Genomic DNA, 138536 nt, shown 5'->3' on the forward strand with positions numbered 1-138536 from the left:
TCAAACAAGACAGGAAGCGGTGCAGGCATAATACTGGCCGACGAAAGGGGAACCCAAATAGAGGTATCCCTCAAATTTGAATTCCTAGCTTCAAATAATCAGGCAGAATATGAAGTCCTGATTGTAGGATTGAAGCTGGCAGAAGAAGTCGGTGCAACAAAAGTGATGATATACAGTGACTCTCAAGTGGTGACCTCCTAGATAAATGGAAAGTATCAGACTAAAGACCCGAACATGAAAAGATACTTGGAAAGAACTCTGGAACACCTCGGGCACTTTACGGAAACCGAGGTTAAGCACATAACCCGGGATCTCAATAGCAGAGCAGACGCCCTATCCAAGTTAGCAAGTACTAAGCCAGGAGGGAATAATAGAAGCTTGATCCAGGAAACTCTCCAAGAACCCTCTATGGTAAAAGTAGAGGACAAACGAGATGTTCTTGAGGTAACTGGGCTAAACCTCAGATGGATGAATCCCTTGGTTGAATACCTAAAATTCGACATCCTCCCCAAAGAGGAAAAAGAGATTAAGAAAATCTGGAGGGAAGCACAACATTACACTCTGGTGAAAAATATCCTTTATAAAAGAGGAATATCAACGCCATTGTTGAAGTGCGTACTGACCTCAAGGACCACTAAAGTACTAGAGGAGGTTCATAATGGGATCTGTGGAAACCATCTCGGAAACAGGTCGCTAGCTAGGAAAGTAATCCGAGCTGGATTCTATTGGCCGACCTTGTAGAAAGATGCCACAGAATTTGTGAAAAAGTGCCAACCATGCCAAATGCACGCAAATTTTCACGTGGCTCCCCCCGAGGAGCTCATTAGTATAACTTCTCCATGGCCCTTCGCAAAGTAGGGAATGGATTTGTTAGGTCCTTTTCTCCAGGCGCCAGGACAAGTCAAATACTTAATCGTGGGAATAGATTACTTCACAAAGTGGATAGAAGCAGAACCATTAGCCACCATCACAGCCCAAAGAAGTCGGAGGTTCCTCTACAAAAATATCATCACAAGGTATGGAATATCTTATTCCATTACTACAGATAACGGAACCCAGTTCACCGACTCCACCTTTAGAAACCTAGTGGCCAGTATAAAGATCAAACACCAGTTCACCTCAGTGGAACATCCCCAAGCAAATGGACAAGCCGAGGCAGCCAACAAAATCATATTGGCAGGGCTAAAGAAAAGACTACAAGATGCAAAAGGAGCCTGGACAGAGGAGCTCCCCCAAGTGATTGTGGGCTTACCGGACGATACCACAATCTGCCACTGGAGAAACGCCCTTCCGACTTATCTGTGGTGTAGAAGCTATGATACCAATGGAAATCACTGAACAAAGCCCAAGGGTGATCCTCCATGATGAAATCGAGAACATACAGGGGCACAAAGAGGAACTTGATTTGCTCCCCGAAGTCCGAGAGCAAGCCCAGATAAGAGAAGCAGCATTGAAACAAAGGATGACTATCAGGTACAACAAAAAAGTCATTCGAAGGAGCTTCACCCCAAACGACTTGGTCTTAATCAGAAACGACATAGGAGTCAACAAGTCTGGGGAAGGAAAGCTCGCCGCTAATTGGAAGGGACCATACAAGATTAGGGAAGTCCTAGGAACAGGTTATTATAAGGTGATCGACCTAAACGGCACCGAGTTACCAAGGTCGTGGCATGCTTGTAACATGAAAAGGTACTATAGTTAAATGCGAACTCTACTCCCTGATGTACTCTTTTCCCAACTTCACGATTTTTTTCCAAAAATCAAAGGGTTTTTTCTGAAGAAGGGTTTTTAACGAGGCATCACAGTAGAGACTAAGGGGGAATAGATTATTAAAAACCCTTAGTAGCAGTAAGGTACCTTCCCAAATAAATAAAGATCTTTTGCAATATCTCTTATAAATTCCTTCTCGTCTATTTTTTCTTTCTACAAAACGCGCCGACTTAAGCTCGACAAAGCGTGAAAATCCCATGAACCGACCTAGATGGTCGTCAGGATAAAACGACAAGGTACAAGTCGGTGTAAAGAGGTTATAAAGGTTGATTGTAAGAAACTCGGAGACACTCCGACTTATAAGTCGAGATGAAAAACCGAGTAGGAGAAAAAACAATGCATCGCAAAAATAACCTAAGTTATAGGAACTCAATGAATCAAAAAATTGAGTATAAAGAATACTAAAAAGAGATCGAAAAACCTATTAAAAAGCCAAAGCTAAAGGCTGTCCTAAGCCCTTAAAACAAAAAGGCTTAAAGGGGACAGACAGCCTAGAAAAAGGTTTTCAAAAGATCAAAGGGGTTTTTCAAAAACTCCAAAATCAGAAAAGCATGCACACCAAAAGGTAACTAAAACCCTTATCCAAAAAAGGGTATTTTTTGTTAAACTTAAACCCTTATCCAAAAAGAGTATTTCTAAGTATTTTTTGTTTACGGCCTTAAGAGACCAAAGAAAATGTCAACCAAGTCACCACCACAAACATAAAAAAAAGAGTTCAAAAAAAAGAGGGGGCCCACAGGTCGGGTGCCCATATAGCCAACAAATTTTTTAGAGAACATCACCACCAGAGTCGGAAAGAGTAGTCGGAGCGTCATCAGGACCAGGGAGAGAAGTGTCCGTAGGAGATGGAGAGGAGGTTCTGTGAGACCTTGAGGAACTCAGAGCATCCTTTGGATGAGGAGGGGACTCAATGATTCTCTGCCCCCGAGTCTTCAAATTTGACTCAGAGACAACCTCGAGAGCAGGAGGAGAAACTATGGCACCATCAATGACGACCTTGTCAGGATCCAAAGGAGAGAGATCCAAGTCGGGAGCAAGGACTCCGACCTGCTCCTTAAAAATCCTCCAGGCCTCCTCGGCTCCTTCAGCAATAGAGTCCTCCAACTCGGCGTAAGCATTCCAGAATTCAATAAGTCCTTCCTCACCTCCACGAGGTCCTTGAACAAGCTCGAATAACTCTCCTGCGCCTTCTTCCTCAAGCCCTCCTCCATATTGCATTGGACTTGTAACTTGCTCTCCTTCTCCCGAAGGCCATCCCTCTCCTCCTTCAACTTAGCGACCTCCTCCTTCAACTCCTTGTCATTTTTTCTAATATATGAGAAGCCTTTCCTCCAACTCTTCAACCCTCGAGGTTGAACCCAGAGAGCTAAGAGGAGTCTTCTAAAAAATATCAAGAAACTTTGTGCACACCGCCGCCCCCCTGATATTCTCCTGAGCCAGAATAGTGAGGTGGTTCCGGATAGAAACATCATCCATACCTATGCGGGTATGGGGAAAGATGTATTTCCGGATAAATGTAGGAGCATCCACCTTAACCTCACCTTCAAAAGAAGAGCTAGACTCTAAAGTCTTACGCTTCTTCTTTTCTGGCTCAGGAGAAGGTCGGGGGGGAGGGAGCGGCTGAGAAGAAGCCGAGGAGGAAATGACGATGGGTTGAGAAGGAGTCCCCAAACTTCGGGAAGAAGGGGGAGGAGGAGGAAGAGGAGAGCTAGTTATCCTGGTGCCGCCAGCCCTGGCACGGGACCTCGCCTTGGCCTCCTGGACTCTCTGGTAAGATTCACTGGAATTCTTCTTCGCCATCTCTGTTCAAAACAAATTAATAGTCAGAAGAACAAGTCGGAAGAAACAAATTCGAAAAACATAAACAAAGTAAAGGCTACCTAATTGTGTCTGGACAAAGGTCAGAGCCCCCTGGAGAAACTTCTTAGTATCCAGATATGGGGCCCTCCCCCACACTTCTCGGAGGAACCCCACAATGGCTGCCTCCACCTCATCCAGGTCATCCAAACCATATTTCTCACAGGGGGAGGCCTCTAGCCAGTACAGAGGAAAGCGAGGGGAAGAACTCTCGTCTAAGAAAAAGGGGTGGTGACCCTCTACGCCTTGAACTTTGAAAAAATAATTTTTGAAGTCATGGAAGGATTCGTCAAAAAGGGTAAAAACTCTCCGACCTTGTATAGCTCGGAAAGACACCCATTGTTGCTTGTTGTTAGCCCACTGAAGGGCTTGGTCATGTAGAAGAGATAAAAGAAAATCCTCAAGGAAGTTAGAAAGTCTAAAGCGTGACTAATAAACTGGTAGATTTTCAAAAAATCCCAAGAATTTGGGTGAAGTTGGGTAGGAGCAACTCGGGAGTGACATAAGACAGTAATTTCGAAGTCAGAAAATGAAAGAAAAATACCCAAACGGGTAACCATGTTCTCATACATGTAGAAGAAATGAGGAGCCGCTTCAATAGCCATCCCGAAGCAAACCCGGTCTTCCGAACCCGAGACCACCAATTCGTACTTCGGCTCATCCTCCTCAGAAGTACAAATTCTGTGGTGAGTGCGAAAGTTGGTAATAAATTCGGCATCAACCAAAGGTTCCTCTCCTAAAACAGTAACATCGACCCACTGAGCAAGAATTTCTATGGAAGACACTTTTCTTTTCCTAAAAAGGATTAGCAAAACCTACAAAGGAAAAAAGAAAAAGATCAAGAACAGGGTATCTAAGGGGACATGGAATCAAACAGAAGCCTACAGAATAAACTCCTCTCTCTAAAAGTAAAAACTTGCAAACAGAAGCACCTAGTAAAAGAGAAGGGGAGAAAGAACCAACCTTTGCCTGGAAAAAGGTAGAGGAAGATGAAAGCCTTCAAACAAGAATTCCCCACAAACAAATGAGAAGCAAAAAATCGCAGAAACGAAACAACGAAAGAGAGGGAAAGTATTTATAAACATGTTAGGGGCATAATGGTAAAAATAGAAGCGGTCATTAATGAGTGCACCGTTACCAAGGTAATCAATCCCTACGCGAACCTCTAACGGACGCGACGTTTGATTAGACGTAACTGTGAAAATCAAAAGCCACAAAAAGTCACGTCGGTTCCCAAGGATCACGTCGGTTCCCTCCCATGTCGGCTACGACCCTGAGTAGAATACTCGAACCCAAGTCTTAAAAGAAATTGGGCTCGAGTAGGGGCACTGTTCATACCCTGACCCAATGATAAGGCCCAGGACCCAACGAAAGGCCCAATCTAAAGGATTGAGCCTCGCACTATACCGAGCTACTCCTGACGAAGTCTGTTCTCACCACGGCTTATCCCAAAGAAGTCGGGACGAAGATTGGCTGGCAGATAAATACTCATTCAAATGAGTAACTGCCCCTAAAATCTCTCTATCCACTTCCAGAGACCATATCGTAACCTCCCTAAGATAAAGGGACGGTTATACACCCTGAAAAGTGGAACTACTCCAACGGTGGTTATTGGTTCACCACTATAAATACACTGACATCCCTCAGGTATCTCTAAGCCCCAATACTCTCTAGACCTGTTTACACCTTTGTTGACTTAGGCATCGGAGTGTCTTTGCATGTACCACCCCCATTCACTCGTACTTACAAGTCGGACGGAAGCCTAAGAGCGCGATTCTCTTCATAGGTTTCCCTCCACAAGCGTTTGGGCCAACCTAACAAGTCAAGCCCATTATCTCCGGTTACCCAACGTAACACTTCTCATTACTTAATATTTTGTGCCACACAAGTATTTCGCCTTGCCTTTACAAAAGGAAATAACAAGTTGCTAATAGAAACTTAGCTATATAATTATAATCCCATTCTTTCTAATAACAATAACATTATTGGGAGGTTTACAAAGTAGATATATAATAAGCTTAAGTTGTGATAGATGTTTCAATTGAAACCTTCTTAAAATACTTGACACCCCTTCATAATTTTGAAACCTTCCTAGAATACTTGACCCCTACAGATTTCTCAGCAACTTTTCACAGTTCTAGAAATGCTTCCTTCATATTATGTATACTCTCTAATGCATGATCTATTCCTGGAAGTATCCCCTGCTTTCATATTATATTTAGATTTCACATGAAATACATAGATTTGTATGGATTTAAATGCATACTACAACACTAAATGGACATCAAACTAGAACCTAAAACAAGTTTACTTTAATGCTAATCATTATGAAAAACCTAAAAAAGGTTTAACCACGGACAAATCATTGGGCCTTCACACTATAGTGGTAATTACTCACTTCATAATTACACTGATGAGCCTAAAGTAAACTTGTTTTAGGTTTTTTCATAATGACTAGCATTAAAGAAAATTTGTTTTAGGTTCTAGTTTGATGTCCATTTAGTGTAGTAGTATGCATTTAAATTTATACAAATCTATGCATTTCATGTGAAATCTAAATATAATATGAAAGCAGGTGGGTATTTCTGTTAGAACAGCAGGAATAGGTCATGCATTAGAGAGTATACATAATATGAAGGAAGCACTTCCAGAACTGTGGAAAGCTGAGAAATCTGAAGGGGTCAAGTATTCTAGGAAGGTTCCAAATAGTTTCAATTGAAACATCTGTCACAGCTTAAAACTTATTATATATCTACTTTGTTAACCATCCAATAATGTTATTGGCTTAGCAGAATTCCCTTAAGAACAGGATCAGCTTTCAGCAACTTATATGGCAATCTCCCATGAACAAATCTGTACAACAAAATAGATGCATATTTAACATCAATTCATTATACTAGAAGATGGACACATGAAAAAAATGAACAATTTGTAAAGGCATTTACCCATGAAAGTCATCATAGTCAAAGTCATATCCAAAGGCTCCATCACAATTGCATGTATATAATTAATCGTTAATAAGAAGAAAAAGAAAACAAAATTCTTATTGAAGGTTAATTAAGTACCCTGAGACCAGACATTGTTGTCCCATAAACCTTGTATAGTGAATAGCACAATTCAGAGACTTTCCTCTTCCATATCAAGTTTTTGAAGCATGTAATCTGTGCAATGATTCAATTAAACAATCACAACTTGAGATACAAGTTATAAGCAATCAGATACTGAGATCATAAAGTGTTTAACTGATTGATTACCTTGAATATTTTTCGTTATATCCGCTGATAATCCAGAACTAACAGGATAAAGGTATCATCAAGATCTGAAAATATAAAAATGTAAATATAAACACGAGAATGTGTTAGTGATGAAATCATCCAGGTTCTAGAAGTCTTACCAAACAAAAGACAATTGTATTTGGCCTTTGAAAGTTCCTGGAACTGATTCCTGTTTTCCATTTTAGACTCTAGAGGCTAAATTACAACCATCCAGCAGAAAAAGAATAAATAAGAAGATAAGATAATCATCATTTTAGACACAAGAATGAAACTACTTATCGTTGTGTGAAGAAAACATAAAATTTTTAATGAACTCTTTGTTGTACAATGCTTAAAAAGAAGGAAAAATGCACATTCTAAGAGTGCATATTAGAAAAGCAAATCAGTGGGGAGTGCCATTGAAAACTGACTTCAAATTCAAGACCATGTATATGCAAATTTCCAAATGGAAATTAAGACCTTAACATCAACATATAAGTAAAACAAGTAAATCCGTAAGAGTGTTGAAAATGGCAGGTTAAATAAACTCACAAACTTTAAACACATTTTCTAAGGGTTTAGAGTCTCAATCATAAACCAAAAAAGAAATTATGATAAATGAAGAGAAAGAAATTAAAGCACTCACATTTTTAGTAAAGAGAATATCAGAATGAAAAGAGAAACACACTACAGAATGGCAGATATAGCATAAAAACTAATGGACTTACAGGAAGTTTTAGCAGAGAAAGAAGGATTGAGATTTAAGGGAAAGGGAAAACAGAAATTTTTGTGCATAAAAGAAAAAGTGTCTCATAGTTTATTTAAGAATAGGTTACACAAATGTGATGTTTGTGAAGTATACTTGTTCAATACACACTGTATCAAATGTCGCATTCTTCATTGAGTAGAACAAGCCACTATTCTTGTGGTTTCTTTGTTGGAGAGGATAGTATCCACTACGTGTGTGCCTTCTTTCTCCTTGATGCATATTTTCCTTTCCCTTCTCTCCATTCTCTTAAATCTGCAATCCTTCTATCTCTGCAGAAACCTTTGTTTACTGTAAATCCATTAGATTTTAACTTTTTATCCTTTATCTGCCATTCTGTAGTGTGTTTTTCTTCAACTCTATCATCATTAACACTTTATACATGTAAATTGAGTACATGTATGGTGCATCCCATATCTGTCCCTAAACTCTACGAAAACATAAAATTTGAATACAAATCTATGTAAATATAGACCGTCATTTTTCAAAGTAAATAGAATTTAATTTGATGGTAAATAAAGACTACCATCATGTTTTTGCTTTGAAATCAGCAGATTCAGGTTGCTCCTTCATCTTGCACCCCAAACCAATTTATTTATATAAAAAAAATAAATCATGGCAAAGATCACAAAATTTAAAACTTTTAAATGAAGTTGGAAGATAAACAACAATTAAAGATTCCAAATTTTGAGCAACCTAACTTCATAGCTAACATTATAGATTAAAATAAGAGTAAAGAGAAAGTATAACAGGACCTTGTTCTCAGGAGCATGCCATGAAGAAAAAGAAATGTAGCAGGAAATCTCCATGCCATGAACAAATTAAGATTTTGCAGTGACCTCTTTTAGTCTCTGCTGCTGCCGACTTTGAAAGCTCAGTGGCCATGTAAATCTGTTCTTGCTGCCAGTTAGATCTCATCGTTGAGCTCTGGAATTCCACTTACTAGAAAATTCTCTATTAGAAGAATAATATTAGATTTTAAAAATATTTTAAAATTCTTGGTGAAGTCGAATAATTGATCAACTCTGCACAATAATTTGGTTGTTTTCTACCACACAGAAGACACTGTGTACCTACTGAATTTTGGTTTCCACAGCCACTTCCTAGAAACTCATGATTCTTGAATGAATTGAGCCTTTTATTTCCGTGATTGGTGCATGATGAATTTAACTCCCCATGTTTTAAAAGGAGAAAACCTCCCAATTGCAATTATGTGGTCTTTTTTAACATTGAGTTGCATTTTCTGAACAATGAACAGTAAGAATTCTCATAGCAACTTGTGAATTGTAATGGCATTGGTTTTTCTTGATTGCTGCTTATTGAAACAGCAGTGTTCTTCTAATATTAATGAGTTAGGCTTTAGAGAATGACTATTGTTTCTAGGTTCTAAGATGGCTGGCATTAATTACTTTTGGTCCGAGGGATATGGTTATCTACTGTTGGGTGGTTTTAGCCTTACAAATTTAGACATGTTATTATATCTTATGCGATGCAACTTTAGATAAAATCCGATGGGATCTGGTGCATCAACGCTCGTATGATTGCAGCTATCAATGTATGTGCACACGATTGTCATAAGCAAGCGCCCCCGGCGGCGCAGAATAATTTGATCTGCGAGGCTGCCTTAACTGCAATTTTGACTCGGTCTTTGTAACCCACACTTAAAAGTAAATTCAATCTGTATAACTAATGATTTGAGTTGTTCTAGTGTTTTACCCTTCTTATGCTTATGCTAAAATTTTTATTGAGATCTGATATATAATTACTTTTAATCTGGAACTATCATTTTCATTTGTTGTTTTATTTTCCTATGGTGTGGTCATAAACTCATAATGGAAGGTGATCCCCATCCAGGGGCAGCAAGAGGTCGTATGTCACTTCAAAGTTTTAATCCTTCTGTTGATGTGAGTGTGAAGATCAATAATTTCAAAGCTTTTTCCTTGTTCTGAATATTGTGCTCTTTCTTGTGATTATGTTTTAATGATGAAGCAATGCCTCTGTAGAAATTAAAAAACTTCAGCAGCCAGCTGCTGAAACTAATATTTCTAGAACTCAAAGTGGAAATGAGTCGTTTAGGTCGGTTTATTTGTCATCCTCGCTTTCTCTTTGGTTAAATGAAAATAATAAAAATAGAGAAGGCCTAAATTTTTACTAACTGTGTGAACTTAAATTTGATTCATTGTTTCAGAGAAAACAACTCCACAACAGAAGGTTCGGAACGTGTCAATGGCAATGGTGAAGAGGAAACAGTCTGAAGTAAATTGTGAAGATCAATATCCAAACAAATCACCAAAAAATGATGATGATGATGATGATAATCATTCTGCTCCAGAAAATAGTTTCGGCTCTTTCAGAAAACCAAATGTAGATAAGCTGGACTGGAATGTTCTTCGATCCTCAAAAGCCAAACAGAAAAAGATGAGTTCACTGGATATGTGGATTGCTTACAAGAAGTTAGTTTTGGTTCCGTGACATGCTTTAGCTGTGTTTGTGGCTTTTGTATTTTTAGATATATCAAATTGAAGATAAGAGCTGCAAGATAAAGATATGATGAATAAATGTGACCAATGGTTAACTAGCTAGGCCAATATATGGTTTTAAATTTTGAATACATATGCATATACAGAAAGTGCAGTCACTTTGAACATTTTTTGACTGACCAAGATAGAGAGATAAATTAATTAATTAATTAATTAATTAGACTCTCCATGGTGGTATGTAAATAAATAGCTTAGTGACTAGTGGCATAGTACAATTGTTTGGTAGTAATTGAAAGGGCTTTACTTAATAATTATTATATGGTTATTAAAGAGTGAAGAGTACCCTAAAAGTGATGGTGGGAACAGAGCAAGAATAAGCAGAGTTAGTAGGGCTTATTACCCCTGGGTTTGTGTGTTTTTCACTAAAGAGCTTGTTCTGGCTGAGGAGTACGTCATTTGCATGGAAATGGAGTGCTTTGAGTCTTTGACCTTTGAGACACTGAAAAAGAAGGACAAACATTTAACATATTACAGAGGGAGGGAGGGGGAAATAGTCATGTTAATTATGAGTACAGAAGAAGAAAAGGTAAAACAGCAGTGCAATGGGCGGTGGCTCTGATGATAGGAAAGGGGAAAATCAGAGAAACCAGAACAAAGGGGCCATTTGTGACGTAGCAACCAGTGAATAACTGTCTGGATTCCGGTTATAGAAAAAGAAAAGGTTTTGAAAACCAACATTGAAAGGAAAGAAGAATTAACAACTACTAACAGGTAGTTGCATGATTGGACCATGGCTACTGTTGCACAATTGCACCATCAATTCACTCCATACCTTAAATGTTGTAACAAAATATATTCTTGGCTCTTGCCTAGATTTTGAATCATGATTAAATGTGTTGTGTGGGCTCATATGCTACACCCTTTTTGCAAACTTAACCAACACGTCAAAAGTTTGAATTGCTGTTTGTTCGTAAATGAATGATCAGCAATAACAAAGAATTAGTCATATCCTTGAATGAGTCCCTATTCCCCAACCAACAAATATATATATATATATATATATATATATAAATGAAAATATGCTATATCATTTACACACTAAATTCTCACCACTTTTCCCTTTTAACAATTTCTAGCTTGACAACTTCATATATGAATACTAAAGCGTAAAACTTTTATACAATATAGCACTACAAACCATCTTTACTCCCTAGCAAGATAAACAAACGCCCCCCCCCCCCCCCCCCTTTTTCTCTTTTGTTTGAGCCCAATAACAAATTCAAAGTTCCAGTCATGAAAGCTATTATCAATAAAAGCATATGCATATATAGTAAGATTAAAACTGACTCAACCCGTTCCTGCAATTTGTAAATTAGAAAATGCGATGAAAGACTGAAGTAATCACCATGGCAACAAGAACTAGCACCATCTACCAGATACTTCCTTCTTTCAGTGTATGTGAGCCTTTGTTGTCACACCGTGGTGATCAAGTTTATATATTGCCTTGAGATAGTAATGGATACGACTCTAAAGTCAGGATGCATGATTTTATTCATTGATTTGATATTCAACCAAGTAATAGATACAAATATTTAAGAAATACTACTATACTAGAGGCTACAAAATACAGCTTGCTTCAACTATTCACACTTCATTGATTGATATCTCATAATCATAGTTTATCAAACAGTACAATTTGAATACCTGCTTCTGTTGGAAGAATGGAGTAAAAAGGGATTATCATTCTTCTCTCATATTCCGCTTTGCCACAACAGATCAAGTCATGAACTCGTGAAGCTATTATCTATATGCGGTAGATTCGAGCAACTGATGCTAATCTCTGTGGGAAAACCATTCTTTTCTGGTTTCTCTTATTGCACATTCAATGCAGTTAAGGAAATATCAGAATTAGACTCTACTCCATGTTTAACTTTAGACTCTACCAACAGGAGAGAGAGGAGGATAAGCCACATAACTTGCAGGAGTGTCCTCCGAAGTACCAAAAGCCTTTAATTCTTCTGTTTGTGCCAACATCATTTCTCTCAGGTTTTTTACTCCAGTGGAGTCTCTTGATCGACAAAGTTCATATGGCATCCTGCCATCCACTAGCGAAATGCAGACGGAGAAAGCTTGCAAGTGTGAGAGCGACGAATCAAAAGCTACTGAATATATACCAGGTCTGAATGGGGAAAAACTGAAAGCAGGTTGGTGTCCTTGGTCTTGGTCATTCCCCTGTAGTTAGCATTGATATTCATGATGCACATTAGTAACTAGTTATCCATATGATAATCAACTGCAATCAAAACAGAGAAAATAATTAGGAGGCAATGACATTAATCGACAAAAAATACCTGGAGGAAAAGCTCAAATCGATCTGAAAGATAAGCTTTGGACGTTCCTGATTTTCCACAGGTATGTTTTTCATTTGCAAAAATCTTAAGTTTGCAAGCCAAATCCCAACCACCACAATCACATGATCCACCTGTTTTCCATCGCTCAATTAGTGAAGAAGGCCCACCATTACTTGGAAGACTGTGAACACCACCAGGAAGCACCACTGTTACCCCTACATTGTTTTTAATAATGTCATTTTGACAACTGCTCTGATGCTCGTACTTCATGACGTTGATGGCTCTAGGTGATTTGACAACAATAGCAGCAAGCTCATCATTTGGCTGGTAGTCAGTGACCTGAGAATCACCCTGCCTTGGCTTTACTGAAAACAAAACAAACTCTTTCGCTGAAGAGTTCACAAAGTTCTGACTGGCTGAATCATAATGGTGCAAATCAGAAACCTTCATCTGGGCAACAACATGGTGAATGTAATCAGGACCTTTGCTTTTGCCTGTTTGATTCATCCAAATTCCATTCTTCTTCTTATTTTCCCTAAAGGTAAAAAAGGTATATATACATTTGCATTCATCCTCTGCTGAGACAGGTAAGCTCTTCACAGTGGCTGCTAGAATGTTGCTATTGTTGTCAACAGCAAATGTGAAAAGGGGCTGGCCATTTTTCACAGCAATTCTCAAAAGACCTTGAAACGTTGATGCCATGTATTTCTTTTCCTTTGATGAATTAGCAGCATTTATTGTGGCACAACCTACCCTGTGGTCCCTGTCCGATTCTCTTTCAGGCATAAGAATAGAGATTTTCTCATTACTTAACCTGGAATTCTTATTTATTAACATTGAATCTTTCTGAGATGACTCCATGGAGTGACTGGAAGTTGCTGCCTTTGGTTTTAGCAGTGGATCCAATAACCTCCTTAAAGGGCTGGTCCTGCCTTTGGCAGCATCCCCAGCTCTATCATTGCCCGATATGTTGGACCTAGCATAACCCCTGACATGTTCTGAACTAGATTTAAGAGTTGCTGAAGAGCTCTGATGTGGCACATGTGAAGTGTCCTTACAGCCAGATTTGCTAGTAAAGCCAATGCTGATGCCTAGGCGGTGAAAAGGCGAGGAGCTTCTTGACTTCTCAGTAGTTACTTTCTGATTTATTCCATGGGGAGGCCCATTAGCAGATAAAGTTGTGGCAATTGTTTGTTTCCTTTCCTCAGTCTTTCTAGATTTGCATGGGCTTATTCCCCCTTTTACAGGAAATGGTGCAGAAATGGTAGAGGCTGGAACTTTGATGCTTTCTAGATCTGTGGGACTAGATCCTGACCCTTTAAACTGTGAACAGCTACTGCTAACTTCATTTGACAGATGACAGGCATGTTTGTGGGAATGTTCCTTAACTTTTTCTGAATATTTTGTCAGAGAAGGAGTTCCTAACTTAAAATCTGAGGATGTTTGCATATTAGGAGCTGCACAATGACTGTTTTGGGGGTTGTCTCTAGGCAAAAGAACGACAATGGGTTTGCTTTCCCTGACTGCACCCTGGTCAACAGTATCAATATTTGATTTGCTCAAATTCTCCACTCTCTTTTCCGATCCACCATTTTGCTTGTTGATTTCCAGCTTAGTACATGATGCTGTCTCATACCCACGGACATTTGGCAAGATGCCACTTTCCCTATCATTATATGGATTTGTACTTTCCCTTTTGCATACTTTGGGTATAATGGTAGGATAGTTTTGGGGAAGATGATCACCAGCTCGAACATGTTTGCCATTTGTGACACCGTTACTATGGCGACCTCCTCCAACATTCTGAAAATTCCCAACACCTCCTCCAAAGGATTTTACAACTCCAGGGTTCTCTTGCACTGAAGATGCCGCAGAGTGAGATTGAATTGATGGACGGAATATCCTTTGACAAGGAGACAAACTAGGACCTCTGTTAGACTTACCAGAGAATCCATCTGCTGATGTAGAAGATGATGTATGACTAGTAGATGACAAGCTCTGGCTACTTCTATCAGGTACGTGCTTATAGCTACACTTCCATTGCTCCAGACGAGCCCAGTCTAGGACCCCAACATTCAAAACCTTCTCATTAATATTTACACCTCTCTCTAAATAGCCAGGCAACTTTGACATGTACTTCACCAGCTCATCTTCCTCGCTTGCCATTCTACAGTCCTCTTGCTTTAGATGATTATCATTGGATTCTAATGAAATCTCTTCCTCACTTTTGGTGATTTCATGATGAAGATCAGCATATGACAAAAAAGATTTCTCTGGCTTTGAACTATCACTAAGTTTTCTGCTCATGCTGGCAGATGGTTAAACTATGTTCTAACCTAATATCAACTGCATAGACTTTCCGAACTCCCACTCTGGAAACAATCTACTACCTTTCTTCAAAAGTGATTGCAGTTGAGCAAATTCTTCGTCTCACCTTTACAGCTGCACAACACAGCTGGATTATATTAAAAAAAAAAAATTCCAAAAATAGAGCTTTCATGCTGATTTTAGTGAACTTGTAAAATTAAATCAATATAAGGGGAATCTTATACAACCATATTAATTTGCGTTGGTTAAATTTTATAACCATATCGAGTTGTGAACCAAATGCAAAACAAATAAGTGATATCGGAACGGCATTGAGTTAGATTTACCGCACCAACTAATCAAGTACATCAAGCTCTAGCTCTGTAAACAATTAACTACACTAAGAAACAAAGTAGGGGAAATTAATAAAAGAAATTAACCTCGGGTACATGCAAATGGAGAATCCCACATATGGTAGGAATGGATAAGACTAAAAAAATTGTAATTGTAAATAGTGAGTAAAGGGCAAAGGCCAGGCTCAAGTGTGTGGCTAAGTGGAGTTTTTCTGGTTTCAATTGTAGCGATTCTGATAACAAAAATTGACCCGGTTGAACGGGTAAAAAGTATGAGAAAAACAAGGGAATAAATAGATAACAATAAAAACAAATAAAACGTTCGTTTAAACAAAATTCAAACAGGTAAAGCCAATGAGAAGCATAGGGACAAAAACCTACATCAAGAGAACCAAAATATGCAGAAAGTAAAAACAAACACAAGTGGTCCATGCAATGCAACGAACGCAATCTCAAATTTTGATAAATCCAAAGAGATATAGCAAAAAATAAAAATAAAAAATAAAAAAATTCAAAAAATGAGCGACTACTGTTGATTCTGCGATACCAAAAACCTTAGCCAGAAGTTACCGATTCCGAAATCAGAACTCACAAAATGCACTTTGCTATGAGAATCTAAAAACACCACAAGTCCACAACACTAGCGCCTCGTTTGGAGTTCCAAAAAATATAGTAATAAAACAAAAATGGAAACGATAAAACTCTACAAGCTGAGAAAAGGAACAACACAAACACCTTTTAACGAAAAAGCACTTCAGCTTGAATAAATTAAAAAAAAACGTTGAGCTATGCAAATCGTAAAGCATTAGCTAAGATCAGAAGAAGAAGAATCTGAAAACAAAAGCAAAGGCGAAAACAGAAATCAGAAGCTCAGTTACCATGGAGGAAGGCGAGAGACGGGGAAACGAGAAAAGCAAGTAAAAGTGATGTCGTTTATAGCTTGTAGAAGAAGAAAAGGAGTGTCGGTGCCGTCGTTTAGCAGCAGAACGACGTCTGAGCGAGAAACCCCAGAAAACGCAGAAGCATGAGAGGGTTTTAGTAGTAATAATGGTAGTAAATAACTAAATACTAAATAGAGTGTCCTTCCTCGAAGTGCAAACGACAATGCGTTTCTTCCCCCAAACTCCAATGTCTCTACCCTTGAAAGAGCTCTCTCACTTTCTCGCTATGATGCGTTTTCTTTTGTTTTGGTGCGGTGGAGAACGACCCGTGCATTTCGGATTCTACTGTGCATATTTTACAATAGGTTTAATTACCGTTAATCTTTTCGCACAATTTTTAATTAAATTTTTATTTTTTTAATTAAATTTTTGTACCAAATTTTTTTTAATTTAATTTTTATATTTTTTGTTTAGATTTTTATATTAATTTTTTTTAGTTTAATCTCTATAAAATTAAGTCAATTACTACTAAAAAAAATTTAATTAAAAAAAATTTAATGCAGGTCCAATTAAAAAAAAATATATAAAAATTTAATTAAAAATTGTATGAAATTATAGAGACTAATTAAACCTTTACAATTTTAAACCTATAACACATATTTTAAAAAAAAAAGTTCTATGTATTGATATAAAATGACTTGTGACTTTTAATAAAAAAAAAAATTGGTGAGATTTAATAAAAGCTGGATATATTGTTCTTTACACGTAAACCAAACATTGTTAAGTGGTGGAGGTGATAACGAAGTTAGTGCGTGGGATAAAGCCTCGTTTTCCTTTTTAGCTTTGCTTGTTTGGAATGAGGTAGGAAGGACAGAAGTGACTCAAGTGAGAGGGAAAAAAAAAAAAAGAATAGTGTTGGTAATGAGTAGAGTTTACACCAATTCTATTTTAGTCTTATCTATTCTCAACTCGGATCATAACAAAGAAATACAATATTCAATAATTTAATAGATCTTTGGGTTATAATTGAATATTTATATATTACTAAATAAATTTAATTTTTATAAAAATAAAAATACTAAATTTTTAATCAAAAATCTTGGTTTAATATTTAAAATTTTTTATATAAATAAATATTTTTTTATTCAACACTCATTTTTAACACATTTTTTATATAACATAATAATAATAATAATATATAGATATTTGATTATTGTTGGCTGAAAGTAGAGGTAGAAATAGGCCAGACCTAGGCTTTTAAAATGGACCTATCAGGCCGGCCTGAGCCTGCAAATATATATAGAGAGAGTTTTATTATACTAGTAAAAATGCTATTAAAAGGATTTGAATTTGGGTCTTTTATCTTATAATAATACTTTTATCCACTCAACCATTTGTCTCTTTATTATATATGTGTATTTTGTATCAATATTATTCATAAATTTATTATTTTATATTTTATAATTTTAAAAATTAAATTATATCTTAAATTTAATTATTATTAAAAAAAAGACTTATTGACAGGTTTCAAGTTAGACCAGATTTAACAACAGGTCAAACTCAATACTCATTAAGGGTAATATACTCTATTACAGATCTAACCTGTTAAGAGTAAAGTCTGACCTGGCCTGGCCTGTTTTCAAGTTAGGAGTTAGGAGGGATAAATGAAATAGTTTATGAAAAATGGTGGGATCAAGTGTGAAAAACTAATTTGGGCTAAGAGAAAAATGATATTTGGGCTAAGAGCCCACTAGAGTATAAATAAGTTGTTATGCATAAAGAGCATTGTGCAATGACCAAAAAAAAATAGCATTGTGTGTGTCGAGGCCTAGAATTATAGTGAGTGGACTGGTGGATGAGGATCAGCTTTGGTTAATGTTACAAAACAAAGTCAGGCGGAACATCCTCCAAATTTTACGTAAACAAAAAAAATTTAATTACTATATATTTGTCAATAAATATATAAATATAAATACTATTAATTTATTTTTAATATATATTTTATATTTAAATATTTTATGTAAATAATTAATTTAAAAATATTATATTCATATTAAAAATTAATTACAAAATTAATCATTATATATTTAATTTATTTTTATTATATATTTTATATTTTAATATATATTTTATAATTAATTTTTAATTTCATTGCTGTTTTTATATTTTTTTTCTTTTCTTTATTAACTACCGGGGTAATGGGCGTATGGCACTAATGCACTATAGCAGATGCGGTTGGGATAGCAGTACCTATATCCTCTATGAAAGTCTACAATTAACAATTAGCAAATAAATTTGGAGAAATAAAATTATAAATATTTGGAGGTTTGACCAAATATAATGAAATGAAAGGAAAGGGAAGGAATCTGCCACCTCATGACCCCACCCACACACCACATGCACACATTTCAACATCATCGCCAACTAACCCCTCACTTCAACACCCAAACTTTCATTACTTACCCCCATTTAATTACCTGGATTCATTCATTTATGTTATGAAAAATGATATATTAAAAATAATTATCAAAATAAAAAATATGTAAAAGATATCAAATTGTTTTCTTTCCTTATCTTATTCTATTCTATGCTACGCTAGTCAAAGAAAGAGAAATAATGATGATAAAAGCACAACAAAATAATTTGTCCAATTAGGTTGACGTGTTCTCCATATTCCAGATTCTGGAATCTAAAAACCCCCAAACTCCCAACTTGATTCCTGACGCCAGAGTGTATAATTAAGGAGAACCTTGGTTAACTATGTGAATGAATTATAATAAACCAAAAATAATAATATGCTACCAATAGTGGTGGAGTTTGAAACGAAATTTTAAGAGCAGATAGAAAATAATTGTCAAAATATTTTTAATATGGACCCCGTTTAAAATAAGCTTATCTAACCTCATCTCTCTAATTTGGGTGATATTCCTAAATTTGAAGCCGTTTTTAAGGTCAAATTTCAGAATATCGTTCCAAAGAATTAAGGTCAAACTCGTCAGATGTAACTCTTTAAACTTTTGAAGGTTGTATCTTATTTTCTTCGTGATTCATTGAAATAAAAGAACTATCTACAGATATTAATATTGTAAAAGTTATATGTTTTCCTTTTTGAATATTAGCCTTTCTCTTAAAAAATGCATCATCAACTCTTTTGAATTTTATAATTATTTTATATAAAAATTTGAATATATATCCAATAAAATATATAAAAAAATTAGAAGGACAAATATTAAAATTTATAATATTTATTAAATTTTTTATCAATTTATACAAATACAATAATATCAATATTTATTAAATATTCTAATATTTTTATCATATAAAAAAATTAAATTAAATAAATAGTAAAATATAAAATAATATTAAATTACATAAATAAAAAATACCTAATTTTTTATATTTGAACTCAAAGATAGAAGGAGTGTTGCTTATTGAATAGAGAGCTGCAAAATGCGAATACACTCAATTCAGTCCAAATTCGATATATTTTGAATGTTTAAAACTAAAATTATTGTGCAATAAAAACAAGAAATAAAGATTAAACTTTAGTATTTTAAGTCATAATAAAATATTTGAGCCAACTGAACTATTTTTTATTTTTTAAAAAAATATTACTAATTTTTTTAATAAAAATTTGGGGGTCATAACCACCCCTTATTTGAACTAAGCTCCGCCACTGCCTACCAATACATATACGTGCATCATATAATATACGTATATAATGGCCTGCGGAAAAGGAAAGCAAATTAATTAAATAACAAGATGAAGGAAACTCCTGCCACAACTTGAGCTGAATTATTATTTATTTATTTATTTATTTTCTACAAAGGATTTTAAAAAAAGACATCCTCCGCTGAGAGTCAACATCGCAGCTTAATTGCTTAGCCATACAAGTAAAATACCCTTTATTATTTTACACATTTTTGTATTCTTGTGTGTCACGGCTCTTGAGTACCTTACACCCTACCTAAAACAAAATATATTATTATAAAAATCCGTATGTATTATTGATCATTCCTAGTCCCACAATGCATCTGAGAAAAGATTCCCTCCTCAAGGACAGTTCCTTTTCCTTGCATAATTTTATGATTAAGATTATTTATTATTGTTATCATTATTTTCCTATGTGCTAAAGAAGTGCATGTGAATGTGCCTCTTTGTGAAGTGTTAATACGTCCACTCTTGAGGCAGAATCATATCATTCTGGATCGGTGCTTTCCGTGATTGCCGCTTCTCAAGTGAATACATGCCATCCCTATTAGTATTCACTAGAACATCTGCAAAATCATACAAATAATAATAATATATTTAATTCTATTATAGTATTATATTATGAAAAATCTAAAAAATCAGTAGAATTTATGATTTTTGTTTATTATTATTTGTCTTTAGTTGAATAATTTTTTTGTTATCTACAGTATTTTTTGAATCTGAGTTGGACGAATAAATTGATCATTCGATCAATCCAAATTTATTCTTTAATCTAGTAATTTAATAACATATTTTTAATATTAATAATTAATTACTAACAAAAAAATAATAAATTTTATTGGTCTTTTAACATTCTTCTTGTGCTGTTATTAGTCAAACGAAATGATTTCTCCAGCACCCAAAAACAAAGGGGCAATAAATGGGGACATGAAATATTGCTATCTGCCATTAATTAAGCATACCATGGATATAGGAACACCCTATATTAAAGGATACGGCTGTATTTGTCTTTTTATAGTGATTACCAATAACTTGCATGCAAATCAAAGTATACAGTTGAGCTGATATAAATATTATAACTTAGTATTAATTATTAGACAGTTGGAAATTAATTAATTAAGCATATAGAAGAAAATGGTAGCTTGATAATTAGGGTAGGATACCATGGAGAGGAGGAAAGGCAGCAGCTTTGGGTCCAGCTGTGGCAGCCATTTGGTCAAAGTGTTGTTGCAAAGCTTGTACCACTCTCGCAGGTATCAGAACTGTGGAGCAACCTTTACCTGCTAACACAAAACTTAATTCAATTTTCATGTATTTGCAACTAACATGATACTAGTAATGGTAATGAAGTATTAATTAGAAATTCTATGATTAGTTATAGGATTTTGCTACCGTGTGTCTAAGGACACAAATTAAACATACCATAAAAAAAATTTTAATAATATTTATTTTGTAAAATAATTTTTTTATATTTTCAAAATTAATTATTAAATCAGTTATTTGTTGTGATAAGAAGAATTTAGATTTTTCTTTTCTGGGCAAAAACATTCTTTTTTTTTTTTTCTTATTATTCATTAATGTGTGTTTCTTTAGATTAGCTGTGAGTTACTGTTGTACTTGTTTGTTTAGTTTAGAGAGAGTTTTTAATGTTATCATGATTATGGCTCAACAAATTAAATGACGTAAAGTAATGAGTTTTGCTATTAGTAGAGCATCTACTTTTGCCGAAAGGAAATCAGGGAAGAATCAAGCATGTTAGTTCAAACTCCATTAAAAGAATATTTGGTCACTATTATCATGCAAAGTGGCAATTTCCCACACTATACTATATAGATCTTCCCCTCTCTCATAGGTTTTTGGGGGATGAAACTAGGATGAAATCTTTTCAAGATAAAAGCCACTTTAGTTCCTAGATTACACAATTGATTGGAATATTTTTTTTAAAAAAAGAGGAATGGTTCTTGTTCATATTCCATTTCACTAACCAACTTGTTCAACAACAAGGAAACCGACACAATACTGTGGGAAAGGACACAGAATCCCAAAGTGAATGAACCAGATCTATCTTCACCAAATTCTAAAAAAAAAAATAATCATAAAAAAGTTTTTATTAAAAAAAATAAATACATATATTATTTAATTTATATATTTTATATTTTATATTTTAACATTAATTCATTTAATACGGATAGAATATTTTTAAAAATCAATATTTATTAAGTTTTTACGCACTGCACTCACACACTTCTCATGATACATAATTATCACTACTCCATAAATCATAATTACAGTGAATTTTATACTAATAATTTGATAACTATATAAAGGAAAAAGCAAGAAAGAAACTTAAACCACACATTTTATATTAGTTGTAGTTTAATCTGTGTTAAAAGTCAAAAGTCAAAACCATTTATCTACATGAAATTTCTCAAAAGTTAAAAATGATAGATGATGAGATGGATTATTATTATTATTACCTTGTTTGGCGGTTGAATGTGGTGGGGGAGTGGTGGCAGTGGCGGTGGCGGCACGAGGCAAGAAAACTCCGGTGCCACCTCTTGAAGCGGAACTACCAAGGAAGAGTGCCCTCATGCCTCCACCACATTGCTGCTGCAGAAGCAGAGGAGCTGGCCGTGGAGGCGGACGAATCCTCCTTCCAAGGCCACCGCCGCCGCCGCCGCCGCCACCAGCTTTACCTTTCTTCTGCTGACACAAAGAGTCGTCGTGATTTTGTTCTTTGTCCTCGGATTCACTCATCAGTTTCTGCTTCAATGAAAGAACCTGCTCTTGCTTTAACCGTGACAACTGTTCATTGTAATCACATGGCAATTAAGTTAGCAACGAAATTAAAGAAATTAGATGAAGCGTTATGAGGTGTGACGATCTTACTTCAATGGCTCTGATTTGTTCGTGGATGAGAGATTGGTAGGAGCAGAGTCCGTTGTTGGTGGTGCCGGGTGTAGGTGGCGGCGACGGTTCTTGAGAGGAAGCTTCAGATGGCAAAGGTGACCAGAGAGTTGATTGCGGTGAAGCCATCAAGTCCCATGACTTTAAAAAGAGGAGAGCAAGTTGTTAAAATGAAAAGAGAAAAAGTAACTGAAAAAACAACAAGAGAGAGAGGAGCAAGAAGAATACAAGTTGTGATGAGAAATCGTATTTGTCATGATGATCATCGTGATGATGATCTTGAAGCAAGAAGCGATCCATGTGGTGAGTTAGTTCGGCGATGAGATCATCTTCCTTGTGGTGTTCCTCTGCTGGCAGGTTTGGAGAAAGAAGATGTTGTTGTTGTTGTTGATGATGATGATGTTGAGAAGGTAGTGAAGTGTCATCAGCAGCCATAATAATAAAAGGAGATGAAGTTGATGATTATGGAGAAGGAGAAAAAGGAGAAGAAGGAGAAGCAGGGGATAATGATTACATAGTGTGTGCTCTGTTTTGGGCTGAGGTTAGTCAGACACTGAGACGTGCCTATTTAATTGGTTTAGAAAAGTGGGGTGTTTGAGTTGAAACCAAAAGCGGAGACTTGGCAAAATCAATGAGAGGAGTCAGGTGATGCTATGCTTTTTAAAGTGTTTGGAACCGGAATATCAACCACCCTCATATAATGAATTTCATCGGGAGGGTATATAAACTATACAATCCGCTATGTTATCAACAACATTTATAAATGTGTTTAATAAAAATGTTTTTGTGAATTTGTCTAGTAAAAATGTCTTTATAATTGTATTTTTTAAATATATTTCTTTATATATGTGTTTAACATATAATAATTAATTATTATTAATAATAAATTGACAAATAATATATTAATACCCTATATTTTTTCTAAACTATAAAGTGATGGATTAATAGGTTGAAAAATGTTAGGAGCTAATTACCCATCAAAATTTATTATTTTTGACAATTATTTAATTATTAATTTAATTATTTTAGTCTAATAATTTTTAATATATTTTATTTTATATTTTAAATATTAATAATTAATGAATAATAATAAATAATAAATTTTTATAATTTTCTATCATTTTTTTAAGAGATGTATATAAAATATTTGCAAATATTAATTTTTTCTGTAAAATTAAATATTTTTTAAATATTATCCTTTATTTAGTCTTTATAAAAAAATAAAAAAATAAATAATTCTCTTAATTTTTTAAACAACTAATATATAAAAGTGAGTATTTAATTTAATTAAATAATAATAAATTTTTAAAAAGATTGACTAAAAACTAAAAATTAAAAGACAAGTAATATTTTAATAAATTTTTATTGAAATATAGGATAAAAATGTAAAATCTATCTATACATTAAAAATTAATTATTAAATTATTTATTCATATAAAATATATATTAAAAATAAATAAAAAAATATATTTATACATAAAAAAATGATGACTGCTTAAATAGTTAATTTTTGATGTGTATATAATAATTTTTTTTTTAACAAAAATAGGTATAGAATAACCTTGAAGTACACATGAAGCCTCAAATCTTAAAGATATTCCTTATTTGTAAAATTATCTGTCACTTTGTTAGTTTCTCGATATAGTATTTACAACGTGAATCCAAAATTATATTGGCTCTTAAAGATTTTCGTTTAAGTGTGAATCCGAAATTATTATCTTGTTATAACTAACTCCTTTTTTATGAATATATGATGTTTTATGGAAAGATAAATATTAGAGATTTTATTGAAAGATGTAATTTGTCTAGCATGGATTTTCATATTCAGACCTCAAATCAAAATCACTGTCAAAGATAATATATTAATTAGCAAGCCATTTTTTAGTTTGATATATGTTGGGTTTAGTAGTTGGACGGTATATTTATCCACCTGTATTAATATTACTCACCAGCCATTCGTTGAACTTGCTGCAAGCCTACAACCCAACCTGCCTCCATTGACATTTAATTTTAATTATTATTATATTTATATATAAATATATGTATATTTTAATTTATTTTTAAGATATATTTTATATTTTAATATATATATTTTATATTGATAACTAATTTTAATATACATCTAACATAGTTTATTTACATTACATGCTAACCACTTCCAACAAATTGATCACATCCCTCCTCCTCTATTAACTAATTTATTTATACTATTGTCTATATGTTTTTTTTTTGTTTTTTTTTTCTGAATAATAATACTTTCAGTTGATTTGGTGTAGCATTGCAGATTTGCTGGTCATTATTTCCTTTGCAAGAAATTAAAGAAGACAGAAAAACAAGTAATACTGTTGCCTCTTCAATCTTGGGAGAGTATTGCGTTTCATTATGGCAACCACACACCAAAAATCATATATAATAGAATGCATAGCCACCAAATCGCACGCAAATATATAATAGGAAATTATGAGCTTATGTTTGGATAAGTTTTATAATTCATATCTTCAATAGTAGTCAATATATAAAATTTGCTATGAGCTAATGAAATAATACGATTTATAATTTATAAAAGATTATGTGTATCATGTCCTTCAATCCTTAGCCTTCAATGACGCATTGTAATCAGGTGAACTATTAATTAATACATGATGAGTTTGTATATTTTTTTTTTTGCCTACTAAATTTGGTATTACTTAATCAAATTTGTTCACGTAATTAGTTCATTCTTTTACTTAAGTAAGTGACGAATTTTAAATTCCGCCATATATATACAACAATCTATTGACAAGTAATAAACTTTTAAATAAAACTCAGAACGATGGATTAGACCTCCTTAATTTGTCAGGCTAGGAAATACTTTGGCAACCAAAGAAAAAGTTGGTGTTACTTTGCTCTTCAAGTCAAAATTATTGATGTTGAGTGAAACTAAAATACCATGAAAATAGTAATGGCTGATCATTTGTAGGTGGATTTATACTTTCTTCAATTGGAAAGGCTATGAAAATATTTATCGAAATAATGTTAATTACCAACAAGGTTAGCATCAAAGTCGTTGTAGTATAGTGGTAAGTATTTCCGCCTGTCACGCGGACGACCCGGGTTCGATCCCCGGCAACGGCGAGTTTTACATTTTTCTATTTTTGCATTTCATGGGTTCGGTGAATTAATTAAAAGTTTAAAACTACACCGATGTACGAGATTTTGGTGAAGCAAAATTAGCGTTGAGAGTTGAGACCATGTGTTTATGTCTGCTACCCTTTGCGTGTTTTCAAAACTAATTATTAAAGAAATATCATCACTCTTAAAGCTACCATATGAGTGGTCTCACTCTCATCTCATTTTCAGATATGTTCATGGCAAAGGAAATTAGAGCTTCTAATTCCATGTTCAGCTTTCGACATATCTGTTACATCCTTTTCACCCTTTCTTTCTCTTCTCTCATCATATTCCACTCGTGGAGCCACTGCTATTTCTTCTCACCATACCATCTAAGAGTAATAGAAGAAAAGCAAAACCAAACCATCATCAACCTCCTTTCATACCCTTTTGCATGGAACCACCTTATCTTCCCATCAAAGCCACCTTCAAAGCTTCTCAAGATTGCACTCTTTGTCAAGAAATGGCCTCAGGGATCTCATGCCGGAGGGCTCGAACGCCATGCTATGACTCTCCACATTGCTCTTGCAAAAAGAGGCCATGAACTTCACATATTCACCACTTCACCAGGTTCCTCCATTATCCCGAAATCTGAACTTGGAAACTTGTACTTTCACTTCTCAAAACCAACACCAGGCGGTTACCTTGACCAAGCTTTAGTTTGGGAACAGTTTCAGGAACAGAACAAAACAGGATCACCATTTGACATTGTTCATACTGAAAGTGTTGGCCTTAGGTACACTAGATCGCGCAATGTCACTAAATTGGCTGTTAGTTGGCACGGTATTGCGTACGAGACGATTCATTCCGACATCATTCAAGAACTTCTAAGAAGCCCCCAAGAATCAAAGGCAAATGCATTGGCTGAAAGAGTTACCAAGGTTGTTGAGGAAGTGAAGTTCTTCCCAAATTACGCTCACCACGTCGCCACCAGTGATCATGCAGGAGATATCCTAAAGAGGGTCTACATGATCCCGGAAGAAAGGGTGCACATAATACTGAATGGCGTGGACGAAGATGTTTTCAGGCCGGATATTTCGGTAGGGAAGGAGTTCAAAAAGAGGCATGGCATTCCGGATTCTAAATCACTGGTGATAGGACTGGCTGGGAGATTAGTGAAGGATAAGGGACACCCTTTGATGCTTGAAGCTTTGAAGCAGATAATGGTAGAAAACAGCACATTCCAAGAGAGTAGCATCATTATGGTTGCTGGTGATGGTCCTTGGGCAGCAAGGTACAGAGAACTTGGGGAAAATGTAGTGGTTCTGGGGCCTCTTGAACAATCTGAATTGGCCTCATTCTATAACGCTATTGACTTATTTGTCAACCCCACTTTGAGAGCACAGGGTTTGGATCACACTTTGATAGAAGCTATGCTGAGTGGAAAACCAGTAATGGCTACAAGGCTTGCAAGCATTGTGGGGTCTGTGATTGTTGGCAGTGAAATGGGTTATACATTTTCACCAACAGTGAATGCTCTAAAGAAGGCTGTATATGAATCATGGGTGGATGGAAAGGAAGTTCTACACAATAAAGGTCAGGTTGCTCGTCAAAGAGGTTTGAAATTGTTCACGGCCACCAAGATGGTGGCTGCATATGAACGGCTTTTTCTTTGCATTTCAAGTGCAAACAATGATGACCATTTTTGTCAATATCAACAGTCAGTTAATTGAAAAAGTGGGCAAAAAAGAAGAAGCTTCTTGTTTGGAAAGTATGTGTTTTTCTGTAGTCAAGCAAATCATTCTTTGTTTATTAACAAGTCCACATGTATGGTTATATGATATCTTAGAGTAGTGCAATAGTGTTCAGTTCCCTTTGCAAGTTGTGAAGTTGCAAGAGGGGCTGTACAAGAATTAATTCTGTATGGGGTTTCCCTTAAAACATATCTACGTTAAATTCTTGCCTAGGGAGTAAAGCACCATACAAATAGGTCAGTATCAGATAATGAAGACTTTACCATGATTCTACCTATAAATACCGGTAGAGAATTGCGAGAATAGAAACGTGGAAGGATTTTGCGCATCTAATAAACAATTAGATAGTAGAGTAAGAGTACCGAATACCTAAAAGGAGGAGGAGTAGGAAAAAAAAAGTATTAGGAGACTGATAATATTATTAGGACAACAGTCCCCAGCAAAGTGTCCTGAAAAATTAAAGGGAAATTGAAAACAGAGTTGCACCAAAGTTGGATTTTCAATTACTTAAGATGTCGACAGAGTAATGACATTTTTCAACATATTCTTGTGGCATGGGGAGAAGGAAAAAATATTCAGATGCTTTTGTCTTGGTTCAATGGAATAGGGAATGGACAAATATTTTCAGATCAAGAGTGACAAGTTCCCTTTCATTTTCAACCACTTCAGACTCCACGCCTTTGTTATGCATTAAGCAAGGGAGTGTCCACCACATGTTTGAATCGCGAAAGACGCTAGTGAATTTCTTTACCATATTCGGACAGCAATGTTTTCTTTGGGTGGTCATATGGAGGACCTAACTGAGAATAAGAAAGGCATGATTTTCCTATTATTTTGAGATAGTAATGCTCACTTTAAATTGACACTTTCATTGAATCAGTTCATGTACACAGTATGGCATCATCGACAGTAAGCATCTAACAGCCACTCTCATATGCAACTTTTTCAAGCTGAGTCCTATGACCATTAGATTACACATATTACATAATACTATGTTCCTGCAAAGATACAGTCTCCAATGGCAGCAAATTATACGGTCACATCTTTATGAAAGCTCTTCAGAGAAACAGCTCCATCTGAATGAATAACACAGTGGATATAAAAACACCAAAAACAAACGCTAAGTCAACAAAAATAATCACTATAGATAATAAACTTGTTAAATCCAAGAGAATAATGAAGGCTTACAATGAGAATGGAGAGCTACGACCCCTAGGAAATGCTCATGTATGGAGGTAATTGGCAGCCATCATTAGCTCCAAAGTTAATTCAGGTTCAATAGGAAACTCTGTCTCTTTCCCACTAACAACAGCAAGATTTTCACTATTCAAGTCAATAGAACTATTTTTTATGAAAATAACATCGCATGAATTAAGAGATTTCAGATCAGAGCTACAGAGCTTTCAATTACTTCCTAAAGGAAAGTATAGCTTACATTGCAACACATAAGAAAGACTAACATTGATGATGGTTAGAGTAGAAAAGGGGGGAACGGGGCCAAAACATCAGATAGAAAAAAGGGGCCAACTCAATTCGCATTGCGATTTTTCAGTAGTATTTCGAATTTTCAAGCTGTCCAGTAGTATTCGAACATTTGAAACGGATGACAAGAGAAAGTAAAATGATAAAAGAAGTGCACACAATGAAAAGCGCAACCACATGATACATAAAACCATGTAAAACAATATCTCTTTGATGGAGCACTGAATTCAGCAAAACCCCAGACTCTAAATACATGAAGAATCCAATCTGAAACCTAAGAAGTAGAAGTGAAACACAAACGGCCGCTTTTTAGAATCAAATAGTTAAACAGAGTAAAAACCTCCTTGCTCATCGAGAATCCATCCTACTTAACAGAAGGATCACACAATGGTAGGCACCAAGCAAAAATCAAATGCCCTACTAGAACCAGGACAACAAAATCACAGTTTAGCTGGCCATGTAAAGGGAGTGTTAATAATTTGAATTTCCCTAGCGACACAAATTTCCCCCCAAAACCCTGCGTTGACATTTTTCAACGATAAAACCAAGTATCACAGATCTAAAAATCCATAGCATATACAAAATTTTCGAATATAGGTAGCTTCGGATACACTACCACAAAATTCACGAAAAACTCTCATACAACAGAATTCACATTAAATTTCATGAAGTCACGAACACATGCCTCTCAAAAAAGGAGCAAATACCTCGCGAATTGGAGATGCCAGTAAAAATACTGACAAATCTTCTCGAGAATGGTGGTGCTGATCTCAGGGAAGGTAACCTCGCCGTGCTGCCTCTCAGCGAAACTCCCTATCAATACGACCAGAAGAGTGAAATGAGCGGAACCCTAATTTTACAGCGCAAGTGGAAGAATTATTAACAAGGATGGAAATAAGAGCAACCTGGAGAGGTAAGCATGTTGTGTATGGTCTGTGAAACCATAGCAGCTTCCTTATCAACAACGAATTCGAAACCCTCAGCGCTAATCAGCTTCACTGTGTCTTCCTTCCTCATCTTGCGACTTTTGATTCTCCTTCGCACCAATACCACCTCGCCTTGCAAAGTGCAAACAAACCACCAACGATCGCTTCCGAGTTTTCACTCTCAAATGAAACTTCACGCGTAAGGGACTTGTGCACTTAGGGATTATTTGGGTGAGTTTATAAGAAATTTTATTTTAGTTATTTTTTTAAAAAATAATTTTATAAAAAAATAAAAATAAAAATAATTTTATATTTGAATATAATAATATAAAAAAATATATTTTTATTTATTCATTAAATGAAAAATATATTTTTTAAGAAAAATTTTTAAAAAAAAAATATAAATAACAATTTCTTTAAAAAAATATAACACTTGTTTAAGCGGACTAGTGAGCTAACCACTAATCCAATCCAACTTAGTTTAGCCCGGGTTCGAACCGGGGACCTCTAGTGTGTGAGACTAGCGTGATAACCAACTACACCACCCAGACGCTAATTGTTTAATTTTGGTTCAACATTATTCTTATTCAAATACAAATGGGTCACTCGACGGAGAAGGAAAGGGAAAAGAAAAAGAAAACTAGGGGGCGGTGAAATTGCAGAGGGACATAGCAATAGCAATCGCCGTCGCCATCTGAAACTTAAAATTGCTGAGCATGGATTCGCGCCATGCATCTCTTGGTCGACGAACGGTATAAATCAACTCTCTCTTCCCTCGCCTTTCTCCATCACCACGTTTATCATATTGATTTTTCTTTTCTTGGTGATAATTTTCTTTTATTCGATACGTGATGGTTTATCCATGTCTGAGTTTTCGTTTGCATTGAATGATTGATTGGTCTCAGCTGGAGGAAATTCGTCAGAAGAGGGCGGCGGAGAGATTGAGCAAGACATCTTCGGGGCCAGATCTGAGCCAGATTCCTAGAAGCTCCGGTTAGAATACTATCCATTTAATATCTTCCACGATTTCTAATATGCAGTATCGGTTCCTGCAATGAACACGATTTTCCTTTTCCTTTCTGGATTCAGAACTTGCGGGAATGACAAAGTCTGAGAGCGCCAATAGATTGTCTGAGGTTACGTGTTAAGCATGCTATTTGATACGATGTCTATTTTGTTTATGCCTTTACACAATGAATTATCTGATTTGGTATTGAAACCCCCCTCCCTTTTTTCTGTGCGTTTAAAATTATATAGACAGACATTAGTGCTGTATTATCTCAACTAAAAGACCTGCAAAAGAAGAATACAGTGTTGGAGGAAGAAAACAGGAAAATAACTTTCAAGGTGAACCTTCAGATTAATATATATATATGTTACTTGTTTATTTGAAGCCAATGAAAGATTAGAAGTTAACAAACTAGGCTGATTGTATTTCTAATCTGTCAATTATTGCAGCTTCAAACAGTGGAAATCGATAATGACACAATGCGCAAGCAATTGAATGATCTGGTAAACAAAAGAAAGTTGTTGTTGAATTTCTGTTTTCTTCTTTTTGGGTTGGAGTTACAAATCTGATTATAAATATTACTGCCTCGCGAAATTGGAATAGCTTTGCACTTTTGCTTTTCAACACGTGCATTGTAGTTTTGAGATTTAATCTGATTCATGCAGGAGCAAAATACAGTGCCATCTCTCAGGAGAGCTCTCAAGGATGTTGCAATGGAGAAAGATGCTGCAGTTGTTGCACGGGTAACTACACTCACATGATGTATTCATGTCCCCTAGTTGCTCCTTATTTTTTATCTTTCACTATCTATATGACATCATGCATATTAGTGCAGGAGGACCTTTCAGCACAACTTCGTACCCTGAAGAAGCGTTTGAAGGAAGCAGAAGATGAGCAATATCGTGTATGGTTGCTTTATTTTAGATGAAATCCGTGCAATGTGGTGTAAATTTTTTATTATAAACTCTTGTTTGCTCTTGTTATAGGCTGAGGAAGATGCAGCTGCATTGAGAGCTGAATTGAACTCAATTCAGCAGCAATCAATGACAAGTCCAGTTAATGCAATTTCACCACTTGGTCCTCCTCCAGATCAACTTCAAATATTGGAAAAGGAGTTAGCTGGCTTAAGATTACAGTTGCAGGTGATGTTATGATATAAGCCTTTTACCAATTGTGACGTCGTTTTTTCTGTTTGTGTTGCTTTCTGAATACCGATGGTGATTAAAATCTATAGCGAGAGACAATGCTGAGGCACCAGGAGCAGGAACAATTGGCAAAAGAACAAACCCGCATTGTAGCATTGACGTCCGAAAAGCAGGAGTTGGAAGAGAAACTCAACTCCATGTCTAGAGAAGCTTCAGGTTCTTTTCATCAACACTCCTGCACAAGTTACAGTCAATTTTTAAGGATTTAACTAAAGAATGCCCTAAGGGCATTGGTTATAAATTTAAAAGCTTAATAGGGAGTTTTGACTCTTCCAATATATATTATCAATGCATTCAATGCATATTAAAATTTCGTATTTGTGGTGTCCTTAACTAATGCCCTTGGAGCACTTGTTATCAAGACCCAAATTTTAAAAGCTTAATTAAACAAAGCATGATGCCGTTCATGTATGTAACTAGTTGCTCTTCTTTTATGTTTATGCCATCCTTGGATCTGAATTCAAGACCTTTGAAGCCATTGAAGAGATTAGTGGAAGCACTATGCTTTTCATATATCAGTTGATTCTTTGTTTATTACTGCTGTTAGTGGTGTTGTATGTTATTTGGACTTCAAACTGATGTATATTCATAGCCCATGATTGTTTCATTTCAACTATTCTTTGTACAAATGACTGCATATTTACTAGCGAGAATTTCTATGGACTCAACATTTGGTTCTGATTCTCACATTTGAGTTGACATTTCATCTAGTAGATTTGATGCACTATAACATGTCATTGACCCTGGCTTGTGCAATGCAGAAGTCTCAGATAAAGTAGTAGCTAACAAGCCATTATCTATGGTGAGATAAACTTCTTTATCATGGATTATTCAGTGAATTAATTTCTTGACATCTGTGAGCTGATTTGAGTTAGTTTGGTCTAATGTTGTTTCAATTTCCGGTGTATCAGGAAGACAAGCAAAAACTTGAAAGGCAGTTGCATGATATGGCATTAGCCATTGAAAGGTTGGAAAGCAGTAGGCAGAAACTTCTACTGGAGGTATATCTACATTTTATTAGGTACTTTGCTTTCTATATTCCATTTTGTCTCGCTATTGTTTTGAACATCATGTTGGCAGATTGATTCTCAATCCACTGAAATAGAGAGACTTTTTGAGGAGAATTCTAATCTCTCAAATTCATATCAAGAGGCAGTTGGAGCTGCAGCGAGATGGGAAAACCAGGTAACAATCTGCCCTGTTTTGTGTCATGTTTAATTTTTAGATCGTTTTTTGGGGGGTTTCTGATTTTACAAACAAATATGATAGTTTCAGGCTGTAAAGAATTTTGCTTCTTTGGGTAAATTGTCTGCTGACATGTGATGATGCAGGTACTGGAGTGTCTTAAGCAAAATGAAGAGCTTCGTGGGATTCTAGATAAATTAAGAATGGAACAGGCTACGAGCTTCCAGGACAAGGCTCATGAGATTAGTTCCTCGGCAACCACGGCTGAGATGGCATCTGTGAAGGTAAAGTACTTGCCTTATGCGTAGCATATTTGTCCCTTACTCTGTGTTGTCTCTTCATGTTGGCTTGATGGGTCCCATGTGTTACACATCCGATGTCTAAATAAACTGCCACATTAGATCTTAAGGACAGTCTGATTTTTTCTTATGGAAAACTTGTTGAGATCTCTCTCTGCTGCTTTGACAATTTGTCATCCACACATTATTCTTTTGCACCTTTTTGTTCATGTGGCAGGGTGCACTTGTAAAAGAACAGAGTAGAGCAGAGGCACTATCAGCAGAAGTCATGCGGCTTTCTGCACAACTCGAACAAGTCAAACAAGCATACGATGGCATTACACGCTTGTAAAGTTCTATCCATATTTTCTCTCTATGATGCCCACACTTGTTCACTCTGGTATTAAGTTTATTGCATCAAAGTTAATGTAATTGATATGTTGCAGCTATGGGCCAGTTCTTCGCAACATTCAAAGCAATCTTGTGAAAATGAAGCAAGACAGATCGTTGGCTGTACAGTGATGGCAATGAGGAGTTACGGGATGATAATATACTATTGCATTTGTGAAGCGATGCCTTGAAGACGTGTATTTGTATGGTTGACATATTCTTGTTATTTTTTTTCACCATCATTAATATTTAGTTTAATAGAAAAGAAGCAAGATGGTTTCAATATGAGCAATTTTGTTATACACTCAGCATGTGAAGCCTTTGTTAAACTCAAACATGAATTTGCAGAACACTAGAAGTCTAGAACGCCCATTCTTTGTACCATTTCAATTTGTATAGTAGAATCAAAGCACTATCACTTTCTTGAGTAGAACAATTAATTCTCATGAATTAAATTTGGGGGCATTTCGATTTGGATTTCAGCAGATATCAATAGTTCAATACACACACAACACTTTTTTTATATAAATAATACTAACCTTCTACCGTACGACTCATCGTTTCTGCATATTAATTACTATTCTTGAAAGTTAGAATAACCATTATTTGAAAACCCGGTGCACTTAGTATAGAGACCAATTTGGCATTATAAATAATACTTTTTTTTTATACTTATTTTGATATATAAATTTCCTTGATTCTTTTTCTTTATTATAAGATTCAGTGGTTCTTTATCGTCATATAGAGACCAATATCGCGTCATCAATCATAGCTTTTTCTGTTATATTTTATATATATATATATACACACACACACGGAGAATTTCTTGATTCTTTAAGCAACCGAAGTATTAAACCCATGAAATAAAATAACGTGGGTTAAGTCATAAAAAATGCACTCAAATTAATTTAGAACTGATAAAAATGTTTTTAAATTTTGTTATTAACAAAAATATTTTCAAATAATTTAAAAAATATACCAAAAATATTCAGTTGTGATTAGACCTATTTCATTAACAAAAATATTTTTTTGCACTTTACACATTACTCTTTTCTTTTAACATAAAACATCTCAATTCATGAATAAGTATTTTTGTCTTATTTTTAAATAATTTAATAATATTTTTGTCAATAATAAAATTTAAAAATATTTTTACCGACAATGAAATAATTCAGGTTTATCTTTTTGTGGTTTACCCAAATAATGCATCATCTCAATCTTGCAAGCATATGTATTTATTTATTATGGTTTGCATTGATTAAAAATTAAGCCAAAATGGATTTTTACCTGCCTCGTTAGAAACAGGCATCGAATCTCTGTAAAATATTAGGACCACCATGTAAAAGAAGACTCTCAAATTAAAGCAATATTTCTGTAGCATATACACTTTTTTTGGGGTAAGACCCCGAGGTTAAATAGTATTATTCCAATCCTATTTATAACTATTATGATGGTTATTAGAAAAATGGTAGATTTATAATAGATACACGATAAAAAAATTTTACACAGGAAATTCACCTATAAAATTTTATTCCCTCTCCTTACGATTAGGTACTACTTACTTAATTTTCTGCCATATGCCTGTCTTTCCCATTTTTTCTGTTTATTACAAATTTAGAAAGGTAAATTATACTAATACCATACTTTTTTATTCATAGAAGTATATATTATACTAAGCTAAAGATTTTATTTTTGACTTTTTTTCTTGTAAGACATAATATATTTTAATTATTTTTAAATTTTAAGCAGGCTTTCACTTATTAAGAAAAATAAAAAGATTGACCTTATTACCGAATAATAAACGATTGTTTATTGATGTTTTAGATAACAGTGCTAAGTATCATTTTTAAATAGTTGCAGAAACTAAAAATCTTTTCAAAAGATATATGACAAAAAAATTAATATAAATTAAAATAAAATTAATTTATTTATTCCAATCAAATTAAATAATTAATATGATTGATGAGTTATAGGTAACGTAGTCAAATAAAATATTAAATAATTTAATATTCATTTCAATCAAAATACATAAGACAAAAAATTAATGCAAATTAAAATAAAATTAATTAATTTATTTCAGTCAAATTAAATATTAAAAAATATAATATTTATCTCAATAAATAATTAATTATATTTAAATTATATCAAAAAAATAAAATTCTATGTTATATGTTATTATTTAAATTATTGTTTTAGTGGTTTAATTTATTAGTTAAAATTTTAAAATTAATTATATTTTACAATAACAAATTTTAATTATAAAATTTATTTTTATATTATGTATATTTTGTCTCAATGGACAATTTTTTTTAAATCCCATGTCAATTATGTTATTAATCGAAAGAATACGATTTTAATAATATAGAATGGATATATAAATAGATTAGACCTATGAATGCATGCCTTTATTTGCTAAGAGAGCAAAATTCAATCAATGTCCGTTTATTCCGGGTGACTTTTTCGACCATGAAAAGCAAAAAACATAAAAAAATAATAATAATTAAAACAATTATAGTACCTATCAATCATTCTCATTAGCCATCCTTGATCGTTCTGCTATAAAAGAAAAAAAAATGAACAGCAAATGTAAGCTGGCAGTGTGGTCTACTTTATTTCTTTTCTGTTTCTCTTATATATACTCCTTAATACTTCATCACTTAGCTTCTTACTTGTGTTGTCAACCATGAAGTTCAATGGCTTTTGTTTCTGCATCAGAGGGCCAAAGAATAAGGAAAACGAGGTGGAAGATGATGCTGACAAGGGAAACATCATCAAAGGTGGTGAAGCTTCAAAAATAGACGCAGCTCAGGGAGATGCTGCTGCGGTGACCGCGGCTGCTGACGGTGGTGGTGGTGACGGAAATGGCCATGGCCATGGCCATGGTGGTGAATCTGGTGCTAGCTGATTTCATTTATGTAGATAGAGTAATGGTGAAACTCAACTTATTATTATTACATGCGTTTATAAGTTTTTTATTTAATACAAAAGGTTATGTTGTCTTTATGTAAAGTTGTTAATTGAAAATCGTTAGATGATTTAATATATTTGACTAAATTATTATCTAATGACTTTCAATTATCAATTTCACACGAAGAGAACGAACTAATGCATGTGACTTTTTACTTTTATTTAATGTATGGCTATGTTTTATTTGCTCTACCGTTTTGTATTTGAATCTTCATTTTTAGTCCTATATATGTTTTTCAAGTTTTATCTATAATGCTTGATCGCTTCACTTGAATCATAGAACATTTTTATATGGTTTGATATCAGATTCAATTATTCTGGAAACTGAAATTTTGTCGTTCAATGGTTATCTGTAACTCTTGTACCACTGCGAAGGATTATCTTAAAGTAACATTTAACTATAAGTTAAAGAATTATTCTCTCAGATTAAGCGAAGGACATACCTTAGATAATTAAGGATCGGATACATTTTTAATGGATAAAAATATTTTAACCGTTTATAATTATGCATAGTTAATTCAAGAAAATAATTAAAGATAGTTCTGTGATTCTGTCTATCAACTATAAAAAAGTGTGTATCTAGTTATATAAGGCCGGTAGCATTACCTTTGTTTTTTTTTTTTACTATTATTATTGTCGAAAAGAAAAGAAACAAATAAAATAACCAAAAAGAACGATTGAATGTAATTAAATTTCAATGCATATGTACAACCATTTCTTTTTCTAAACATATGATTAAATGACACGTTTCAATATTTCTCAAGCAACGACTAAATGGTTGCAACAAGAAGGGAAGCTGTACGAGAGTTGTTCAAATCGCTTTAACAGAAGTCCAAAACAATTTTGGATTGGATCTTGTTAGGGAGATAATGAACTATTTGTATAATGTGTATAGTACTAGGGATAATAAACATTTTTCCAATATCTTGTCAAAATATTAAATTGATTCTTGATCTTTCGAATCTAGCGCTCTAATATCATGTCATGATATCACTCATCCCAAAAGTTTCAGCTGATGGAAAAAAATAACACTAATAATTATATCTCTAATACTCCATAAACCTCTATTATACACATTGTACAAGTATTCAATTGACTTCTCATACTTTCCCTTTTGGATTACTTCAACTTATATATTTTCATGTCTTCTTTAGGGTGTAGTTATAAACTCAAAGAAAATATCCCAAAATTCAGTTTCCAAATTTGCACTAAAAATTTCAATAAAATTTTTTGGTGATCTCAAATTACTAATCGAGTCATTTGTATTGATCCTGAACCAAAATTCTGGTGAGGACGTCAAGCCACGTGGATAATAGAAAATTCGGCCAGCTGACATTGTCCAAATTAAGCTAAAAATATGTGTAAAATTTAGTTGTATGGTAAAAATCTGATTTTAATACATTGTTAGTATAAAATAATTTTATATGTATATTAAATTATATAATATTACATTAATAAAAAAATATATTTTATATTAATTACGTAAATAATTATATAAAATATTTTATGTCTTTGGAATATTAAAACAAAATTTTTTTAACAAATCTAATAAATTTAATATGTTTACTATACATTTAATTGAAAAGCGTCAATATATTTATAATACAGAGGAGTGCTAGGACCAATAACTTTTGTGATTTTTAACCATCAAATAGTTATTAATGATATTTTTAATAGTGTGAAATTTCATCTAATAGTGTAAGATTACTCATTTTCGTTTTGCTAGTTACATACTGGCCAGAATTTAATAAAGTTGCTGACCCCTAAACTTTTTCTATAATATATTCTCTTATATCCAAAAGTATGTTCTGCTTTTTATTGAAATAAATAAAGAAAAAAGATTAATTCTCTAAATACGCACGGCTGCAAATAATCTCCAAAATGCGCAGCTCCATCTCAGATCCATCACCCATGAAGTGGATATATACTCCACCTCAGCTATGGTGCCCACGAAATGGGCCAGGTTTTCATTACCTGGATAGCGCCCACGAAATGGGCGTTTCATGCCCAGCGTTCGCGAATTGGGCCATGACGATGGTGGTACACGCGAAATGGAACCAGATGGATAAGACTAGCGGACCAGACATGAAATGGACCTAAAGCAGTTGTACTCCACACGAAATGGAGCCTAGATTTCGCTATATAAAGGGCTGTGGTAGACAGTTTGCAACCATGGTTGGAAATAATTGTTGCGCCACGGAGAAATTAATCTCCAACAACTCTCTCCCATCTCCATCTCTTCCCCTTCATCCCTTCTTTGTAAAATACTGAAGTTAGTATTTTGTTGTTCCTATGGCTACCGAAAATGTCTACGTTATCATATATCCTAATGGAGAAATTTTTCTTACATTTGAAGGTGTTACATTTGTTTGTGACGATCCAATGTGGATAATGATCCTACCGCAAACATCGTTGTAAGAGCTAAAGAATGTGATCCTCATGAATACCGGTATGGTCGGAAAGAAGAAAATCACGAAGTTGACTTAGAGAATGCCAGTTGCAGTCGCCAACTCATTTGTGTATTAGAAAATGCAAATTAAATCTGACCAACAAGTTTTGATGATGTTTTCTTATCATCGGAGCATTGGAAGTATATACTCATTGGAGCTATGTGTGTGTCTCCATGATGTTGGTGGAAGCTCCTCTAGTTCCAATAATCTGGTGCAACCTGGAAATTTCCATGCCGCCGATTTGATGCCATTCCAAGAGATTGTTAGAGCTCCGAGTCCCACCTTCAATGCCTTTGTGACGCACGAACAAACTGCAGGAAATCGTTGTGCACGTTCCTCCCCTTCTAACCAAGTTGCATCCCTAGAAGGTATTGTTGACGGGTTGGCAAACACTTCCGACAAAGATGAGATCAAAGATGATAGTGGTGAAGAAGCAGAAGTGGTTCCTGAAACCCAACCCGTTTACCGCGAGAAGGATCTTCCAAGTCGTGTCGAATTGGTTGGTGGATCTAGCGGCACTCCAGGCCACTATCTATCTTTAAATCTCGTGGCAATGGATTCGACCACCACTGAAGACACACCGAGCAACTATGCTTTGTCCGGTGAGATGGAGCTGTAGGTTGGTTTGAAATTTCTCAATAGAGAAACTGCTATACTTGCCGTAAAAAACTACAATATTCGTAGAAGTGCAGAACACAAGGTGGTAGAGTCAGATCAAACTTGGTATGTATGTTGATGCAAGCAGTTTAGAGACCAATGTCATTGGAAGGTTCGAGTTTCGAAGACAAGGGCATCCAGATTTTGGGTGATTCAAAAATACGAAGGGCCTCACAATTGTTTGGCAAGCTCGATGTCGCAAGATCATGCTCAACTTGATAGCAAAGTCATCTGCCACCATATATATCCCATGGTACAAGCGAATGCTACTATTTGCATAAAGGTATTGCAAGGTTCCGTCGAGTCAGCATACGGGTACAAGGTTTCTTACAAGAAGGTTTGGCATGCAAAGCAGAAGGCAATTGCCAAAATTTATGGTGATCGGGAGGAGTCATACGACCAGCTCGAAGATATTTCAACGAACTACAAGCTTTCATTCCAACTAACCTTGTTAATTGAAAGTTATGTTAATTTATAAGTTGGAGTCCTTACAGCATGGTTTTAATTAAGTGTAGTTGTATCAGGTACAATTATTGACCTCCAAACGCGTCCGAACTATGTTGGCAACACGTTGGACCGGCACAGTGTCATATTTTATCAGGTTTTTTGGTCATTCTCGTCCTGTGTTGAAGCCTTCAAGCACTGCATGCCCCTTGTATCAGTGGACGGAATACACTTGTATGGAAAATACGCAAGGACCTTGTTGATGGGTATAGCGCAAGATGGGAATAACAACATCCTACCCATTGCTTTTGCAATTGTCAAAAGGGAGAACACTGATTCGTGGTTCTTTTTCCTATCGAATCTAAAGAGACATGTAACGACTCAACCAAGGATACTGCTTATCTCTGATCGACATGCAGCAATAAAGGCTGCTTTAGAGCGGGCTGGGTGTGGATGGAAACACAATGTGTACTGTGTGAGACATATTGTCTCTAACTTTGCAACAAGTTTCAAGAGCAAGGAAGCAAAAAGGCACCTAGTCAACGCGGCGTATTCTAAGACACAAGAGCTGGCACAGTACTACATTGAGTTAATTAGCAGCGAGGATCCGGTCACATCTCCATGAATGATGGCCTGGATCCGAGGGTTAGAGCCGCCGAAGTGGTTACAGCATCGTGATAAGGGCCGTCGATACGGTCACATGACAACCAATCTGTCGGAGTGTATCAACTCAGTTCTCAAGAAAACTCGCAACTTTCTGGTCTGTGCAATTGTGAAGTCTACCTACCATCGTCTTAATGCATTATTTGTCAAGAAGGGTCGAGAGGCACAGTCGCAGATCGCATGTGGTCAAGTTTTTTCACAATTCCTGTAGAAAGCAATACTGGCAAATAGAGAAGGTATTTCCCAAATGCTTGTTCAGTCGGGAGATAGCGGCCGTCGGGGGTACAGTGGTTTAGGGTTTACCTAGAACATGGCAGATGTGACTACGGATACTTTTCGGCGTTGTACTATCCATGTGCTCATGCGTTGGCTGCATGTGCACATGCAAGGCTTGATTGGCAGCGTTATGTCACGGCAGTGTATTATGTTGAGAGCGTGTTCCGGGTTTACCAGATGGAATTTCCTCTAATGCCGAACAAGGAGTTGTGGGCACCATACGATGGTGAACGCGTCGTTCCCAACCCCCATCTCCGATGAACAATGGAAGGACGTCCGGTGTTGACGAGGACCAGGAATGAGATGGACAAGGTAGAGTCGGGACTTGGAAAGCGTTGCGGACTTTGCAGACAACCGGGTCATACAAGACGGAATTGTCCGCATATTTCTTCTACTTAGTATTGCATGTTTCCAGTTATGCCATTTCATCTAAGTCGCTTTGTATTTTACATTATAATGAAGCATGTTTATTGTTGGTTGTTACTTTCCTTAAGCTTACAACATTGAGTTTTTGTTACATATGTTTTCAATGTTAATTAAAACGAATTTTGGATAAGTAACCATCATTATAGAAATGTGGAAACAACAAAAAACAAGTAAATAAAATAGATATAACCCAAACATACCTAACTTAAGCTATATGAAACATCACAAGGAAATATAAAGTACATGAAACTAAATACTATGTAGACTCCACTAATGGTTGTCGTGACCCAATCTCCCACCTGTCCCACGTGAAGGAGCTCGAATGTCACGGTGAGGACGACCTGTATCGGCCTTTTCCACGGCAAGATCAGCCCCTATGAATGAAAGACGTCGGCCTTGAATGAAGGAGACATCATAACTTGGTCGTATGCGGACGTGCCACCACCCATCGTCGTTTCGGGGCGACTGTCGATGGAATGTATCGATATTCAAGGGAGGGTGGCGCGGTCCTTGTTTTCCCCCAAATTGACGCAACACTCTGTCGATATTGAAGAACTCAATCCACCGGAATAATATTAGAGGTATAACTAAGGTGTAAAAGTTTCCATGAGGATGGCCGAGAAATTCAGCAGGCACTCTCAACAGAATACGAGGATCTATGTATGGCAACCAATTAAACTGCAAGCAGAGGACTATAACATAAACACATATTAACACGAACACCATAGATAAATATCAACAAAGGATAGACCGTACCTCATCCACTTGCAGATTGTCCAACCTCAGGCGGTGCCTAAGTAGGCGTTGCTCAGCGTAGTCATTGTGTTCCTTCTTCCCCGCCCACCTGATGGAAAACGAGTACGTGCAAATAAGTTGTATACTAAACAACAAATCAAAATTTATGACGTAAGGAAACTAAACAGGATAGGCCACATGATACCACACCTTGTTGCTAATGGAAAACTATGCGGCGTCGCCACATCTAGTGCCCAGAATGATAGGCCGTAATAAATCTACGACATTAACAACGTATGATAGCTAGCCATACCTTCAACGGTGTAATCTGTTGCCAGGCACATGACTCGATATAACCAACAAAGACATGTGCTACCCCAACTATAAGTGCTGATGGCATCAAAATTGCCTTACAAAGGTAGGTAACAAACGTGGACTGTGTTGTTGGCCTTGTCCGGCAGTAGCACGCCCCCTCCAACAAATACAAAATGTAACAACGGGCATACTGAATCAAGACATCATCTGGTACGTCAAGCGGCATCTGTTGAAGACGAGTTTTGATCCACTTTAACTTTATGTTGTACTTCGTTGTCCCGACATGTCCGGTTGGAACATCACCAAGTAGCTCTTGGCACCATTGCCATATATCTCTCTGGTGAAACTTGCTCCATGACCTTAGAGTACAAAGTCTCGCCATCAATAGGTAACCCTAACTACATTGCCACATCCTCCAATGTTATGGTACACTCATCCCATGGGAGGTGAAATGTGTGTGTCTTGAGTCACCATCGTTCAACAAATGCACTTATCAGTGGATTGTCATACTCAAAATGCTTTATTAATGATGCATAATAAAATCCTGCTCGTCGTAAATATGGTTCAAGTCTTTGCCGCTTGACATCCATGCTTGGATCTGCTGGCTCCAACGTGAAAACATCAACAAGTGTGCCATGCGACGTCAGAACACGTGCGGGCTGCAACATCGAAACAGGAAGAGCACACTTAAATTTACACTAGCAAATATTAAATAATGATAAAGACTAATAACAAAATTAACAACAGATGATCACTGAAACTAATCTTATGAATCAAATGCGCGACAATGTGAACTTCATCTAACCGATTAAGATTTTCTTCCACGTTAATACCATCACCATCGCCCATGTTACACTTTTCTAATCAAACCACAGCACAAATTTATTAACCAAAACACACTTTTTTTTAGATCTCTTTTCCACGATTTATAATTCTTAACCCTCTCTTCCACAAATTTTCAATGCATGCTGCATTTGATCCCCTACCCGTCTCCCCTTTATATACACATCAATTCATCAACCCCAACCATGCCACCCCATGCACCCAATGCATGCTTGTATGGGGACTGGAGCACTGGAATCTTACAGCCTTCACTTGAAACCCATACGATTTTATTACTGCTGTCATTGGTGTGCACATTTCGTGGGCGCCGCAAAAGAGATGGGCCATTTCGCGTGTGCCAGACACGCCATGGTCCAATTCGTGGTCGCCGCAAGTGACATGGCCATTTTGCTGCTGCCGTTACTGATGTGGTCCATCTCGCGGTTGCCAGGGTTGAGATGGAGGTCAACGCCTTTTTTGTCAGGTCATGTCTCCATTTCGTGGACGACTACTAGGAATTGGTGGCTACACCCATTTTATGGGTGATTAGCATGAGATAGAGTTGCGTATTTTCGAAATCAGTTTCATGCATGCGTATTTAAAGAAATAATCTTTTTTTATTTATTTCAATAAAAAAGTCAGTATGTTCGAAGGTCTATTATAATATTATTATATGATCAAAATATACTTTTTACCGAAATAATTTGCAAAGAAAGAAGAATATAAAAGCGATTTTGTTAGGTAGATAATAATTTTTGTAAACAATGTGAATAATAAATTTTAAAATTAGTCTAATAAAATAAAAAACACACTACACCTTTATAAAAATTATAAAAAATATAAATAAAGAAAAAAAATTACCATATATATAACTATATTATTCATTAAACTCATTATCTACCTATACTTTTCTTTATAAAAGAGATACCGGATCAAGCAATTAAATTTGACTTGTTAACAATATGGTCATGCATTCTACTAATCCTTAGGTATACATATACTTGAGATTGTGATTAATTGCCAATAAAAAAATGAGTTATTAAATTAATTATTATATATTTATATATTATTTAATTATTTTAATATATATTTAAATAAATAATTAATTTAATAATTAATTTTAATATATATATATATATATAGCATAATTAATTTTTAATTTGATAATAACAAATTATATATTTATTCATAAAATACTGATATTCTTTTTTTTATTAAATAATATTTTCATAATAAAAATAATATATACATTCTAAAAATTAATTATTAATATATTTATATTATTTAATTTATTTTAACACATATTTTATAATTTAATATATATTTTATACGAATAATTAGGTGATTAATTTTTTATTTATACATAGCACAATTTTTTCGTTATTTTTGATTGATTGGTGGTAAAAGTAGGAATATACAAGAAATGAGGGTGAAAAACTAATTTCTAGATAAAGGAGGAGCAAGTTGGTGCATATATGTGACGCGTGGATTGATGTTTGAAAAATCAGATGCAAACCTATTTATATTCTTCTCTTTCTTTCTCTCTTTCTCTCTCCATTTTCTTCTGTCTCATACCATCGACATTGTTCTGCTCCTTCTTCTGTTTCTCCCTTTCCCTCTTCTCCGTTCCACTCAGCTCCAACTCCAAAAACTCTATCCCAAACCCTACAACACCCTTCCATTTTTCAATTTTCCATTTCTCCTCTCGATTTCTTCCGCTCAGCTCCCAATTCCTTCGAATCGGTGGCCAAGAGGACCAAATTTGAGAGGAGACGCGATCGATAACACGCACACCCCGACCTTCCAGAATTTTCCCTCATGGCGGCCTCCGCAACCACCAGCCAGGTCTATGTCGACGTCATCGAGGACGTCATCGTCAAGGTTCGCGACGAGTTCGTCAACAATGGCGGCCCCGGCGACGAAGTTCTCAAGGAGCTCCAAGCTGTAATCTCATCTTCTCTGCATCTATTTTTTTCTCTCTCCGTTCCTTATTCTGAAATCTTGATATCTTCTTTGATTTGATTTTTTTCCTTGTAATTGCATGACTGGGATCCGTACTTTCTTGAAATATGATTTTATGTAGTATGCAAGAGGTTTTGTTGCTCAGCTGGTTGATTTAGGGCCTGGATCCGATCATTTATTCGAGTTTCAGTTTTATTTATGGATTTCGTATTATTTCTTGTTATTGAGTTATGTTGATGATGTATTTAGATGTGGGAATCAAAGATGATGCAAGCTGGTGTTATTGTTGGTCCCATTGAGAGGTCCAATGGAGCTAAGCCAACCCCTGGTGGTCCAATTACTCCGGTTCATGATCTTAATGTGCCTTATGAGGGGAATGAAGAGTATGAAACTCCTACTGCTGAAATGCTTTTCCCACCTGTGAGTTTTAACCAATACCATAATCATAAGTTTTTACTTCTAGGGTATCCCTTAATGTGATTTCATGAGTTAACAACTTCGGGTTTTTAATACGGGCTTCTCTTTGAATGTGTAGACACCCCTGCAAACTCCTATGCAAACCCCTTTGCCAGGAACTGCGGATAATTCTATGTATAACATACCTACTGGACCTAGCGACTACTCTTCTTCTGGAAATGATACAGGAGGAAACACTGATTTAAAAGGAGGACTACCAAGTCCATACATGGTAACGGATATTTTGTCTTATCAACTCCATAGTTAATTATATAAAAAATTTCCAAAAAATTTCCCCATGTGTGTTTTCAACTTTCCATTGTTTTAGTTTCTCCATCACTATTCTCTGTTTATGCAGTTGATCCAGTGGATTGCCATTGGCCAAGACCTTGTTATTAGATGCACATGAATATTTTGTTGTTAGTAGTATTATTGGTACATTGATATTGTCCTTAAATCTTGCAGCAGCAGCAGCCTCCTTCTCCTTGGATGAACCAGAGGTCTTCACTTGATGTTAATGTTGGTTAGTCCCGTTTAAATTTAGGACAGTGTTTAATTGGATTCCTTTGCAAAATAATGATGATGTGTATTATTGTAGCTTATGTGGAAGGGCGGGAGGATGCAAATAGAAGAACTTCTAATAAACCCTCAACGCAGGTACGCATTATAGTGAAGTATTACAGAAGAATGCTTGTGCCTTTTTGTTAAAATTTGGTGAACCCTAATGGTAGAGTTCTTTTGATGAAGCCATCATATATGTTGTGTGTGATTTTGTCTAGAATGCTAACTCTGATCTTTAAGATTAAAATATGATAATCTCATTTAGATATTGTTAATGCTTGGAAAAAACCATGCAGGACTTCTTCAGGGCACCCACAGGGAAGCGAAAACGTGATGATTTGCCTTCACAATATAATGCTGGTGGATATTTACCTCAGCAGGATGGAGCTGGAGATTCTGCATCTGGACTTCTTGAAATTGAGGCATGTTTTTCTTCTTATTGGCCAGCATGATTTGATTATTTATTTATGTATGCTGTCATTTGCAATTAGTTTTGTTGTGACTTGACTAATGATGTAAGTAGGCTAGTTGTCAGCTCTTTTTTCATTTTTAAATAAAAGATAAATAATCTTCCCATTGTTATTTTCTTGATTTGTGATTTGACTTAAACTGAACGGATCAAGGTTACATGTTGGTAGACATTAAACAGCGGTTAATTTGTTGATTGCCTGTCTATCACTCTATTACCGCCAAAACTTGTGTTGTTTTCATCTTTAAAGCTTGCCTTATCTAAGGTTGGGATTTTACATCAAGGCCTTCAATTAAAATAGAAAAATTGTTGAAGACTATATTAGTTCACCAGAAACCAAAATGGTCTATGTTTTATTGTGGATGAAATCATGTATGCAATAAACATGATACCACGAGAAGAGATATCAGGTTAGTGCTTGGGTTCCTGGCTCTGTCCAAATCCCTTTCTTTGCTAAGATACAAAATTTTCCTTCTCAAAATGGCCAGCAGTATGAATATTTACTCAAAGCCTCTTATGGATTTATCATAATGTTTCAATTGTCAGCTTCCTACTCTACTCCTGTGTATTGTTCTTTTGGTTTTATGTAGTACATGTACACAACATATCTATTTCTATCTATTTATTATTCATGGACTTGCATCTGAACAGTCAATTTTTCAGGTATGTGGAAGGGGAATCCCCATTAATACACATCATACTACTACTAAAGAAAACATGCTTGCCGATGGACAGTGGCCAGCTTGTAGGATTCCTCAACTTGATGGACCAATTCCTTTTGATGATGATGTGGTTTCTACTCCAAACGTGAGTAGACACACTTTTCTCCTTCTCTTCTGTTATGATTTGAGTTATGTATTTAGATGTTTACTTATTCTAGTTTTCTGTTCTCTTTCTTTTGTGCCAAAAATGGATATGACCCCTTGAAATTTTGGTCTTTGGTAAAGAGAGGCATCTTCTTGCAATTTAACCAATAATATATGTTGAAAGGAGGTTTTAATAGCCACTTTTAATTTTTTTTTTTTACGGAATCTCATTTATAATCCCCTCAGCAGCAGATTGGTTTGGTGCTAGGTAGCAAGGATAATTATACATTCAAGTACTCACATTTTACATGGCTGCCTGTGTTCACTTTTTTAGTGTGAAAAATATTAGCTCCCTTTTCCCTGGTTCTTAGCTGTTAAAAAGAGTAGTTTGATTGCAATTCTGAGGAAATATGTAGGCATGTCAATTTATTAGAGGCATGAAATAAGATAAGGTCCTGGTTGAATGGGCAATTATCTGAAAACTCCATATGCTTCATTGGACATTTTTATCACCATGTCTCGTTATTCAACCGGTTTTACTGGATTTGTTTGATCCTGTGGCAGATATATAATTATGGAGGAGTGTTCAATGAAGACTACAACGTTGCAAATACGCCTGCTCCTCCTGGTATACCTAGACCACGGAAATATTAATTATATTTCTTAGATTTCTTTTGTGGTAATGACAATCACAAATATTGATGATGATGATCTACCTTTTTATTAGAGGTACCGGCAAGCACTCCTGCACTTGTAGCTGAAAATGAGGCAGTAAATGATGATGACAACAACGACGATGATGATGAACCGTTAAATGAGAATGATGATGATGACGATGATGATGATTTGGATGATCTGGACCAAGGAGAGGATCAAAATACACATCATCTTGTTTTGGCCCAGTTTGACAAGGTGACAACTGACAACCTTCCTCCACTTTGTGTTCTTTATATATGCAGTGCTAGAGTTGCATAATCAATGGTTTGGGGCTGCAGAATCCTTTTGTGACTAATAGTCTTACTAAAATATAGGTGACACGTACCAAGAGCAGGTGGAAATGTACATTAAAGGATGGCATCATGCACATAAATGATAAGGACATTCTCTTCAATAAGGTGTGTAATATTATATAAGGGGAAGAAACGATATTCTATTCGTCCTACCTTTCGAGTTTTTCAAATTGTCATGATGAGTTACTTTATTTATTGTGCAGGCGACAGGGGAATTTGATTTCTGATTTTGTTGGAGTGCTTTAGGTTATAATAGGTGTCAGTTAGTGTTTCGTAATCTTCCTTTGATTATTAATTGCAAGCTTGAGGAGGAGAATGGAGACAATTGTTTTTGATGTTGGCCTCTTGTACATAATGGATGAGCAATTTTTTTCCCCCTTTAAAGATGATTAGGTACTCAGCATTTCCTGAAGTGCAAATCTGGTTATGTATGTAGTTCCTTCTTCGGCTTTTGTATAAATAGATATTTTGGTTAATTTCAGAATTGCTTTGTATGATAATAATGGAATTTATGTAGGCCTGGTTCAAAGTTCAAACCATGATGTGTCTGGATTCTAAACTTGCACAAGGCATTGCTTGATTGAACAACACATGAACAAGAGCATGTGATGACTGTGTTCGGAAACTATGATTTTGGTCTATTATTATTAAAGAACAATATGTAATAAAATTTATTTTTTTTGTCAATATTTGGTCAATATTAAGTTTTAAATATTAAAATTTAAATTCTAAATTTTAATATTATAAAAATAAGATATTAGTCTAAAATATGGTAAAAAATATTTGTCTCCTAACATTTTTTTAAAAGAATAACTATCATTTGGTTGAATTTTAACCCTTTTTATATTTAATAGGAAACAAATATTTAAAAAAAAATGGAAACAAATATATTTAACATCTTGAATTAATTGTAGACCTATACTTTTGCTCTCTGTTTAGACTATCATGGATATTAGTTTCTCATATTAAAGATTAACAAAGAAGTGATGTGATTTGAAGAACATAATTTGTAATTGTGTTATTAATAAGACTTTTAAGGATAAATAACTTTTTTCCGATTTTAATTCAGATAAAATAGTTTTTTTCTTTAAAAAAATGCATTATAGCCCTCTCAAAATTGTAAAAATTCTACTCTTTTTACTTTTTACTAACCATGATCCTTTAGGTGCTAACGTTAACGAACATACCATTGAGCATTGAGGCACGTTATATTTTACAAGACACTTTGCATGTTATCCTTAGTGAACTTTAAATCAATTACAATTATAGTTGGTGAAATTTGTTGTACTTTTATCTTTTATTTGGTGTCATGAATTGCAATTTTCTAGATAATTATTTTGTAGACCTAAAATCTTTTAGGTGACAAAATGATAGTTTACCAATTTTCAAAAATAAGACAAAGATAACAATGCAAATTTAAAAAAAAAAAATATTTAATATATTAAAATGTTTTGAAGGATACATAGTTTTCCAGTTCATTTCTCCCTCACTAGTCACTACCAAATTATCACGAGAGCATAGAGAGAGCGAGGAAAAGATGAGAAAAGAAGGAAGCATATATTGACGCGTGGATTTATCTTTAAAAATCGGATGCAAACCTATTTATATTCCTCTTTCTCTTTATTCTCTCTCTCTCACTCTCTTTCTCCGTTTCTTCTTACCATCGACATTCTTCTCTCTCTTCGCCGTTTCAGTCAGTTCCCACTCCACACTCTCCAAACCCTATAACACCATTCCAATTTTTCATGACTCCTCTCCGTTTCTTCCACTGAGCTCCCAATTCCTTCGAATCGGTGAGCAAGAAGACCCAATCGGAGAGGACACTCTACAATACGCGCGCACTCGCGCACCCTTAGAGCTTCTAGAAAATTTCCGTGATGGCGGCCACCGCAACCACCAGCCAGGTCTACGTCGACGTTATCGACGATGTTGTCACCAAGGTTCGCGACGAGTTCATCAACAACGGTGGCCCCGGCGAGGAAGTTCTCAAGGAGCTCCAAGCTGTAATCTCTCATCTTTTCTCTCACTCCGTATTTTCTCTCCATTTCTTATTTTGCTTCCTCCATATCTTTCTCTTCTATCACATGAATGATATTCGTACTTCAATTGAAGTATCTTCGATTTAGTTTGCAAGATATCTTGTTTCTGAGCTGGAGCTGGTTGATTTAGGGTTAGATCCGATCAATTATCATTTTCCTGTTTAGTTTATTTATTGTTATTAAGATGTTTACTTTTTGTTTTATGATTTATTTAGTTGTGGGAATCAAAGATGATACAAGCTGGTGTTGTTGTTGCTCCCATAGAAAGGTCCAATGGAGCTAAACCAACGCCAGGTGGTCCAATTACTCCGGTTCATGATCTTAATGTGCCTTACGAGGGGAATGAAGAGTACGAAACTCCTACTGCTGAAATGCTTTTTCCCCCTGTGAGTTTTGACCAATACCATGATCATAATTTTGTTATGCTAAGGTTTAAGTTGCCTTTAATGTGATTTTTGAGTCGGGAACTGTGGGTATTTTATGTGATTCTATTTTTCTGAACTTGCAGACGCCTCTACAAACTCCAATGCTAACCCCGTTACCAGGAACCGTGGATAACTCTATGTATAACATCCCTACTGGACCGAGCGACTACACTTCTGGAAATGATACAGGAGGAAGTGCTGATATAAAAGGAGGACAATCTAGTCCATACGTGGTAAAGCTTATTTTGTCAGATTGATTCATTCATTGTATAAAAATTTCAGAAAAAATTTCCCATTTCTTTAGTTTCTCAATTACTGTTTTCCATTTATTCAGTTGCGTCAATTGATGGCCACTGGCTATTCCCTTGTTATTAAACCATGTAAGTGCATCTTTAAATTTTAGTGCATTCATATTGTCCTTAAATCTTGCAGCAACAGCAGTCCCCCTCACCCTGGATGAACCAGAGGCCTTCACTTGACGTTAATGTTGGTGAGTCCCCTTTAAAATTTGGGACAAAATTAATACGGCTTTGTGTAATGTAATGACGATGTGTATTACTGTAGCTTACGACGAAGGACGGGAAGAGGCACAAAGAGGAACTTCTAATCAACCTCTGACACAGGTAAGCGGAGCCAGTGAGGTATTATAGAAGAATTGTTGTGCCTTGGTAAAAATTGAAGGGATCTTATGCTAGTGTTCTTGTATGAAGCAGCAAATATTCCTATCTTGTTATATATATTAACAGGCTGATTTTAATGCTAAATATGAACTTAAAGAGTTAACATATGATCATCTCATTTGGATATTTCTTATGCTTGAAAAACACCTAGGAATTCTTCACAGCCTCCATGGGAAAGCGAAAACGCGACGATTTGTCTTCACATTATAACAATGCTGATGGATATATACCCCAGCAGGATGGGGCTGGAGATTCTGCGTCTGGAGTTTTCGAAATTGAGGTACATGTTGTTCTCTATTGGCCAGTATAATTTTATTTATTTATGGTGGGTTTTGCATCTTGTTTGTAAGTGTCAACCTTCTGGTTTGGAATATTTAATATTTCTGCTTTTATTGTAATGAGTTTGTAATTTATGACTTATACTGAATGAATAAAAGTTATAAGATGGACAATTCACAATTTAACTAGAGCTACAGTAATGTGTTAGGCATTTAACCGAAATTAATCTGTTGGTTTTCACAATAATCTATTCTTTTCAAAAGAGCCTGTGTCGTTTTCAGTTTTAAATCTTCCCCTACTTAAGGTTGAAATTCAAAAAGCTTTCAAGAAGAGAAAAAATGGTTGAACACTATCTAGCAGATATTTCTATTTCTGTCAGTTTATTAAATATAGGATTTGCATTGAACATCAATTTTTCAGGTATGTGGAGGGAGAATCTCCATTAATGCACATCAAACTACTTCTAGAGAGAAAATGTCAGCTAACTTAGAGAGGCCAACTTCTGGGATTCCACAACTTGATGGACCAATTCCTTTTGATGATGATATGCTTTCTACTCCTAATGTGAGTAGAGATACTTTCTCCTTTTTATTATATTATATTTTATTATTATTATGGGGTCTCCTTTCTGCTATGATCTGAGCTTGTAATGGGATGCTCTCGGATCAATTATTTTTTCTTCTTTGCCTTTACATCAGCATATGCATTAATTATGTTGTTTACTTATTCTAGTTTTCTGTTGCACTCTAACTCTTTGGGGGAAAAGGATGCATAGGTCTTGTACTTTTAGACTTTGTTAATATGTACCCCAGATTTGCATTTAATAACTCTCTACAATGTTAAAGTAAGGTTTCAATAGTAACTTCTTGTCTAATTTAATTTGATTGGATTGGGGACTCACTGGTAATCTCTTGAGAAGCTGATCTTTGGTAAGTTATTATAAGTAAGTAGCAATGGAAGTTGTAAATTTGCATGCATAGTTCTCTTTGATTTATTGAAAATATGAGTTCCTTTTCCCTGTTTCTGTGCCAAATACAGGACTTCAGTTGTAGTCTTGAGGAAATATTTAACCAGATCAAATTCTTAGTGGTTAAATTTTCAGTTGATGGTGGATGTCGTAATATAATTCGGAACCTGAATTAATTATATACTTGACAATGATACATATCACACTTGTTTGCTACTTTTTGGTGGCTGATAATAGTTAGCCAAATAAGCGGAAATAAGTAATATTGGATTCTGAAATTCTATTTCTTTGGTAATTCATTCCGTGCTTCATTTGGCACTTTCCTCACCATGTTCTATTTAATCATCTGTGATGATTCTTCTGATCATGTGGCAGATATACAACTATGAAGGAGTGTTGAGTGAAGACTACAACATTGCAAATACGCCAGCTCCTCCTGGTATGTTGAGAACATGGCTATATTAGTATTTTATCTTAAAGATATACGTATTGCTGATGATGTTTTACCTTTTTATTAGAGGTACCAGTAAGCACCCCTGCTCTCATTGCTCAAAATGAGGTGGCAAATGATAATGAAGAAGAAGATGATGATGATGATGAGCCATTAAATGAGAATGATGATGATGATGATTTTGATGATCTGGACCAAGGAGAGGATCAACATACACATCATCTTGTTTTGGCCCAGTTTGACAAGGTTACCCAATCTTCATCCACGACGAGTGCTTATTTGATAGAGTGCTGTTGAAATATGATATAAATGGTTTGGGTTTGTAGAATCCTTTTGTGAATAAAAATCTTACACACACTACAAATATAGGTGACACGTACAAAGAGCCGGTGGAAATGCACACTAAAGGATGGCATCATGCACATAAATAATAAGGACATTCTCTTCAATAAGGTACCTTTGTCTTTAAGGAGAAACAAATAACGGCATTTTTTCATCCTTTCCTTTCAACTTTTTTTCAGAATGTTACTATGAATTCTACTTTACACTTGTGCAGGCTACAGGGGAATTTGATTTCTGATAGTGTTGGGGGGTGTGCTTTGGTGCTAAGCGTAAGCCATCAGTGTCGCTGATGAGTGTTCTGTAATCTTTCTTTTATTATAATTAGTCGAAAGCTTGAGGAGGAGAGGAATCCTTTATTTTATATATGCCTTGGAGACTATTCTTTGATGTTGGCCTGTTGACTAGTGTACATAAAGGATGAGCAATTTTCGGCCTTTAGGTACTGAGGCATCACCGTTTGTCAAGTACGTAGATCTTTAGTACTGTATAATTGTTTAATTTAAGAATTGATTTGTATGATAATCATGGGATTTGGCTTAATCACAATAGGCTAGACAAGAAGCTTGTTAGTGTTCAGAGGAGAAATTAATGATGATTAATGACTGTAGTATGTTTTCAATGTCTGCATCGTTGATGTATGTACCTTGTATGTATTCGTCTTCGCTATCCAAATTCTCACAAGTATATAAATTTTATATTATTTGTAAGTTTGCAGCAGTTGTGGCGTTTTATAAAAGACTTGTTACGTTCTCTTATGACAATCGCTTTCAATAAAAAGAAAAAGAGAAATTACCATCTGCGAGTCTCGTGAGTCGTGAACCATACCTGTTTGCAAAAGCAGCGAGTTAAACACAAGACAATGGATACTAGTAATACTCACATATTGATATGGGTGCCTTGCAATACGTGTCTTTTCAGAAGAACACAACAACGACAATAGTATAACCATCTTAAACCAACCTTAAATACTATATGCATTCATAAGAAATTCATTGAAATTGCAGAAAGGTCCTCACCTCCCTCCTTCAAAAACCCTACAAACTAGAGACAAAGACTAATGCACTCTATAGTACAATACTATCATATTCATTGGCCGTGGTTCACAAAGACGCATTGCTTTTGGAAGACACTGCACAAATTTGGCTCAGCAAATGAAGCGAAAGCTGGATGTTCCCACCCGGCGTTCAACGTTGAGGATGAGCTGTTTCTCTTACCTTCATCATTGCTGCTGCCATTATTATTCTGTGATGATTCAATCGATTGTTTAGCTGTAGTTTCCGGCGATAGGATGAGTGGCGATAACAAAGGAATCGCCTTGGAAGCCTCGCCAAACGGGTTAGCAGGGCGGCTGCCGATCACCTTTTCAATCTCAAGTGAAGCTGGTGCATGCATCTGTAGCCTTGTTGGGCACCCTCCTCCTGCTCTGCCTCTCTTTATCATCATCGTGTTATTCTTCCCTCTGTCCTCCATCACAAACGTTTGTGATGATGATTCTTCTTCCATGAAATCTTCTTTATCGAGCTGCATGTTAATGATCCTCTTATATCTTTCTCCTTGTTATTCTATTTGTTATGCAAAAGCTTATAACACTTCAGACACATACAATGATTCCAATGATAATCACTTTTAGCTTCACACTACAAAATGCAGTTTCAAGTGTTACAAAAAAGAAAGGATGATAACAAGAGAAAAGAATAATATGCAAAGGTGGTATACCTGATTTTCCTTCCTTCAGTAACGTAACAACTGTTTTTCAAACATGTGAAGTCAAACCAAAACGGTTTGTCCTATTTTTGGATGGTTCTTAGTTTTTTTAGGACGATGTGTCCCTCATAGCCTTTGTTCTCTCAGTCAAACTTTTACGGTTTCATCCTTTTCTTCTTCTTGTTCTTCTTTTTTTTTCCACCGGAAAATATGGAGGAGAAATGGGAAACAAGTATTTCCTGTTTTTGGATTGGGATTTTGGATAGTGTGTTTGCTTCTTTATTAGCTGTCTAATACATAATTTTAGTTTCCTTCTTTTTCTAGTTTTAGTTATATATCATCATTACTTACATTGTTAAGAGTAAAAGAGATTAATTAAAATCACATTTTTAAAGTATTACATATTTTTTTTATTTATTGTTTTCAATCGTGCCTTTAACTTTGTACAAAGTTTTATAAGAAATCTCATCTTCACTTATCATAAAGAAAAAAAAATGAGAAGAAAAGGAAGATTTGAAGTTTATTGTTAACAGAAAATCCATAAAGTGAGATGGATAGCTTCTGTTTTTACTTTTTTTCCTAACTCCTTTTTTTCCTTTGGCTCCTACCATTTCCATTTTTTTTTAAATAATATTGTTTGAAAGATAAAAAAAAATCAATTTAAACAGTATAAATTTATTTTATTTAATATTTATTAATTATCACTAGAATTAATAAATGCTGAAAAGACAAGTTTTAGGCTAATTTTTTATTATCTTCGCTATCATTACTATTTTCTAAAAGTGCTCTAAATTTGCAATGGAAAAAGTGAAAAACTAATATATATGTATAGGAAGCTCAGGTTATAATGTTACTGAAGACGTTAATTATCAATATGAATGAGATGGTATCGTTCACTATTCCATTCCTTCATATTTTTTTCGGATACAAGGGATTTTTTTATTTTAAATTTAAACCGTCTTATAAGTTATAATATTTGTTTAACAATAACTTGGCTATATATTTCTTGTAAGTTCAACGCCAGTAATTAAATTCTTCTTGACTAACTCATATCTTAAACTTTATTAATTAAGAATTCGATCTATTTAATACATTTACTTTATTTTATTTTTATTTTAATTATAATATTTCAACCCACAAATATTGATTATTTTTAAACTATAACATAAAACATAAATAAAAAAAAATGTAGGCTAATAGGCAATAAAATGCGTATTAATTCACTAGTGATAATAATAGATATAACTCATTCAGATATAATCGAAGGTAAAAGCTAATTAAATTTAACTTAACTTCTAGAAGCTAATTAAACAAAAATATTGAATTTGAAGAATTCCTTTGTATACATTGTATACATTCTTACATATAGCCATATTGGCATATACACAAATGTTGAAACTACATCTTCTTCTTAGGACTTCTAATTTGCTTGCACAATCTTTCCATGGTTTCCTTCCTGGCCAACTGCAAAATTATGGAACAATCAAATTAAATTTGTCTACTCTTGTATCAGCAAAATAGTTTGCATGAAACTTTGAGGAATAGTAAAGATAAATGATGGTGCTATTCACTTGTTCTACTTCACAATACCTGTCACTTAAAAAATTTGATACATTAGTCACTTAATATAGTTGAATATAATTGGTATTTAGATACATTGAGATGTCAAATTTTCACAAATCATATAGAGGATTCTGTATAAAATTTAAACAACTCTAGAAGAGACTTTTGTATGAAAAGACGTATCAGAGATATAGATTAAATTTGTGGGAGAATTGAGAAAGATAAAGAAGTGGTGCTATATATACCTTCACGTGTGGGAGTAGTTTTGATTGTGGCACATTGTTGTGACGGTTCCTCATTCCCAAGCAAAGAGTTCACAGCTCCTATCACCTTCTCCATCATACCTGCATTATTAGAAGGAGCTTTCCTAGGACTTGTTGATTCATATATCACTGAAGCATCACTTTTGGTGGTGGAAATATTCACCGGAGGAGGAGACGACGACGACGATGTGAATGAAGCCGACGAAGGAGACCCCATGTTGGAATAAGCTGGTATAACTTTCTCTGCTATTTTTTCATTCCTTGTTGTGCTGAAGGAAGCAGTGTTATGCAAAACATGTTTCTCAGATATTACTGGATCTGCTCTTGGATGCTGCCTTGCATTCTCTTTGTATATCTCAGGTGCCACCTCTGATTCATACACTGAAATTGTAAAGTAATTGACACAAATCATTATAGTCAAAATCTTTGAACAATTGTTGATGAATTCAATGATGTTTATTATTATTACATACTAGGAGCTCCAAGGTATTCAGCATCAGCATATTCTTCCACATCATCTAAGCTGACTCCCCATGAAGGAGTGACATTGTTAATGTTATTATTATTATTATCCTCTATTCTTCTCTTGCTGAGGCTATATCTAAGCTTCCTTGCCTTCTCCTTCACTTTGGTGAGAACTGATTTCTTTTGATAGAGGCCATGGTCTTCTTCCAGGTCTTGGTGCTTCAAGAAATAAGGAGACGACGGCGACAGCGACGTCGGCGAGTAGTTTGGTGACCTCTTACATAATTCTCCTCCTGTATGTATGTGAAAGTTTAACAGCAACCAACAATATCATTATTCTCTTAATCAAACAAACATAGATTATTGTTGTGACTAGAATAACATGATCATTGATTTGGTTAATGTTGTGAAAGTATTGACTGGTTACCTCTGAAGAATTCCTTGGTGGAGACGCTATGATTTCTTGAAGTATCAACATCTTTGGGTGAGATCAAAGGCATTTCTCTGATTAGCTTAAAAATTCCCTTGGAACACAATAATTTGGCGTTGGTAAAATAACTCTGTTTAATTATACTTATTTTGTTTCTATTGATAATAATAATAATAGGAAGGAATTTGACACAAAATGAAGCGTGGCCATGCAATTGGTGTCCGGGGTTCTAGGAGTGCGCAGTGATATAGAGGCTAAAAATCTTATCTATTATCTCAAATAGTAATTTTCTAATTTTTAACAGGCACGCTCAACTCATAAGCAATATTGATAAAATTAACAACGGTAACAGTAATTGATTTAATGAAAATTTACGGCTAAGTAAGGTGGAATGTACAGCTTTTCATTTGATGAAATCACACTGCATTAACTTAATTATGATGATAATGAAAAATACTATGTACAATTGCAAAGGATAGCCAAATGACATATTCCTAGAGGCTAACTCAAGAGTTCCAAATAAAATGGTGACTTGTATCAATGAATTGGCCACTCCAGAGATATTGCATCCTCCATGAAGACCAATGCAAATCCATATAGAAACCTTCAGTAATTCTTCATGAGTTATAACTTCTGATTCTTTTACAAATTAGTTAGGTTAATCTTCTTTGACGAGTTTATTCAAATCCAACTGTAACCAGGGTTTTTTGCAAGTCCTCTTACATACATAAGCTTCCGTACACCTGCTCCATCAGCCCAATTACCCTTGTCATGCAATATATTTGATAGAAGTAAGTAAGTTGCAGGATCATCAGGGTACAGCTTCAGAAGTGTTTCAGCAGAGCGTAGAGCAATTTCTTTATTTCCATGAATTTGACAAGCATTCAGCAAACTTTTGTAGGTAGATGGCCCTGCTTCTATCGGCATTTTGTTGATAATCGACTCTGCTTCGTGAAGATATCCATACCGGCCAAGAAGATCAACAATTATAGCATAATGTTCCATTCTCGGAGGGGCAAGTGTCTTATCATTCATCATCAACTCAAAATATTGCAGTCCTTTATCCAGCATGCCAACATGGCTACAGGCTGTGAGAACAGCCAAGAAGGTGGTATCATTGGGTTTGATTTCATTACTTTTCATTTTCCCAAACAGTTCAACAGCCTCCTTGCCATGACCATGATGGGCATATCCTGACAAAAGTGAATTCCAGGAAATAACATCATGGCTATCCATGGACGAAAACACTTTCTTTGAATCACTGATATTACCACATCTAGCATACATTGAAATAAGCCCATTTTGCACATTCAAATTTGAAGCATACCCATATTTGAGAATTAGAGCATGGATCTTTTTCCCATCATTCAGGGCCGAAGTAATCCCTGCAGAGTTGAGAATGCTTGAAAATACAAAATGGTCTGTTTCAATGCCTGCTTCCCGCATTAATGAATAACGGATCAATGCTTCTTCTCCATATCCTAAATTTGAGAGACCAGCAATGAGTGCGTTCAAAGAAACCTTGTCCCATTTACTAATACCAGAGCAAGCTTTCCAAAAGTCATCCAAGCTGCCATTACATTCTGAGTAAACAGTCATGAGGGTGACCACAACATATTCATTAGCTTCAAAACCTTCTCTGATTACACAACAATGAATTTGCCTGCAGTTATCCAAATGGTCATGCGTGGAAAATGAACTCAGCAAACTATTGTAAGTGACATGATTAGGATTAAAACCTAAACGCAGCATTTCTCTAATCAAAACCATTGCCTTTTCTGGTTGATTGTTTTGGGCATATCCAGAAACCATGGAAGTCCAAGTTATAACATTTCTCTCCACCATATGATCGAAAACTCTCCTCGACGCTTCCAGGTCCCGGCACTTTGAATACACATCAATCATATTCGTACCAAGGACAACATTATGGTCAAACTCCACTTTCAAACACAAACTATGCAGCTGAGTTCCCAGCTCATAAGCTTCCATTTGGGAGCAAGCTACCAGAACAGCTGACATGGTCAATGGCGCAGGATCGATCCCCAACTTAAGCATATCCATAAACAAATTTACAGATATCAAAGGGCACTTAACTTGTAAATACCCACAAATCAAGGAATTCCAAACAACCACATTCTTCTCAGTGATTTCATCGAACAGTTTCTGAGCCTCAGATACAACACCACATTTGCAGTACATACTAATGAGAGCACTGCCTATATGAACGTTAGAAGAAAATCCCAACTTGACAATGGATGCATGCAGCTGAATACCCACATCAAGAAGAACCGACTTTGCGCAAACGGATACAAACTTGTTAAGAAGAAGCGGAGAGGATAATGGGTCACTTCGCAAATGGGGCAAGAGTTCCAAACGAGTGGGGTCTAATGGCTTTCGTTTGTAACCAAAGATTTGGCAGTAAATGCACAAAAAGGCATGGTCTTGATCGGTGTCACTGTGATGTGAAACGTGGGTGGTTGATGGTCGCGAGAGCACCAAAACCGGTGGTTTTCGGTGGAGTAAGCGGCAGAGGGTAGAGACCCTGCAACTCATGTCGCATTGGGTCACATTCTACATCAACCATTCAAGTTTTTTTTTTTCTCTCCTGTAAAGTAATATAAATTTTTACCTACATTATATTTCTCTAAAGTTTAGAATTGTCTTAAGGTTAAAAACTTAAAATGATATTTAAGGTTCTTATCATCATTTTATCGTCTAAGTGTTGTTGTGTAATTCAAAGTTTCTACCGTATAGATTAAAGTTGTACAGAAAAAATGTAATTTTTTTTTTATAATTATTTTTTATTATTTTATTATTATTCAAAATGTGAATCTTACTTTTTTTTTTTAATTTTTTTTTTTAAAAAAAATCCGTAAATTTACATATTCTTTATCATATAATTCATCTTCAAAAAAGCATGATATAATTATAGAATTATTGGATTTTTTATTAAAAAAGTAAACTATTTTGATGATAGGATTTGTATGATGCATGACAGCATGAGTGAGTTATAAATGAGCTAAATCCCTATTATAGTTGTTTTTATGGATTTTCAAAAATAGCATTAATAAATTAAATTTATATTTGAAGATGTTAACAATTTAACACAGATTCATAAATTTTATCCTTAAAATTTCAACATTTTTTGGGTGCAATAGAAAATGATTATAAAAAGATCACATTATTCCAAGATTGGGGAAACAGGGAAAGAAAAAGAAAACCCAACAAAAACCCTGTTTCTTATCTGCGACTCCAACAATGTCTTCCTTCACTCCTCCCAATAGCCTCAGTGGCGGCCCTCTTTCTACTCCCGTCGCCACCCGCCGCCGTCTCAACAACCTTCCGCCTCCCTCCACTGTCAATTGCACCCTACCTTCCTCCCATGACCCGAACGCAAACGCAAAACCCTCTCGCCGCAACACCAACCTCATCAAAACCCTATCCAAAACCATTGCCATCTCCTCTGCCGCATCACTTCTCCTCCACCCCTTCCTTCCTGCCGATTCGGGCATAGGTGGAGGCATTAACGGTGGAACTAATGGCGGCAACGGCGGTGGTGGAGGTGGATGGTTCGGCGGCAATGGAGGAGCGGGAGGAGGAGACGGAAATGGAGGCTTCTGGTCCCGAATCTTTGCTCCTTCGAACGCCATTGCCGATGAATCTCCGTCGCAGGATTGGGACAAACACGGCCTTCCGGCAAACATCGTGGTTCAGCTGAACAAGCTCAGTGGCTTCAAGAGATACAAGGTTTCGGATATTCAGTTCTTCGATCGGAACCGAAGAACAAGGGTCGGAACTGAAGATTCATTCTTCGAAATGGTTTCTCTTCGCCCCGGTGGCACATACACAAAATCGCAGCTTCAGAAAGAGCTTGAAACCCTTGCAACCTGTGGCATGTTCGAGAAGGTTGATCTCGAAGGGAAGACAAACCCTGATGGAACAATTGGGGTCACAGTTTCTTTCACTGAGAGCACTTGGCAGCAAGCAGAGAAGTTCAGGTGCATCAATGTTGGGTTAATGCCTCAAACTAAGCCTATTGAGATGGATCCTGATATGACTGATAAGGAGAGGTTGGAGTACTATAGGAGCCAAGAGAGGGACTACAAGGAGAGGATCAAAGGGGCAAGGCCATGTCTTTTGCCAATCTCGGTTCATAGGGAGATTCAGGATATGCTGAGGGACCAAGGGACTGTGAGTGCTAGGTTGCTGCAGAGGATAAGGGACAGGGTCCAGAAGTGGTACCATGATGAAGGATATGCTTGTGCCCAAGTAGTTAATTTCGGGAACCTTAACACCCAAGAAGTTGTTTGTGAAGTTGTGGAAGGCGATATCACGCAGTTGGATATACAGTTCCAGGACAAGCTTGGCAATGTTGTTGAAGGTAACACTCAGGTGCCAGTGGTACAAAGAGAGCTCCCTAGACAGGTATTAATGAAATGAGATTTTTATAATGTTGGAGCCTGCTTAATTGATTTGTTTGTTTTGATTAGTAGCTAGTTTATGTTTGGGGTTTTTTTTTTTTTTTTTTGTTGGCTGTCTAGGTGTTCTTGGTTTTAAACTTATTCATTGCTTTAAGTTGCTTGTGCTATGGTCTGATGGACATTATTTCTGTTGGATTAACAGCTACGCCCAGGTCACACCTTTAACATTGAAGCAGGGAAGCAGGCTTTAAGAAACATAAATTCCCTTGCATTGTTTTCAAATATTGAGGTGAACCCACGGCCCGATGAGAAGAATGATGGAGGCATAATTGTTGAAATTAAGCTAAAAGAGTTAGAGCAGAAGACAGCTGAAGTCAGTACCGAGTGGGGTATTGTCCCAGGAAGAGGAGGGCGCCCTACCTTGGTATTCCTGCATAACTAGAAACCAATGTTGTCCATCAACCAGAGGAATTTTTCATGTTCAATCTGATTGCTTTTGACCAATTTTTGTGCAGGCTTCACTTCAGCCGGGTGGAACTGTTACCTTTGAACATCGGAATTTGCAAGGATTGAATAGATCGTTAACTGGTTCTATAACAACCAGCAACTTCTTCAATCCTCAGGTACTCAAGCTAGTCCATCTAATTTACCTCATTTTTTTAATCATTTGAGCATTTGTATCATAAATCATAAATGTACATTTGTTGCCCTAGGATGATCTTGCATTCAAGCTAGAGTACGCGCATCCATATCTGGATGGTGTATATTATGCACGCAACAGGACTCTCCGTGTAAGCTGTTTCAATAGTCGAAAGCTGAGTCCAGTATTCACTGGGGGACCAGGGGTGGATGAAGTGCCCCCAATATGGGTTGATCGAGCTGGTGTTAAAGCTAATATTACAGAGGTGATTCCACTGGTTCTTTCTATAAAATCTTAATCCTTGATTTGGTTATTTGGATTAGTGGTACTTTGTTCAATCATAATTTTTATTTCTTGTGTGGCAAGCAGAATTTCACACGGCAGAGTAAATTCACTTATGGGCTTGTAATGGAAGAGATAACAACACGTGATGAAAGTAGTCATATATGTTCAAATGGTCAAAGAATATTACCTAGTGGAGGAATTAGTGCAGATGGACCTCCAACCACTCTCAGTGGGACTGGCATTGATCGCATGGCATTTTTACAGGCAAATATCACGCGCGACAACACACGTTTTGTGAATGGTGCTGTTGTTGGAGAAAGAAATGTGTTCCAGGTAACTGTCTCATCTTACAGTCATTGCTTTAGAAGTTATTCCTTATTTGTTTATTGGTAAGAAAACCAACGAGTGCAACAAGCATCAAATGGGGGCAGAGCCTATTGTTTCTGTGCCCATTCTGCCTAATTGTTTGAAACCTTTAAGGTTACATGTTCTTTGTTGTACATATAAGTAGACCTCATTTTTTTCACTCATTCCTTTGAAACATCTTGACTGACAGTCTTTAATTATTTACTAAGTTAAATATTATGGTCTTTTGTAGTCTTCACATTCTTGGTTCTTTCAAGAAAATGTCTAGTTTCTCTCCTCTGGCATTAATATAGGAGCAGGATAAATAGGAACGAAGTTATTAGTGGTGAGGACACAAACAAAATTTCACGAGTTGAATATGGTAGTCCACATAGTGTGGCTAACCTATTGACATTAGTTAGAGACAATCCTTGGTGCACTATAAGATTAAATACTGACTGGATTTAGCAGCATGCTGGATTTTTCTGGACATAGATTCATTCCCTTTAACCAACAACTAAGTCTCATCCTATTATATGTTATTGAGTGCATGGTTAAATTGATGCCATCAGGTTCTATTTAAAACCAGTTTTCAGCAAAATATTTTATAGTAAGGTTCAATTTGCAAAAACTTTGAGGACTAGATATTGTCTTCCGCAAATTTCTTGTCTAGAAGTTATAAAATTTTTTTAGCTGACTGTTTTTACATATGCAAATTGCAGGTGGATCAAGGTCTTGGCATCGGTAGCCAGTTCCCCTTTTTTAATCGTCACCAGCTTACTCTAACACGATTTCTCCCGTTGATGTCTGTGGAGGAAGGTGCCGGCAAGCCACCACCACCAGTGCTTGTTCTCCACAGCCACTACGGTGGGTGTGTAGGTGACCTTCCAAGTTACGATGCTTTCACTCTTGGTGGTCCCTATTCTGTGAGGGGTTACAACATGGGTGAGATTGGAGCAGCCAGAAATATCCTTGAGGTGGGAATTATAGGATGCATTCTGTAATTTTATATGTTTTCAGTTTATTCTGATAATATATATATATATATTACCTCGTAAATACTTATCCAAACAACTATATGGTTTCTATTACTTTCCACAGCTTGCAGCTGAGCTAAGGATACCCATTAAAGGTACACATGTGTATGCTTTTGCTGAACATGGCAATGATCTTGGTAGTTCAAAGAATGTCAAAGGGAATCCTACAGAAGTATACAGGCGAATGGGTCATGGGTCGTCTTATGGTGTTGGTCTCAAGCTTGGTTTGGTCAGAGCAGAATATGCCATTGATCATAACTCAGGAACTGGTGCTTTATTTTTCCGTTTTGGAGAGAGGTTTTGAGGTTCAAATGAGTCACAAACATTGGTGATGCTGCTGAGTAGGTTTTGTTCTCTTGGTTTGCAGAAGAATTCTTTGCAGCCAACGGTTTATGATAAACAACAATGCGGATTTTATAGAGTTTGATGCTAAATGTAGAATTTGGTTTAAGTGGACACTATTGCTTGGTAATTATAAAGATGTTTTTTTATAATTTTAATAATATTCATTAATTAAATATTTTTAAGGTAATCAGTAAACCTTTTAAAAAAATTATCTACATTTGTTTTAACAATGTTAATGAGTAATTCCTAAGAGAAGGTATATATGTGCTTTTCTTTTTTGGAAAATTAAAAAAATATGCCTTTCAATATTGATCTTTCTATTTGAGAAAATATATTTTAGATGCCGTGAAATGCATATTGTATTGTAAATTTGTGTTTTCCGTATTTTTTTTTGTTATCTTTATCTTAACTTATAAGTTAGAGAAAATATTCAGTTTGGTTTTTGAAGTTCACTCGAGCTTTAATCTAGTTCTTGAAGTTTCAATCGCTTTAATTTAGTGCTTAAATTTTTCAAATTTTAATCATGATAGTCTTTGTGGTAATTTTCGTTACAAAATCAATTAAAAAGTTTAGAAACTAAATTGAGACAATTAAAATTTCAATAACTAAATTGAGATTCGAGTGTAATTTTAAGGATCAAATTTGGTATTTTTTCTATAAGTTAAGATTTATATACAGAAAGATTTGAATTTGATTTATTTTTATTCATTTTATAAACTTAAGGTATATTTTCATTTTGTGGGGAGTTTTAAATTACCTTATACTACAAAATTATTTTGAATTTCAAGCCTTAAAAAGCTGTTAAAATGTGTTCTTTTAAACTATTATAAAATTATAAATCACATGATAGGTATATAAGATAAATGTTAAAATACAAAATATCCATTAAAAATATGTGAAACAACTATATATATATATATATATATATATATAACCAAAATTTGGTGATTAAATTTTTATGTACACTTTTTGTAAAACTATAAAACCTTACCTTAAAAAATATATAAATTTATAATTTTCTATGCTGGCCAAAAACCAAGAGAGAACAAATATAGAAAAACTTCACTCTAACGGGGAAATGAGTAACCCAAAAGAATATATTCACTTTGTGGTATTGAGACCCTACTAATATAAAATTATTCAGGGTCTCAAACCTGGAATCCATGTAAATTGAGGATTTAAAACACTATAAAAGAGTATGCTCATGAATTTGACAACTTGAGCTCCCAACACAAAGCAAATGAACTTTACACGCCCACTTAGGCAATCTTTAATGGTCCCGGCCTACTTGGAACCTAATCCATCTGTGCTATAAGCCTATAAGCCTAGTTCCTTCTTTAACTTGGCCAGAGTGGCTTCTACATCATCAAGGTTATCTTCAATGCTTGTTTTTCCTTTGCCAGCTTCATTATCCGGTGTGCCTGTCCCAGACATGTTAGATTTATTTCCACCCTGAGTTGTTGTTTCATTGTTATTTTGATCAGCTTCTGTATCAACAATATTGAGTTCTTTCTCAAGAAACTCCACAAATTCTTCTCCTATTTCCTGAAATGAAAAGTTTTGAGCTGAGTCCCCATGCATGTCATTTTTTCCAACCTTTTTGAGATATATATGACATCTAGGAAATAAATAAATATGCTAAGAGGGAAGTCTTACCGCTATTTCCTCCCATAGGCTCTTTGGCTTTCCCTCTGAAGCAGCATTAGCTTCCCAGTTCTTGAATTCTTCTTGAAGATCTTTAAAAAAGTCCTCTGTAATAACAAAATAATAAGATCCTAAACACTGCTTCATTATGAAAGATAGTTGCTATATACTAGGAGACGTCCCTTTTCCCCAACAAAATTAGTAAGGAATGTAGATTAACTTATGGCTGACATGATCACATATTCACATGATGTCTACCAGAGAGTATATATCTACCTATTGTTATTTGAACATCCCTGAAAAAATTACCTGCAGAATTGAGATGTTGTTCATAAGAGGATTTGAAGGGGAAAAAATGCAGAGGCAGCTAACAAATGAAATGATAGGACAGAAGGATACGAAGCATCTCAAAGGTTAAAAAAATATATATAAATAACTGCAAGGCACTGATATACAACAAAAATAAGTGTCTTGGATTCTTACCTAATCCATAAAATTCTTCTTCTTGTGTGCTCCTACTTTGGCTTCTTTGAGAAGAGGAATATGAAAAATCAGAACCACGATTTCCAAAATCATATTTTCTGCGGGAATTAGAATTTATCAGGGTATTGTATGCATGCTTTATCCTCATAAACTTCTCCTGCGCCTTATCCTATGAAAAGAATATATTAATTATTAATACAATAACTGTAAATATAACTAAAAGTCTAAAATCAATGTGAATACTAAGAGAGGCAGACAAATTTAAATAGAACAATTACACCTTGAGGCATAAAATTTGAGCATATACCTCATACAATGTGCTAGTACTATTTCCTCTGTTCATAATTGTCTAAAGTTCACTATTCATTAAACCTAGCTATTCACTCAGGTGATCATTCAAGTTTACATTTTTCAGTTTCTGTTTGCACTGTTTGTGGGAACAACGGAGGAGAAACAGCATTCACGGAAAATCACCATTGTCTATGTTGTGTGCTATCCTTTATCAGTGTTACTATTTGTTCCCACAATGAAAGCTGCAACATTTGTAGTCATTGCAGCTTCGGCCATTTTCTCTTTATGTAAAACAGGCCGCCACTTACAAAGAAAGTCAAGAAATGCCGAACAATACCTAAGGTTCTTTTCACAAACACCATGCGGGCACAAAAAACACCTGAGAGATAGAATTAACAATTAACCCCTTAAAACATTGGAACTTACCTCTTTGTTAACATCAGGGTGATACTTGAGGGCAAGTTTCCTATAGGCCCTTTTGATTTCGTCGGAAGTTGCGGATGGGGACACTCCCAGAATCTCGTACGGAGATTCTCCGCGGCTTGCTCTCATAGCCACTGGTCTGTTGCCACGTCTTCCTCCATTGTTACGAATCCCATGATTGCCGTAGCTGAAAGCACCTGTATATCTATATTTGCAAGTGGGTATGAAAGAAAGTGACGGGTTTTGGGTCTGGATGGAAAGAAGGGATCTCAAGCATAGTTGTGTGCTAATTTGAGAAAGGAAGTTGTTGGGTGCAGTCAAAGGAGGAGGAAGAGGAAGAGACCTAGTCAATCCACATCCATGCATGTTAATCAGCTTATCCAAAAAATCTATCATGTTAATCGGGTTTTGTTCTTGCGTTTTTTTCGGGGTCAATACATCATGTGTTTTGTTAAATCGTGATAAATTTTCTTTTTATCTCTTCTTTTGGTAGAAAGTGGTATATATAGTCTTTGTCTGTAAGGAGTTACTTTTTTGTATGGGGGCTTCAAGTTATTGGGTTTATGCCTTCCTAATTTAATTGATTGGATAACATTGTTTATTTCTGACAAAAAAACGAGAGAATATTGGTGTGATTCCGTTGGAATTTAGTAATAGAAACTGGACAAAATTGCCAAATTAAGTGGTTAACTATCGACAACCACTTGGATGATTTGGAAATAGCCAAACAGGGAAATTTCTCCCCACCATTCACAAGACCTGAGAATGCTTTCAATAGTATCATGAGATAACAATAGCTTTCAACGAAGCTAAGTTGATGATAGGTAGCACCGTAGCACAGAAAGGAGAATAGAAGCTCACATAGCTTGGGCAACCCCTCCAAATGAATGGATTAAACTTAATACAGATGGAGCCTCATCTGGAAATCCGAAGCCTGCTGATTGTGGAGGTTTGTTTAGAGGGAAGATAGAAGATGGATCGCAAGATACATGGTTAATCTCGGAACTTGCTCGGCTTTTCAAGCCAAGCTCTGGGCTGTTGTACATGGCCTAAAGGTAGGCTGGCAGTTGGGATTGAAGAAGACTCTGGTTGAACTAGATTCTGTTAAGTAACAAGTGTAAGAAGTGTAATGAACTGAGTTTCAAATTAAAAAACCTAAAGAGAAATAAAGAGTTTATAAGATAAAAGACTCATTAATTTGACATCTTAAAATTTTGAGTTGGATGTAGTGTTTTCGAACTCTTTATAAGCCCTGATGTTTACTACTAAAAAAATACATTGCAAATGGCTTGATTGTAAATGAGTTTTAAGTTGTTTTTATTGTTTAGAATTGTCTTTAATGTTTTCAAATTAGTTTCTAAATTTTTTATTTTCAATAATATTCTCATTCTAATTTTCTTCACCATTTTGTATTTGCCCCTCCTCCAACTTGAGCTTGAATCAAACCTTTGATTCCTCTCTCCAAAGCCTTCATCACCTTACTCCAGAGCCAATCTGATTTCCTTCACCCACTGAGCTCCTCATTGATGGATATTGTATCATGATGCTAAGTTGTTTCCAATTACTCAATGTTACGTCAATTAAGTTTTACGGTTTGTTGATTTGCAAATTTTTTTTATTGTTTTTAAAGTTCATCAACGTTGTGATTTATAGTCTGTAGAACGTAAATGCCTAAATGGTGTAGTTCAATTTACTTTATCTATTTCAACTATTTTGGGGCTCTGTCCATTTTGGATTCAGGATTTTCTCGTTACTCCATGTTATAGTATATAATGGTGGACGTGGCATCATCTTCTTTTTCGTTGTTGTTGTTGTTGGGATGGAGAATTCTTTTTCTGTACTTAAAAAAAATACACTACACTCTAATTTAATGCTATTAATTAAATTTAAAATTAATTTATTCTTTTAACCTTATTAATTTACATTGTTCATACATTGTTTAAAAATATTGTTGGTCTATACTTTTCCAAAAAATAATATTGGAAGGAATCGAAAATGTTAACAATTTTTAAAAAAAAAAATTAAGACCATCTAATTTTTCAACTCAATCGTTAGGAAACATTTTAAACTTCGTAAGATGTTCCTCATAAGTAACAACTCTCACTTGATAATTTGATATTAGAGAACCGTTCATCTAAGCAACCTTCAGCTTCCTAGTGGTTCTAGAGCAACCGTGATAATTTTTTCCTTTCTATCTATCTTTAGAGACTCCTTTGGTTTGACATCAATCATCGTCATCTCAATCATTTCTGGCTTAAGAAGCACATGTTATTATATAGAACATTCAAAAAAGAGGGAAAAATAATTATGAGCAACTCTTTAAATTACGCTTACTGTGACGTCTGAATAGATCCCAACTAAATACATGTAGATGCATACATATTTTTCCACAAATCCTCTTTAGCATGCATATCGCTTTTGCACTTTTGTAATTGGCAAAGCATGAAAAGGAAAATTGTCCCGCAAAACCACAATGAAAAGTGTTATTCTAAAGGGGAATCTATGGTGCTATCTCTTTAGGAAGGGAATGGGTAGCGTGCTAAGTTGGAGTCAAAATTTTGTCCTTATGATGCTAAGGTATAAATTGTAGTTGTGCTAAAAAGATTTCTTTAATTGATTCATAATATTTATCCCAAACAGAATTAAATTCTCCAACACCGTGCATCTTGCTTCCTGTTCCAAACATTTTCAGATATGCATCTTACCCTCTAGTCCTCACTCTACAGTCTACACTAACATGTGGGGAACCATCTTGTATTCCCAGTCTATACTCTACGCCAATGCTGCCAAACTTCAACAGCTTTATCCACAATATTAAGTGAACTAAAATGAGAAACAAACAAAATATAAAATGCGTGGTTTAAATATTTTCTTTATGAATCAAACATATTCAGGAGTACAAAACGTAATAGATAGATAGTAGTTATGAATCAAAGTAAAAATTAGGGATTTACTTTAGAATCAGCTGTCCTTGGGCAGACCACATGGTAGATTGCTGCTACAATATGATGCAAATGAATAGGTATGTACATTCTGCTGAAAGGTTACATATTACTATTCAAACTGTAGTTTTGGCTCCATGATGTCTGCATGTGAATTATGAAGTTGCTCCTCCGAAACTGACTTGAAGGAATGACCATTAATTTAACATTTGAATCTACAAAAGGAACATCACATATACACAAGATCATTTTCCCACAGCCGCACAGGGTTGAAACTTGAAAATACAATTAAATAATCAATTAGCAACAAGAACGGTTGAAAAACCTGGGGAAATGTACATACCTAGCTTAGTGTCACAAGTCACAGGAAAGTCCATTAAAACAAATTAACAAGACAGCAAAGAATGATATAACACCTATTCAATGGGATTCAGTATTCACCTTCACAATCAATAGACGACAACATCACAGAACTGCATCATTTCACCTCACCCTCGGCATAATCACATTGGTAAACACCGAAAATATAAACAAAGATGCATACATATTACTCATTCTATTTCTGAAATAATTAGCGCGCCATCAGAAATTGACAAAAACAAAAACAGAGTATTCAAATTTAATTAACAAAACAGATAAAGTGTAATTGAATAATGATTGCTAAATGCTAATTCTTATTTATTATTATTACTCGAAGTGAATAATGAAACAATAAGAGGGGGAGAAGGAGAAGAAAAATAAAAAAAAATAATTGTGTGATGAGTGCTCAGCGCTCACCTTTAATAGTGAGATGAGAAATTCAAAAGTTGGAATTCATTTATCACTAGGAGTGACGCCCTGACTGTGACTCTGAGGGTACGAAACAACGGAACCAAATTTATTCGCACCGGACCAATCCCGTTGCTGCGCCAACGGGTTGAATCCGTGGTGGTTCCCTACGGCCATACCCATCGGAGGCATCCCGAGCATCGGCATTGGCATCATCGCCGGCGGACCTGGATACGGCAACGGAATTGGAACCGGAAGGTGTCCGTTTCCATGGGAATGCCCCGCGCTTCCGCCACCACCGCCGGACTCGTGCAAGCTCTGCGGCACAGGAGTCGACGCGAACAACTGATCAGAAGAAGAAGGACCTTCGTTGGACAACCCTTGCATTCGCTTCAAGTAAAGGCGATATTTCTGAAGGTGGCTCGCAACGTTCTCGCGAGTCAATCCTTCTACGTTCATTAGCTGCATAATCGTCTTCGGAACCGCGTTCTTGATTCCGAGGTGCGCCACCACGTCGACGAAGCGCTTGTGAAGCTGAGGCGTCCACACGAGACGCGGCCGCTTCATTGACCGGGCGGAGGGATCGTCGTTGGCCGGTGGCGCTGCCGAATCGGCCTCCTCGGCGGCGCTGTCGATCTTCCGGAGCTTCCTGGAATCAGAGCCGGAGCCATCTCGATCGGGCTCTAATTCCTCATCGGCAAACACCGTGGCGTCGGGCTCAAACACGGTGGCGCGGTCGTCGAGTTGGAAATTGCTGGAGGAGAAGGCCTGGGATGCGCCGCCGCGAATTGCGGAGATGGTGTCCTGCGAGGCGCGGTTGACGTCGAGAAGAGTCCGGTAGGGCTCCGGGGTGATGCTGAAGGCGGAGGCAAGCTCCGGCGGGATCAGGGCCTGAGAGAGCGGCGGAAGGTCGGCGGGAGAGGGGAGGCCAAGCTCCCACTCGGAAACACGCTCGTCGTCGGCGCCGCCGCCTGGGTAGTCGGCGATCTTAACCTCTTCTCCCATGTTTTTTTTGTTACGGTTGCTGTAACCGTTTCTGTTAAGTGTTGGTGTGTGTGGGCAGCGCACTACTGATAAAACAGAAAACAGAGTCTGTTGAGCAAAACGGTTTCGATATCTGCGTTTTTGGATCCAAAGTCAAGGCTGAAGGGAAGGGAAAGGAAAGGAAAGGAAAAAAGGGGGTGGATTGATGGAATTTGAAGATTGATGTTCAATTAAAAAGAGCAAACAATTGCCAAGACTATCTCACCATTTAGGTGTAGATATTTGGCCCCCAACAATATATTAATATATTATTGCGCTTTTTTTTATTTTAAGAATTTAAGAGGGGCAGTTTGGGAAAATTGAATTATAGAGAGGAAAAAGTGCAATACTCGGTGCCAACGTGGACGACTTAGCCAGATATTTTTGATCTTCTAAATATCTAACGATTCTTACTCGCCGTCTAATCCCTTCCCGTTTACCCGCTCCGTTAGTGCCACACGTGTCACCCGCTGCAGTTTACGCGCTCTACCTTAGTGTAGCTAATTTTACTCCATGTTTGTACTCTGGCAAGTGCAATAACATCATACTTGTGAACAATTTATCACATTTCCAATTATAGGAATTGTCTATATTTAAGTTAGAAGAATTCAAAGTTCAAACAAGCTTAGCTTATATAAACTTATGCATGCTAAAGAAGAGATTATATAAAAAATAAACTAACAAGTGTTACCAACTTAAGTTTTTTAAAGAATAAAAATAATAATAAGTGATAATTTAACCGAAACAAAATATAAGAAGCCCAGAGAATTAGACCATCCTGTGGGATAGTAATACTTGAATATTTGATGGTGGAATCCAAATCTTTGCCAAAAAAATAAAGGGTAATAATGGAAGAATCCAGAGACAGGTGTGAAATGTCTGTTAGTGTGAAAGTGCGTGGGGGTGATGGCCACGGGGCCAAAGTGAAAGCACTTTTACACTTTAAAAAATGGTTAATTTAATGGCAGTTCTAAGTTGGTAAATATAGACGTCATATAAGGTGCCAATAATTGGGAGGTCAAGAAATGGGGCGCTCAAAGTTCAAGACTTCAAGTATTGGGTTTCTTTTGTTGGAAGGAAGGAGAATTCGTTCCATGGCGTAGTTGAAGGATGTGAATTGAAACTTGAAAGGGACAAAAGGAGAAATTGATTTATTAATATATATATATATATATATATATATGTGTGTGTGTGTGTGTGTGTGTTGGGATTTGTTATACAGCTGGAAGGGATGAACCAATCGACGTGGACGATTTGGGACGCTATCCTTTGCAATATGCTTATTGGCCAACTCACAAACCTCCGTCTTCTCCCATCAAGCCATCAAATCCTGCGGCGGAGAATCCTAGCACCGCCTTCACTAGCACCAACTATACTATTTGTATTTCCTTTTATAATGTTTAAATAAGGAGTACTTTTCATAGAAAGATCTAGAAAATAAATACAATTGGTTTTCCTTAGGTTCTAGTCTCTTCTTCTTAGTCATCTGATTGTGAAGCAACAATATAAAACCAAAATAAAGAAATGATCCCAAGGAAGGAAGGACTCGAGATACATCAAGTTGTATTGTGTGAAAAACGTTATAAGATATTGGTTTTGAGATCTTTTTTCTGGATAAGAATAGGGTGAAAGTTGCAAGTGCAAAATCGTAAATTGATGCGTGTCCGAGATGCTGTAGTTTGACTATGATGGAATTGGAATCCATTATCCAATAATATTCAATAATCAATATTCATCTCATTAAAGTCTTTTACGTTTTTGACCCTGCAGTGCGAAGCCTTCTGAATCTGACAGGCCTTGTAGTTGGGCAAAACGAAGCCCAAGACCCAAATTTCAGACGGCAACATTCGTTATTCCTATGTGTCCCCAAGTTGTTGGAGAGAGAAACTTTGGGAAGTGATTGGAGTTGGAAGTAGATGAACCATGGCTACCTCATCATCACAGATTGCATGCTTACTCTCTTCTAGTTTTCACTCCAACTCCTACTTGTTTCTTCAAACTAGAACTAGGTCCCTTCCATTGTCTCTAACACCTGTCTCACACAACCTTATCCAAACAAAAAGATTCATCATTTTTCACGACCCACCAGTTCTAATCTCTCACAGAAGTAGTAGAGTTAGGCCAACTACTCTTTCTGCTGGTGCTGAAGATATTGTACCTTCGGATTCAGCTGCGGTTGATGCTGCCAAGGAATTGGTCTCCAGCAATGATGATGGGGTGTCCACAGTTATTTCAGCACTTCTCTTCATTGCTTTCATTGGGCTATCAATACTTACTATTGGGGTATTAAAACCGTACACAAAGTTTCTAGCTTTAGTGTTGTGATGTTCTTTCTTGGTTTGGGTTTCTCAGATTATGAGAGGTCTCTCTGTATATATGGCAGGTTATCTATTTGGGAGTGACGGATTTCTTGCAGAAAAGAGAGAAGGACAAGTTTGAGAAGGAAGAAGCGGCTAACAAAAGTGGGAAGAAGAAGAAGAAGAAGGTGGTGAGATCCAGAGCCGGGCCTAGAGGATTTGGACAGAAGATTGATGAAGATGAAGATGAAGATGATGATTAGGGTCCAATCATGAACCTTTTTTGTACTATTTATGAATTACCAAATTACTTAGCCTTTCACACTGAAAAATGAAAATGTTGATAGATCAAGTTTCAAATGCAGAGAGAACTAGCTTTGCTTGGATAAGATTCCTTATAAATGCCTTTCCAATATCCGGTTTTATTTTCGACTGGGGTGTATCATGCCATCATGCCATGGATGAGTTGTTTTCATATAACAACATGAATGTTACAAGTTTCACTTTCATTTTAGAAACGGGAAGAGTTTTCTTTTATCTTGTCCTGGACTCCTGGGTCAACCATCAAAGCATAAGTTGGTATTGTTGCTCATTTAGACATGGAGTTTATTAATCTGTTCAAGAGGTATTGTTAGGCATATTTATTTATTTATTTTAAAGCAAAATTAGGATTGATTTACACTTCTAAATGGTAAAAATCTCATTATTTCGATCGTCGCCACATCATGTCATAAGAAATATAGGTCTACAAATTTGTAATCATTATATTTGAGCAAAAATTAATTACAGTTGAATCTGGTGATTTAGAGAAAAAGAAAAAGAACAAAAAGATGGTGTTTTCATTTTCCTACTTTGAATATTTAAGGAAATTAGTTGCTACTAAAAGGAAGTCTAAATCTTTGAAAAAGGTGACTAGAACTCTATTCCAAGCCTGATCAAATTAAAACCCTACAAATTTCACTTGAGCCGGTTTGCATAATCCATCCATATATAGTCAAACTCAAGGATGACAAGAAACTCAGCATCATAAAGGCAGTATCCCAACACACAACATATGATGATAGAAGTAAACTTGAAAATTGGGGAATAAACAGTCAGTGAATAACCATACATGAAGGGGAATAAAAAAATCCTGCCCTCAACCTAAAACATTTAACAGCTCTTCACATGGCAACATATTTGTACAGTCGCATCGCGCCAACTTGTAAAAACTACCCTCACCATTTTATAGAATTTACATCATCCTTAACTTGCTGGCTGGCTTGTATTGTCATTTTATCTCCTCTGCATGAGCATCAGGTGTGTGCGCGCACCAAGCGTTGCACATACCTGATACTCCAACGCACTTAAATTCTACGTATAAACTTAGAACTACAAAATGTACAGTTCATTACAACCGAGAATTTTATTTTTTAATAGGCTACTACCCATCTCAGATAGACAGAGGCAACCATACCCTCTGGATGCAGGTAGAAAATGTGAGAGAAAATAGAAGCAGCTCACACTAGTCTCAGTTAGCTGTACAAACAACATACTTGTTCTACGCCCAACTAAGCAGCAGGATGAGGAGACTGTGCAGCAATTCTCCTTTCTGCAAGAAACCAAAAGACCCCATTTAGCATGCTTACATGCATATGAAAACTCAACATGAAAAGTTCAAGGATTACGTACCTCCGGCAGCAACAAGTTTCTCTACACGGGCAACAATATGCTTTCCATAGGTGTACTTCTTCAGTGCATTTAAATGGACTTTAATTCGTGAAAGGATTAGCTCACGCTGTTGGTCATCACAAGTCTCGAGCACCTTTTGCACGACATAATTTGCAAATTGATCTTTCATCATTGCCTGTATTATACAGAAAGAAATAAGATTATATCCGCATCAAGAACGGCAACATAGAATAACACTTTTTGTGATCAAAAGTTTCAATACCAAAAATGTGAAGGCTCGTTATTCTGTTCAAACAACGTAACATTCAATCCATTGTGAAATTTTATTTTTAAAAGAAATTCCCATGCCAAAACATTTAATTAGGCTCAGATCAACGATACTGAAAGGCAAAAGCGGATACTACTACAACAACAACAACAACAACAAAAAAGCTTGTCCTACTAGGTCGGACCCAATTGGATGGATAAATAATCAAAGATATTCGACAGACCAGCCTCCCTCACGATCTCAACAGAACATAATTGGAACTTTTCTTAACACGACTAACATCACATTTAAGCAAACTCGATTAAGCGAGCAACACATCTCCATCCCTCAGTAATGAAGTTACCAACAAAACATGCATCTCATCATATGCAACTTGCTTCAAACAAAGGGAACTCTAGAATCATAATCGGAACTAAAATTTAAAACAAACCTGAAGAGGCTCATTTTCATCCGTGGTTCCAAGCATCTCATTCACAAGTAATTGGCGCTCAGAAGGACCTCCAAAGGTCAAACATTTTTCGACAACGTTAGAGGCAAACTTCTGTTGACTCATTTGAACTATTTTGCCTGCTAATTCCTTTATAATGGCCGAACGCTCATCAGGCTTCCCATGTTCCAGTACATGCTGTTTTATGAGGATGAAACAAAAAAGAGATTAACTGACAGGTATGGATGACATGATACGCGAATATAATTTCAAGTATTAAAACAGTTGAAGTGTTGAACACAGAATAATGGTGGGGTAGGGACTAGAAGGCAACATGCCAAAGATCCATCAATGACTGTAGCAAAAGGAGGCCCAAATTCTAAGTAATTAGAATAAATAATAAACCTGGACGACGTAGTTTCCATACTGATCTTGTGCTAACATGCTAACAGCACCTAAAATCTCATCCATAACTTTCTGTTGTGTATTAGGGTCATTGCAGTGCTCCAGTACTCTCTGCCACGTGAAAGATATAATTCACCGTTCAATGATCTTAAGGGCTTAAAGAAAGGAGTAACATTAGCGGCCAAGAAATCCTACCTGTATCACCCGGCAACCATATGGGTGGGTTGATAACGTCACAACTTGGCCAAAAAAAGTTGAGACAATAAAGTTGATTGCATCCTCAGGGACACATTCTATACACTTCTGAATGACATGGTTACCATTTTGATCTCGAACACAGCGCATGACATTACCATCAAGCTCTTGAACCATCTTTATCTTTTGGTCTAAATCAACAACCTCGATAGCCTAAGGCGGGATACATAAAGCACAAAAGCCAAACGGGAAAAAGATTAACATACATAATACCAAGAAAACAGAGCCACAAATAGAAATATCAGCTAATGGCACTAAATTTGCTAATACCTTTTGGATGACACGGCAACCATACATTTGAAGGCTGAGATTCAGAACATTACCAAAAAGCTTGTTGGCCAATTCCCTTCTCTGGGATGCAAGTCCATGCTCAAAAAACTGCAACATATCAATGGTCACTCACAAGATCAGAAAAAGAATCAATCCGAGTGTCCAGAGAAAATATAGACGGTAATAGTTACCTTTTGAACAACATAGTTACCAAAGACATCAGTCATCAAAGTAACGGCTTGTGGCATGATTTCCTGATAAACCATGTTTTTTTCTTCCGTAGTAGCTGTTTCAAGCTTTTGTTGAATAAATCGGCTCCCATATTGATCAGCACTGTCCATTAGAGCGAATTCATTAAATGAAATTCTTCAGAAGGTCAAAACAAAATTACAAACGATAAAAATTAACATAAAAAGAACATACCTGAAGTCAACGACATGACCAGCAATTTCAGCAAGCTCAAAACACTTGGTTTTATTGCTTTTAAACTCTTCCAACAGAGAAGAAGCAATGCCTTCATCCACGTTTCCAGCATCCAGATGCCAACCTCCCATGACCCCTGTTAAATTCCTTATTCCAGATGCAAAACGCATATTCAGGTCATTGTGCCTAATAGGACTGCCAGATCCGGCAGGAGAATTGGATAAAGAATTTGCCAGAGGACTTCCAGGGTAAGACAAGCCGACACCATATGGAGAATTTCCATAATAACCATGATGATTGGAACCACCAGACTTGCCACCTAGTGGAACATTATATTGCGACTTCTGAGGAGAAAGCACCGTCCCAAGATAAGCTTTCTGAAGCTCAAGCATATTCACGTAGGAGTTACCTAAGTAGTTCCTGTCCATAGATGGGTCATTAAGAGCAGCAAGTTGTGCTGCCGCATAATCAGAGGTCCTCATGTACTGAAGATACCCGGGATCAATGAAAGGAGACTGAAGAGCACCACCAGCAATTTGATTTGCAAGCCGACCATGACTATGCATATCAGCTGGGGAGGCAACTCCAGAAGGCAAACCACCTCCAAGAACTCTTGAGTCCAATCCAGGGGATCCCATTGCTGAAGCTGCAGCAACGTTTTCAAGAAGGGGTGGCAGATTAGCAGTTCCAAGTTGATTAGCCATCAAGGAAGCTAGTGCAGGATTTCCAGCATACCCACTCATGCCATAGTTGGTAAATGATGGATTTGTACCATCCAAGGGCTGGTATTGAACTGGCATACCACCACCAGAACTAAAAGGAGAAGTAGGTGATCCCTTGAAATAAGACTTATTGGAAGGAACACCAGATTTCTGTTGATCAATATGTCTATCGAAGGCCAGATTGTTGATGTCTGATCCAGTCACACTGCTCTTAACTGACTCAGAGTAGGATGATTTCTGCAAGTGCCCAGATTCAGACTTTTTTAAATATGCATGCTGCTTGCCATGATCCTGGCCACCTTGCATACCGAAAAGATATCTACGATGATTATCAACCTCTGACTCAACTTGTGATTGGAAATGGTTATCACCATCTAGCACATCATCTGCTGACAAGTTCATGCCAGATAGTGCTGCCACAATATCAGCAGACTCACTCCCAGTGGAAACACCATTATATGCATCAGGACTTGTAATGCCTCTTTTCTCAGCAGCAGCAACTCTCCCACCACCGATAGGCGTGGGGCATGGACTGGGAGCCCTAGCTAGATGCTGCGGATCAGGAGTAGTGCTTCGTGACATGGAAGAACCTAGTGCAGCAGCATAAGTATACGAAGATTGAGAGCTAATATTTTGGACTGAAGATGACCCCTGAAGATTTGATCCAGATCTTAAAGCATCAGTGGCCGAAGAATCACGCCGTAAATGAGCAAGTTCTGCTTCAGCAGCACTTATGGTATCAGCATTCTCATCATATGCATTACGGCTGGCTGGACGGGAAGGAAAGCCACTAACGGGTGTGCTGCGCCCCATATCATCCTGGAGAATTACAAACCAAATGACCAAGTAGAAGAAATAAGTGTGCTGGAACAAAATAGAACAGATCGAATCATACACACACATTACACATATGTCAAAAAGATAATTTCTTTGCGATGGTTGAGTGTGAATGATTACTGACAAAATGGCATTAACTCATTTTATTCAACCTGTATGAGGTCTAACAAATTTAATGTGCCCAAAATATTTTGAGCTAAACGTAGCAAATAAACTATATAAAGCAAGGGAAAGAACTATCAGTACCAATGTGAATTTAGTGCATGCCCACAACTTGTGGACAAACAAAAGGGAACAGAACATCAGTAGAACTGGAACAAAAACAAAATGTTTTTTTTTTTAAGTTCAGACAGTATGTCATGCTGCCATCTTGGACACCACAAACACTACAAATAACATTGCAGAAGCGCACAGAGAAATTTTGCGTTTAAATGAATCAGACTTAAATTCTAACCAAATACATAGTATAACTGATATCAGAGTTTTTACAAAATCTATCAAGGAAAAACTTGATTGTCCAAGTTGAGTCTTGCAGCTAGAATGAAACCAAATATTTACACTTTATTAATGAATCAAAATCAAGGGCCCTCATATAGAAGGTCAGTCTGATCAGAAACAGAAATAACAGAAAAATAACAGCTTGCTAATGGGGGAAACTAATACACAAACTGATTTAACATCATGACAAAATGAAGGTTCTATGAGATGTGTAGACGATCATAAGTGTAAAAACAAAATGACACATGACCGGAATATATAAAACAATAAACAAATATGAGTCAAGGAGTTGAGAAGATAGAGCAAGATGAATGGAAGCTACCTGAAAAATTTCTGCAAGGCTCTTTTGTTTGGTCCCAAGTCCCAGGCCAGGCAAACCAATGAGTCCATCACCACCCCACTCAGAAGAGCCTCTCATTTTTTCGTTATCCACCTCATTTTCTTGTTTCCTTAAGTTAAAACCCGGTGGTGTTGCAAGCAAAGATCTACCACCACTATCATCAGTCCTGCTCACTTTCCTCCTATCTCCAATTCCTCCCAGAGCCGAAGCTCCACTTTTTAGCCTCTGTGTGAACCTCCAATCCTCCTTGGACATCAAAGGAGGCGGAAGTCGAGGATTCAAATTAACATTCGAGTAATAGTACGATAGATAAGCAGGATCAGACCTCATCTCTTCCTCAGAAGCAAAACCATTGCCATTCTTAGTCCTGGAAAACTCCGAAAAGGCAGCAGCAGAAGCTTCACCTGCTCCTGCACCTGCGCCATTACCACCAAATAACCCTCCAACTGCACTCAAAGAACCCTCAACAGTTGGAGGCGCTGATCCACTTCTATATATATTGAGTTCCCTTTCAAGATCATCAGCCTCTTGCCTTCGTTGCTCACGAAGGCACATCCCAATCTCCTTTTCCAATTCATCTCCAAAGGAACCCTCGTTACCACCAAGCATCTGCCTCCTTCCGAATTCGGATAACATTTTCTTCAACAACCAAAACTGATCATGGAAATCCCTTAACCAAGCAACCCCAACAAAGCTAGAAACCTGATAAAAAATCTAAACTTTCCTCATCAAAACGATAATCCCCCGTATTTACAACTCGAGGAGTGAGCTTGTAACTGCTGCTAAGTCGAAAAGCAAATATGCAAATAAAATAAAATAAAATAAAAGATAAAATCTAATAAACTAAACGAAAATTGCAACAGAGACATTCATGGAGCTGAAGCTCTCAATCAATCAGAAAACGATGTTGCGGAATTAAATTGAAGCTGGTTGCCATGATCACTGAGAAGGAAATTCATCCCTAATATACGAAGGAAGAGAAAATAAACGTGGGGGAAATGGGGAAAGGAGAAAGCAGAGTTAGAAATGAAAGAGAAAGAGAGGTGAATCCGGCGGCGATTGGTTCTTACAAGAACCCTTAGGGTTTTGTTTTGGAGGAAGTGATTAAATAGAATTTGGTGGTAAAGCGGGGTATTAATGCAGAGAGCAGAGAGAGCAGAAAAGCAGAATCTGTTTGGGGGTGCCACGTAGTGTTAATAGATTCGCTGGTTGAGTAAAATAAGGGAAAGTACAGTAAAATTCGCACCAGTTAAATTTCTTCAACTTCCCACACTTTCGGTTTCAGAAAACTAACTTCACTCTCTTTTTTGGGGATTCTACTTCTTCTACTTCCTTCTACCTTTTCTTTTCTTACTCAAACTGCTCCCCAAACTTTGTGCTGTCACCGTTATCTACTCACTTACAACTATATATACACTATCAGTACTCATTTCCTTTACTATATTAACCGTTTTATTTCATTTGGGTTATGTAATGTATAATTTGTATTTAAATAACATATGATGAAGAAGAAAATTATCTTACTTGAGAAGGAATGAGAATGACGTTCCTTGAGCTTATTTTTATACGCAGGTTTTATGATGCATGACCTTTTATATGTCTAAGGACTAAAGTTTTTAAGTGATTTTTTAGATTGATTTTGTGTATTAATATTTTTTTATGGACAATCTTGATGTATGAAGTCAATTTCAAAAGCCAAGAGGACTTTAGTCGATGTCTAAGTTATCTATGACATTATTAATCCTATCATTAATACAATATTAATAATACATTGTACTATATTCGCTATAAAATATATTGAATTATATTTCAATATCGTATTTAATCTAAGATAAATATGATAACAAGGAGTAGATTTAGAATTTAAGAAATTAAATGAGAATATTTAAAAAAAAAGAGTTATTAAAATTTTAGTCTATATTTTTTAAAAATTTTTAATATTAATATAATAATATTCTGTGTATTTTCATTATCTAAAAGTATTGACTAAAATTTTGTATTTTGATATTAAAATTTTAATTTTAATCTCTGATCATTAAATATAATACTCACTTTTAATCTTCTAATTTCAATTTCAAAAAATAAATACAGTCTAAGTTACTACAACGGTTAAATAAATAAAAATCTTTATTTTCTCATTAATCTATAGTATATAGATTATATATTAAGGAAAAATGATTGAGTCTTAATTTATTTTTAATTATTTTTCTAATTTTTAAATAAAAAAATTTAAATTTGTTATTTTTTATGTTTTAAAAATATAACATATATATTCAAGTTATTACTCATCTAAGTATAAAAATATTTAATAAAAAAATTAAAAATAATTAAAATTTATCTTATTTAAGATTTATTAATTATTTCTAAAATTAATAAATACTAAATAAGTGGATTAGAATAATGAACTAACACACTCAATTATTCCTTTATATTAAAACTACTACTAAGTACTAACTAAGTAAATATCACAGGCAAAATTGTTCTCGAATTTAATTCTAGGTAGGCAAATTTATTGACCTTGAAGTTACAAAGATCTAACTCCAGTCGTCATCATATGAACTGCAATCTGGTTAACTTTACTCACCTAGTTAAATGATCATAAATTGTGTGCCACCCATCAAGAAGAGAAGTCATCAATTCTTGGCACGATATATACTTTTTTTTTTGCTCCCCTTTTGTTTTGTACAATCATAATTATAGCTGCTGTCAAAAAAAAAATGATGATGATAGCAAGTTAAAAGATTTAACTCGGTAAAGTTTTTCCTAAATAAAACAGATAGCCCAAAGGGGTGATGCCAAATGGACCAATTTAGGGTTATGGGTTTTTCTGCAAAACCAAATGGAGATAACAATTTTTCCTGTTGAAAAAAAGTCTTGAATTTATCCAATTTCATCCATTTGTCGACCAAAAATAAAGAGAAAACCAAATTGGTCCTTTTTTGTTTTGCAAGTTAATATAGTAGATCGGTGTCACTTCTTATGATAAATGAAATTTTGATAGCAATAATTTTAATACATTTTAGAATAATATACTACATCTTTCTCAAAGGACTGAGAAAACTTAAAAAGAAAAAAAAAAGGGATTTTGTGGGCAATTTTATTAATTTATTCTAAGTTAATACTCAATATATTATTGGACTCAATCTTAAATGAAATGAGTCGTTTCACTCAAATTGATCTTAGAACGAATTTTATTTCATGATAATTATTAGTGAACAAAAATGTGTTTTAATTCTATTGGTGAGGTTATTTTATTAAAGATTGGATGTGAACGTTGTTTTATTTTACCCGATGTGATACATTAACATCTCAAATTAGCATGTCGTTAACGATTTGGAGATAAAATCAGGAATTAATACGAGTCACTATTGTAAATTTAGAGTCCAATTTGAGTTAGTTATTTAGAAGTTAATTTAAGTCTAACTTCAAATTTCAAGAATTAAATTGACTATTAACTCATTTATTCTCTTAAAATTGGGTGGGGTGACCTGTGTTGTTAAGAAACAAAAAAAATGAAAAAAACCATTAACACGAGATCCAAAAGTATATATCGCTAACAAAATTAATCATAAAAGATGTTAACGACAAATAAGTTTTTGAAAGATTTACAGATACGATAAAAAAATTAGATATTAAATATATATTAAAAAATTTTAGAGATCATATTTTAGTGCCATTTTTTGCAAGTATCATTAGAAAAATAAATTTTTTTTGTATCCTCAAAATTTGATAATTTTATATCAAGCGATTTTTTTTATTTTTTATTGTGAATGACCAAACTTTTAAAAAAAATAAAAAATTTAGATAACAAATTTTGTTTCGAATACTTTTATGAAATATTTATTAAAATATTATCACAAAAATTTAAATTAAATGAATAAGTCAATTGTTAATTATAATTTTTTTATTATTTATAAAAAATATAATATTTATTAATTATTTTTGTTAAATTTTTAAATTGTTTGAGAACTATTTTATTAATAACATCTTTCAAAAAAAATGGTCAGCGTTTAAATTATTTGAGGATGAATTAGTAGTTAATAAAATAAGAATGATTTGAGAGTGGAATATAAGTTATGCGAAAAAAGAGAGGAAAAGAAAAAGAAAAAAGAATGTAAATTGATGTACTTATCCGTTTCATTATCCAAAGATCAAGTGAAATTTGTGTAATTTAAATCGTTCAATACAAAGGCAATTTCTCCATCATAAAAAAATCTTCCCTTAGTAGAAGACAAAGCACTATAATCATTTTGGGTTTGAAGTTTGAACAAGTCAGCCTTGCTCAATTTCATGTTGAATTTAATACAACTAGTAAACAAAGTCAGGAAAAAAGAAAGAATCGCATTATATTATAAAAATACTTTGCAAATTTCATTGACTTTTCACTAAGGTGGTATATATACACATCTTATGCTTCAAGCTTGAGTCAAATTGATAGCCTTTATTCTATTGATGAGGGGGAAAAAAGAAGAAAATGTCTACACATGTTTATTAACCATGAATATTGATATGATTAATGCCTTGCATCGGCAGCATGAAGAGGCTTCATTTTGCTTTATCCAATGTATTATGATTTATGGTTTAAAATGTTAGCCATTTATATATAGATCCGGTAAATGTACGATGATAATATAATAATAAATATTACTAAATGCTAGTACAATAATTACCAACTAACTATAATTCAAAATGTTAGTACAATAATTATAATTTAAATGACATAATTTTGAGTTTTGCTAAAAAGCCAATGAAATATCTATACAATGGTTACAATGGATTGTTTGTTAAGCCCAATATGAATTAAAAATAAGAATTAACCTCTTTTTACCCTAATTAACCTAAATGCCTGTTCAGTTTTATTTTAATCCCTATTTTTAAATTTTTTCCAATTCATCTATTCTGAACGGAAGGCCACACTATCACCTAAAATCTCCATTGTCGAAGTTGAACATCCCGTCTCCAGCAACCGCCATGTGACCTTCGAACTGCGTCCTTGCCGCACAAGACTTCAGGAGCCAACCTCCCTCGCACACGTCCTCCATTGCTGGCAGCAATTGGTGTGCACTGTGACTGCTGAGCATCCCTATCTGAGGTGCCACCTGACATAGAAGCAACCCGTGAGCCACGTTGTGGCTAAACATTCGGCGCTCCGTCCCTGCGCGATCTGGAGCTCTAATATCTGCCGACGCGACCTACATCACCCAACGTCGTTTGCGCTCGGCGTTCTGCGTCAGTCGACGGCCTGGGACCTCCTCCCGCGTGACCATTGGATGGTTCAAACCTACCATCATCGATGTTTACCGGTTAGTGGCTTGATGTCTTTTTCTCATGATCCCTATTTCTGTTATTTCTAGTGCTGAAAACTGTTTATATTGCCGAGTTGTTGATTTTCTGACAGTGAAAACCTCACTTTGCTGCATGATTATTGTGTCGAATCTTGTTGATTAAAAATGTGATGCGGATGGTTGCTTTTGATTTAAATTTTTCGCAGGAAGAATTGCAAAAACTTGGTTCAAATATGCCCTTTTTATTTTTCCTTACTGTGTGGACCTTTGTTGATATCTAGTTGACAATATGTAGATGATTACTTAGCAGGTTATTGAATAGTTGTTTTCCATAGACAAGCACCTATTTGCTTAACGGGTTATTATTTTTTTTTGCAGGAATTTTGTTTTTTATTTTCTTTTTCTGTTTAGCAATTAATCTTAATATGTGAGAACTATTGTATTTTCCCTGAGGGAGTGTAATTGTATATTTTCCCATCAAGTCGAGTTTCGTATTGCATAAGACAATAAATTGGAGAACAGGTCTTAATTTACTATTTGATCATTGTTCAATATAACCTTGTTTCCGTGATTTATGAAGTGTGATTTATTTTTACTTTGCAGATATCTTGATGTGCACATGATAAATTAAAGTGTGAATATGTTGGTTAGTTTACCAAACCTTTGGATGATCGATTTTGATGATGGTGAATGCTATTTTGATCCTAGTACACTATCATCTTGTTTGAAGGAATGGCTGTTTGATCGGTCTCTTGTTTTTGTAAGTAAGACAATGCATACATGATTCTAATTATATTAACCGTGTTTTAGTTTGGAAAAGTTTAAATTAAATGTTTATTTTCACACATACGACTGACTTTACTTTTATTGTGACCATATCAATAAGATCAATTGCAGACTTATGAATCTACAAAAGTCACCGGTTTTCTATTGCTTTTTTGTTGTTTTTTTCTTCAAGTGGCTATGTTCTATTTCAATAGGTCATGGAAGTGTTGATTAAATCCTTTCAATTCTCTAATCATTAATCTTCCAATAAAAGTTACCTTTTGCATTAAAAATTACCATTCTTGCCGAAAAACTGCTGATCTATATCCTCGAATTTTAATGACGTATATATCTTGTTAGTTTGATGTATGATTTATTAAATACTCGAAAAAACAATGTTATATGAGTAGTAACTATGATTAGTTTTTGCCCATATTTGGATGGTTGATTTTCATAAAGGGAAAGTTTACTGTGTCGGTATTTTGTGTGACTATTGTGATGTTTGAGGGTTGTCTTGTATTTTAGTGAGAAACTGTATACATGGTCCATAGACTGTAATCTAAACTCGGATATGCATACCTAGATCGGTGGGGAACATATGGTTAATCCAATAAATAACTGGATGGCTGAATTGCACTGATTACATTGTTGTTTAGGTGTGTCATATTTTTACTTTGTGTGAATCTGATTTACCTGCTGAATTGTTATGTTTATAAGTGGTCGAGTCGAACTCTCAGACCACCTAAATTATTGTTGTGTACATCATTTCTCTTCCTCGAACTTATAATTTTTTGAGTTTTATCAGTTGGAATTACAAGGTTTTTTGCTCATGTTATTATAATTTTCGTTGGTTAATTATAAACTCAATAGAATCTTGCATTAGAATTCAGGGGATCTACTATGTGAGTAAATTTTCACGGTGCTCGAACAATCCATTTTTATACCGTCCGAACGCAAAATCACATGGGTAAGAAGGTATCACATTGTTTACATGTTTGAAAAAACATATTTGGTTATATGTTGTGACGTCATTCTTTTGCTTAATTTTTGCTCAATAGAAATTAGTCGAGACACGATGCTCACCTTGCTACATCAACAACCTGTTTTCCCACTTGGAAACATAATGAGGACGCTAAATTGGCTAAGATTGAGGCTATTGGATTTGATTTCCTACGGCGGGTACTGTTATGGCATGTAAAGTAGAGCATCATACTCCAACTTGCGAGGGCCTATGACGTGGAATCAAACACTCTCAGGATCGACGCAGGAGACATCCGCGTTACCGCCAAATTGATCAGCAGTGTATTCGGTATATCTTCTAGAGGTTAGTAGAAGTTATGTAAGATGTAATAATTATTGTGTGTGTTTTTTGGTTTGCCTTTGTTGACAGTGATTGATTGTTGTACAATGTTTCGTTAATGTAGGGGGACTCAATCCCCGAACTACAGAAGAAAAATGCTTCCCATCTGGCACTTAAGAGATAGTTCCAGAAGAAAACAACAACACAATTGCAGGACTTTGTCTTTGCCTATCCAATGGAGACCGAGCAACAAAGGATGACTTTTAGACGATACTTTATCCTTGTAGTTTTGAAGATGTTTCATTGCCCTACAAGCCAGTTGACTATTTTTTCATGGCACCTCCCTCCGATTTTGGATGTCTCGAACCCAAGAAGATTTCATTGGCCATATCAGATATTAAAGTGGTTGCGAGATGTAATAAGAAAATTCCAAAACGAGAACCGGAAAACATGCGGTTGGTGCATGTTCATGTTGCTGGTATCGCAAATAATTTACCTAAATTTATACCACATGTATGCCTTATGTTGTAAATTCTATCATTTGAATTACTTGTGTCCAAGTTCTGTACTTTCAGTGCTTAAATCATGGTCCGTTACATACATGTTAAGCACTCGAGCTTTGGATTGATGAATGGACCGCTAATGAACTTGATAAGAAGGCCGACCATGTTATTTCACAGGTACAATCCTTAATAATTTCATTTTTATACTCAAATTGAATACAAATGCCATCGGAGGTTCAAGTTGATTTTTGCTAACTTTGTTGTCCCACATTGAACACACAGGAATGCATCGTGGACAAGGCAAGGAAGGGAAAAAAAAGAAGAAAGCAGCTAGTAGTAAAGTAAAAAACGAAAAAGCAAGGTGTAAAAGGCCCAGCAAAGACTCCGACCAAGCACCGTCTACCCGGTGCAGGACTACACTTCAGCAAAGGTATATAGATGCGCATGAGGTGATCTGCTTTCATTAAATTAATTGTGTTACTATCATGGATGTTTATTTTAGTATATATGCGACTAGTTCTTATTATGTTGGTACATTACACCTTGTCTGGTGTGCAATGTGTTGTGATGTGCATGTAATTGTAAACTCTTGGGTAATGCCAACGGTGGAAGAAAATGGCCGCGCAAGGACTCCGAACAAGCGCCACCTACCCGAAGTAAAAGCGAACATCCGATCACGTACAGAAATGAACATCCTAAGTACGTGAAAAAAAATAACCATGTAGTCACTATCTAAAATGAACAGCTACATACCGAATGACTATATAGTATAGCATGAAGCAATTTAGTACAAATTTAATAACCTAACTCGTAAGTTAAAGAATAACCATCATCTATAATCATTATGCATTCAGTACATTGAAATTAATAAAGTAAAGTGGTTCATTCTGGCCAAAGAAAAATGGTTCATGGAAATTAATCAAGTATAGGCTCTTGCAACAGCGACCTACAAACCTTAAAACTATTTTTTTTTTATAATATAAGACCACCATCTTCATCTAATCTTGATAATAAATAGATATCAATCTGAACCCTATAAACCTGGAGATTAAAAATAAATACAAGCATACCCATGTCTAACTTATTCTAACTTTTGTTGAAGGAGCTTAACAAAGACATAAAATCACCAGCTTGTTGAGGATCATTCCAGCCGACAACAACACCGAAGTTTACATCTTGAGATGCCTCCGGATGAGCCACTTGCTAAACACAAGAAAAAATAACAACAATTAACTTCTTGCATAGTACTATACCAAATAAACATGCAAGGTCAAGGTTGATACAAACATGTACTAGGGAGGCATTCTTGTTTTTCCTCCGAGCAGATTTTCTGAAGGACTTCTCCAGGGCAGCACCAAGCCTCTTACTCTTTGGCCGACCCTTTGTGGTGACCTTCGATGGCCCTTGGGTGTCGACTACACCGCAACATTTGAAATCTATAATCCAATGCTGGTGTGGATCTCTGCCACGCTCTCGGACCTCTTCTTGGCACGGTGCGCAGCCAGTTTGACCCTTGTTTCTTCCAGAGCAGCATGCAGCAATGCTGTTTCGTCGTCGTCACCGACAAACTCTTGAGCAACATTGTAGAAGTGTGCACATAATTCCGTGAATGTAACATGACTCTCATCCAATATCGAGGGAGAAAATAATAGGTAGGTACTTTATACAGTTTATACGAATGGAAAACCGCAAGACAGTGACAGCACAACACATCTGAACTCTCAAAAAGATTGCACTCACAATGAATCTCCTGTGTGGAACAGTCAAAGTGGACATCGTATGGAATGCAGAGAATAGTATCGTTGACTAATTTCTCCTCTTCCACCTTCATGCATACCGATGGCCTCTCTTCAGCAACTACAGAGACTCTGCAATCAGCCTTCTTCACGGACTCATTTTGAACATCCCTAAATATGCTAGTAGTGTACTCCTGCTGAAATTGTCTCTCCATAGGCGAGCTCGTTGCATGAGGGATAACCCCCATCGAGTTTGCTGCATCATCCTCCAATTTTCTTTGCTCTTTGATTCCAAGCACATTGTCATATTCGTGAACAAATTGGACCAAGTTAGTCTTACTATGTAAAAATCCACCGTAGAATGCGTGCATACTCTCACTCCTTTGCGTACTCCTCATGTCAGCCCAAAATTCACCCTTGAAGTATATGAGGACCCATATGCATCGGTCATTATAGAGGTCTACAGAAAAAAAAATCAATGTTAGCAAAGAAACCTTACACTGAACTTATTACTACAACTCAACAAAAGCCAGATTCCAAATAATTGTCAATTAAAGCGCGTAAAGTAATTGTACACTAACATACCTAACAGCCATGTGTTGTTATGTAAGTTGTACTCATCTATAAATTCAAACCCGTTATCCTCAAATGACTCCTCAGTCCGAGAGTTCCACACAATGTCATTGAGGTCATCATAACACTCTTTGTACCGGTGGTAACCTCCAAGCTTGTGCGGTAATTTCTTCGTAATGTGCCAGATGCACCACAGGTGGCGTGTATCAGGTAACGCATTTCTGATCGCATGGAAGATGGATCTACATTGATCGGTGATGATTCGCTGTGGAGCAGTTCCCATGCACTTCACCCATTGGCTGAAAACCCACTTATAACTTAAGATTTATTCATTTCCCAGCAAAGCACAACCGAGGAAGGTCGACTTACCATGGTAGTTGACACCGACAAACGATACAAACAGTTATCCATGCCTACAAGAAAAACCAACCAGAAATAAGAAATCCCAATCACGACCAAAGAAACCAAAAAAAAATAAAGAAAAAAACACCAACTTAACTACTTCATAACTGTTTATACTGTAGGTGCTATCAACTGACACGACGTCTCCATAGTATTCATACGACGCCCTACATCTTGCATCCACCCATACTGCACTCCTAAATTTACACTTCTCGTCCAACTTCACTGCGTAAAAGAAGTTCGGATTAATGTCCTTCATTATCATGAAGTAGTTCATCATCTCCCTGACATTCGCATTCATGTTGCTGGTTCGGAGCCTTGCTGATCCTTTTCTGAGAATTTCAGATTAGACGGGCCCCACAGCCTCATTTGACAAAGCTAGAAATATCTTGTTTGGTCAAATCCCAACCTTATCATTATCCTCGATCACGCACTTCGCATGCATGGTCAGCTCCCTATACTCATGGTAGTGCACTGCCTTTCTCACTGAACATGGGTGCGAGTGCCTCAACTCAACCTTGAACAAAACCCACTCTTGGATGTCCTTATCAAACTTCACATATATCCTTGCCTTGCACCCAGCAGCTGAAATCGTGTTCTTCCGCGTTGGTGCTTTGACACGAGACCCGCAAAACCCGTCGCGATTACAGTGGATAGCTTCGTTAACGGGTTTCTTTGTGATCTTGTCACATGTTGTCGTCATTATCTTAGTTGCAAATCCTACATTCTTTGCGTAAGTAACATAAAATTCATGAGCCATCTGCAACTGCACAAACCACATTTCAACTTTTGGTATTTCGTCTTCTTGAAGGCAACCATGATCCGGTAACTACATTTCAGATTAATTATAAAAAAATCAATACCATTAATGATCAAATCAAACATGCAGATCATGACTACAAAAAATTAAACTATAGTCCAAAACCTCGTAACCAAGATCCATCTCTTCACTTCCAACCTCAGCAACATCCGACAGTTGCATGACTTACAATTCCAAAATAAATACAGAAACAAAAAAAAAATCTTATTAAATATCATATAAATAAAACCTCAATAACCAGCACAAAAAACGTAACAAAAATTAGAAATCAAGTCAATCATCCTAACAATTCTAGGTTAAAAACAAATGCATGAAAATGACATTGATGGGTAATTGAATTAATTATTTTATTTTATCTATTATATAAGGATTGTAACTACTATAGATTCTCTTTCACAATATCATTGTACGTCACATAGCTGAACATGCATTAGATACAATTACCATACATATAATTCAGTCCTCGATTTCAATGGCTGCATCACCCTAGAATTGTTTTTTTTATTCATTCAATGACCATAATGTATAATTATATACATAAATTCTTATCTACACATGTAGGAAGCATATAAGCATACCATTCATTATAAAACAATCATATAAGCATATCATTAATTAATTTATACAAATTCTCCATACATATAAGCATATAAGCATGAAAAATAAGCATATAATATGCAGGAAGCATATAAACATACCAAATTATCTGCAGGAAGCATATAAGCATACCATACCATTATAAAACAATCATATAAGCATGACATGATTAATTAATTTATACAAATTCTCCGTATATATAAGCATACCATTCAATATAAAACAATCACAGATTTAGTAAAATCACAAATTCTCCATCACATCTAGGTAAGCATTAAACATAAACAAAAACACGCCATTTGCATTGAGATTTAAAATTTAAATCAGTTGAAAAATAACTATCTATTATTAATGTTTTGAACGTAGTTACTCACCTTATTTGATTGCTCACCGTCGATGACGAAATGATCGGCTACGTTTTCATGTGGATTCGATAAATTCTCATTACCGATAGTAAATAGAACACAACCCAGCGGATCAACCATATCGCACTCCATTAAGGACTTCGGCTGGGTGATGTGCGTGAAGGAGAAAGCACACTTGAAACACCTTCATCTTGCGACGTCGACATCGGGAAGAAGGCACTCACCGCTGGACCTCCAGGTTGCTGCGTTGCCGTGAAGATCGACCAAACGAGAGGAACGTCGTGCTGGGCGGTGGACTGTGCGAACGACGAGGCCGGTCGGAACAGGCTCGGACGGCAGGCGATCATTGTAACAGCGCTGTACCGACAAGATTCTCAGAAAAATGTAGAGAATGGAGGTCACGCTGTATTGAGAGAAGGAGGTCGTTGTTTTGATTATATAACTGACGGTAATTTTACTTTGTTTCAAATTTCAAATTAGAAACAATTCAAAATTAATTAATTGTCCATAATATATTTTTAATTTCAATTTAACCCCAATTTATACATTGTATAATATATCTATTGGTTCCTTATATTTTTTCTTTTTGTAGTTTCACCTAAAAATTTTGAGTTTAAATTTCAATCTTATCTTTTAAAAAAAAATTATAGTACAATAATTTATTAGAAATAACAAAATAATTGAAATTTAAATATCTAATCTTCCGAAACCAAACTCGTAATCACACCCTATGCTTTTGAAAATGATCGTTTACATGTTGTTGGTCCCTATATAATATATATAAGCTTGTAAAGGAAGTACGAAATGTAGGTAAATTAATTAAGGGAAAGTATGAGGAGCCAATAAAATATTTATACAATGTGTACAATGGAGGTTTATGGAGTATTAGAGATATAATTATTAGTGTTATATTTTTCCATCAGTTGAAGTTTTTGGGATGAGTGGTATCATGACATGGTATTAAAGCGCTAGATCTGAAAGGTCAAAAGTTCGATCCTTGATGAACCCAAAAATTAAACTAATTTTTCGAAAAGATGTTTATTATCCTTTGTACTCGGATGGTTATTCTAAATAGTATAGGAGATGTTCATTTCATAACTCAATAGCCATTGTACACATTGTACAAATAGTCCATTATCTCCCTAGCGAGATCCATTAATTAATTTTAATATGAGAGATACATTAGTATAATATGTTAATATTGGGTTAAAATGGTGTAATATACTGATACGAGATGGATAATATTAATTTTTTCTCATTTTACAAAAAGAAAATAAAAAAAATTGCCGTTAACAATTTTTGAAGGACGAAGTTAGAATTAAAATCATTATTTACCACTATTTTTTTAAAAAAACTTTACATTTCAATCAATTGAAATCGTAATTAATAATTTTTTTAATTATTAAATTTTAATTCGTTAATTGAAATTGTTACTAATAATTTCTCTTTTACAGACTATCTCATATTAGTAAAATTCATCAACAAATCCCAATGTTTTAATAAATCTCACAAGACACGATCCAATATTCCAAAAAAAGAAAAGTATCATTTTTTGTCTTCAATGTTTAGGATAAATTGTATTTGTATCTTTAACGTTTAAATCGTTATATTTGTATTCATAATATTTGTAAAAGTGATTTAATGTTATCCTGTTGTCAATTACACATCATGAACGCTTTAGTTTGAGTTTTAAAAATTTCTTTTTGAAGTTAAAATACAAATATTTGGAATAAAATCGATGATCCACTCCGAAAATTAGCTCATCAAAAGTTGAAACTAATTACTACAATATTTACATAATTCACTTTTCTATGGACATAATTGAATCTAAACACAAATAGTGGGTATAATATTAAAATCGAACACATTCAAGTGAGACCTAATTGAGAATGAATACATTTAAGTGAAAATAATTGAAAAATATAATCTGATTTGTTAGTATAATTGATAGTAAGATAATATTGAATCACTTTTATAGACGTTAAGGATACAAATAGAACGATTTAAACGTTAAAGACATAAATAGAACTTACCCCAAACATTGGAGACAAAAACGATACTTTACTCTTCCAAAAAATTATCCCAAAATATACACATAAGGATCTTTGCATCATGCAAGCCTGAAAGTTTATGTTAAGGCTATGAAAAGAATATATTAATAAGGAGATTTTTAATTACAAGATTCTTGATAAGATCGAATTACTCAATTATTGGAATCAACAATATTTGGTTGTTCTAAAATCCACTTGGTCACATTAAATTTCTTTCTTTGGGTTGGAGAGAGAGAGAGAGAGAGAGAGAGAGAGAGAGAGAGAGAGAGAGAGAGAATCCCCTCTTAGTTTGACTCATAAAATTGGTATCATGTTTCTATCAAAAAATCCGTGACTTATTGCATCCTTTTTTCTTTTAATTACAAAAAAAGGGGTTTGTGACATGCATCTTAGTTATTAACTAGTTTTGCATCACCAAATAAATTAACTAGTTTTGTATCTCATTTTCTTTAGTGCATATTGTAGATTTGTAGTCATGTACACGCCGAAAGTACTATTATAATTCAAATCATTTCTCATGTTTTTATTAAGAAAGTAATCAAAACTACATATTGCAAGAATCCAGTTAATCTTTAAAGAAATAAGAATTTGTAGTATATTTATCTTCTGGCAATTAAATATTCTAGTATGTATTTTGGTAATCATAATACTAAAAAGACAAAAGAATAACTAAAACTTATTTTATTTAATATTTATTAATTATAATAATTAATAAATATTAAATAAAATAAGTTTTAATTATTTTTAGTTAATTTATTTTGGTTAACAAATATTTCAGTTGAGAGAAATTGACTCATTGAATTTATAATTACAGAATATTTTCAAATAATTAATTAAAGTATGATCTGTGAATTTTTGGTTCCAAAATAATATTTTGTATCGTGTATGATATAGTAGTTGATTGACTTCTAATGGTATAATTAGCATCTGTATAGATTAATTATTCATAATCACTTTTTTAATAAGACCCTAAAAAAATGCTGAAATTGGAAGGTTAGGAAGAGGTGGCTGTGGCTACCTATATATATGATCTATCTATCAATATAATAATATCCTAATCCATGGTTTTCATTCCACTGTTTTGCCGTCATTAATAATGTATAATATATTACGATAATAGTATTTGATTTATTAGTTATGCCAACATGCATTAATGTAATGGCTAATGGACTAAATAGTCCTCGGAGGCAATAATCTAGAATGAAGCTTGTATAGACGTGGTCAATGGCATATTTCAACACGTGTGTCTGTTTTCATAATCTGAAAAGGAATTCCAATTCCAAATTCATGCACCAGCTGCTGCGAGAAAATAATGAAAAAGAATTGAACCTTATGGATTATAATTAATTAAGCACTATTCGAAAAAAAATAAAATAACGCTTCTTGTTGATTTATTTGATTTGTTGTATGGGAAAAAGACATGAAATACTATTTTTTTAACAGAAACTAATTATATATGATTTAAAAGATATATTTAGAGTTAAAAAAATGATTTTCATTTACAATAGTTCGTTTGTTTAGTCATTAGTGTGATTTTCATTTTGTTTTTCTTAGAGTATGTATATGGTTTAATAATAATATTATTTATATATTAAAATTAATTATTAAAATTAATAATTAATATATTTATATATAAATATATATAATTTAATTTATTTATAATATATATTTTATACTGAAAATTAATTTTAGTAATTAATTTTGGTTGGCATGTAATATAATTGATGATTTAAAATATTAAAAATTTGTGAAATGATTGAATTTTAGAAAGGAGGGCTGAGTTGGAAGAGAAAGTGATTAGAGAAGAGATGGGTGTAAGGTGTGTGTGTAGAGTTGTAGGGACAAAGTTGTCCAACACAGACAACAGCTTGGAATGAGTAGAACAGGTCCAACTTGAGGCAATCAGGGCCCTCTGTTTATTTATGTATGCCTTCTCCCATTACATCACATCCTCTCTTTTTCCCTCCTCTCCTCATGTTCTTCTCATCACTCCTTTTGTCACTTGTATAACCTTTTTTAATTAACATTAAAGATAAAAAAATGTAAAAATATATAAATAAATAATGTATATATTCTTCTTTATATTTTCTCCAATTTTCACCCATCTAAATCCGTGTTTATTTCATATTTTCCATGTTATTCTCCATACCTCTGTTAAATCCTGATTAATCAATAATTTAATTTTAGTCAAAATCTCCCTAAATCATCACTATTTTAAACATTTAAGAATTTAAGATTTTAAAATCGACAAAAGATTTACAAAAAAATCATAATTAATTGAATCATAAATCGATAAATATGTCTAAAAAAATAAATTTTTATCTTTTTAAAATATTTTTTGAATTGATTAGTTGATAGATGAATTTTATTATGAGTAAATAAATAAAAAGTGGAAATTGCCTTGTATGTTCGATTCAGAACAAGTGTGAGTTTAGGGCACTGTTTGGTGAGAAGATCAAAACCGCGTTTGAAACACGCCAAGCCTTTTCTCTCCTTAAATAAAACCTCTCTCTCAAACACATTCTTCCTACTACTAATTTCGTTCCTCTTTTGCTCTCTTTCTCTCTGATTCTCTCTTTCAAAGAACGAGTCAACTCGTTGGACGAAAGAAATGAACTCGGATATAACTCACGCCACGACGGCGTCGTATTGGTGCTACAGCTGTACACGTTTCGTTCACCTTCTCGACCGACACGACGTCGTTTGCCCCCACTGCCAAAGCGGTTTCGTTGAAGAGATCCATGCCGGCCAGTCCCCTGCCATGTCTCTCTTCGCCGACGGTCTTCAAGCATCTCGCCGCCAAGGCTTCCGCCGGAGGCGCCGAAACGCTGGCAGCCGCTCGCCGTTTAACCCGGTTATCGTTCTCCGTGGACCAGGGGAGGATGGCGCTGCCGGAGGCGATAACGAGGGTTCCACTTTCGAGTTGTACTATGACGACGGCGATGGTTCCGGTCTTCGTCCTCTGCCGCCGACGATGTCAGAGTTTTTGCTCGGATCTGGATTCGATAGGTTACTAGAGCAGTTCTCTCAGATCGAGATCAACGGATTTGGTCGGCCGGAGAATCCGCCGGCATCGAAGGCGGCGATAGAGTCAATGCCAACGGTTGAGATCGGAGGCTCTCACGTGGAGACGGAAACTTACTGCGCCGTGTGCAAGGAAGCCTTTGAGCTCGGTGCGGAGGCGCGTGAGATGCCGTGTAAACACCTTTACCACTCCGATTGCATCATGCCGTGGCTCACGATGCGGAATTCGTGCCCTGTGTGCCGCCACGAGCTGCCGTCCGATCAGAACGCGGCGGAAGGGAGAGTCGCCGGTCAGATCGATGAGGAAGCGGTAGGGTTGACCATATGGAGGTTGCCGGGAGGCGGTTTCGCTGTCGGAAGATTCTCCGGCGGCCGAAGATCCGGCGAGAACCGTTTGCCCGTCGTGTATACCGAGATGGACGGCGGAGGCAGCGGTGGAAGCAATGGAGGAAACTCGAACGGTGGTTCTAGAAGAATATCCCGCGCAGTGGGAAGCAGTAGGGTTAGGGAGAATCGCGGAATTGGAAGAATTTTCCGCAATTTCTTTTCCTTCTTCGGGAGAATTGGATCTAGGTCACGTTCCTCTTCGTCATCGTCATCGTCGTATTCAGGTTCTGAGCATGGATCAGTGAGTAGAAGTCACAGCTATTCAAGTTCGTTTTTCAATAGAAACTCAGGGAGAAGAAGAACTTGGGTCTTGGAAGATTGATTCAGTCAAATTTTGAGAGAAAAAAAACATTGAGATTCATGTTTGTAAATAACATAGAACTGGCTACTGCTGTAGAAGGAGGGGAGTTTGCTGGTGATGAAGTGAACGCAGTACAATTTGGGAAGAAAAAGGAAGAAGAAGAAGAAGAAGCGAAGCTTGTTTCCCTTCTCGGTGTTAAATTATTTGATTTGTTTAATTAATGTCTATATTCATGTTTTATTAGTAACATATTCTTTGTAAGCGATTAAGCATTCTTTCAAGATCAATCTCCCGATTTCTGATATGCTGTTCTTTCAAATTGATCCTCAATTGCTAAACTCTGCTGAACAAATAGGATGACAAATCACCTTGTTCAATATGCACTGATTTGGATTCTATTGTTGGGGATAAAGTGTTGGCCTTAGATGATGATCATGATGCTTGTTTTGGAGAATTTGGGGGCATGTTTGTTTGTTGGGTTCATCATGATGATGCTTCATATATCATGCGTTTCATGAATTACTTCCTTCACCTTTTTGCATAACATAATCATGGGCCTATTTGCCAAAAGATCAGAGGGAAAAGAAGAAAAAAAAAGAAAGAAGAGCGTTGTGTTTCCTTACTATATCACTCTTATGGCTACATGTATGGTTGTGGTTGTGTTCTGTCTTGGGAGGTGTTTGGCAAGGGCTGTGGATTCCATGCAAGATTTCATTTTCCATTTGCCCTTTTTATTTATTTTATTGATTTAAAATTGTTGGCCTTGGCCATACCTATCGAATGCTGTTTCACTGAATCACTTATTATTGTCCTCTAGGTGTTTGTTGAATGATACAACAATACAACTGTCTCGCACTTCGACTTGGGGGGTGGTCAATTCTGAATTTTGGCATGCCAGGTTCAGCCAACTAAAGTTGAAGCTTTCTCTACCACTATTCCCTTGTTTTTCTTTTTTTGTTTTCCCCAACAAATGTTTTTTGCATCTTTGACCAACATTTAACAAAACAAAGATTTTACAAGGGGAAAAAGACAAAAGGTGTATATGCCATGATAAATCAATCGTATGTTAAAACGTAACACACATAAAAAATAGTTTATAAATATACATAAATATATAATTAATTAATTTAATAGCATTGTACACCTAGTCATATACAGGCTTCTTTGTTTTCCCCTAGAGAGTAGAGAGGATATAATTTTACTATGTCTGTTCTTTAATTACTTTTACACGTCAATCCGTTCAAGGACTAACCAATTGGGCAATCCGTTCACAGGTAACTTTGGGTTAATAAAATTTGTTAGTAATATAGTCTTGGTCGTTTTAATTTTTTATACATATGGGTGAATATCATGATTTACTTTATCGAATTGTGCATGATTTGATAAAGTTTTTAAAAGAAATGTTTGTATTTTTAAAAAATACAAAATTTTTATTGTATTTGATAAATAAAAAAATTATATAGTTATATTTGTAATTTTTAAAAGATAAAAATATTATTGAAAGCATTTAAGTTATTTTTAGTTTGATTTTATTAAATATAATTGTTATCTTTTTTTAAAAAAATATCTTTTAAAATATAACTTTTATAAATTATTTTTAAAAAATAAAAATTTTATAAAACTAATATTTAGTGCTGACCTGGTCACTTTTCACATAGATGTACACTTACTCCCAACTAATAACAGATTGATATCTTAAGGTAAGGTCCATTACTACTTACACTCTTATCTATATTTTAATATAATATTAACATTATTTTAAAGGTTCAGATGTGAAGGTTTTATAGGCATTGAGAAAATGAAAATTTGAATAAGGCATTTTTTTTTTTGGAGGAATTCTCCACGTACAACTGTTTTTGTATACAAGTCATATAAGTTATTTTTTTTCTTTCTCCATGCTTCTTTTTCTTCTCCTTCTTTCTCTTTTTTCGTGTTTCTTCTTCTTCTTCATTTTTGAAGTGTTGCATCTTCATCGTCGTATTTCTCTTCGTTTTTCTTTTGGTTTTACAACATTATATATTTTTTTTGTTTGATTTTTTCCTCAAAAAAGAATTATGAGAATATGAAATAAGAAAATGAAAAAGAAGAAGAAGCAGCAGAAGAAGATGAAGAGGAGGAAGAGGAAGAATTCTGAATTATGCATAAGGTGTACTTCAACAAATTTTAGGTGTATTTTTTAAATTCTTTGGGTGTATTTTTGTAATCCTTTGGGTGTATTTCTGTAATCTTTTGGGTGAATTCCTGTAAAAAAACGAAGTAAGAATACCAATGATAAACGCAGATAAAACAACGAATGAAAAGGCAAAGAGAGAACACACGAAGGAGATCGAACAAATTTGACAAGAAACTCAATTTCATGGAGGAAGAAGAAGAAGAGTAGGAGAAGAAGAAGGAGAAGAAGAAGGAAGAGGAGGAGGAGAAGGAAGAACGCGAAGCACGCCATGAAAATCGTATATGGACTAGCCTGCTTTTTGTTAAGTTTCTTCCAACTTATATGACTTGTAAACCAAATGACTTGTATGTGTAGCACTCCTTTTTTTTTTAAATTTAAAATGTGTGACAAAGTAAGTCGACAATTTTTTCGGTTTAGTCTTTTACAATAGTAAAAAAAAAAGAAAAAAGAGAATGAGATTCGTATATATTTTGGTTCAATTTTTAAAATGTAATAAGGTCTGTTTTCAATTTTTATTATAATAATAACATAATTTTACTCTATCTAATTTAATATTATAATCACCAATATCAGGACAGAAACAAAAACAAATCAAACCAAATCGATTCTATGTTACGATAAACAAAGTAATAATTTTATGTTTCACAAACTAATGCCAAAATTAAACAAAAACGTCAAAAACAAACAAAATTTCAAAACCAAACTAATATGGAATTGTGTTGACTTTTTTTTTAGTTTATAACTTTTTTTTCGTACGGTTTTTAAATAATCTCTCATTAAAGGTTTGTTTGGATGGGAGGATGGAAATAGAAAGGAAAGAAAAGAAAGGAAAGAATTTGAATGTATTTTTATTTTCTCTTAAGTTGTTTGGATGAAAGGAAAATGGAAAGAAAGAAAAGAAAATAAAGAATAATTTCTTTTGTTTGGTTAGAAAGAAAATTAGGAAGAAAGAAGAATAAACTAGTAGTAAATGACATTTTTGTCCTTGTATTGTAAAAAGGATATTTTATGTATATAAATTTATTATTTAATTTAAAATAATTAAAATAAAATTAAATATATTAATAGAATTAATAATTTAAAAATAGATCATCAATAATATATTTTTATATTACAATAAGTTTGAGTCATACCAAATAAAATTATACATCACACAATGTATCACTTCATGCAATTTAAGACAAAATATAATGTATTGTTTAAATTATTAAAAAAAAACTCCAGCCCGATTCATGCAAAGCATGATGGATAGCTAATACAAATTCTATTGAATTCTCTTCATACACATCAACAGTAAAAAAAATTCTAACACATGTGCTTGCTCTTTTAATAGTATATATATTTTGAAGGATTTGAAGTTTCATATATTTTAAAGCTAATTCTTATAAATTTGTTATCTTCAACAAGAAAAATTATATGTTTCAAATTCCAAGCACAATACTAATTTACTATCCAACTAATATATCAACAACACAAATTTATTAACACCAAATAATCTACATACCACCTTTGATATTCTAGCACTCTCAATATAATCAACCACATAAATTCTGGTAGTTTTCAGGGTCTATTAATCAAAGAGCAACTACAACAACACTAATATTATAATATAGAATTTTTGATGCATTAAATATATACTTCAGTCAATATCCAAGATATATAACTACATATTCAAAATGCATAAGCATATACCAATCATAAGCCTCTTTTAAGACTCTCATGAGTATATTAATTACAAAATATAAAGGCTCTACTAAGATTATACAACATTAGATCCTAAAATCATAAACATGCACAAAATATATTTTACCATTATTGATTGCGTTCCTCTTAAATTGCACCAGCTTCCTTCATTAAGTCATATAATGCACCGTGGCGATCTTCAAAGGGAACACCAAAAAATTCTCTTTTTGCTCTTTCATCTCTACAGAGAAAACGGTAGCAACTCCAAAAGATCTCTTTGACAACACCCAATTTCTTTAGCTCGTTATACACATCATTTTCAGAGTAAATTCGAGCTCTACTTTGTTTTAGGAATATAATTCCTCTCTCAACAGCTTGAGCTTGGATCTTGGCAACTTGAATTTGTTCTTCAACTATCAGAACTTGTCTTTCTACTAGCATATCTTGTTTCTCAGCTGTTTCAGCTTGCCTTTCAGCTGTTAACATTTGCTTCGAAGCAATACCAAGTGATTTATCATAGTAATTATTCCCATCCTTCAACATATCTGTCAATCCTTGAATACCTTTACTCATTCGTTCCATATCAGCTTCAAATAAACCACTCATTGGTGCTTTACGCTTAGAACCTCTATGATTTTCTTATGTTCCATTAGATTGGTTTGAGTTACCTAAATCAGGGCTCTCCTCTGCAACAAAGCTAGTTGAATGAGTAGTAGGTTGCCAATCATTTCACTCACAGTCAAACCCCTGGTATTCATCTTCGTTCAAATTAATTGTTTTCTTCATCTTGGCCATACTTTTATTTCTTTCTTTGGCACTTTCAGCAATATTTTCAGTTGCTCTGTCTTGACCGTATATAAAATACAATTTATCATAATGTTTGATGGGAGTTCGCATCCACTTTTTTGCATCTGGTCTTGTCTATATAAAAAAATAGATGCATATATGTTAATTTAATTATACGGTTTTCTTTCCTTAAGTTGTGAGTAGTTTCATAAATAAGTATATACAAGAGCAATAGCTTCATGAAAATCTAGTCCTCACATATTAGTTATTTGTTAAAAATTTTTAGATAGAGGAAGCATATATTGTGTGTAAATTTGACACTTGTAAAGAATTTTAATCATTTAGAATCACATGTCAAAATAATTTCATACCGCAACTTATCATGCGCAAAGGTATCTATAAACTTTAGTAACAACTTATCATGAAATTAATTACCTTAATTAAATCCGCCCAAACTTCAGGTTCAGCGGTAAAGAGTTTGATTTCTGGGTTCCATAAAAATCCACTTAAGTTATGAAAGAAATCGTAACAAACTCCAAAGTGATCCTTCAAAGTCTTCAGTCTATTCTTAAGATTATCTTTACGAAGATGGTTCCCGAATGAAGCTTTTAGAGTTGCAAGAACGTTGTCATATGCAGTTGTTGTAAAAGTGCCGTCAACTCTGTTTCCTTTGTTACATTCTTCAATCAAAGCATCAAGAAAAACTGCATCCATTTCTTCAGTCCATCTTAAATTGTCTTTAATTGATGTGTCACCTTGAGATGCCATCTTCTTTGCCATTTGGTCTTAACATGAAAAATTAAGAGCTAAATTATAAAAACAATCTTCTATAAATTAACTTCAATGAAATAATAATATAAAAAGTGTTAATGATGAATTCATCAATTAACCAGGAACATTACCTTTAGAAGTAATTCCTATAATACAAGTAATTTAATTAATTTTAAAAAATAATTATCATCATAAGTGAATGTTTCAACTACACACTTCATACATAGTAATATCATGCTTTTCATGATACTCACGAGTATTACACCTTTGAAAATATTAGTTTGACATATAATAGTCCTAACATTCACATGATATTCACACATTACATTCACTTTGGTTCAAAAAATTTCATTCCCCTTCGTAAGGATGAAGGTTCAAATAAGTCTCATCTTTCAATTTGATAGTCAGCCCACATTTGAGCCGCCGTGTTATCCTTAAGCGCTACACCTCGCCTGTAATCTTCATTTACTTCTTCTCTTTCCTCATTAGTGGCTTCTGGATTATTATTTTGTAATTCTCGATCCACTTGAGAAATTAAGTGATGGTCAGGATCTACACCCATTAAAAATTTGTGGAGTATAATGCATGCTAGGACAATGTCAACCATAACCTCTACGTCATAATAAGGTTCTGTACCACCTGCTATAATTGCAAATCTTTTTTTCAAAACTCCAAAAGATCTTTCGATCACATTTCGTAACGAAGAATGACGAAGGTTAAATAATTTATATGCATTTTCAGGTTCATGTCCAGCAAACTCCTTTAAATGGTATCTTATGCCTCGATATGGAGTTATTAGAGCATGTTTAAGCATGAATCCAGCATCTCCAAGATAAAATTTGCCTAAAAAAATCATATAGAAATACTATACTTTAGATAGCACCACTTTATTTAAACATGTCAAAGTTTTTTTAATAGATAAATCTCTTAGAATTTTGAGCCTATCATCCCCTGATAGTGCACTTTTAAGAACTTTAGAGTCAGATGCAGTGCCTTCCCATACTGCTAAAGCATATGTGAATCTCATATCAAAGCCACACGCAGCAAGTACATTCTGAGTTGGCCATTCTTTTCTTCCATGAAATCTAGGTTGATCAGCCATTGGAACCTTAACTCTTACATGTGTTCCATCAATGGCTCCAACACAGTCCTACACATATAACTTATTTAAAAAGAAAAGTTGTTTCGTATACTAATTATGATTGTCTAATTCAATGTACAACTAATCATACCTTAAAATATGGATAAAATCTATTGCTTCGAAGAATCTCTGAGGAAATGGTTGTTCTGGAAGATTGCTGAAGAAACTTTTCTTCAAGTGAGATTACAGCTCTTAGAACAGCATGAAAATTACGACTGATTGTCTCTCCAGACCGGTGGAAGAAGAATGAAATGGTTCTATTTTTAACATTATGACCTATAATATATAAGAATCTAGCTACTTGTTCCTCAACTGTGACATGTATAGTATCCTTCACATGACCGGTTGCCCTTAATTTTGCACATAACTCTAGAAAGGCATGTGGGTCCATTCGTAAAATATCACGACACCTATTAGTTTTGTGCAACTATTGTAACAAAGTGGCTCGAATCTCTTCTCTCCCAATAATGTGATCTCTTATGGGTTTGTCAACTTTCTTAGCCATCACTTTAAGTAAATATAACATGTGGACAGTATAACACAGCATTATTATTATACAAAGTTGCTTATCCCTCTCCCAATTTTCTTTGAGAACAGTTAATAAATGTCCTTGACTCTCAACGATATATATAAGTCTCTGATTACTTATGAAAACATCTGATCCATTCTCTTGATTTTCAACCAAAATAAGATTGCATATTTGGAATAAGGGAAAATCATAAAAAAAATGTTTTCCATGTCGTGCTTACAGTTAAAATTATGCAGTAAAACAACTTTCAATCTTTATCACCAACGTCTATTACATGCTGAAACTACAAAATTAATCAAACATGTTTAAAGAAAACACTGAATGAAAAGCAATTTTTTTCTATATTTAATGAATTTTAAATTTAGATATTGCAATATCATTTTTGGGGTACAAAAGCCAAAACTTAACATTAACAACAACAGAATAAACAATGTGCATATACAAAAGATTACCCATATCTGAAATAGATAAAACTCTAACATTTTATTTGTAACCAACAGATTTAAAAAGTTCTGGATTTTTTAGTATCACAACTTTTGATTTCTTAGTTATGACATAACAGAACAAAATAACGCACTCAAATCACAAGGCACCATAGCTCAACGCAAAAAAGAAAGAATAAAATAAAAACATAGAGACAATAAAGCTATCAATACAAATTAAAGATAAAAAATTTCAAGAACTACCACAGATTTCATACTGCAGAAGTCGTTTCACATATGATGGAAAGAAGAAAAATGATAACTTTTTCACATCAGAGGTCGTAAAACCCTAACCTGTTTGTGTAAGGTTAGATTGAGAATGATTGTAGTACAATGTTGATACTAACAACAAGGTTGAAGAAGAAATGCACTCTGATTTTGTGGTGAAAACAGAGCTTGAATGCTTCTATGTCCCTCTCAATTTTTCCATGCTTGGAGAAGAACTCTTTTCTATTTTTTATTCTCTTTTTTTTTTTATAAAAGGGCAAATATGAGATAATGCTGTTGGGTTTCCTTTTTCTTTCAGTTTTCCGTCCAGGGTTGGAAAGAAAAATTTTAGGTGGACCCACTCTGAATTTTACACTATTTTAATTTTCCATTAAAAATTTCATTCTAAACAAACAAGGGAAAATAAATGTTTTCCCTCTTACTTCCTTCCTCTTATTTTCTTTCCACTGGTTTTCAATCCAAACAAACAATACCTAAAGCATTAGCCTTTTTTCTTTACTAGAAAGACTCAAATAGATATTGAATATATCAAAATGGAGATCAAAATGAAAAAGAAACACACACAATGCATTGTTTTGATTTCTAAATTTTCTTCTTGATATGTCTTAAAGATTGATTCTTCTTCTTATAGCAAAAACTTGGTTCTTTTTCTTATAGCAAAAACTTAGTCTTGTTACACGTTGCACTAAAGATATGATACTTTCTTTTTGTTACGTGGGTAACCTGAAAATGGTGATTTAGGCTTGAAGGATTGGCCCAAACGTCAGTGGAAGGTGGTTTCCGACTTGTTGGTGTTCGTCAGCCACCATCCGAACTGTGTGTTTCGAAGGAATGGGGGGGTGGTACCTGCAAAGACACTCCGATGCCTAAGTTAGCAAGGGGGCAAGTAGATTTAGAGAGAATTGAAACTTAGAGATACCTGAGGGGTGTCAGTGTATTTATAGTGGTGATCCAATAACCACCGTTGGAGTAGTTCCACTTTTCAAGGTGGATAACCGTCCCTTTATCTTAGGGTAGTTGAGATGTGACTCCTGGAAGTGGGTTGAGAGATTTTGGGAGCAGTTACTTATTTGAATAAGTGTTATTTGCGAACTATCCTTCGAGCCCGACTTTTTGGAGATGGAGTCTGTGTTGAATCTGACCTCTTCGGAGGAGGTCGGTGGGTAGCGAAGGCCAATCTTTGTATTGGGTCTTTTGGTGTGTCTGGACCTAGGCCCTGGTGTTGGACCAAGATATGAACAGTGCCTCTACTCGAGTCCGGTCTCTTTTGCTTATGAGTCAGATTCGAGTACGGAACTCGAGTCTGCAGCTGACGTGATTTTTAAAACCGACGTGATTTAAAATTCTCAATCGTCGTGTCTAATCAAACATCGCGTCTGCTGGGATTTTCGCATTTACACGTGGAAGCAGTTACATTAGTAACGGCGCGTTCCTTTAATGATTGCGTCAATTTACCCTTATGCCCCTGGCGTGTTATAAATACTTTTCCCTCTCTTTTCTCTGTTTTCTTTCGTCTTCTGAAACTTCTTGCTTACATTCTTTGTTCTTTCCAAAGAAAAACTTTTTAGCTTTCCTTCTCGGAGTGCTTTGCTGTCACTATGACTGCTTCTCTTCGCGTCTACAGATAAAGGTTAATCCTTTTTAAATCTTCTACTATTAGTTTTCATGCTTGAGGATTTTTCGTGCTTTTTACTATTCCCTTGCTTATAATGTTCGCAAGTCGATTTGTCGCGCTTGGTGGTTCTTTTATTTTGTATTTTTTAGGAGAGTCTGCTTCGTCTTTGAGGAGTCCTGTTTCTTGATGATTTTTTGTTTTTCTTTGTAGGTCTTGTTGCTTTTTTACCTACTTCTTTTTATTAGAAAGATGTCTTCCCATATCCCTGAGTCTCTGTCAAGGTGGGTAGATGATACCGTGCTTGAGGAGAAACCTTTAGTGGACACTGACTACCTTACCGAACTTCGCATTCACCAAAGGATCTGTAGTTTAGATGCCGATGAGTATAAGTACGAGTTGGTGCCCTTGGGTCTTGAAAACCGGGTTTGTTGCGGAAGAGTTGCCGATTCTGACCCTCACTTTTTCTCTATATATGATTGTCTTTTTACCCATCTGGGGTTTTTTTCTCCTTTTTTGATTTTGAAATATTGGTATTGTTACACTACCGAGTTGTTCCCTCTCAGCTTCACCCCAATTCTTGGGGTTTCATGAAAATCTACCAATATTTTTAGCCGAGAACTTGACTTCCCGACTTCTTTAAAGGTCTTTAGCTCTCAGAATAATAAATAACAATGGGTATCCTTCCGAGACATTCAGGGTCGGAAGGTTTTTTCGATATTTGACGAATCCTTCCACGACTTCAAGAACTTTTTCCTTAGAGTCCAAGTCGTAGAGGGCCACCACCTTTTTTATTTGAATGATAGCCATGAACCCCGATTTCCTCTTTATTGGTTGGAGGTCTCCCCCGTAGAGAAGTACATTCTAGAGGATTTAGACGAGGTTGAGGAGGCCATTGTAGGATTTTTTCGAGAGGCATGAGGGAGGGCTCCCCATCTAGATACAAAAAAAATTTTTCTGGGTTCTCTGAGTTTTGTGCGGACCTAACTAGATAGCTTTTTCTCTTTTTGTAGAATATTTCCCGACTTGTGATGTTTTCTGACTTGTAAACTAATTGTTTATTTGGTTTTCCTTTTCAGAAATGGTGAAGAGTGGAGCTAGTGCTTCCTACCAGAAGGTCCAGGACACCAAGAGAAGAGCTCGTGCCCTGGCCGATGCTGCGAGGGCTGCTGACGCTCCTCCTCTTCCTCCTCGTGACGTTGGGGCCTCCTCTCGCCCTGTTATGGTAACTACTGCCTCTAGTCCTCCTCTTCCTCCTCCTATCCCCCCAGTCCGACCTCCCTCCGAACAAGAAAGAAAAAAAACGGAAGACCTCGGAGTCTGGCTCTTCTCCTTCTGAGGAGGCCAACTTTGATGGTCCGAAATTTGTTCGGAAGAACATCTTCCCTCATAGCCAAATAGCTATGGATGATGCTTCCCTTTGAAGCCATCTTCAAATTTTGGTTTCGGGGGGTGTTCGGACTGCTGGGGTCTGCACTGCTCTTCTTGATATCCTGGACAAGAATCCTCTTTGTTCTTTGGGTTCTTCCCAAAAAACTATAGATAAGCTTCAGAGGAAGATTATCCTTTATCAGGAAGAGGAGAGGCGAATTCAAGGGGAAGTTGACTGGTTGAAGGAGGAGCGGGCATGGCTTCAGAAGAGGGAGAAGAAGCTGATGGGCCAGTGTGCCATGGCAGAGGGCCTGAAGGAGAAGGCAGAGCAAAATTATGTTAAACTCTTTACTGAAAATATTGACCTTGAGAAGCAATTGGAGTTTAACCGGGAGGCCTATTAGGACTTAGAGGATTCTGTGGCGGAGAGCTCGAAGGAGGTCTGGAAGATATTTAAGGAACATGTCAGAGTTATTGCTCATGACTTGGACCTTTCTCCCCTTCTTCCTGACAAGATTGTTGTTGATGGAGCTATTGTCTCCCCTCCTCGTCCTGAGACGGATTTCGAGTTGAAGACTCGCGGGTATAGACTTATTGAGTCTCCTCCTCATGAGGAGCAACAGGAGGATCCCTTGCCGAGTTCTTCAGAACCTCCAACTTCTGCTGTTGAAGAGACTGCTCTGACTCCTCCAACTCCTGCTTCTGATCCGAGCTCCCTTCCTGTTGTTGACTTTAATCCTTATTCTTAATTAACTTCAGCTATGTGGGGTCCGGCTTGTGGGCCCTTTTTAACAATTTATTTCTTTGTTGTTTGTGTTGGTGGTCCTTGACTCTTTTGGCCTTTTATGGCCGTTAAAAAAAATTGTGTTGTTTGATAACCCTTTTTTGGATAAGGGCTTTAAAAAATTCTTTGTGTGTGCATGCTTCGTGTTGACTCTTTTATAAGGTATTTATGAAAAAACCCTTTTTGGTTTTTTGGAGAAACCTTTTACTGGGTAGGCTGTTTCATGTCTAAGTTTGTCGTGATCTTTTTCGAAGATTTTAAAACTACCTTTGCTTTTGAGGGATTTTTTTATCTCTTTTGTGTTCCTTCAATTTTTGCTTATTGAATTTGTTTTTGTGATTTAGGTTATTTCTGCGATGCATTTTGATTTTTTCGGATCCTCCGACTAGGTAGTCGTTCTAGTGGTTGAGATACCGAGTTGTTATAATCGTCTTTCGTAACCTCTTTACACTGACTTGTACCTCGTCGTTTTATCTTAACGACCACGTAGGTCGGTCATGGGATTTTGACGTTTTTCGAGTTTAAATCGGTGCGTTTCGTAGAATAAATGGTAACAGTAGTGGAATTATAGAGAGGTAAAATAAATCTTTATTTATTGATGGAGGTACTTTTTTATCTTAGCTACTAAGGGATTTTAAGAATTATTAATCCCTAGCTTCCACTTTGATGCCTCGTTAAAACCCCCTTCAGAAAAATCTTTTTTTTGGGAAAAAACAATGAAGTCGGAAAAAGAGTACATCAGTTAGTGGAGTTCGCTTCTAGCTATAGTACCTCTTCACGTTACAAGCATGTCACGACCTTGGGAGCTCGGCTCCACTCAACTCAGAAACTTTGTAGTATCCTTTTCCTAGGACCTCACTTATCTTATATGGCCCTTTTCAATTAGCAGCGAGCTTTCCTTCACCTGACTTGTTAATCCCGATGTCATTTCTAACCAAGACCAAGTCGTCTGAGGTGAAGATTTTTTGAATGACTTTCTTGTTGTATCTGTTCGTCATTCTTTGTTTTAGCGCTGCTTCTCTTATCTGGGCTTGTTCTCAGACTTCAGGGAGTAATTCAAGTTTTTCTTTTACATCACCCTTGTTAGCCCTCTTGAGCCTTTAATTCCCTCTTATTCTATAAACCACAACACTAGCCTTAAGCAGAAAAACAAATTTAAAATCCCAAGTTGAATCCTTGGTTAGCTTAAGATAGAAATTGTGTAATTGTTTAAGTGTGGGAAACCTATTGGGAACATGGATGATAAAAACAAAGGGTAGGAAGCTGAAAAGAATGAAATAATTCAAAATAAAAATTTTGGGAAGCATGTTCATGTGAAATCAAAATAATTGAATTACCATGTGCATTAAAAAAAAATTAATTCAGTATTTGAATAAAGGGGATACAAAAGAATTCCCCAAATGCAAAATAAAGCAATGCACATGGGACAAAATTAAAACTAATACATGAGCATGTAACATCAAAAGTGGGAAAAATATAGGAGAATAGGTGAAGAAGTTTTGCTTTACAAAGTATGTATGTTAGGTGAGATCTTAGACTAATCAAGGATTCACTTAATTAGCTCACTTAGCCTTATATATATATATCCCTACCTTTACCTCAGCCCCATTACGACCCTGAAAAGACCTCATGATGTTTGCATTAGTATACTAAATATTTGTTGATTGGTTAGATGAAGAACAAAGTTTTAGAAAGCATAATTAGAGAAGATTAGAGAAATTGACCCTAGACACTTGAGAGATTTGAGCGCATATACACTACCAGTGAGGGTTCAATACTTGATTCTATGTTCCCTACTTTCATGAGCTATCTTCTTACAAGTTTACTTGTTTTCACTATATGATTTGAATTAGTGAAATCTGATTTATGTTTGTCTTGGAGAACTTATTTATTTTTAACCAAGTAGGTAGAAATATTTTGCATTTAGTTGCATTCATATAGATAGGTTGCATTTCATACATCCTACCATTCCTCTTCATCTTTATAGTTTCTCTTGAGCTTAGCATGAGGACATGCTATTGTTTAAGTGTGGGGAGGTTGATAAACCACTATTTTATGGTTTATCTTGTGCTTAATTGAGTGGATTTTATCAACTCTTTACTCACTTATTCATACTATTTGCATGCTTTTACATTTGCCTTCCTAATTATGTGCTTTGATTGAAAACATGCTTCTTTGGTCTTATATTTGTTAATATTAATCCTCTTTTATTACCATTAGATGCCGTGATATGTGTGTTAAGTGATTTCAGGAATTACAGGGCATGAATGGCTTAGAGGATGGAAAGGAAGCATGCAAAAGTGGAAGGAATACAAGAAGTTGAAGAAATTGCTAAGCTGTCCAGCCTGACCTCTTCGCACTCAAACGACCATAACATGAGCTACAGAGGTCCAAATGAGGTCGTTCCAGTTGCGTTGGAAAGCTAACGTCTGGGGTTTCGATTTGATATATAATATGCCATAGTTTCCCTGACGCTAGGCCACGCGAACGCATGATCCACGCGGACGCGTCGCATCTGTGAAGTTCAATCCGCGCGGCCGCGTGGGCGACGCCTCCGAGTCACTTGGCCGCGATCTGTACGGACCAGAAAGCGCTGTATGTGATTTCTGAGCTCTTTTTGACCCAGTTTTCGGCCCGAAAAATACAGATTAGAGGCTATAAAGTGGAGGAATGCATCCATTCATCATCAGGCTTTCATAATTCACTTTTCATGGTTTAGATGTAGTTTTTAGAGAGAGAGGTTCTCTCCTCTCTCTTAGGATTTAGGTAGAGTTTTTAGAAATTAGGATTTAGGACTTCTCTTAGTTTTAGGAGTGACTCTCAATCCTAGGTTCAATGTTCTTTTACTTTATATTTATCTCTTACTCTAAGATATTTTAATGCTTGCTTGTATTAGTTATGTTGCCTATTTGGCTTATGCCACATTCATGATGATTTTCTTATTTAATGTTATTTGAGGTATTTCAGTTTAATATTGCCTTCTTTTATTTATGCCATTGATTATTCCCAATCTGAAGACATTTTCATTCCAGTAGAATTAATTTACTTTTCCCTTTTTGGTCTTGGTTTAGAAATCAGTAACTCAGGAGTTATCTTAGCTTAACATAATTGGTAACTGTTATCTTTGCTAATTGAATTGAACTTCAATAATCCCAACCTTTTCTTAGGAAATAAATAGGATTCGAAGGTCAAATTAATTAGTCCCTTGACTTTCCTTTGCTTTAGCAAAGGTTAACTAAGTGGAATTAAGATTCAACTTTCATTATTAGTGATAAGAATAACTAAGTCTGGACTTCCAATTTCTCATACCTTGTCCAAAAGTTTGCTTTACAGTTATTTATTTATTTTAATTGTCATTTAAATTATTTGCCATATTTATTCCTCATTCTCAAAACCCCAATTTACAATCTCCATAACCAATAATAAGAACATACTTCCCTGCAATTCCTTGAGAAGACGACCCGAGATTTAAATAGTTCGGTTATCAATTTATTTAGGGGTTTGTTACTTGTGATAACCAAAACTTTTGTACGAAGGGATTTTTGTTAGTTTAGAAGCTATATCTACAACGCGAATATTTTTATAAATTCTTTACTAGAAAAAAATCCTAACGTTAGGTATCTACAAAGACACTCTGATGCCTAAGTTAGCAAGGGGGCAAGCAGGTTTAGAGAGTATTGGAACTTAGAGATACTTGAGGGGTGTCAGTGTATTTATAGTGGTGATCCAATAACCACTGTTAGAGTAGTTCCACTTTTTAAGGTGGATAACCGTCCCTTTATCTTAGGGTAGTTGAGATATGACTCCTGGAAATGGGTTGAGAGATTTTGGGGGCAGTTACTTATTTTTTTTATAAGTGTTATCTGCCAGCTATCCTTTGAGCCCGACTTCTTGGAGATGAAATCTGTGTTGAATCCGACCTCTTCGGAGGAGATCGGTGGGTAGAGAAGACTAATCTTTAGATTGAGTCTTTTGGTGTGTCTGGACCTGGGTCATGATGTTGGACCAAGGTATGAACACCTTTCTTTAAGTAGCAGTATATCTTTTTATATTTTCTCCATATATTGCTTTTAATAGTGATTATTTCCAAATATAATCAGATTAGTGCTTTATTATTCATACTAGCCGTTGTTGATAATTAATTCTCATAATTGTCATGTTTGTCTTTTCTATTTAGTAGCAGCAATCTCTTTTATATCTTGTTCTTAATGATTGATTCTTTCCAAATTAAATTAAATCATCATACATATTAATGTCAATCTAAAACTTTATAACATAAATAATCACTTTATAAATTAAAATTAATTCTTAATCAATCAACCAAATATTTATGTTCGGTTGCTCAAGTCCAAAATGGGTATGGTTCTGTGGAGTCTGAGAGTTGGTGGGTGGTAGGACGCTTAGCCTGGGAGAGCTCCAAAGAGCTAAGGTATGAACCTCTTTCGAGCTGACGAGGAGGAGGTGCCACCTGCAAGGACTCCAACGCTCAAGTCAGTGTCCGTACGAAAGACGGCAATTAGAGTAAAGTGAGTGTCGTACCTGGGGGAGGGGTAGGTCCCTTCCCTTATATAGTTTGTGCCATAGTGGGTCCAACATACGCAGATCCTCTTTCCTGTAAACTTCCTTTCCAGTTGTCCAGGTGCACGCCAAGAGGGAGTTGACGTGCGGGTCACCTCTCAGGTCGAGCGTGGCTAACCATCGGATCGGTTAGCCGTCCGATCACGGGTCCTTGGCTTGCTGGGCTAGGCTGGAACAATTTATCATCACAATAAATAATAATTTTTTTCAAATTTAACAAGATGGATAATCAATCTTTTAATCTTTTGTTTTATTTAATAATCTTTTTTTTCCTAATTTTGGTAACAATTTACCTATGTAGAAATATTTTATTAACAAATGATAGATAATTTTAAGGGTTAAGTACTTTTTTCGTCCCTAAGGTTTGAGGTTAAAATCAAAATCGTCCCCGACCTTTTTTTTGTTATTAAAATCATCCTCAACGTTATAAAACATTATAAGATCGTCCTTTTCTACTTCAATTTTATTTTTTTACCAAATTACCCTTAATAATTAATAAAAATAATTAAAAATAATATTAAAAAACTAAAACAAAACCGACCCACCACCCCTTCACCCCACTCTCGTAACCCCCCACCCCCTCACCCCATTCCCGTATCTTTTTACTTTTTTCCTTCCCCATCCCCTTTTCTCGTACCCCTTTCTTCAAAACCCCAACCCCAATTCTTCTTCTCTCCGTTTTCGCCGCCCTATTTATTTGCTTTTTCTTCTGCAGTAAAGTAGGAAGAACAACAACATTCTGGTTTGATGACGATGAGGTTTGGTGTAGTAACCGCCATCAACAACGGTTCTTCTTCTTCATCTTCTTCTCCTTCTTCTAACTCTTTTTCCGTTTTCTTTTTCCATCACCATGCTTACATGGATCTACAATCTTCTTCTACTTTACATTTGAATAACCCATTAATTCATGTTTTTGGAAACAATAACAACAGTAATCTGTTGTTTCTCTACCAGTCACAAAATCTCAGAGATTTTGATAACCATGGCAGTTACGGTAGTGGTGGTGGTTAACAATAGTGGTAGGGGTTCTGGAACTTCGAACAAAGTTTCAAGAAGTTGTTCGTCGTTTTTCCTTTCTTTTTATTTTTTTTAATTTTTGAAGAATATAAACATCATTTTTTTAATTTTTTAAATTTCTGTTGTTTTGCTATTTTTGGATCTAAAAACTGAAATTGTGGTTGATGATTATTGAATTATTGTTTAATATGAATTTTTTGTTGATTTATTTTGTGAATGTTACTGTTAATTTATTTTGGGATTGTTGTTGCTAGAAAAAAAGTGTTGTAAGTAATGAATGGCTATGGTGACAATGGTGATGATGGTGAAGAAAGAGAGAGGAAGGAGGTGCAAAGTGGTGATGATGACGTGAAATTAATGGTAAAGTTGTGGAGATTTTTTTATTATTTTTGTTTAAGAATAAAATTATTCAAAAAAATATTATTTTTAGATAAAAAGACGATTTTATAACGTTTTGTAACGTTAAGGATAATTTTAATAATAAAAAAATCAAAAACGATTTTAATTTTAGCCTGATAGCTTAGAGATTTAACTCTAATTTTAACATTTTAAGTACCCTATTTATTCATGAAAACTGTATCTTTACGTTTTGCCGTTTTATCTTGACTTAAAACTCGAATTACAATTTACCAAGTGACAATGAGATTATTCTTTTTTATTTTTTATTTTTAAATAGAAACCGACAAAGCACGTTGAGCATACCCACTCTTATAACAAGCAAGAAAAAGTAACATGTTGCGCAAATTTAAAAGGCTGATGACATTTTTTATTTTATTTTTTCTCTAGTATAGTAAGTTGTTTTTATTAAATTATTTCTTAACATTCTAGAACAGATAAGTAATTTATTATTTGGGTAAATGAAAAAATTAAATTAAAGGGAGAATAAAATTATCTAATTCTACTAAATCAAAAAAGTTACCTAAATCATTCAAAAATATTTTTTATGTAATTCGAATGAACAAAATTTGAATTAAAAAAAATGAATAATAATTCAAATTAAAGAAAGTCGAACTAGTATTTTGTATGGAATAAAATATTTTTTTTGAATAAAATATTTTTTTAAAATGACTATGCATGCAATAAAATATTTTTTAGGAGTTATTAATTGAAATATTATATTAATAATATTTCTATAATTAAGTAGAGATACAATACTCTTGTATATATTTATTATTAGGATAGAAAAGTATGCATTTTAATTTATTAAGATTGTAAATTATGCCTTTTAAGATAAGAAAGGTTTGATATATAATTGGAGTACTATAAAAATTTGTAATATTCCAGTAATTTAAGTAAGTATATGATAAAAATATATTTTTTTAATTTTTAAATTATTATTGACTATGTAAAATATTTTATTTAAAATTTGAGTATATGCATGTATTTACCTAAGTCACTAGGACATTACAAATTTTTATAGTACTCCTAATATCTTTTAAGCTATTTTTTTAAATTATTTTGCATAGAATAAATTTTTTGTGTGATATAATTTAAATAAATTTATTAAAAAATTAATAATTTAAAAATTAAAAAATATATATTTTATTCTATACATTAAAAAAAGCTAACAAAATATCTAATTATTAGACTTCTTTAAAATATTTATGAGTTATCAATTCGAATAACATGGCAAAAAAGTTTGATCGAGTCTGTATAAATAGTAGTTGGTTATCTATCTTTCCAGAGGCTTATGCAGAAGTTTTAAATAGGCTTCAGTCTGATCATTGTCCTATTCTGGTGCGTTGTAAAGGTCGTCCTCAACCTAAAGGGAATCGACCTTTCCGATTTGTTGCTGCTTGGCTACTCATCCTGGGTATAGGGATATTGTGAACCAGTCATGGTGGTCTGGTAATAGAGAGATTCATGGCAAGCTTTCGGAAGTACAAAAGAATTCACTAGAGTTTAACTCGAAGGTATTTGGTAACATTTTTGTTAAGAAATGTGAATCAGAGCAGCAGATTAATTATTTGCAAAAGCGTTTAGAAGTGGTGGTAGTATTTATTTGCGTCAGAAAGAGCAACAATTACTTGATGATTATAATAATACTCTAGTTCAAGAAGAGCTCCTATGGTTCCAAAAGTCCAGAGAGCAGTGGGTAAGGTTCGGGGATAGGAATACAAGATTCTTTCATATTCAAACTCTTGCGCGAAGGAAGCATAATAAGATTCATGGCCTTTTTTTCAAGGATGAAGTGTGAAAAACTGATCTAGAGGTTATAAGTCAAGAAGCAGAGTCTTTCTATAAAAGCTTATTCTGTCATTTAGATGATGTTGATTTGGGTTGCCTTTGTGATGTGCCTCTTCCTTCTCTGAATGAGGAAGCTTGCAATAATCTTACGGCACCAGTTGCTATGGAGGAAGCCAGAACAGCTATTTTTCACATGAACTCTTTTAAAGCTCAATGGTTTTCAAGCTTTCTTCTTCAAAGAATATTGGGAGATCATTGGTCTTGATGTTTGGATGATGGTTAAGCAGGCATTCTCCGGTGTTACTCTTGATCTGAGAATGTTGGAGACTTTACTGGTTCTCATTCCAAAGGTTGAATAATCGGTATCTATGAAAGATTTCAGGCCGATTAGTCTCTGCAATGTAGTTTACAAGATCATCACGAAGGTCCTTGTTAATAGGCTTCGTCCTCATCTTGCGGAGATTGTTGGCCCGCTTCAAGGAGGATTTATTCCGGGACGAGGAACTCCTGACAACATCATTATTGTTCAAGAAGTCCTCCACTTTATGAAGAAGACTAAATCAAAGAAAGGCACACTGGCCTTTAAGATTGATCTGGAGAAAGCTTATGACAGAATTGATTGGAGATTTTTAGCTCATACCCTTAAGAGTTTTGGTTTTCCTATTCCTACACTTAATTTGATTATGAATTATGTCACTGCTTCTTCTTTATCTATTCTTTGGAATGGGAGTCATCTGAATGACTTTACTCCTAGTCGAGGTCTTAGACAAGGAGACCCTATGTCACCCTATCTTTTTGTGTTGTGTATGGAGTGATTGGCATGCTTTATTAGTCATCAGGTTGATTTGGGCTTGAGGGAGCCGGTTGCTATTTCTAGAGGGGGACCAAGAATATCCCACTTAATGTTTGCGGATGACTTGCTTCTATTTTGTAAAGCTACAAAGAGGCAAGTGCAAAATGTGATGTTGGTTTTAGAGACTTTTTGCAAAGCATTTGGGATGAAGATTAATGTGGAGAAGTCTAAAGCGCTTTGCTCCAAGAATGTCTCTGCAACAAGGAAAGAGGATTTCACTGGGGTATCCTCTATCAGATTTGTCAAGGACTTGGGCAAGTATCTTGGAGTTACCCTTAGCCATTCTAGGGTGAATCGTTCAGCTTTCAATGGTGTCCTGGATAAGATTCAGAGTAGGCTAGCAAGCTGGAAAGAGAGTTTACTCAATCGGGCTGGTAGACTCTGCTTGGTTAATTCTGTTGCCGCTGTTATTCCTACGTACCAGATGCAGGTCTCTATTTTTCCGAAAGGAATCATTAGTAAATTGGAGTCTATGATGAGGAATTTTCTTTGAAAAGGACAAGTTGATGGAAGAGGATTGAATCTTGTTAGTTGGAAGGTACTGGTTACTCCAAAAAAATATGGAGGTTTGGGGATTAGAGATCCTTATTGTGTAAATATTGCTCTTCTTGGGAAGCTAGTTTGGACTTTTTTCCAGCAGCCAAACAAGCTATGGGTCCAATTGTTGGATGCCAAATACCGATCATCTCTATATGACTGTTTTAGTTATCCTAAGAACAAGGACTCTCCCATTTGAAGGTGTCTTTGCAAGGCTTGGAAAGTGTTGAAGGATGGGTTTGCTTTGTGTATTGGAGATTTGAACCAGAATTTTTGGTTTTCTAGCTGGAGAAGAGAAGGACGGTTATCTAATGAGATAGATTATGTTCACATTTCTGATTCGAATCTCCGAATATAGGATATTTGGTCGGTTGGTAGGTGGCATTTGGATACTATTTATTCTCCTTTATCTCAAAATCTGAAAGGTAATATTCTCTCTTACAATTCAGATGAACAAGCAGGTCCGGAAGTGGGTTGGTATTGGAGTGGGTCTGCTGCCAAAGTCTATAACTCACGCAATGGTTACTTGTGGTTGTGTAAGCAGCTGTTTGGTTGGGAGGAGCGGGAGAATTGGCTTTGGCTTTGACATCAGCTTGTTCCGGAAAAGCATAAGTTTTTGGCTTGGTTGTGTCTTAAGGAGGCTCTTTCTACTGCAAGTTTTTGCTTTAGAAGAGGGATGTCGTCATCGGATAAGTGTCCAAGATGTCTTTCTAGCCAGGAATCGATTTTACATTGTATTCGGGATTGTCCAAAAGCTCAACTTGTTTGGCATAGGTTGGATATTTCTTGTCATCCTTTGGATTTGAAGAACTGGTTCTTGTATCATAGCAGAGAGCATCCGTTCAAGTTCTTTTCGGGACTTTGGTGGATATGGCGAGCAAGGAATAATGACATCTTTAATCCCATGAAACTTGGCCTCCGAAAAAAGTGATTTGTCTGGCATTAACTTCAGAAAAGGAGCTTAGGAATATTTTTGAATCATAACGTATGTCCCTTCCCTCTACTCTAAATGGTTTTTGGAATTCCCCATCCATTGGTACTTTAAGATTAATTGTGATGCTAGTTGTTTTGGTTCGGGTGATAGTGTTGGTTTTGCTTGTGTTATTAGAGATTGTAATGGGAGCTGGCAAAGGGGGTGTTTGGGAATGATTGAGAGTAATAGTATTCTTCAAGGAGAATTATTTGCTATTTGGAGAGGATATCTCTTAGCTTGGGATGTGGGTCAACGAGATGTTATTTGTGAGACGGATTATTGGTGCACGAAATTGTGATCATCAACCATGGCGCCAATAGACTTGGTACGCTCAAACGTGAATCACACTTCGTCACAATTCCGCACAACTAACCAGCAAGTGCACTGGGTCGTCCAAGTAATACCTTACGTGAGTAATGGTCGATCCAACAGAAATTGTCGGCTTGAAGCAAGCTATGGTCACCTTGTAAATCTCAGTCAGGCGAATTAAAATGGGTTATGGAGTTTTATTGAGTAAAAAGATAAATAAACAAAAAGTAAAGATAGAGATACTTATGTAATTCATTGGTGAGAATTTCAGATAAGTGCATAGAGATGCTTTGTTCCTGATGAATCTCTGCATTCCTATTGCCTTCATCCAATCCTTCATACTCCTTTTCATGGCAAGCTGTATGTTGGGTTTCACCGACGTCAATGGCTACCTCCCGTCCTCAGTGAAAATGGTCCAAATGCGCTGTCACTGCACGACTAATCATCTGTCGGTTCTCGATCATGTTGGAATAGAATCCAGTGATTCTTTTGCGTCTGTCACTACGCCCAACACTCGCGAGTTTGAAGCTCGTCACAGTCATCCCCTTTCCAGATCCTACTCGAAATACCACAGACAAGGTTTAGACTTTCTCGATCTCAGGAATGGCTGCCAATAATTCTATCTTATACCACGAAGACTCCGATCTTTCGGAATGGAGGCTAAGAGATACACGCTCATTCTAAGGTAGAACGGAAGTTGTTGTCAGTCACGCATTCATAGGTGAGAATGATGATGAGTGTCACGGATCATCACATTCATCATGTTGAAGTGCAGCGAATATCTTAGAATAAGAATAAGCATGAATCGAATAGAGAACAGTAGTAATTGCATTAATACTCGAGGAACAGCAGAGCTCCACACCATTAATCTATGGTGTGTAGAAATTCCACCGTTGAAAATACATAAGAACAAGGTCTAGGCATGGCCGTGAGGCCAGCCCCCCAAAATGTGATCAAGAGATCAAAAGATGATTAAAAGATGAAAATACAATAGTAAGAGGTCCTATTTATAATGAAACTAGCTACTAGGGTTTACAGAAATAGGTGAATGATATAGAAATCTACTTCCGGGCCCACTTGGTGTGTGCTTGGGCTGAGCATTGAGCTTTACACGTGTAGAGACTTCTCTTGGAGTTAAACGCCAGCTTTTATGCCAGTTTGGGCGTTTAACTCCAACTTTTATGCCAGTTCTGGCATTTTGACTTCAGAATAGGGCAGAGAAGGGGCGGTTGAACGCCATTTTGTGTCGTCAAAGCTCAAGCAAAGTATGGACTATTATATATTGCTGGAAAGCTCTGAATGTCTACTTTCCAACGCAATTAAGCGCGTGCCATTTAAAGTTCTGTAGCTCCATAAAATCCACTTCGAGTGCAGGGAGGTCAGAATCCAACAGCATCTGCAATTCTTTTTCAGCCTCTGAATCAGATTTTTGCTCAGGTCCCTCCCTCAATTTCAGCCAGAAATTACCTGAAATCACAGAAAAACACACAAAATCATAGTAAAATCTAAAAATATGAATTTTGCATAAAAACTAATAAAAACATCCCAAAAAGTAGTTAGATCCTACTAAAAACTACCTAAAAACAATGCCAAAAAGCGTATAAATTATCCGCTCATCACAACACCAAACTTAAATTGTTGCTTGTCCCCAAGCAACTGAAAACAAAATAGGATAAAAAGAAGAGAATATACAATGAATCCCACAGTATCCATGAAACTTAGCTCCAATTAGATGAGCGGGGCTTGTGGCTTTTTGCTTCTGAACAGTTTTGGCATCTCACTTTTTCCTTTGAAGTTCAGAATGATTGGCATCTATAGGAACTCAGAATTTTAGATAGTGTTATTGATTCTCCTAGTTAAGTATGTTGATTCTTTAATACAGCTACTTTATGAGTCTTGGCCGTGGCCCGAAGCACTTTGTTTTCCAGTATTATCACCGGATACATAAATGCCACAGACACATAACTGGGTGAACCTTTTCAGATTGTGACTCAGCTTTGCTAAAGTCTCGAGGAGGTGTCCAGAGCTCTTAAGCACACTCTTTTTGCTTTGGATCACGACTTTAACCACTCAGTCTCAAGCTTTTCGCTTGGACCTGCATGCCACAAGCACATGGTTAGGGACAACTTGATTTAGCCGCTTAGGCCTGGATTTTATTCCTTTCGGCCCTCCTATCCATTAATGCTCAAAGCCTTGGATCCTCTTTACCCTTGCCTTTTGGTTTAAAGGGCTATTGGCTTTTTCTGCTTGCTTTTTCTTTTTTTTTTCTTCTCTTTTTTTCGGCAAATTTCTTTTTTTTTCGCAAGCTTTCTTATTCACTGCTTTTTCTTGCTTCAAGAACCAATTTCATGATTTTTCAGATTATCAATAACATTTTTCTTTGTTCATCATTCTTTCAAGAGCCAACAATTTTAACATTCATAAATTTCACTATAAAAAATATGCATCGTTCAAGTATTCATTCAGAGAACAAAAAGTATTGCCACCACATCAAAATAATTAAACTAGTTTCAAGATAAAATTTGAAATCCAAGTACTTCTTGTTCCTTTGTATTTAAGCACATTTTTCATTTAAGAGAGGTGAAGGATTCATATAGCTTTAAGGCATAGAATCTAGACACTAATGATCATGTAGTGGAGACACAAACATATATAGAACATACAGCATAAAAATCGAAAACAGAAAAATAAATAGACAAGGAGATTAAGGAATGAGTCCACCTTAGTGAGGGTGACGTCTTCCTCTTGAAGGTCCAATGGTGCTCTTGAGCTCCTCTATGTCTCTTCCTTGTCTTTGTTGCTCCATCCCTAGTGATTTTGGTGCTCCTAATAGTTGTGTGGAGGAAAATGTATCTCTTGAGGTATCTCAGGAATTTCTTGATGAAGGGATTCCCCATGCTCTTGTTGAGTGCCATGAATAGGCTCTCTTGATGTGCAGCCAAATGCTCTACTACTAAGCTATGGACCCTTGAGATGAATCACTCAATCTCCCATGACTCGGAGGTGGAAGCAATTGCCTTCTCTTTCCTCTTTCTAGAGGTTTCTCCGGCCTTGGGTGTCATAAATGGTTATGGAAAAATAAAAAGCAATGCTTTTACCACACCAAACTTAAAATATTTGCTCATCCTCGAGCAAAAGAAGAAGGAAAGATGTAGAAGAAGAAGAAAATGGAGGAGATGGAGGGTGTATAGGGTTCGAACAAGAGGGGAAGAAGGTGGTTGTGATGCGTGAAAATGAAGGGGTGAAGGGGGGTAGAGATATGGAGGTGATTGGTGAAGGGTATTTGGGGAAGATTGTTGTAGAAAGGTGTGAAGAGAAGAAAGAGTGCGTTGAGATTGGTGGGGATCCTGTGGGATCCATAGATCCTGAGGGGGCAAGGAATTCTTCAACCCTGCTCCAATTGGGCGTACAAAACTCCTTAGAGTGCAATCCTGGCGTTTAAACGCCAGTCTGCTGCCCTGTTCTGGCGTTTAAATACCAGCTTTGCTTCCTGTTCTGGCGTCTAAATGCCAGTTTGTTGCCCTGTTCTGGCGTTTAAACGCCAACCTGGTGCTCTATTCTGGCATTTAAACGCCTAGAAAGGTGTCAGATTGGGCGTTTAAATGCCCATTTTGCTACCTTTACTGGCGTTCAAACGCCAGTAAGTCCTTCCTCTAGGGTGTGCTGTTTTCAATGCTGTTTTTGAATTTTTTTTCTTTATTTTTGTCTTGTGACTTCACATGATCATCAACCTAAAAGAAAACAAAATAATATAGATAGAATTAAAATAAGATTGGGTTGCCTCTCAATAAGCGCTTCTTTAATGTCAATAGCTTGACAGTGAGCTCTCATGGAGCTTTACAGATGATCAGAGTATGGTTGAGATCTCTCAACACCAAACTTAGAGTTTGGCTGTGGCCTCCCAACACCAAACTTAGAGTTTGAATGTGGGGACTCTGTTTGACTCTGTATTGGGAGAAGCTCTTCATGCTTACTCTCCATGGTTACAGATGGAGAACCTTGAGTCTTTACTACAAGGCATTCTTCATTCATATGAAGGATCAACTCTCCTCTGTCAACATCAATCACAGCTCTTGCTGTGGCTAGAAAGGGTCTTCCAAGGATAATAGATTCATCCTCATCCCTCATAGTGTCTAGGATTATGAAATCAACAGGGAAGTAAAGGCCTTCAACCTTCACTAACACATCCTCTACTAGTCCATAAGCCTTTTTCATAGACTTATCTGCCATCTCTATTGAGAATTCGGCAGCCTGTACCTCATAGATTCCCAGTCTCTCTATTACAGAGAGGGGCATCATGTTTATCCCTGACCCCAGGTCACACAGAGCTTTTTCAAAGGTTATGGTGCATATGGTACAGGGTATTAAGAATTTACCAGGATCTTGTTTCTTTTGAGATAAATTTTGCTGAACCAATGTATTCAGTTCATTGGTGAGTAGGAGAGGCTCTTCCTCCCAAGTCTTATTACCAAACAGCTTGGCATTCAGCTTCATGATTGCTCCTAAATATTGGGCAACTTACCCTTCAACAATATCTTCATCCTCTTCAGAAGATAAATAGTCATCAGAGCTCATGAATGGTAAAAGGAGGTCCAAGGAAATCTCTATGGTCTCTGTATGAGCCTCATATTCCTTTGATTCCTCATTAGGGTGTTCCTTATTGGCTAATGAACTTTTCCTGAGGTCTTCCTCATTGAGATTCACGTCCTCCTCCTCTTTCAAGGTTTCGGCCATCTTGATTACATCAATGGCCTTGCACTCTCCTTTGGGATTCTCTTCTGTATTGCTTGGGAGAGTGCTAGGAGGAGTTTCAGTAACCCTTTTACTTAGCTGGCCCACTTGTGCCTCCAAATTTCTAATGGAGGATCTTGTTTCAGTCATGAAACTAAGAGTGGCCTTAGATAGATCAAAGACTATGTTTTCTAAGCTAGAAGGATTCTGCTCAGAATGCTCTGTCTGTTGCTGAGATGATGATGGAAAAGGTTTGCTATTGCTAAACCTGTTTCTTCCACCATTGTTATTATTGAAGCCTTGCTTCTGTTGATCCTTCCATGAAAAATTTGGATGATTTTTCCATGAAGGATTATAGGTGTTGCCAAAGGCTTCACCCATGTAATTCACCTCTGCCATTGCAGGATTCTCAAGATCATAAGCTTCTTCTTCAGAAGATGCTTCTTTAGTACTGTTGGATGCATTTTGCAATCCATTCAGACTCTGAGAGATCATATTGACTTGTTGGGTCAATATTTTGTTCTGAGCCAGTATGACATTCAGAGCATCAATTTCAAGAACTCCTCTCTTTTGAGGCATCCCATTACTCACAGGATTCCTCTTAGAGGTATACATGAATTGGTTATTTGCAACCATTTCAATAAGTTCCTGAGCTTCTGCAGGCATTTTTTTTAGGTGAATGGATCCACCTGCAAAGTGGTCCAGTGACATCTTGGAAAATTCAGACAGACCATCATAGAATATATCTAATATGGTCCATTCTGAAAGCATGTTAGAAGGACACTTTTTGGTCAGTTGCTTGTATCTTTTCCAAGCTTCATAGAGGGACTCACCATCTTTTTGTCTGAAGGTTTGAACATCCACTCTAAGCTTGCTCAGCTTTTTAGGAGAAAAAAATTTGGCTAAGAAAGCCGTGACCAGCTTATCCCAAGAGTCCAGGCTATCTCTAGGTTGTGAGTCCAACCATGTTCTAGCTCTGTCTCTTACAGCAAAAGGGAAAAGCATAAGCTTGTAGACTTCAGGATCAACTCCATTGGTCTTAACAGTGTCACATATTTGGAAGAACTCAGTTAAGAACTGATAAGGGTCTTCTGATGGAAGTCCATAAAACTTGCAGTTCTGTTGCAGTAGAGAAACTAATTGAGGCTTTAGCTCAAAATTGTTTGCTTCTATGGCACGGATTGAGATACTTCTTCCATAGAAGTTGGAAGTTGGTGTAGTAAAGTCACCAAGATCCTCCTTGCATTGTTGTTTGGTTCGGCCATAATTGTTTTTTTTGCTGCTTCCTTTTCAAAAATTTTAGTGAGGTCCTCTTCAGAGTTTTGTGCTTTAGCTGCTCTTAGCTTCCTCTTCAGGGTCCTTTCAGGTTCAGGATCAGCTTCAACAAGTATGCCTTTATCTCTGTTCCTGCTCATATGAAAGAGAAGAAAACAAAGAAAATATGGAATCGTCTATGTCACAGTATAGAGATCCCTTGAGGTGTCAAAGGAAAATAAGAATAGAAGGAGGGAGGTAAAATTTCAAACTCACAAAGAGAGATGGAGTTCGAATTGACAATGGAGGAGGAATGTTAGTGTTTAAACAGAAAAAGATGAGAGAGGGGGGAAAGAATTTTTGAAAATTGAAATTTAAAATAATTAGTTAGTTGAAAAAGATTTGAAAATCAATTTTGAAAAGATAAGAAGTTAGAGAAGATTTTGAAATCAAATTTTGAAAAAGATATGATTTGAAAAAGATATGTTTGAAAAGATATGATTGAAAATATTTGATTTGAAAAAGATTTGATTTTGAAAAAAAATGAAGATTTGAAAAAGATTTGATTTGAAAACAAAATTCCTCTCCTTCTGTCATCCTGGCGTTAAACGCCCAAGAGCTGCATGTTTTGGGCGTTTAAACGCCCAGCCAGGTACCCTGGCTGGCGTTTAAACGCCAGTTTTCTTTCCTTACTGGGCGTTTAAACACCCAACCAGGTACCCTGGCTGGCGTTCAAACGCTAGTTTTTCTTCTTCGCTGGGTGTTTTGAACGCCTAGCTTTTTCTCTGTAAATCCTCTGCTTTATGTTCTTGGATCTTCATTTTGCTATATCCTTTATTCAAGAAGATATATTTTCAATTTTGTGAAACAAGAAAATGAGTCAAAATATATAATTCTTGGATCAAAACACAAGATATATGCAATAACATTATGAACGTCAAGATGAACACCAAGAACAATCATGAAGATCAAGATGAACATCAAAAACTTAGTTTTCCATAAAAGAAAACTTGCAAGACACCAAACTTAGAACTTTCTCATGTTTGGGCCATATGCTTTGCAAGAATACACATGTAAAACATTATGCAGTGCAAAACAAGAAATCATGAAGATCAAACAAGGCAATTCATCAAGAACATTATGCATGTTTTTCGAAATTTGCAAGACACTTAAAATCATGCAATTGATACCAAACTTAAAATTTGGCCCTAGATTCAAATAAGAACCATGCAATATTTTTGAGTTTTTATGATTTTATACTTTTTTTGTATTTTTTGAAAATAAATTTTGGAAAAACGAAAAAGAAGAAAAATTATGAAAACTTTTGAAAATAAAATAAAAGTTACCTAATCTAAGCAATAAGATGAATCGTTAGTTGTCCAAACTCGAACAATCCCCGGCAACGGCGCCAAAAACTTGGTGCACGAAATTGTGATAATCAACCATGGCGCCAATAGACTTGATACGCTCAAACGTGAATCATACTTCGTCACAATTCCGCACAACTAACCAGCAAGTGCACTGGGTCGTCCAAGTAATACCTTACGTGAGTAAGGGTCGATCCCATAGAAATTGTCGGCTTGAAGCAAGCTATGGTCACCTTGTAAATCTCAGTCAAGCGGATTAAAATGGGTTATGGAGTTTTAATGAGTAAAAAGATAAATAAACAGAAAGTAAAGATAGAGATACTTATGTAATTCATTGGTGAGAATTTTAGATAAGTGCATACAGATGCTTTGTTCCTGTTGAATCTCTGCTTTTCTACTGCCTTCATCTAATCCTTCATACTCCTTTCCATGGAAAGCTGTATGTTGGGTTTCACCGGCGTCAATGGCTACCTCCCGTCCTCAGTGAAAATGGTCCAAATGCACTGTCACTGCACGACTAATCATCTGTCAGTTCTCGATCATGTTGGAATAGAATCCAGTGATTCTTTTGCGTCTGTCACTACGCCCAACACTCACGAGTTTGAAGCTCGTCACAGTCATCCCCTTTCCAGATCCTACTCGGAATACCACAGACAAGGTTTAGACTTTTCGGATCTCAGGAATAGCCGCCAATAATTCTAACTTATACTACGAAGACTCCGATCTTTCGGAATGGAGGCAAAGAGATACATGCTCGTTCTAAGGTAGAACGGAAGTGGTTGTCAGTCACGCGTTCATAGGTGAGAATGATGATGAGTGTCACGGATCATCACATTCATCATGTTGAAGTGCAGCGAATATCTTAGAATAAAAATAAGCATGAATCGAATAGAGAACAGTAGTAATTGCATTAATACTCGAGGAACAGCAGAGCTCCACACCCTTAATCTATGGTGTGTAAGAACTCCACCATTGAAAATATATAAGAACAAGATCTAGGCATGGCCGTGAGGCCAGCCCCCCAAAATGTGATCAAGAGATCAAAAGATGAAAATACAATAGTAAGAGGTCCTATTTATAATGTAACTAGCTACTTGGGTTTACAGAAATAGGTGAATGATGCAGAAATCTACTTCTGGGCCCACTTGGTGTGTGCTTGGGCTGAGCATTGAGCTTTACACGTGTAGAGACTTCTCTTGGAGTTAAACACCAGCTTTTATACCAGTTTGGGCGTTTAACTCCAACTTTTATGCCATTTCTGGCGTTTTGACTTCAGAATAGGGCAGAGAAGGGGCGTTTGAACGCCAGTTTGCGTCATCAAAACTCGAGCAAAGTATAGACTATTATATATTGCTTGAAAGCTCTAGATGTCTACTTTCCAACTCAATTAAGAGCGTGCCATTTGGAGTTCTGTAACTCCAGAAAATCCACTTCGAGTGCAAGGAGGTCAGAATCCAACAGCATCTGCAGTCCTTTTTCAGCCTCTAAATCAGATTTTTGCTCAGGTCCCTCAATTTCAGCCAGAAAATACCTAAAATCACAAAAAAAATACACAAACTCATAGAAAAGTCTAGAAATATGAATTTTGCATAAAAACTAATAAAAACATCCCAAAAAGTAGCTAGATCCTACTAAAAACTACCTAAAAACAATGCCAAAAAGCGTATAAATTATCCGCTCATCACAACACCAAACTTAAATTGTTGCTTGTCCCCAAGCAACTAAAAACAAAATAGGAAAAAAAGAAGAGAATATACAATGAATCCCACAGTATCAATGAAACTTAGTTCCAATTAGATGAGCGGGGCTTGTAGCTTTTTGCTTCTGAACAGTTTTGGCATCTCACTTTTTCCTTTGAAGTTCAGAATGATTGGCATCTATAGGAACTCAGAATTTTAGATAGTATTATTAATTCTCCTAGTTAAGTATGTTGATTCTTGAACACAGCTACTTTATGAGTCTTGGTCGTGGCCCTAAGCACTTTGTTTTCCAGTATTATCATTGGATACATAAATGCCACAGACACATAACTGGGTGAACCTTTTCAGATTGTGACTCAGCTTTGCTAAAGTCCCCAGTTGGAGGTGTCCAGAGCTCTTAAGCACACTCTTTTTGCTTTGGATCACGACTTTAATCACTCAGTCTCAAGCTTTTCGCTTGGACCTGCATGCCACAAGCACATGGTTAGGGACAGCTTGATTTAGCCGCTTAGGCCTGGATTTTATTCCTTTAGGCCCTCCTATCCATTAATGCTGAAAGCCTTGGATCCTCTTTACCCTTGCCTTTTGGTTTAAAGGGCTATTGGCTTTTTCTGCTTGCTTTTCTTTTTTTTCTTCTCTTTTTTTTCGCCAAATTTCTTTTTTTCGCAAGCTTTCTTATTCACTGTTTTTTCTTGCTTCAAGAACCAATTTCATGATTTTTCAGATTATCAATAACATTTCTCTTTGTTCATCATTCTTTCAAGAGCCAACAATTTTAACATTCATAAACTTCACTATAAAAATATGCACTGTTCAAGCATTCATTCAAAGAACAAAAAGTATTGCCACCACATCAAAATAATTAAACTAGTTTCAAGATAAAATTTGAAATCCAAGTACTTCTTGTTCCTTTGTATTTAAACACATTTTTCATTTAAAAGAGGTGAAGGATTCATATAGCTTTAAGGCATAGAATCTAGACACTAATGATCATGTAGTGGAGACACAAACATATATAGAACATACAGCATAAAAATCGAAAACAGAAAAATAAATAGACAAGGAGATTAAGGAATGAGTCCACCTTAATGAGGGTGACGTCTTTCTCTTGAAGGTCCAATGGTGCTCTTGAGCTCCTCTATGTCTCTTCCTTACATTTGTTGCTCCATCCCTAGTGATTTTGGTGCTCCCAATAGTCGTGTGGAGAAAAATGTATCCCTTGAGATATCTCAAAGATTTCTTGATGAGGGGATTCCCCATGCTCTTGTTGAGTGTCATGAATAGGCTCTCTTGATGTCCTTGCATGTATAATTCGAATCACTCTTATTCGAATTACCTTAACACTATATCCATGTCTAATTTGAATTAAGTTTATTGGGTAAGACAAATCCATGCATAATTCGAATTGGATTATTTTAAATTACAAAAATTTTTGCTAATTCGATTTTGTCTGATTCATATTACTATTTGTTTTTCAAATTCGAATTGAACTCATTCAAATAATATAGAAAAGTGCTTTTAGGTGATTCAAGTAACATTTTTTAATTTGATAGCATTAAATAATTTTATTCTCTATTTAATTTAATTGTGTCATTTGCCCGTATTATTTCGTAGCATAATTGCCATTTAAACATGTTAGTGACGTGGAATATATCATGACCAAAAAGAAAGAGCCATCAGCCATGTGATTGTGAAGTGAACATCATCGCTGTTTTATTATAAACGATCTACAAATTATGTTAAAGAAAAAATGAGATGGCAACAAAAGAAGTTTCACTTTTCAAACAAATAAAAAATTTAAGGATAAAAAAATGATACATGAACAATAATATATATCAATATGGTTTTGTACATTACAAATTTACAATCCATCTAAACAAAATGAAACATGAGTAACATGGACAGCGACCAAAATTGTCACGAGAGTTGGAACTTAATTGGATACATAGCTCAAAATGAAAGAAAATACTGAATTACACATGCAAAGATATTATACATTAATTACATTACATTATCCAACCAAATTAATGTTGAAAGAGTAGAGTAGCCAGCTCCATGGTTGATCCAAACCGATCCGTCAATATCTACCTTGGTGTCTTGATGGTGTTGTTATTATCACTTCATACAAATCATTAATTAAATGTAATGCATGCTAATAATAATATTAAGGACAATACAATTAATAGTTGACATAAGACGATGACTTATATATATTTGGCTTTCCGTCGTATCAAACTATCAATGCAACAAATAAAAATCACACGTTAGGTTGCAGCAGCAACCTGAAAATTTTGTGCATTCAAGTTAAGTTATCCCCACCTAACCTAATTTATACTATATAGTTTCCGACAAAGGCCTTGCCCTTAATAATGTGCTACCAGACATAAACAAGAAAGGTAGACATACAGATCTAGCTAGCTCCTAATATAAAATCTTAGTTAGTTCTTGATTTATTTATTAAAAAAAATTGTTAAGAAATTCTTGTGTGCTAGCTAGTTCAATGAATGAGAACTGTTAAATACTTACAAAACTACAAAAGCCTTCCAAAATAGTCACATTTTGTAGCAATATAAGACATGCAGTGTAATTTCAAGTTTTGCTATTTTGAATAAGAAGGTTATAGCTAAGATGTTAGAGTCGTGTTATGTTAAGTAATTTAATTAAATATATTTAAGTTATTTAATAATTTTTAACTATTATTTTATATGATGACATATTGATGTGAGTAGTCATCTTTTAATAAAACTATCACTTTCGGTGATTTTCATAAAGAATCAAGTAAGCCTTAGTTAGATGTAAGATTAATAGGAGATGTTCCGTTGAGTGTAATTTCTATAACTTGTAAAACATGTAACGTTCTGAAAATGAGCAGTTTATTTATTTCTTAAACAATAACATATCTTGTTAAATACCAGAATTCACTCGGACTTCATTATCACATTAACACAATCTAAAGAGTGCATCACGCAAGGTTCTCTTTCCGAATCTGTAATAATATAAACTATGTGTAAATCTTAAAATAAAGCACATATATAATAATTTTATATATTTTCAAAATATAACAATTACTTATTAATAGTAATATATAATTATTTGTGATTAAATTAAAATATTTACATTAGAATTTTATCTTTTTAAAGATTTTTTTAATAATATTATAGTTAACTTTGTAGATATTTTTTCATAATTTATAACAAAATTTTTAAATTCTCTTTCTCTTATATTAAAATCGATTTAAATCGATTTGAGCAAATATAATCTAATACCAGATAAAATTTGTCCTTAAATTACTTTTTTATTATCATAGTAAAAAATTATTATCGATAACTGTTTTTATTAAAATTTACTTAAAACTATTTTATATTTTAGTATTATATTCCTTTTTAGAATTAATGTAATATATATGATAAACGTTATTAGCAGTTGAAATTTACTAACATTTTTTAATTTGTCTATTCTTGAGTTTAAGTAGTTGAATTTGTATCTAGAAATAGTTTTATACTTTTTGTTAGTTTAAATACTTATCAAACTACTAAAGATAAGATGAATATACAACTAAATACACAATATGTTGGTACAACTTACAACGATGACAGGCTTATTGATCCAAAATAATTTATAATATTTTGCTCAATTTTAAGATAAATAATACAAATTTTACTAAAAGAAGATAAGATACAATTTATACTTACTATTTATGCACAAACGCTATTGTATATAGTTAATCACAATTCGTACAAAAATGAGGTAAGCCAAAAAAATATAGAAGAACATTACAATCTTTATTGATATTATTTCATCACTCAATCTCGCAAATCATAAATAAAATTAAGTATGTAAGAAATATAATTTTAAAAAATAAAATAAAAAAGATAAGAGATGAAGTACAATAACAAATAATAATGTTTTATAGTTTATAAAAGAATAAAAAAAATATAAATAATGCATTATAGGAGAAAAAAAAACTATTATTGAATAGAAGAACAATTGGTAAAAAAAATAGAGTATAGTGAATAAAATATAAATACAAAAATAAGTAAAATAAAAAAAATAAAAGTATATTTTTTATTAAATTAAAAAAAATATTTAGAACCATATAATTGATAGTGGCTATATAATTATTAGATAATAATTTACAAAAAAAAATATTAATAAAAATTAGATTTGATATTAAAATAAAAATATAAACAATCAATAAAATTATAAAAAAATATGACATTCAAAATCAAAATATTTAAGATCATGAAAGAAAACTCTTAATAAATAACAATTCAAACATTAAAGTGAGAATAAATTAAATTAAATAACATATATTTAAATTAATTAAATTAAATAATTAATATAATAAATTTATTATAATTGTTTGACTCAATAAAATAAGTTAAATAAATAAAATATATCTTATAAATATATAAAGTAAAAATTATAATACTTTTAAAAATTAGTAATCAAAATACAAAAAAATTAATATAAATTAAAATAAAATTACTTTATTTATTTCAGTCAAATCAAATAATTAATATAATTAATTAATTAGAATTAATGCGGTCAAACAAATTGTGAAATAATTTAATATTTATCCCAACTAATTAAATAAATAAATAATTAATTAACGTATTTAAATAAATCAAATAAAATAAATCAAAAAATACTTTTAAGATAATATAATGTGAGTTATATTATTAATTAAAAAAATCGATTTCAATAATATATAATAAATAAGATTATGACATATATCTGAACATAAAATCTTATTTTATAACCTAATTAGTGTAATACTCAAAGAAGTTGTAGCCAAAATGCAAAGTTGGAAAGAAGAAAAAATACCGCACACATACTTTTACCTAATCTTAAAGTAGTGTATGTAATCTATATTCTAAGCCTATCTAAATTTATTTTAATTTATATGAATTCAAAAAAAAAAAAAGAGTGAGATAAAAGTGATATAAAATTGCATCTACAAGCAAAAGCAAAAGAAGGTGAAAACAATTTCAGTTGGTAGTTTGGACGAGTTTTGAGCTGAACTGAGTGAGTGAATGAGTGAGTGAGAGTGACGATTATAATACATTGTCACCTCCGAAAGCAACGGAACATCCTTTCAACTGCTTCTCTTTGTTTTTTCGTAAGTTTCTTTTTCCTTTCTAACATTAATTTCTGCAATGTGTCTCCAATCTCTTTCTTGTTTCTAATCTCTGTCGGCATATTCTAATAATTCGATAATGTCTGGTTCCTTTCTGTATAGACATGATCCTGCACTGCCCATTTCCGATTTTTCTGTCTTTTTTGGCTCCCTTGGTCACCAAAGTTTGAAACTTTGGCCCCAATTGTTTTAGTTGGCGAATTGGGTGCTTGTTGGAATCTTAATGCATATTCTCCTTGCTCTTTATGAATCAATCAATAAGCAAATCAGAGTTTGTTGTGTCAAGTTTGCTCTTGTAACCTTACTTAATGCTTTGTGTTCTTTTGTTGCTTCAGAAATTCATGCTTGGAATTCTGTTAATGCTAAAAGTTCTTCCTTTCATGATTATGACCAATGCAGGAGCTTTGTTATTCCTTTAATATATCATAAATGAATCGCTGTGATGAACCAAAGACTTTTATTTACAGGTCGCTAGGTAGTGCCACTGGCAATTGTTGCAAGTTTTTCTTCGCAATTATGAGTTTTGTTTTCAGAGGGAGTAGGGGAGATATTGAAAGTGGTTTTCCAGATTATGTTCCTGAAAGATCCTTGATGGTATGCTTCAATGCTGTTTGCATGCTAGCTTGTATAACAAGTAGTTCACATTGCAAACATGAATCATCCAACTCTAATTCTCATGCTACTAGTTTTTCCTTTCATTTTTGTCAGCGTATTCATCCGGCTCGACCAATTAGTAGCAATTCTCTGGCTTTTCTCACCACAGGTAATCTAATTACTGTTGGGCTAATGCTTTGCTGCTTCATCATTGTAGTTTTTTAACCTGTATTTGATTTGTCCTTCAGTTATTGTGTTATTCATGCTGCTGAACTCTCCTCAGATGGCACATTATTTTATGGTAAGTAATAATTTAGCTATTGTGGGCAAGCAAAAGGTTTCTGTAGCATTCTGATTTGGTATCAAATAATATGATAACCATGTGTAAGTATGCTTGTAGCTATGGCTTGTGCTTGCTGTTTTTGCGATGGCTACAAGCTTGAGGATGTACACAGCTTGTCAGCATCTTCAAGCTCAGGCCAGGGCTCATGCAGCAGCAGCAACTGGATTGCTTAGCCATACCGAATTATGGCTTAATGTGCCACCATCCATAGCAATTGCAACTAGAGGACAATTGCAGGGGCTTAGGCTTCAGCTTGCACTACTTGATCGTGAATTCGATGAACTAGGTATTATGCTTTGAAATGTGTGTTTCAACATTTATCATTTTGTTTTTTTTTAAGATGAAAGTTCAAGGGATGTGAAAAGAGAGAGCAGTTTTTATCAGCTTTATACAAATATGCTTTTGTTAATTCAAAATTGATAATCCTTTTATTTCATTAAGGGGTAGATTATGATGCTTTGAGAGCTCTTGACTCTGATACTGCTTTGACTACTACTTCCATGACTGAGGAAGAGATAAATGCCTTACCCGTTCACAACTATAAAGTTGCAGTTCCAACAAAGTGAGTTCACTGGGTTGTGTTGGTTTTCTAAAATATTCTTATTGTGTGTGAAAGACTTTCTTTACCTGTGTAAATTTTCGGATTCTACTTTCATTCATTTTCAAGAGGGTTGGATAGTGAGTTCACCCTTGAGTGAATTTGAGATCACCATGTTTTTTTTTTTTTTTTTTTTTTTATAAATCATAGGTGGTTATGAATCTTGAAACAGGCAGAAAAGAATATGCCACAATGATGCTTCTGAATCTGACTTTTCCTGAAGTTTAAAATTGATATGCTTTATTTAGTTATTTACTGATGCAAATTTTTTAATGCTCACAGGGATTGCTCAGCAGGGTTGGGATCCTCTTCGAGTGCTGCTGAGGTAGATATCTCTGGTTATCCTTCTGTTATGTTCATCATCATTTGAGTTATGAAGCAGCTGTTAATTGGTAATAATGATGTGATTGCTTGGTTCTACTCTTTGTTGTTACTTTCAAGAATTAATAGTGGTTCTTAATTTGTACTATTGCCTCTAAGTAGCACCATTATGGCCTGGTATCAATACCAAGAATCTTACTACATACTTTACATATGGGAAGATAATGATATTTTATATCGAATTCTGTATTTTTGGCTTGCATTGCCATGAACATGAGTGGTATTGGTCTTCCAACCTAATTTCTCTTAGGCTTTATAAATTAGGCCTGATTTGTGAGTCTTTACAATGAGATCATAAAATATCATAGGCAATAATACATGGCATATAGACTGCAAATGTATAATGTTATCCCTATGGTGATGCCTCCTCTATTGATTTGTGATTTAGAAAGCTTCCTTCTTGATGTGCTATATTCTTCTCTGCTTAAATATGGATAGTGACATTGTTTTTTCTTTATGCTTTTAGATTTTAGAATACTATAGTGTGACTTTTTTCTATCAAGAGGGAATGAATTGCTTCCACTAATCCTATCCTTCATAGTTTTTCTAACTCATATGTTCCGATCAGAATAAGCAAGCCTGCGAAGGAGCCGAGGGAAATAACCAAGGCCCGGAAGATGAGCTAACATGTACGATATGCTTGGACCAAGTTAACCGTGGCG

The 138536-nt window shown here is 35.3% G+C and overlaps 21 protein-coding genes and 2 non-coding genes across 40 annotated transcripts in view; 11 read left to right on the forward strand and 12 right to left on the reverse strand.

The window, feature by feature from the left end:
- The first annotated feature begins 9479 nt into the window (after positions 1-9479).
- On the forward strand, positions 9480-10133 carry LOC130946292 (uncharacterized). Its single transcript, XM_057874968.1, is given in 4 exon segments — positions 9480-9571; positions 9649-9723; positions 9836-9881; positions 9883-10133. Coding segments are annotated over 4 exon segments (450 nt in total). The 3' UTR covers positions 10120-10133.
- LOC130946291 (uncharacterized) lies at positions 9813-16301 on the reverse strand. Of its 4 annotated transcripts, none has more exons than XR_009072235.1 (5): positions 16017-16301; positions 12479-14920; positions 11832-12359; positions 10528-10626; positions 9813-10035 (listed from the first exon to the last, which is right to left on the reverse strand). XR_009072235.1 is itself a non-coding variant. In XM_057874967.1 (3 exons), exons 2-3 carry the CDS (start codon positions 14783-14785, stop codon positions 12060-12062), a joined length of 2607 nt encoding a protein of 868 aa, XP_057730950.1. In that variant the 5' UTR covers positions 14786-14920; positions 16017-16301; the 3' UTR covers positions 11648-12059. The 4 variants fall into 4 exon arrangements, 1 of the variants encoding a protein (XP_057730950.1); XR_009072234.1 differs by having other exon boundaries at positions 9813-10179; XR_009072233.1 differs by lacking the exon at positions 9813-10035 and having other exon boundaries at positions 10209-10626.
- A 3503-nt stretch (positions 16302-19804) lies between these two features.
- LOC130946908 (uncharacterized) lies at positions 19805-23286 on the reverse strand. The gene is made up of 5 exons (XM_057875804.1): positions 22866-23286; positions 22620-22778; positions 22208-22535; positions 20894-21010; positions 19805-20296 (listed from the first exon to the last, which is right to left on the reverse strand). Exons 1-5 carry the CDS (start codon positions 23070-23072, stop codon positions 20187-20189), a joined length of 921 nt encoding a protein of 306 aa, XP_057731787.1. The 5' UTR covers positions 23073-23286; the 3' UTR covers positions 19805-20186.
- A 2393-nt stretch (positions 23287-25679) lies between these two features.
- TRNAD-GUC (transfer RNA aspartic acid (anticodon GUC)) lies at positions 25680-25751 on the forward strand. The gene has a single exon. It is a non-coding gene; the product is annotated as a tRNA-Asp (tRNA).
- Positions 25752-25984: 233 nt separating this feature from the next.
- Positions 25985-27649, forward strand: LOC130943522 (uncharacterized). Its single transcript, XM_057871431.1, has one exon. The coding sequence runs from the start codon at positions 25985-25987 to the stop codon at positions 27458-27460; it is 1476 nt and encodes a 491-aa protein (XP_057727414.1). The 3' UTR covers positions 27461-27649.
- Positions 27650-28310: 661 nt separating this feature from the next.
- Positions 28311-30103, reverse strand: LOC130943908 (uncharacterized). Of its 2 annotated transcripts, none has more exons than XM_057871994.1 (4): positions 29869-30103; positions 29671-29776; positions 28670-28783; positions 28311-28557 (listed from the first exon to the last, which is right to left on the reverse strand). In XM_057871994.1, the coding sequence occupies exons 1-3, from the start codon at positions 29978-29980 to the stop codon at positions 28705-28707; spliced, it is 297 nt and encodes a 98-aa protein (XP_057727977.1). In that variant the 5' UTR covers positions 29981-30103; the 3' UTR covers positions 28311-28557; positions 28670-28704. The 2 variants fall into 2 exon arrangements, with proteins under 2 accessions (XP_057727977.1, XP_057727976.1); XM_057871993.1 differs by having other exon boundaries at positions 28670-28804.
- Positions 30104-30367: 264 nt separating this feature from the next.
- TRNAV-CAC (transfer RNA valine (anticodon CAC)) lies at positions 30368-30440 on the reverse strand. Its single transcript has one exon. It is a non-coding gene; the product is annotated as a tRNA-Val (tRNA).
- Positions 30441-30452: 12 nt separating this feature from the next.
- Positions 30453-34506, forward strand: LOC130943669 (uncharacterized). Its single transcript, XM_057871650.1, has 15 exons — positions 30453-30641; positions 30795-30882; positions 30979-31025; positions 31147-31236; positions 31348-31401; positions 31564-31641; positions 31734-31802; positions 31885-32040; positions 32133-32259; positions 32865-32905; positions 33015-33104; positions 33184-33288; positions 33435-33572; positions 33805-33914; positions 34013-34506. Exons 1-15 carry the CDS (start codon positions 30606-30608, stop codon positions 34086-34088), a joined length of 1305 nt encoding a protein of 434 aa, XP_057727633.1. The 5' UTR covers positions 30453-30605; the 3' UTR covers positions 34089-34506.
- A 5717-nt stretch (positions 34507-40223) lies between these two features.
- LOC130945667 (uncharacterized) lies at positions 40224-41099 on the forward strand. Its single transcript, XM_057874369.1, has 2 exons — positions 40224-40491; positions 40663-41099. The coding sequence occupies exons 1-2, from the start codon at positions 40224-40226 to the stop codon at positions 41097-41099; spliced, it is 705 nt and encodes a 234-aa protein (XP_057730352.1).
- Positions 41100-42109: 1010 nt separating this feature from the next.
- On the reverse strand, positions 42110-43271 carry LOC130945668 (protein MAINTENANCE OF MERISTEMS-like). The gene is made up of 4 exons (XM_057874370.1): positions 42888-43271; positions 42785-42852; positions 42596-42683; positions 42110-42517 (listed from the first exon to the last, which is right to left on the reverse strand). The coding sequence occupies exons 1-4, from the start codon at positions 43269-43271 to the stop codon at positions 42110-42112; spliced, it is 948 nt and encodes a 315-aa protein (XP_057730353.1).
- Positions 43272-45232: 1961 nt separating this feature from the next.
- LOC130943885 (uncharacterized) lies at positions 45233-49670 on the forward strand. 3 transcript variants are annotated; one of them, XR_009071907.1, is made up of 12 exons: positions 45233-45655; positions 45923-46093; positions 46209-46361; positions 46595-46652; positions 46728-46786; positions 46987-47112; positions 47811-47966; positions 48530-48593; positions 48693-48877; positions 48997-49080; positions 49179-49403; positions 49493-49670. XR_009071907.1 is itself a non-coding variant. In XM_057871963.1 (11 exons), exons 1-11 carry the CDS (start codon positions 45530-45532, stop codon positions 49200-49202), a joined length of 1206 nt encoding a protein of 401 aa, XP_057727946.1. In that variant the 5' UTR covers positions 45233-45529; the 3' UTR covers positions 49203-49648. The 3 variants fall into 3 exon arrangements, 2 of the variants coding, with proteins under 2 accessions (XP_057727946.1, XP_057727947.1); XM_057871963.1 differs by having other exon boundaries at positions 49179-49648; XM_057871964.1 differs by having other exon boundaries at positions 47823-47966; positions 49179-49647.
- A 907-nt stretch (positions 49671-50577) lies between these two features.
- On the forward strand, positions 50578-54777 carry LOC130943557 (transcription initiation factor IIA large subunit-like). 2 transcript variants are annotated; one of them, XM_057871480.1, is made up of 11 exons: positions 50578-50978; positions 51230-51400; positions 51523-51672; positions 51872-51929; positions 52004-52062; positions 52271-52399; positions 52819-52962; positions 53741-53804; positions 53893-54062; positions 54186-54269; positions 54373-54777. In XM_057871480.1, the coding sequence occupies exons 1-11, from the start codon at positions 50853-50855 to the stop codon at positions 54394-54396; spliced, it is 1179 nt and encodes a 392-aa protein (XP_057727463.1). In that variant the 5' UTR covers positions 50578-50852; the 3' UTR covers positions 54397-54777. The 2 variants fall into 2 exon arrangements, with proteins under 2 accessions (XP_057727463.1, XP_057727462.1); XM_057871479.1 differs by having other exon boundaries at positions 50582-50978; positions 53884-54062.
- A 2505-nt stretch (positions 54778-57282) lies between these two features.
- On the reverse strand, positions 57283-58653 carry LOC130945669 (uncharacterized). Its single transcript, XM_057874371.1, has 4 exons — positions 58581-58653; positions 58162-58446; positions 57671-58069; positions 57283-57326 (listed from the first exon to the last, which is right to left on the reverse strand). The coding sequence occupies exons 1-4, from the start codon at positions 58651-58653 to the stop codon at positions 57283-57285; spliced, it is 801 nt and encodes a 266-aa protein (XP_057730354.1).
- Positions 58654-59264: 611 nt separating this feature from the next.
- LOC130945670 (pentatricopeptide repeat-containing protein At1g11290, chloroplastic-like) lies at positions 59265-61136 on the reverse strand. Its single transcript, XM_057874372.1, has one exon. It carries the CDS (start codon positions 61134-61136, stop codon positions 59265-59267), a length of 1872 nt encoding a protein of 623 aa, XP_057730355.1.
- Positions 61137-61773: 637 nt separating this feature from the next.
- Positions 61774-65809, forward strand: LOC130944683 (protein TOC75, chloroplastic-like). Its single transcript, XM_057873135.1, has 7 exons — positions 61774-63008; positions 63207-63428; positions 63520-63627; positions 63718-63909; positions 64014-64262; positions 64997-65251; positions 65376-65809. Exons 1-7 carry the CDS (start codon positions 61842-61844, stop codon positions 65613-65615), a joined length of 2433 nt encoding a protein of 810 aa, XP_057729118.1. The 5' UTR covers positions 61774-61841; the 3' UTR covers positions 65616-65809.
- Positions 65810-66739: 930 nt separating this feature from the next.
- On the reverse strand, positions 66740-69213 carry LOC130943911 (uncharacterized). Of its 2 annotated transcripts, XM_057871999.1 has the most exons (5): positions 68501-69213; positions 67784-67952; positions 67577-67609; positions 67313-67407; positions 66740-67201 (listed from the first exon to the last, which is right to left on the reverse strand). In XM_057871999.1, the coding sequence occupies exons 1-5, from the start codon at positions 68891-68893 to the stop codon at positions 66974-66976; spliced, it is 918 nt and encodes a 305-aa protein (XP_057727982.1). In that variant the 5' UTR covers positions 68894-69213; the 3' UTR covers positions 66740-66973. The 2 variants fall into 2 exon arrangements, with proteins under 2 accessions (XP_057727982.1, XP_057727983.1); XM_057872000.1 differs by lacking the exon at positions 67577-67609 and having other exon boundaries at positions 68501-69053.
- Positions 69214-70550: 1337 nt separating this feature from the next.
- LOC130944538 (transcription factor PCL1-like) lies at positions 70551-73479 on the reverse strand. 7 transcript variants are annotated; one of them, XR_009072063.1, is made up of 4 exons: positions 72217-73478; positions 71881-72001; positions 71452-71654; positions 70800-71297 (listed from the first exon to the last, which is right to left on the reverse strand). XR_009072063.1 is itself a non-coding variant. In XM_057872890.1 (2 exons), exon 1 carries the CDS (start codon positions 73210-73212, stop codon positions 72253-72255), a length of 960 nt encoding a protein of 319 aa, XP_057728873.1. In that variant the 5' UTR covers positions 73213-73478; the 3' UTR covers positions 71354-71654; positions 72217-72252. The 7 variants fall into 7 exon arrangements, 1 of the variants encoding a protein (XP_057728873.1); XR_009072062.1 differs by lacking the exons at positions 70800-71297; positions 71881-72001 and adding an exon at positions 70551-70746; XR_009072060.1 differs by lacking the exon at positions 71881-72001 and having other exon boundaries at positions 70800-71320.
- A 751-nt stretch (positions 73480-74230) lies between these two features.
- Positions 74231-76045, forward strand: LOC130944540 (uncharacterized). The gene is made up of 2 exons (XM_057872891.1): positions 74231-75513; positions 75614-76045. The coding sequence occupies exons 1-2, from the start codon at positions 75154-75156 to the stop codon at positions 75788-75790; spliced, it is 537 nt and encodes a 178-aa protein (XP_057728874.1). The 5' UTR covers positions 74231-75153; the 3' UTR covers positions 75791-76045.
- A 537-nt stretch (positions 76046-76582) lies between these two features.
- On the reverse strand, positions 76583-82982 carry LOC130944537 (pumilio homolog 2-like). Its single transcript, XM_057872889.1, has 9 exons — positions 81626-82982; positions 79247-80787; positions 79015-79156; positions 78824-78931; positions 78494-78706; positions 78299-78409; positions 77897-78091; positions 77199-77373; positions 76583-77118 (listed from the first exon to the last, which is right to left on the reverse strand). Exons 1-9 carry the CDS (start codon positions 82277-82279, stop codon positions 77078-77080), a joined length of 3180 nt encoding a protein of 1059 aa, XP_057728872.1. The 5' UTR covers positions 82280-82982; the 3' UTR covers positions 76583-77077.
- A 7600-nt stretch (positions 82983-90582) lies between these two features.
- Positions 90583-92508, reverse strand: LOC130945671 (protein FAR-RED IMPAIRED RESPONSE 1-like). Its single transcript, XM_057874373.1, has 6 exons — positions 92325-92508; positions 92175-92218; positions 91818-92091; positions 91237-91692; positions 90784-90911; positions 90583-90699 (listed from the first exon to the last, which is right to left on the reverse strand). Exons 1-6 carry the CDS (start codon positions 92506-92508, stop codon positions 90583-90585), a joined length of 1203 nt encoding a protein of 400 aa, XP_057730356.1.
- Positions 92509-98557: 6049 nt separating this feature from the next.
- LOC130944079 (E3 ubiquitin-protein ligase RDUF2-like) lies at positions 98558-100054 on the forward strand. The gene has a single exon (XM_057872221.1). The coding sequence runs from the start codon at positions 98652-98654 to the stop codon at positions 99771-99773; it is 1122 nt and encodes a 373-aa protein (XP_057728204.1). The 5' UTR covers positions 98558-98651; the 3' UTR covers positions 99774-100054.
- Positions 100055-105550: 5496 nt separating this feature from the next.
- LOC130945672 (uncharacterized) lies at positions 105551-106697 on the reverse strand. Its single transcript, XM_057874374.1, has 3 exons — positions 106398-106697; positions 106129-106315; positions 105551-106008 (listed from the first exon to the last, which is right to left on the reverse strand). Exons 1-3 carry the CDS (start codon positions 106695-106697, stop codon positions 105551-105553), a joined length of 945 nt encoding a protein of 314 aa, XP_057730357.1.
- Positions 106698-135842: 29145 nt separating this feature from the next.
- Positions 135843-138536, forward strand: part of LOC130946391 (E3 ubiquitin-protein ligase SDIR1-like) — a 3269-nt gene continuing 575 nt past the window's right edge. The window contains exons 1-8 of one of the 4 annotated variants that reach the window (XM_057875123.1): positions 135843-135940; positions 136426-136552; positions 136667-136721; positions 136801-136853; positions 136953-137181; positions 137337-137457; positions 137776-137818; positions 138443-138536. The exon at positions 138443-138536 is cut by the window's right edge and continues 32 nt beyond it. In XM_057875123.1, the coding sequence (XP_057731106.1) occupies positions 136475-136552; positions 136667-136721; positions 136801-136853; positions 136953-137181; positions 137337-137457; positions 137776-137818; positions 138443-138536 (673 nt within the window). In that variant the 5' untranslated portion in view covers positions 135843-135940; positions 136426-136474. Of the gene's footprint in view, positions 135941-136031; positions 136553-136666; positions 136722-136800; positions 136854-136952; positions 137182-137336; positions 137458-137775; positions 137819-138442 lie in introns of those variants that run through there. The other 3 variants (XM_057875121.1, XM_057875120.1, XM_057875122.1) reach the window with 3 other exon arrangements.

Source organism: Arachis stenosperma, chromosome 8, assembly GCF_014773155.1.
Source record: "Arachis stenosperma cultivar V10309 chromosome 8, arast.V10309.gnm1.PFL2, whole genome shotgun sequence".
In the NCBI taxonomy this organism is placed as follows: domain Eukaryota; kingdom Viridiplantae; phylum Streptophyta; class Magnoliopsida; order Fabales; family Fabaceae; genus Arachis; species Arachis stenosperma.

Coding starts and splice junctions, on each gene's coding strand:
- LOC130946291 (XM_057874967.1), bottom strand. CDS start 14,785: ATGAGCAGAAAACTTAGTGATAGTTCAAAGCCAGAGAAATCTTTTTTG. Junction 12,360..12,478: donor GATTTGAGCTTTTCCTCCAG/GTATTTTTTGTC, acceptor TGCTAACTACAG/GGGAATGACCAAGACCAAGG.
- LOC130946908 (XM_057875804.1), bottom strand. CDS start 23,072: ATGGCTGCTGATGACACTTCACTACCTTCTCAACATCATCATCATCAA. Junction 22,779..22,865: donor ACGATTTCTCATCACAACTT/GTATTCTTCTTG, acceptor CTCTTTTTAAAG/TCATGGGACTTGATGGCTTC. Junction 22,536..22,619: donor AACAAATCAGAGCCATTGAA/GTAAGATCGTCA, acceptor TACAATGAACAG/TTGTCACGGTTAAAGCAAGA.
- LOC130943522 (XM_057871431.1), top strand. CDS start 25,985: ATGGCAAAGGAAATTAGAGCTTCTAATTCCATGTTCAGCTTTCGACAT.
- LOC130943908 (XM_057871993.1), bottom strand. CDS start 29,980: ATGAGGAAGGAAGACACAGTGAAGCTGATTAGCGCTGAGGGTTTCGAA. Junction 29,777..29,868: donor CAACATGCTTACCTCTCCAG/GTTGCTCTTATT, acceptor TCGTATTGATAG/GGAGTTTCGCTGAGAGGCAG. Junction 28,805..29,670: donor TGGCATCTCCAATTCGCGAG/GTATTTGCTCCT, acceptor TGACTTGAATAG/TGAAAATCTTGCTGTTGTTA.
- LOC130943669 (XM_057871650.1), top strand. CDS start 30,606: ATGGATTCGCGCCATGCATCTCTTGGTCGACGAACG. Junction 31,402..31,563: donor GCAAGCAATTGAATGATCTG/GTAAACAAAAGA, acceptor TGATTCATGCAG/GAGCAAAATACAGTGCCATC. Junction 31,642..31,733: donor ATGCTGCAGTTGTTGCACGG/GTAACTACACTC, acceptor ATATTAGTGCAG/GAGGACCTTTCAGCACAACT.
- LOC130945667 (XM_057874369.1), top strand. CDS start 40,224: ATGTCGCAAGATCATGCTCAACTTGATAGCAAAGTCATCTGCCACCAT. Junction 40,492..40,662: donor ACTAACCTTGTTAATTGAAA/GTTATGTTAATT, acceptor CCTGTGTTGAAG/CCTTCAAGCACTGCATGCCC.
- LOC130945668 (XM_057874370.1), bottom strand. CDS start 43,271: ATGGCGAGACTTTGTACTCTAAGGTCATGGAGCAAGTTTCACCAGAGA. Junction 42,853..42,887: donor AACAGATTACACCGTTGAAG/GTATGGCTAGCT, acceptor TTAATGTCGTAG/ATTTATTACGGCCTATCATT. Junction 42,684..42,784: donor AGTTTTCCATTAGCAACAAG/GTGTGGTATCAT, acceptor GTTTTCCATCAG/GTGGGCGGGGAAGAAGGAAC.
- LOC130943885 (XM_057871963.1), top strand. CDS start 45,530: ATGGCGGCCTCCGCAACCACCAGCCAGGTCTATGTCGACGTCATCGAG. Junction 46,362..46,594: donor GACTACCAAGTCCATACATG/GTAACGGATATT, acceptor TAAATCTTGCAG/CAGCAGCAGCCTCCTTCTCC. Junction 47,113..47,810: donor CTGGACTTCTTGAAATTGAG/GCATGTTTTTCT, acceptor GCATCTGAACAG/TCAATTTTTCAGGTATGTGG.
- LOC130943557 (XM_057871479.1), top strand. CDS start 50,853: ATGGCGGCCACCGCAACCACCAGCCAGGTCTACGTCGACGTTATCGAC. Junction 51,401..51,522: donor CTGAAATGCTTTTTCCCCCT/GTGAGTTTTGAC, acceptor CTGAACTTGCAG/ACGCCTCTACAAACTCCAAT. Junction 52,400..52,818: donor CTGGAGTTTTCGAAATTGAG/GTACATGTTGTT, acceptor TCAATTTTTCAG/GTATGTGGAGGGAGAATCTC.
- LOC130945669 (XM_057874371.1), bottom strand. CDS start 58,653: ATGCCTTTGATCTCACCCAAAGATGTTGATACTTCAAGAAATCATAGC. Junction 58,447..58,580: donor CACCAAGGAATTCTTCAGAG/GTAACCAGTCAA, acceptor ACATACATACAG/GAGGAGAATTATGTAAGAGG. Junction 57,327..57,670: donor AACTACTCCCACACGTGAAG/GTATATATAGCA, acceptor ATAATTTTGCAG/TTGGCCAGGAAGGAAACCAT.
- LOC130945670 (XM_057874372.1), bottom strand. CDS start 61,136: ATGAGTTGCAGGGTCTCTACCCTCTGCCGCTTACTCCACCGAAAACCA.
- LOC130944683 (XM_057873135.1), top strand. CDS start 61,842: ATGTCTTCCTTCACTCCTCCCAATAGCCTCAGTGGCGGCCCTCTTTCT. Junction 63,628..63,717: donor GCAACTTCTTCAATCCTCAG/GTACTCAAGCTA, acceptor TTGTTGCCCTAG/GATGATCTTGCATTCAAGCT. Junction 65,252..65,375: donor CAGCCAGAAATATCCTTGAG/GTGGGAATTATA, acceptor TACTTTCCACAG/CTTGCAGCTGAGCTAAGGAT.
- LOC130943911 (XM_057871999.1), bottom strand. CDS start 68,893: ATGATAGATTTTTTGGATAAGCTGATTAACATGCATGGATGTGGATTG. Junction 67,408..67,576: donor GGATGTTCAAATAACAATAG/GTAGATATATAC, acceptor TTGTTATTACAG/AGGACTTTTTTAAAGATCTT. Junction 67,202..67,312: donor GCCTATGGGAGGAAATAGCG/GTAAGACTTCCC, acceptor TTTTCATTTCAG/GAAATAGGAGAAGAATTTGT.
- LOC130944538 (XM_057872890.1), bottom strand. CDS start 73,212: ATGGGAGAAGAGGTTAAGATCGCCGACTACCCAGGCGGCGGCGCCGAC.
- LOC130944540 (XM_057872891.1), top strand. CDS start 75,154: ATGGCTACCTCATCATCACAGATTGCATGCTTACTCTCTTCTAGTTTT. Junction 75,514..75,613: donor TATCAATACTTACTATTGGG/GTATTAAAACCG, acceptor TATATATGGCAG/GTTATCTATTTGGGAGTGAC.
- LOC130944537 (XM_057872889.1), bottom strand. CDS start 82,279: ATGTTATCCGAATTCGGAAGGAGGCAGATGCTTGGTGGTAACGAGGGT. Junction 80,788..81,625: donor GCCTTGCAGAAATTTTTCAG/GTAGCTTCCATT, acceptor GTAATTCTCCAG/GATGATATGGGGCGCAGCAC. Junction 78,410..78,493: donor ATGGTTGCCGGGTGATACAG/GTAGGATTTCTT, acceptor TTCACGTGGCAG/AGAGTACTGGAGCACTGCAA.
- LOC130945671 (XM_057874373.1), bottom strand. CDS start 92,508: ATGAATGCGAATGTCAGGGAGATGATGAACTACTTCATGATAATGAAG. Junction 91,693..91,817: donor TAACAACACATGGCTGTTAG/GTATGTTAGTGT, acceptor TTTTTTCTGTAG/ACCTCTATAATGACCGATGC. Junction 90,700..90,783: donor AGAATGCCTCCCTAGTACAT/GTTTGTATCAAC, acceptor TCTTGTGTTTAG/CAAGTGGCTCATCCGGAGGC.
- LOC130944079 (XM_057872221.1), top strand. CDS start 98,652: ATGAACTCGGATATAACTCACGCCACGACGGCGTCGTATTGGTGCTAC.
- LOC130945672 (XM_057874374.1), bottom strand. CDS start 106,697: ATGGACCCACATGCCTTTCTAGAGTTATGTGCAAAATTAAGGGCAACC. Junction 106,316..106,397: donor GATTTTATCCATATTTTAAG/GTATGATTAGTT, acceptor TTATATGTGTAG/GACTGTGTTGGAGCCATTGA. Junction 106,009..106,128: donor TGACTCTAAAGTTCTTAAAA/GTGCACTATCAG, acceptor TGATTTTTTTAG/GCAAATTTTATCTTGGAGAT.